The following is a 121,896-nucleotide window of genomic DNA, read 5'->3' as shown; positions in this document are numbered from 1 at the left end:
ATATTGGTGCATAGAAATGCTTCTATGTATGAAAATATATACAAAAATGCAACATATTGGGAAAAAGTACTAACAAACATGTATAAAGAGAAACATTGTAGACAAATAACTTAAAAGGACTACCAAAAAATATGAAATGCAGTAGCAAGGTGCTAGTCAGTTCAAGATACAGAAATAATGCAGTATGCTTCCTGAAATATCTGCATTGATTGCCACTTTATTTGGAAAGCCTAATTAAAGTTATTGATATTAATCTTTAAAGCTTAGAAATCTTAAGTTCTGACTGTTTGTATTACAAACATGTCTGAGTGTTAAGATTTGTAAGACAGACAGCCTTCTGAAGATGCCTCCACTGTCAGAGGCTCAGTAATTCAACACATGGAAAAGAGTCATTTGCTTTGTTCCAAGCTATAGAATGAGCTTCCTGTAGAATAGGAGCCAACAGGCATCTCTTTCACTGGGGTTTTAATTAATTTTAATGTAATCATTTTATTTGTTTAAACAATTTGTATGGCTACCCATCTCACAGGAGTGATTTTGGGCAGCATTCAAAGAATTAACCTCCCTCCCCCAAATAGAATTTTTAAAAAATCAACTATCCACATAACATATGGAGTTGAGAAAAGAATAATTCCCAATCTATAAACAGAAAAAAAACCAATAACCTCCTGGCCCAAATGCCTTTGGGAGAAATCAGGTCTTTAGTGTCTTGCAAAAGGCTGATGTGTTTGGGGCCATCTATGTTCTGTAGAGCAGGCACTGTGACAGAGAAAGCATGACTCCTAGATCCACCAAAATTCACAGCTTGATAGCAGGGACTGGAAACTTGCCCAGCCTGTTGGTTCTGTTCGAGTGAGCAAAAACAATAGGAGACGGGCAATCTCATATATAGTCTGGCTTGATGCTATGTAGGGTTTTATAGGTAATAATGAGCAATTTAAAAAGCACCTGGAAGCCCACATGAAACCAATAAAGCATGAAGAATAACAGTTTTATAGAAGTGTATCAGCCATTTGTCCAAAATGGTATAGGGTTTCCTGCCTGAGCAGGGGGTTGGACTAGATGACCTCCAAGGTCCCTTCCAACTTTATCATCATCATTATTATTATTAATGTTCCCCAGGCTGCTGTATTCTGGAGCAGTTGCAGTTTTCAGATATTCTTTAAGGGCAGCCCCATTATAATAAATTAAAGAGGAGGTAATTAAGGCATTGATTACCATAAGGCTTTCCAATTGGCATATAAGCTAAACCTGTCATAGGGGCTCCTGTCATAGTTGCCACCTGTTCTTTGAGCAAGAGTTGTGAGCATAGAAAAACCTGCAGGTTTTGTATCACTTGTGTCTTGGGGAGCGTAACCCCATTCAGAGTCAAACATGGAAAAAATCCAAACCTATACTTGGTCTTGGCAGAACTGAGTGGAAGCCCATTCTCCCTCTCATCCAAACTCTCAGAGCCTCCAGTTTCTGGGAAAGAACCACAGGAATATCAACCTGTTGGTCTAGATAAGATCTGCATTCCTTGCACAGTGAAAAATACTGCAGTGGAATACAAGAGTATAAACAAAATTATAATATGTAGTAATGATAGTAAACATGTTTATTGATCATGACATCTAAGATATCCTGATTACTACAGGTTGGAATCAGAGATTTGTATCTGGTCCTCACTGCATAGAGATTTCATATAATTGAAAAAGCAGAAATACATATATTTAGAAATTCTGTTGCCTTTTCCATTATCCATCAGATATTCCATTATCCATCAAATGCACTGTTAGGTACAATTGCCTCTTTTGAATCAAGTTTGTACATCTGGCATTTCCCATTCTTGACCACTTTCTTACTAGCTTGTGAAATAAATACAATTGTTTGGCAGTGTGAACTTTCTTTAGCACTGCCTTTTTTGTATTGGAATATAAATTGATCATTTCCAGTCTCTTGGCCACTGCTGTGTTTCCTTCCTTCCTTCCAGACAAGTAGCATGTTAACTGCCTAAGTTTTCAAACCATTCTGCTGGTATTTCATCAGCTCCTGCAGCTTTATTGTTAGCAATATTTTCTAGGGCCCATTTAACTTCACTTTCCAGAATGTCTGGTTCTAGTTCAATGAACAAGTCTTGGTGTGTATCATAGAATTTGGGACTGTTTTTTGCACAGTTCTTCCATATAATCACACTATTGCTCTTTTATATCTTCTTTCTTCAGTAGAACTTTGTTTTCTTTTATGTTCCTATCTTTTCATAAAAATTCCTTTAATTTTAATAATTTTCTTAAATAAACATCCAGTTTTTCCCATTTGATTGCTACCCTGGGTTTTATGAATATCTTATTTAGATATAACTCCTTGCCTTTTTTTCTTCTTCACCAGAATTCCAGATCTACTTTGACAAATTTTCTATCTCTGTTACCTTTTGCTTTCAACTTTTCTTCTATTTTTAATGTATCTATAACAGCCACGTGGGTTTCTTTTGATTTTTGCACTTCTCTTTAATACAGTAAGATATCATAAATTTCAATTCAGAGTACAGGTAGCCCTCAACTTACAAGCACAATTAAACCCAGAATTTCTGTTGTTAAGTGAAACATTTGTTAAGTGAATCTTGCCCCACTTTATGACCTTTCTTGCCACAGTTGTTAAGTGAATCACTGCAGTTGATAAGTCAGTAACCCAGTTGTTAAGTGAATCTGGCTACTGACTTTGCTTGTCAGAAGACTGCAAAAGGTGATCACATGACCTTGAGACACAGCAATGGTCAGAAATATGAACCAATTGCCAAGCATCTGAATTTTGATCACATGATCATGGGAATGCTACAAAGGTTTTAACTGTGAAAAATGGTCATAATCACTTTTTTCAGTACCGTTGTAATTTTGAATGATCACTAAATGAACTGTTGTAAATCAAGACTATCTGTACTCCAGGCTGTATTATTTATCAAATTTAATCCACTCGATCTTGCAATAATTCTTAAATAATCTCTGGATATATGCATTGTTATAGCATTTGTTAGTGTTCCATGTATTATAGTTATATCTATAATAACATCAGGAATATTTATTTTAATAATTCCATGAAATTCAGTCAAGAGTTCTTCAACATCTCAAATGTAGTCCATGAAATCTGTTCTTTACCTTCACTGCATAATCAAGCTAAGTATGAAACAGCCACTGCCCTGAGCCTATCCAAAGGGAGGTTTAGGAATCTTCCCATTTTTATTATACACAATCAAGTGGTAAATACCTAGGGAGAAAAATACTACTTTATTCTGTCAAAAGGTTTTCAGAATGATTCAGACTTTTAATCACTCACCATTTCTGGAATCACCTCAAAGAAGAATATTCCCAGTTTGTAATCTGACTTTGCAATAGTTATGCCACACTGCTTTAAGTAGAACTTTCTAGCTGGTTTTCCTACATTCTTTTGAAAAACATAAGTATCAAGAGTTGACATTAGAAGTGGCTTTTGAATCAAATTACTTCATTAAAGGGTTAAAGCCAATATACTAGTTGCTGAGAAGTTGTTATTCTCCATAATAATTTTAAATCAGGACTGCAGGCATGAGTTTGATCATTTTCTTCTAATCTTTCATTCACTCACCATTTCTGAAATCACCTCAAAGAAGAATGTTTCTGGTTTGTAATGCATGGTTACCAAATGAAAGCATAATTCCAAGCAGCCACATATCTTGAATGGATTCTAAACCTATGCTCTTGTGAATAATAATATCAACCTAAAATATTTGTGAGCTGTAAAATTGTATTTTGAATGGTAAATTTTCCTACTTTGGATGTTAGCTTCAATCCACCTGATATGAATTACTTACATGTGAAAAAGAAATGCATTATTTCTGTCCTCCATATCTTTACGTAGGAGTATGAAAAAAATGCCTGAGAAACAGCTTTGATTCCAGACAGGCTCCTTGCAGTGTTAAAAACTTTATTTACAGTGTTTTTAAATAAATTATTAGGAAAGCTGATGGGCTAAAGATTGGCTGAAGCATATTAACAATTACTGTATATCTTTCTAGTCAACACTATCATAGATATCATGCTGAATTGATAAATATAGTAATTTGCAAAAGACAGAAAGCAACAAATGTCTTTGCAAACCTGAAGAGCTCTATTTGGATGGCAGCAAGAAACAATGAAAACTATAGTTCCTATATTGCAATTAATGGATGACAGAATGCTAATAGGTCTGATTAACAAGCAGGTGATTCATGCAGTAATCCTTCTTGAAAGAAAGTGTCCATTTTGAGATGCTAAACGAGAGCATAAATGCAGTCAGGCATAGGAGTCTTAAAGATAGACTTGCTTCTTAATGTAATCAGAGAAATTAATTCTCTGGGGTGAGAGGGGTTCATTTTTCATATTGTATAAGACTAAGGTTCAAAATTCAAAGACATACAGTTATATTTCTGTCAAATCAAATTGGATGTAATGATTTAGCAGAGCAGAGTGATATTCCTAATGTTAATCACTTGACAGGAGGGTAAGGATTCATGATGTACAAATTCTTTGCTTCAGCTAAAATGGCTTGTGCCAGCTCTTAATGGTGGCGTTCTTACAAAAAAAATAAAAAACTAATAAAAATAAAACTGTATTAACAGATTGTTCTGTGATTTAAATAGTTTCTCAAGGGACAGAAAGAAGGAAAGGAAACAAATTCATAAGATGAGTACTGTAGCAGATCTGATAACATGTCTTCAGTTGGAAAGGAAATTTCTTATGAATGAAAGTAAAAATGTGTCTCACAAAATTTCTTGTACAGGTGATGATTCAAATGACCTTTAGGATGCTTAAGGCCTTATATGACACATGACCTATATGGTACCTTCCCATCCCACTGGGTTGGATACAATGGGCATGCTCCAGTCCCTTCTTCTAAATATGGCCATTTATTAGCAACTAGGAAGTGTGTCTTTTCCATAGCAACCCTTCCCTCTGAGATTTGGCAGCCCCCCAACTTTTTAGCCTTCCAGAATGGTATAAAGAGCTGGCTGTTTCCCCAAAGGGTGGAGTAACATGAGGTAGTTTTGGAAAACTCCCAGCCAGGCAGGAAGAGGGATCAAGTGGGGTTAGCTTTTAGTCTTTGCACAACTGCAAGAGATTTAGGACTGACAACCCGCCACTCCATGTTTCATGGATTTTTATCTGTTCCCAAGGGAAGGTTAGTATTCTAGGAAGATTCTTGTACTAGAGGTAGAATACTAAAAAAGTAATAAGCTTGAACCTTTTCACGTGTGGATCTAATTGTTTGACCTGACAGATAGGAGCCTGTGGATGGTTCTCTTGGATGCATCCGAATAAGATGGCCGAAGCACACAATTTTTGTTTTTGTCATCATTGCTATGATCTACTCAGATTTCTACTCTTGAGCAGCCATTCATTGGAATCATCAATGCTGTGAGGATAATATTAATTCATTCAATATAAGGAGCTGCAGTTTTATCAACTGAGCTTAGTTTCATTGGGTAACTCTTTAGGCTCTATGAATACCCTAGAGCAGATATGTCAAACTCGCGATGTCACGTGATGTCAGGCAACGTATCAGGATGGTTTTGCCATTGCTGGCAAAGGGGTGGGCACAGCTTCCGGATGATGTGTCTGGCCCACGGGCCAGCAGTTTGACACCCTTGCCCTAGAGTCTATACTTTTATTTCTGCCTAATGCTTGATTATTTGGTACATCTGCATCTCATCTGACAATGTAGTTGAAGGTCTTTGTAATAGTAGGAGATGTATAAGTGGCCTCTGAGGATACTAAAAACATTTGTCCTACATTGGCACTGTTCCACTTGTGTAATGGAGCTGCTAACTTAGACCCATTTATTACAGAATGATGGTTTTGCTAAGCCAGTGTAGACTCACTCCATCAGCTTAAATAACTTGTCTTCTAAAGTTAATTGATTTGTCTAGTCTACTAAGGACAATAATGGCATCCTTCAATTGGTGTAGCTTAATTACAATTTGAATTGGAAAGAAATTATTCTCCCATCTCCACTTGTTGGTTAAATATGGACCTTTCCTCTTGATAGTGGCCTTTAGGATGTACTCTGAAGTAGTCCAAAATCTATTGACTGTACAGAGGCAGAAAGTGTGTCTGATGTTAAGCAGAGTTCCTTATAGTTAGACAAAACATCAAAGGAGCAGAAAGATGGCTAGTTCTGGCAATGAATATCTGCAAAATAAACCCCAAAACAAAGCAAAACAAACCTTGGGCTAATTACATTTCCACCCAATGGCATTAAACTTGTGTTTCATTGGCAAAGGCATTAATTGTGATTCCATTACTGCCATTCAGACTGAAGCAGAATAGTACTGTGCTATTATATAATGAGTGGAAAGACCCATATGGATAAACCTACTCATCCTGCAGGAATTCTGTGAGAATTACAAAAAGTATTAATAAATCAAAGTTTACTAGGTCATTTAATATAAATTCAGTCTGATAAGAGTTAAATCATTTCATTGAACACTTATTAGGCTGAATGTATATTAAATTAGAAAAATTAGAGTATTAGAACTGAAATAAGAAATTCCTTTAGGCTTTAATAAGTTTTCTTTTTGACATTTTATCATAATGATTTTTATAGATGGAAGGAAACTGGTGTAATTTTGCAATTTAAGGTAATCTCTGTAACTGGTTTTGATGTCTTACTCAGCTTTATACCAGTAGTACTAGTTCTTTAATAATTTGCATGAAAACAAATATGAGGATGAGGAAGCATTTTCCCTTGTGTGCAATTCCCACAAAACATTTACATTCTTCTAATTTATTGGTTTACTGCACCACTTAGTGCATTCTGGAGATGTGTAGAATGCCCTTACTGTTGCAGATAAATTTCCCCATTTTTGCACTAAGTCATTCGCTGTCTCCTTGAAGATACCACATTCTTTTCTCATTTTTCTCTCTTTGCTTTATATGTTGCAGAGAGCTTCTTAGCAGTAAGGATGAACTTTTCTATTAAACAAAGATGAAGAAATTCAGACAGCCATCAGTAAGAACAAAAATGGGACTAGGAAACAGTTGTCCAATAAACTAAACAGGATTGGATGGATTTATTAGGTAATATGTTACAATACAATTAGATCCTCATCCACATAAAGATATTCAACAGAAGAACAAAGAGAACCTACTAAATAAATACCTTGTAGTTATTATGATAGGCAAAGGAGAGAATACAGCTAAAATAACCTCTCTTTCAATAAAGAATAACATTTTAATTCCCTTGTTTTTTCCTCCTCCCTTCTCCCCAATATTATAGCACAGAGGTATTTATAAAATTTAAGGATTTGAGGCTGAGTTATAGTTTTCCAGGAAAACATTCCTGTTACTATTCCTTTCAAGGGCTTCCAAAGTGATATCTGTCTGAATCTGGAGATATAAAATCTCTTTATTTCCTTGATAAAAACTCAGACACCATTATCAGGATGGAGACTGTTATGTTCTGCTTAATCTTATTTGTTACCCTTTGCTAATGTCTGAGATTATGTATAGAATACTTGGGTGAGAAAAAAGATCATAGCATTCATTTTATGCGAATAAATTAAAATTATCAGGAATATTACTCTTTTCTGTAAAGCTTGCTTTGCTTGGAATTACACTAATGAAACCTTATGGTAGAAGCAACCAGTACTATCATCTTTTTCAATGAACAACAAAAGGCAAAGATGTCATCTAAACATTCTGTTTCTATGTATTTATGCCTGACCATTTCTTTCTTTTTTGGTATTATGCAATTGCGGGTAGTCTTCAACTTATGATCATTCGTTTAGTGATCATTCAGTTACAAAAGCATTGAAAAAAGTGGCTTACCACTGGTCCTTACACTTATGACTGATGCAGTATCTCTGTGGTCCTATGATAAAAATTCAGGTGCTTGGCAATCAGCATGTATTTACAATGATTACAGCATCCCAGGGTCACATGATCACCATTTGCAACCTTCCCAACTGGCTTCCGACAAGCAAGTTCAATGGGAGAAGCAAGATTTGCTTATCAACCGTGTGATTGCTTAACAACTGCAGCGATTTGCTTAACAACTATGGCAAAAAAAGGTTGCAAAAGTGGGCATGTCTGACTTAATTGCCTCATTTAGCAACAGAAGTTCTACTCCGAAACTGTGATCATAAGTCAAGGACTACCTGTATTTTTCTTGTTGATTTCAGGATGCTTGTGGTTCTTTTCTTAGGGTTTGTCAGGCACTCTATTCATCTGATGTTTTTAAAAAATGGAAAGCTAGCATGCTACAAAGCAAAGCACTAGCTTTTACTGTATTTATTTGTAAAAATGATACTAGAGCTCACTTGGGCCTTGAGGTGGTTTGCAGATTGTGCTTTATTGGAAAAGCCTCCTCCCCACCTACATAGCTTTCCAGAAAAAAAAGCAAAGGTAATAAGGAATGACTGAGAGTATCCAAGGGAATGTATCATGGATAGGTCCATGGAATATTAGGGAAATAATCTCACCAATTTGCTTTCTAGTAGTTCTGCAACTTGTGTCCATCACCATTACTCTTTTATGCAAAGCCATTTGTTGAGAGCCTCAACAATGTGAGCACTCAACATCAAAATATACTAATTAATTCAAAAAAATTACCCATCCTTGCTTTATAAATTTGGATTCACAGATTTGACCTGCATTGCAACAAAAACATCATAAGAACAGCACATCTAAAAGGTATAGAAGTATTACCTCATTTTAATGTAATCAACTTAAATATTGATGGCACATACAAGCATGATAGAGTGGCTGTAAAGTGTTTATAAAAATAGTATTTTCTCTTACTATATTATGCAAGTACCAGTAATGTAATATTTCATACTAATGTAAATTTCAGAAAAAATTGGTACCTTTATAAACCAAATATAATTAAGAAACAAGGCATACAGCTTCTTTGAGTGCTTTTTAAGTAGAAAAATGTGATAAAACATATTTCAATAGATAAATCAATTTGGACATTGCCTTATGTAAATTACAATCTACACGTTGAGTAGTGGAATTACACAATTTCATTTTAATATTGTTATTAAAGTATGAATGCTAAAGCTTAATAATGTAGATATATTACAATTCTTATATATTATTATACAGAGAAAAATATTGGAAGATTTGAGCTTGCCTATTTTAATAATCCATAATTTTATCATTTCAGACAACTAGGATATGGAGGAAAGTAAATTCTTCTAAATAGAGCTGATGCTAGTTGAAGTCTTGAATATTCATCTTTTTTGTTCTTGTAGTTGTAAAATAAATATGATTAGTCTTTCACTAAATATTGGCACCGCATCTTGTTCTCAGTTGGAAGATATTCTGTGACTTCAATCCAGTGATTATATTTATAGACATCTACTGGAATGATGTTGTTTCTCATACAAGAAAATCTTTACCAAACAAAATGTTGGCAGTGTCAAAAGTTGCATTGCAAATTGATGAAATGAGAAGAGCAGTTCCAGGAAGAACAAAGAATAAAAGTTTACATATATCAGAAGAGATCCAATTTGGCTTCACTTCTTGTATTCCACCACCCACATTTTTCCCTTTAAACCAAGAATTCCAGGGTTGACCACATGCAAATGGTTTTGGTATAATTTGTTTTGGAAATATAGTTTTCTTGATGAAATTCTTAGAAATCCTTTTCATCTACTGACACATGACACAACTGAATACAATACAAAAGCCAAGCTATTTTCGTGGTATCAGCTACATAGTCACGTTCTATCATGTATTTCAGAACCATTGTTAATTTTTCCTACTATGAACCTTCATCAGCCTCTCTGTAGGCATCCCAAATCATGGGAACACTGCTGCACTTATCTTACAATTCCCATTGATATTTCTGTCACTACTAAAATTCAGTGTTTAGCATTTGTGATCATTACCTATTAATATGGCAATGAATCCATCTCTACCTTTAGATTCTCATTTAATCCAATAGTCCTGAATACAAAATTAAAACACACACTTTTTCTTTACATTCTGTTTTGTCAAATTGCTCTTAATGAAAAATGTGCAGTGTCAAAACTCCATTGTTTGGCTATTGTTTGCTACAATGCTTCTTTGTAAGGGTTTCTTTTCTTGAAAATGCGCTTTAAAAAACGTAATTCATACAGTACTAATATTTCCCAGGTGGATAGGATAGAATGAAGTAGTTGAGTCTGTTTATATTTATTTATTACTTATTTAATATATTTATATACTATTCCCATTGTTACCTTGAAACAATTTGTGATAAAGTAATTCAACAAGTTTAAAAGTGGTAAAATTGACATGTTCATTTAGAGAGGTAGTATCCAAGTGTCACAGGGCAAGCAATATATTTCTCTAGAAACATAAAGATGCTCCTTGCCTCCTGGGTGCCTCAGTAAATGATTCAGACTTGTCTCAAAGAGATCAGCCACTTTTACCACAGATGCAAAAGAAGCTTTTATCTTCATGAAAATCAGAAGTCCTTCAGAATCTAAGAATACTTCTAGATCAACTGCCAATTAAACCATGTGTCTTTCTTTCACCTTACATAGTAATGAAATCTTTATTGTCTGTTTCTCTGCAAGAATATTTGCAGTGTTTGATCTCCGACTCTCTTCATACTTTGCTTCAGCCCTCATAGGTGGGAAAATAAAAATAAAATAAAAAGTGTTCATCCAACCATTCATCTAGGGAAAGCCTGGACAAAGAATTAAGGCTTCAGCAACTGCCTAGAAAAGGTTAATAGGTGGGTTATAAATTTCAAGGAAGAGAACATTTCAGAGTGCATTTACTATAAGAAAGCTCTCACCCTTTTGGATTGTGCCAAGAAACTGCTTTTCAGCAAGCATATTACAAAGCAATCAAGAAGATGCAGTTAATAGAGTTCCATTAGTGAAATTAATGACAAGAGAGAGGTTAGTAACAACAGGCCATGAACGAATATGAGAAGATATAGCCCACTTACTGGGTTTGGTCTCTTGTAATTGTCGTAGGGATAAGGTTTATTGGTGAATGTGCCTGAATGAATTAGTAGAAAATATTCCGAAATTATCACAGCAGATGGCAGCATCTATTTGATCTAGGAGTCAGGCTTAGTTTGCACTGGGATAGGAGAACTGGTAGACTATATTGAAGTTAAAAATTATTCCGAAGGGAAGCAGTGGCAAATACTTCTATGCTAATGCCAAAAACACAATTATTCAAGAGTTGAGATTGATTTGAGGAGAGGGCTATATTCTTTCAGAAACCACTAATATCTTTTCAGCAAGATATGCAGTAAAATTTTATCATAGCAGATTTATTAAGAAAATTACCTAAGATATTGCTTTGGAAAAAGCCATGAAAAAATTTTAAGGTTTAAAAACAAAATACTAATCTAGGAATTGAGTTAATTATATAAGCAGGAGTCTGATAATATTTCTCACTAATTCTGATTTTTGGCCACCCTACACAAACATTGGTCATCTACAACATTTTTTATGACCATCTATGTACATATTTCATAAAAGTTTACTTTCTTGACTATGTTCTTTCATATATAGGGTGTATGCGTGGTCCTAGGAGTACATATCCTTCCTCCTCTACTTATGTTAGCTATAACATTTGAACAAACTTCAGTTTCCAAAAGCTGCAAACTTGCATGTTTCAGTGTTGTTGATTCGTAGGCCACTCTTATTCCTCTGATGTGATTTACCTAGTATTGATAGGAACAAAATAAGAATTTTGCTTTATCAGGTCAACAACTCAGCTCATCCTTCATTCTGTCCCACAATGACCACTCATGTATTTCAGGGCTACACAAACATGGTCAGGAAGGTGATATCAGTCAGGGACAGTGCTTAGTAGAAGACAAAATAGTGATAAAATGTGGACAAGAATTCTAAATTCCCATAAAATGTCCTGTTCTCAAATGTTCTTTAATCCCGATGCCTTACAAACTGCACAAAGGGATACAAGAGGAAATCAACTATCTAAATCTTTCAGCAATACTCACAGTTTACACTTTTGCCAAGTATTCAGCAGCCCATCTTCCTGTATAGTTTCATTGGACCTGGAGCATAATTTAATCAATATGAATCAAATCCCTATAAAACCTATCCACAAAGCTTCTCTTCTTTCATGTTACAATGCTCAGCTAGGACCAATACACAGCCCACAAGGTCCTTTTAATCTACTTCATTCAGAGCAAAATATTGACATTCATGTCCTCAACTAAATAATTTGGCCACCCTAAAAAAAATTAATTTACCATGATGTTACTACTTAAAGATGAAAGCTGTAATGCCCAGAAAGCAAAGTCTTAAATTTCAATCTCTGTGAAGTCAGTAGAAGCTTCTATTCAATGCTATATTTTTAGGAAATAACACTGGAGGGGAGAGAAGAAATATTCTTATATCCTGTAAGATGTAGCTTCAGTCCTTCCAAGGTGTAGTGATGGTCAGGATTTAGAATAAAGTCAAAGACTTTTTTCTTAGAAAAAGAGAAGTCTAACTCAGTTGTGCCCTGGTCTGCACAAAAGTTCAGTTTTTTCAGAAGTAAAACAATTAAATCTAATACTATAGTTGATCAGAACCATGCTTTTAGAATTAAAATACATAAACAATTATGTATTTTGTAGAATACGCACTCTGTTTTAGTTTTAATAAAGGACATGAAAGCACATACTCTGTAGTTTTAGTTTGCAATTCATGGATGGTTTATTAATCAATGCAAGATGCATTCATTGAACTGGATTAATCCTGCATAAGTAATTTCTGAAATTTCCTGCTGAAGTTATTTTTCATTTCTGTGAACAAATAATTTATTTGGATTTTCATATATCAAGTTCACAGAGATTTTCCACAGCTAGATTTTAATTTCAACAGCATCTAAGTTGGCTTAAATATTAGGGTGCGGAGTTTTGCATGAAAACCTCTTCTAAAATCTGTAATTGGTGTGGAACATCGACATTCACAGAATAAATCTGACAAGGTCCAGGGAGCTGAGTTCAGTTCCACTGATCAACATCTATGCTGCAGATTAATACAATCATTTATGGCATTAAAAGCTCTCTAGAATTCATTAGTTTCCCCTCCCACTAACTACTCTGACCTCCAATACCACTAAATTTTTTTGGCTGTCATGAATTTAGAAACCTGGAACAAAACACAACACAAGATGCCCTGTTAAATCTTTTCCTCTCTTTCATTTTTTTTCCTCATATACCAACATTGTTTAATGATTAAATATACAACTGTATTTTTTAAAAAAAAAAAACAACCCAGCTTTTCAGTTACAAAGAAACACTTTTAAAGAGAGTTGGCCTATCAAAACAAGATGTTCAAAATATTAAACATATTTCAACAAAAAATAACAATCTGGCATTTCTATATAGGATTCAGGCCAAAGAAACAATATAAAATGATTGTGGTTAATGGTCAGATTTTTATATATCTATGTGATGAAAGCAATTTTGAAAACAAATAATGCTGGATAATTTAAACATTCTTAAACAGATTTGTCAGACAGGCATGTTAGTACATAAGATTTTATTTAAAGTCCCCTCACCCTACAAGCAAGCTTCATTTACACACGCATAATACTGTACAAAATTTACACTGTTGGTGTCTTGTATGATTTCCTTGGTCATGCCTTCCAGATAATTAAAAAGATTTACATATAATACTCATAAATTCTTTAATTATATTTCTTAAAAAAGAATTTTAAATGACAAGACCCCCACCCCCACCCCTTAAAGTGGCATTTTAACAGTGGCACATGATAATGTTCAGTGTTTGACATTTTTTTCTGAATGCCATAAAATATTCTCTAATGTAGTGTTTGTGACAGGCTTCCTTTTCACATATGTATATACACAGCTATATATTTCTAAATACCATCCCTCCACCCAAATGATGATTGCACAATGTATTATTTTACAAAAAAATCTTTGAATTGAATAACACAAATAAATACAATCAGAGTTCCACAACATAAGCAAAAATAAAATGAAGTTCCAAGATAAATATTTCCAGGAATTTATTAACAATGTTATTGTTTTCTTCCCCCCCCCCTTTAGATACAATTCCTTCAACAAATGATTTGCTACCTAGGTAAGGTGGTACCCAGCCAATTTTGGTGAAATTATATGGTATCACTGGAATAAACATTAGGAACACAACTACAGATAGTAATAATTGTATTATTAATAATAATAATAATAATAATCATGGCACAGTGATATAATACATGAATTTTTATTTTTAATATTTTCTGAGTACCCTAAACCTTATGTAATATTATCTAGTAAATTACTTCTTCTATTCTGCCTATTTATGTTTCACATTTGTGTCCCATTTGAAGTTATGTATTGCCTTGCATTTTTGAATATACAATATTCATACAAATTACAAGCTAGACTTTGAAACAGACATACCATGAGTTCACTTAATTTCCAGAAACTGTGCTAATCTACATGAATTTAGGACTTGTACCGAACACTGGGCTTCAAAAATATAACCTATGGCTTGTTATAAGCTGCTGAAATGAGATGAACATTTTATAGAATCCCAAGAAAGTCAAGATATACTGTATCTATTTGTTTATATTATGAGCCATTCCCAATCTTAGTCTACTCTTCCTGAGTCCTAGGCAAGATAACTGCATAGTGCAAGGGCCCTCAGTTGATTCCAGTAGAAGGAAGAAATGATAGAAGCAATGTAACACCCCACCCCACCCCCATTTTTTGTATAGTATTGATGAGAAATGGTCCTATTTTTCAGACTAACAAAGGTATGGGATTCTTGACTTGCATGGCAAAGTCAGTTGCCTCAATCAGGTACATAATTAAATCTTGACTACAGCAGTGCAAGATTTTTGCTTCGTTTTAATCCAACCCGTAAGGATAGGAGAAAGGAGTTTCATTGCTCAAGGCTTAACAAAATATAGATGAGTCTAAATTCCTATTAGTTCTAAGTAAATATATCTGTAAATGTAGTAGTGAGGACAAGCAGCCATTTTGGAGCTGTATCCATGTTGTTTTTCCCTCTCTAAAGTAGATCTAGCTGCTCAAGCTCAAATATTAGACAGTACAAGGAAATTGCTCCTCTTTCTTTTGGGACATTCCTGAACGTTATACTAAAATTGAACTTTGTGGCAGTGCACACTGTTAAATCCAAGTGTTGAGTGCTGGGTTAGGGGACAGGAAATTAAGAAACTCTTAATCCATTCAATAGATTATAATACATAATAAAATAAAACTAGTGGTCTGATTTTATATAAAGCACTTTCCATATTCAGTACGTTCTTCCCAATCTCTCTTCCTGCTTGTCTCCATCATTTTAAAATTATTTTTGTGTACTCTTTTTAATATAAAAAGGAACAGACCACCCACTTAAAGAACGGGGGGAAAGGCAGACCAAAGCCCAGCATCTGATTCATTACTTATAGCTTAAGGGGAGCCACTAAGTTTTTATATCACATCTGTTTCCATTCTGAAATGCAGATTTACAAACATTCAGCCCCAAGCTTAAGATATTACGATTAATTATAATATTTGTTGTACCCACATCTAAATATCTAAAATGGCAGGGATGGCACCTGACATACAATAGTTGAAAGGAAATATATAAAAAGCTTGCAGTCTCTGCTGTCTTGCATTCTGCATGTACTGTTCACAAAGGTTACTGTATGTGTGTGTGCGTATTATACAGCTTAATAGACATTAAACATAGGCATGTAATCAACTGCCAATTTTTAAAGAATGGTTCCAAAGAGAGCAATTTAAAGAACACGACAACTTTAAGCTACATGTTCCTTCTGTACTTTTCTGCCCAAATCTTGCATTTCCTCTCTGGAAGGTTCCAATTGCTTGCTTATCCTCAACATCTGCCCTCCTTTCCATTTAGTTTTGCTTTGCTCTTGAAGTTGCAAACTATACAGGTAGTCCTCGACTTACAACAGTTCATTTACTGACCATTCAAAGTTATAACACCACAGAAAAAAAAGCAACATGACCATTTTTCATTGCAGCATCCCAGGGTCATGTGATCAAAATTCAGAAGCTTGGAAACTGACTCATATTTATGACAGCTGCAGTGTCCCGGGATCATGTGATCACTTTTTGTAACCTTCTGACAAGCAAAGTCAATGGGGAAGCCAGATTCATTTAACAACCAAGTTATTAATTTAACACCTGCAGTGATTCACTTAAAAACTGTGACAAGATTGTAAAATGGGGCAAAACTCATTTAACAAATGTCTCATTTAGCAATAGAAACTTTGGGCTCAATTGTGGTCATAAATTGAGGAATACCTGTATTTGGATGTAGTCAAGAACATACTCTAGTACAGCAGTTCTCAACCTGTGGGTCGGGACCCCATTTGAGGTTGAATGACCATTTCACAGGGGTCGCCAAACAACTCAGTCCGCCATTTTTCCCCTTTTCCTTAGCTGTGCTACTCCCTTTTATTCTATTGGCTTTTGAAAGCCAATAGGAATTGTCCAGGCTGTCTCTGCCCTGCTGAGCCCGCCAAAAGTCCCATTCTGCAAACGGTACTGCAAGTTGTCTGCAGCGAAGGCGAGCTGTCTGGAAGTTTCCACCCCTCCTTGCTGAGCAACTACTAAAAATGTAAGGCCAGGGGTGGGAGGCCAGCGGGCGCAGGGAGGGTTGCTGGCACACGTGGGGCCCGGCAGGTGCCTTACCTCCTTTGGGCTGGGCCAGCTGGTGGCCCAGCTGGTGGTCGGCCTGCTCTGTTTCTGCCGCTTGCCAGCTACGCCTCGGCCAGCGCAGGGGGCGGCACCACGCATGTGCGGCACTCCTGGGCAGGGAAAGTCCTTGACTTAGGACTGGTTGGGTAGTCCTCAACTTACGACCGGTTGGGTAGTCCTCGACTTATGACCGATTGGGGGGTCGCGGCATTAAAAAGGTTGAGAATCACTGTTCTAGTAAATTAGCTCTCAGAATTAGGCCTGTATTTTTTTTTATGCTAGCATAAAGGTAGCTTATTATTATGTCAATGTTAAACAATTAGGAAATTTGCCAATCTTTGCTAATAGTGTATATCATAAAATCTTAATGTTATAAAAGTACTGTGCTTGAATTTTGTCCTTGGAAATGAAAAGTAAAGAATATTTACCATTTTTGCAAAATCACATTTGTAATTATAAGATTTTAAACATTAATCAAATCTTTTTAAAAACACTCTAAATAGTACATGCTCATACGCTGTGGAAAGAAGAAAAACCAGAATCTGTGAACTTTTGGAGTAATTGTTTTGGATTTATACTCTTGCAAATAACATTAAAGATTGGCACGTATCCTGAAAGCTGCGTAACTTTTTTGCAATTCTTAATTATGAGAATGTTAGGGCATGTTAGTTCATCAGGACAATCAATTTGTTTGCAACAGAAGCATTACATTATTATCTCTTGAGTTTTCTTCTGTTTGTTGCTTGCAGAGTATGTAAAGCAGTCATGGATTACAACTGAAATGGAGGAGACCATTCTGCAATTCAGTGCTTTTCAGTACCTCAATTTTGAATTACAAGCGGAATATCATTGTTACTTCAACACAGATCCCATGCAGTAAAACAGAATGCACAGTAATGTTTGTGTTCATCTTCTTTAAATTTAGTATCAGTATATGGGTCTGCAGCAGGGAAAATATCAATCTGAAATGGCCATCTGTCAACTTGTGCAGCGTTCCATGCGTCTAACCTACTTGTCTGACAAGATACCAATTCATCTGAGATGGGAATTTGCTTAGTCTTTTTTTTTTTAAAAAAAATCATAAATGCAGGTGTAGGAGTGGGATCTTGTGGTCTGTGATCCGAAGAACTATTCCTTAAAATAATTATGCCTCCCATCATTCCTTTCCTGAATGCATCAATGTCCTCTTCTGTATTTCCAGGACTTATTTGTTGTATGGCACACACGCAGGAAGTATGACAGTAGAACAAGCAGGGCCTGCAAGTGGCTCAGCTACATCCCCTTCGAGCTCTGTCCAGGATCCTTTTTCAGGACTATAACAAATAGTAGAAGATTTGTAGGCTCCCTGTAATGCAAAATATAGAGGCTTTTTTATTTAGCTGAAAAACATCAGTTCAAAATGTAGGTAACGATAACTAGAAAAGAATAGGCTTTTCATGATTATTCAAGAACCTGCAATGTATTAATCCTCGAAAGGGTATGTTCATTCAAGCTATCTGCTTTCAGACATAAGGTTGACTCAGCCTTTCAGACATTAGGTTGACTCAGCCTTCCATCTTTCAAGGTCAGTAAAATGAGGATCAAGATTGTTGGGGAAAATATGCTGACATTGTAAACTGCCCAGAGAGTGCTGTAAAGCACTATGGGGCACTTTATTAGTCTAAGTGCTACTGCTATTGTTATAAGAACTTATTTTTAAAAATGGCAGTGGAATTTTAGGATTGAGAGTGGACAGTGTAAAAAGTAATAAGAACCTGTTTATAATAAATAATGGGAAAAATAATCAAATTAATATCACTACCTTTTTTTATGGGAAGTCCACTGGAAAATGGCTGGAGTCAGTGGCTGATGCTGTACCGCCTCGAGGTCAGCAGTGGTCATACAAGTTGTTGCTATCTTGCTAAATATCCCCCCAAAACAATTCCTAATACCAGTTTTGACAATGGGACTTGTCAAATTAATAAGATATCTTTAGGACAAAGGATGGATGTAAAGTTATTTTCCAGACATGAAAGAATACTGCTGCTTGATTTAAGAAACTTGCAAAAATGCTTATTGGGAACAAAGAATGAATATGCCAATGCAGTAATTACAGAAATTCTAGTACAGCTTGCATATTTTGCATAGATATTATGGGATGATGGAAAGCTTTATGACTAGATAACATTCCTTACTCCCAAATGTATTGCAGGACTTGTGACTATAATGGAGTAGATTAGATTGTTTTTTGCAGTGACCTGGTGCTTATATTTGATATTACAGTACTCGTATCTTTTAATGCTTATGCTAGCTGTTTCTTTGGAACAAGCTTCAATGAAGGCAACCTTATTTTATTGTTTTTGTGCTATTCTAGATGTTAGTTATTCTTTGTTTTGATTCTTCTACTTCTTTAGTTAAAGAACCTTTTTTTTCCTTTGGCAGAGGAGAGGTTGCCTGGTACTGGAATGAAAACAGTTCAATAGCTGTGTAGCCTTCATCTACTGACAACTTCCTTTGGTTTACCTCTACAATGTGAATTACTTCTGGCAAGGCTTTGATTTCTTTGCTCTGGGAAGTTCTTTGCAATTCTTCAAATTCTGCTTCTGTGGATACTTTGTATTGTAACTTGACATCTGTCTGCCATAACATCTATTCTGTTATTTCTGATTCTCTATGTTGTTCTTTTCAGAACTGGTGCATGCATTTCAAATATCCTCTTCTTGTTGGACTTGATCTGTAATAACTGATTATTTCCTCATTTTCAATCACTTTATATTTGCAACAGTTCAACACCTTTTATTCCAGTAGTTCTGTAGCTGCTGGTCCTGGTTGTTCAGCCTAGAGTCCTGAGTCCTGTAGAGTGTGGTCCACGTTGAACTGGGCAATGACTGAACTGGCATGTGTTTCTGTAGTTTACGTCTCACCGTATTTTTGGTGAGATTTGTCTAGTATGAGCTGCAATGGCTCCCAGTGACTTTCCACTTAAATTCAAGATGCTGGATGTCACCTATAAAACCCTATATGGCACGCAGCCAGGTTATTTGCAAAATTATCTGTCTCCTGACATATCTGCTTGCCCCATCAGTACCAGAGGGTTGGCATGATCTGGGTCTCTCCTAGAAAATGTCATCTTGTGGGACCTGGGAGTTGTGTTACAGCACTGGCCCTATGAAGCAATATCCCTTTAGAGATCAGAATGGCCCTGACCCTTGGCAAGCTACTGTAGACCTGGATATTTCCTCAAATAGTTAGACAGGAATGCTGAAATGCTTGGGGTGTATGTGTGTGTGTGTGTGTGTAGATTAGTTTATTTTGGTGTATATGGATTCAAAATGTAATGTTTTGGGGCCAGTTGTATGCTATGTTTTCTGTTATTATTACTTCTACTGGTACCATTACTCTCACCTGCACTATTACTTAGGATGGGGTGACTTTTTTTTTGTATTGTCTTGTTATAGTCCTCTGTGCACAGTCACTGCCATGAGATAGGTGTCAGTAAACAGTTGCTTAAATAAATAAATAAATAGCATGCTATAAAATTGTAACTAGATGATCTAGTTAAGACTTCATGTTCAAATTAATGCATACCATACTCCAGCTGTAGCCTCCAACAAGGTATATGCTGTCATCAAGGACTGCACATCCAGGACCACTACGACCCTCTAAAATAGGAGTTTGCAAAATATTCCATTGGTCGCCCTTTGGGTCATAACATTCCACAAGCATGACATCAAGGTGAGAAAAACCTGTATCACACATTCATAAAATAATTTGAATCCACTCATTTTAAAATAATGACTACGGTCACTATTAAAAAATAATTTGTCAATAGCATAAAAGGACAATCTTTATAAATTGCTAGAAATAAGAGGAATGAGCCTATTAAAATAAAACATTGCAAATTTTTCCTTGATTTTCTTCTGAAATTCAGCTAGCATCATCATAGGATATTATACTGAACTTCAACTTCTTATATACTGGCCATTATACTAATAGCAAACACATGATGATTACTAACAACTACAATTGCTAGGGCTGTTAGTAAAGATTTTTCTGCTCCCATAATATATTGCGATTTTGATTTCATGGTTTAAAGGGATTAGGAATACCTATAGTAAAGCTATTTTTCATTTCATAGAGTTTGCACTGAAGAATTTCTTGTAAATACTATCTTTGACAATATTCTTATGTATACAGTTTGCTTTATAAGAGATCTGTAATCTCTTCTTGAATTCTGTGATTTTGAAAACAGAGCAAAAGAAAAATGTTACCAGTCAAATCAAACAAGCAATACCAATGTTATAGACAAATATAGTATGTTGTAATGTCACTTGAAAGGAATTGTAAAATTCCAAAGATTCCTAAGATCTCTGTACAAGTAGTTATCAACTTACAACCACAGCTGAGATCAGAATTTCCACTGCTAAGCAATGCGGTTTTTAAGTGAGTCACACCTGATTTTAGGACCATTTTTACAATCGTTGCAAAATGAATCATTGCAGTTATTAAACTAATCTGCCTTCCCCTATTGACTGCTTGTCGGAAGCTGGCAGGAAAAGTCACAAATAGCAATCACGTGACCCAGGATGTTGCAACCGCTGTAAATACAGGTAGTCCTTGACTTACAACAGTTCATTTAGTAACTGAAATTACAGCGGCACTGAAAAAAGTGACTTATGACTGGTTTTCACACTTACGACTGTTGCAGCATCCCACAATCACGTGATCAAAATTCAATTGGCAATTGACTCATATTTATGACGGTTGCAACGTCCCAGAGTCATGTGATCACCTTTTGTAACCTTCTGATAAGCAAAGTCAATGGGGAACTGCAGTGATTCACTTAACAACAATGGTGGCAAGAAAGATCATAAAATGGGGCAAAACTCATTTAACAAATGTCTCACTTAGCAACAGAAATTCTGGGCTCCATTGTAGTTGTAAGTCAAGGACTACCTGTACGTGGCGGTTTCCAAATGCCCATATTTTGATCAGGCAACAGGGATGCTGCAATGATTGTAAGGATGAGGACTGGTTGTCACTTTTTTCAATGCCATTATAACTTTGAACAGTCACTAAATGAACGGCTATAACTTGAGGACTACCTGTAAAAACATTGGTACAGAACACTGACATGAGGAAAAGATGTTAGCACAAAGGCTCACGTATATATGTAACCATTGCATGTATGTGCTATAGTCCTGAATTCTTCAGTGCAAACCCATTGGACTGATTGAAAAGAAATGTCTTCTTTTAGATAGTTGCACCCTCCCATACATTTCATTTTTCCAAATGAGAATAATATAAATGCAATGCTTTTAACAAAGTTTAGTAGTGCATTAAATGAAATGGAGAGCTGTGAATAAAACCAAAATAAACCAAAAATTAGAAATTCTGTAAAAAAACATAATATAATTTGGATTGACTTTACAAAAATTAAAGTCAATGACCCTTTCATTTAAATGCATTTAATAATAGGGTTTTTTTTTCCTGTCAAAAGCTCAATATTCCATGAGTAGTATTCTAAACATTGGAAAAAGCCAGGCCAAAAAAGCTGAACATGATTGGCTTTAATTTAAACTTCAATTTAATTAATCACTCTTGCTATTCTTTGTCATTTCAATAATTTCTATCTTCTGTCACATTAAATGACAAGTTGCTAGGAACTTCTGGAACAGTTCCAGAGAGTATAATCAAGACTTTTTCCAGGCGCACATATAACTCTGAGGTTGTAAGTTGTATCTTCTTTCTGTTTTAAATATAAAAAAAATCAGGAATTGATGGTCACTGGGACCACAATGGTGTTCTCCCTAAATTAATGGAAGCAAGATTTTGGGGGGAGGGGAATGGATAAAACATTGAAAGTAATTCTGCTTTTTCTGGCCACAATGCTACAGACAAAATTATTTTAGATATACTTCTCCAATATTGTAGCAGAATTTTTTTTGCAATATGAATATAAAGGCATACACGCTTTTAGTACTAATAAAATGCTAAGATGAATAAAATAAATTTAGATCAAGCATATTTATGCCAATTCAAAAGTCTCCAGGTAAATGTGTTGCAGTTTAATATTTAAAGTTTCTTCCTGAAAACTAGGAACTCTCCTTGGAACTCTTGTAAAACTTCTTATGATGGCAACTAATTTACAGAGGCAAACATTGTAGGGAATTTGGGTCAATAATAATCTGTTTGTTACAATTAATTCATAGAGATGACAAATCATCCATGATTCTGAGTAATGAAAATTCTCTTTTTTATTATCTAAAGCATTCATTATTCATTTATTTAATGTGGTGTTATAGTTTTTCCTTTCCTCAAAATGCTACGGAGGCATGATACTAAAGTCTGTGGCATGATAACACAGAATAATGTGTGATATGATAGCAAAGAATGATTTCTATGATAATACAGAAAAAATAATTTTTGATCAAAAATCAGAAAAGTATAGTATCTTGCTATTTAAAAAGAGACCTTTCAAATGATTTCCTCCAATTGCATACAGTCGGTCATTCATTACGGCCAGTGTGTGAATAGCTCTTTTTGTGTTCATGTCTTGTTTTCTAGCCCAGACATCCATTATAGGGTCATAGCAATACAGCCAGGGGACATATTCACCATTATGGACACCACCTACAAATCAAATATACCTTCATTAGTTACAGCTTTTAAAATAAAATTTGGGCTCAACCAAATTTTCAAATCCATCAGATGGAATCTAGGAAACAGCTTACCTGAAATATAGATTTTTCCATTATGTACAGCTCCTGCATGTGCTGCCAAAGGCTGTGGTAGGGAAGATACATAACGCCACTCATTTGTCTCTAAATTATAGCATTCCACACTTGACAAGTAGCCAGTTTCATTTCTCCCTCCAATCACGTATAAGTTCTTATCAAGCCGACATGCATAAAAACTAGCTCTTCTGGAGGACAAAATAACAAATAGCGGTTAGTTTCCTGTAACTAAAATTAATTCTGTCATGATTGTTTACAAAAGTTGAAGAGCATTTGTTTACTAATATGCTTCAAAGAATTCAAATGGGGGTTTCTTAAATGGTTGAACCTCCACTCAAATCCCCACTTTAAATATTAAGAAAAAGAAATAAAACAACCAAAATTGCAAAACATTTGAATGTAGCTACCCTTGAAATACTTGGTATAATTCTCTACAAAGGATACTGTAGAGCTGGGGAAAAATACAATAAAAAATTTAAAAAATTAGAAAGCTGGAAACTCATGCTATAAAGAAAGATTTGAAGCTTTTCAGTTTTAAAAAAGACAGCTACAGGGGCATATTTGTATGGAAAAATGGGATATACAGAAAATGATTTCCCCCATTCTCAAAATATTAGAACTTAAGAGTCATCTAATAACGGAAAACTCAAAATAAACCAATGGAATATTTCTTTACACAGTATATTGTTAAATCTCGGAATTTGATGCCAATGACACAGATGACTGTGAAGGTGATAAAACAAATTCATAATGCATAAAAGATGAGATTAATGACTACTATTCAGGCTGGCATAAACATTGTTAAGCAGATCGAAGATATAGAAAAGAACAAGCTCTAAAAGAGCTGCTTCTATCACCTAATTCAGGGATGTCAAATTAGCATCCCGTGGGCCAGATGCATCACACGCAGGCCACACCCACCCCGGCTCCACAAAGGCAAAAGAGTCACAATACATTATGTGATGCGATCGAGTTTGACACCCATGACCTAACTGTAAACTTTCATAAAGATAGTGATTAAGAAAATGCTGAAAATCTTTTGCCCTCGTTTCAAAAGCATGGAGGCAAAGACCTTTTATAAGGAAGGAAGAAACAGTGTCCTGTATAAATGATGCTATATTTTAAGTAAGCTGATATTAGGAAGATATATAGATGTATACATTATAGGTGGAACATTATAGGCAAGACAGATGACAAAAACAATGCACTGTTAACAGTGTTGGATTTATTCAGATAGTCATTAACATTTGGTGCATTTGGTATCAGGCTAGGATTTAACAACTCAGTAAGACAAGTTAGGACAGATAATATAACAATAATAAATTAGCTTGACATTCACTTTCTTTATGGTCCTTCAAGGGTCATTGTTCTCAATTTACTAAGAGAACCACATCATCACATTTTTTCTTCAATTATCTCTTTTCCTCTTCTTTCTGCACTACTGCAAACAGAACAACTTTCCTTGTATTACATTTGTTCTTTCCAAAAAGAAGTTCCTGGCTAATTCTGAAGAAAATCTTATTTATCTGCTTGTTTCCATGGTTATATTTCAAAAGAAATATAAAACTTTACTAAGGAATCAATAATGCTACCTAACTTCTTTTCAGACAGCTAGTTTCAATAATTTCCAGTACTTTTGAAAGTCCTAAGAGTTATTTTTTGAACACTCATTTCATTTAGTCATTAAAAGTAATCTGGCACCTCTGTTGTTTTTATGTATAAATAAGCCAAGAAACAAAGTTTAAGATAATTCATTTTCAACTTAAACAACATTCCAGATGTTTTATTTCATGGACTATAAATATTTTCACTAAAAAGGACCAGAATTCAGACATCAGATGAGGCAAGATAAGCTGAAACACATATTTTTTCCCACTCCACACGGATTACAGGAGAATTATGGCAGACATCTAAAATCCAGACTGCTGAAACTCTCTAGAACAAAGACAAGTTTGGAGACTGTCCATATGTATTCTTCCACAGTTGATTTTTGTGAACAAATGGCAGAAATTGACATTTTTGCAGCTTCTTGCAATCAGCTGAAGGTCATGGGTTCTATCATGCTCTAAGCCATAAATGAAACCTTTCATGGACTCAAGGTTTGACCAAATCTCATCTTTTTAATAACTTTGAAGTTTTTTTTTTTTTTACTGCCTCTTTAAGATGGAAAAACATTCAGAACTGCAAGCCTACAAATTGCTGGGTGACTGCTTTAGAGAAAGATTTTGAAACTAATTAGAAAGATTCTCTCAGGTGAGAAAAATCTATTTTGTTTACTTTTCAATGCAAAACAAAACTTTGAAGATTGATTACTAAAGCACATGATGGCTACTTTAAAGGAAAAGTTAGATTTGTGAGTGTGTGAAGTACTTGGGCTCTTTAACTCTTTACTAAACTAAAAGTTGTTCTTGAAGATGAACAAACTCCTTTGAAGACAACTGAAATGGACATTAAGATAGACTTAAAATTATAACTAACAAGTAAAAATAGAAATACTGGATTTACCAATGGAATTGGATGATCATTTAAAAAACAAAAAAGGCCTACAAATAATGTAGCCTTTTAAATTAAAATATAAGAGATTTACTAGAATTACTTTGTGGAAATTACAAATGGACTAAGATAAAGTGACAAAAACTTCATGAGAAGGGACAAAGAGACTAGAAAAAAAAGAGTTAGAAGAGTTAGTTTAAAGAAATTTAAAAATGTTTAATGGAGTAAAAGGCAATGCTGATTTTATGGATAATGATCTAGAGTTAGAAGTAAGAAAAATGCAATTATATACATGTGTGTTTAAATTAGTTAGATGATTCCTTTTTTCTTTTTTTTTGCTTTATGGAAATTTGCTTGGTACGAAAATATGAAATTGTATTAAGGATAAAAAATATATAATCATATACATACAGATATATATGTTCTGGAATTGAAAAAATGTTCAGTTATGGAAATGGAATTCTGAAGTGCCTAAATTGATTAGGTGATTTTTGTGTATAATAATATGATCTGATAAGGTATGATAATTAATTGGATGGAATTTGAAGTTTGTGTAATGAACTGAAAGGAATTAAGGTTTAACATTGTTTTTTTAAAATTAAGTTAGTTATCATTAGAAGAAGAAACGAATCAGATTGGTGATAAAAAGAGGGCTGAGAGAGATTAAGAACTTCAATATACTTGGTAGAGATATTTGAAGTGATAATTTGTTGATGTAAAACAATATTTGATTATGGTAATTTTAAATTTATAAAGCTTTAAAACAGGTGGAGTAGTAATAGAAATTTAAGCTAGAAATGGAATATATTAAATCTATTATGTTATCTGTGAGAAATAGAGAGATGATAGTGAATGTATTAAGTTGAGCTGTTTTTGTATGTGTTTTACCTTGCAATGTTTGTTTACCCAAACACACCACGGTGTGTCTTAAGTACTTTTTGTTAAAACTAAAAAACAAATTTTTATATATTAGCCTACTGTGTCTGGCCTGGACGCCTATTTGAAGATCAGAACCCCTGGAGTGGATAGTGACTGCAGCCGCCCCATTGAGGGTGCCGTTACGCGTTCCCGTGTAGAACGGTGGACGCGGGAGGGCGCATGTGCGAAGACCGGACTTGGGGCTTCCTTGGAGGGGAGAGTTGAGTCGGACGCCGAACTGACAGGAACGAAGATCGTGGCAAACTGCTGTGCACCCCACGTGTGGAAGCGCGGCGGGTTGGGGGTTGCAGGGGGGATGGGAGCAGTGATACGGATGTGGTAGCATGCCCCCGGAGAGTGGTGCGGAGGACACGGGGGAGGGAGGTGGTCAGGTTCGGGATTCCATCAGAGGATCAGTTTGGCGTCACACAGGTTACTTTGGTGCAAGGTGACATGGAATGTTCTCCTCCCAGCCTAGGAGCCACACGTAATAGGGAAGTAACCAGCCGCAGGAACTTAAAACTCAGAAATACGTCTGATATGAGTAATGGGAGGATCAATCGACCGGGCCCCATAACGAGGTCTATGAGCCGTATGCAGGTGCGTTTGCGCTCATAAGCAAGCTCCCCCACCCTCTGGCTTTTTACACCCTGACGATGATGGCAGCAATACAGCCATCGAAAGCTACGTTACCTATTTATTAAACATTTAATTGTTTTATTTCCTGGTGCTCATCTTTTATCTTTTGAATATATATGTATATACATACATACATACATATGTAGGTCTTTGGTTGTTCGGGTTTTCTCCCACGTAAAATTGGAAGTGTCTTGGCGACGTTTCGACGAAGTCCCATTCGTCATCTTCAGGCTGGTGCTTTCAGCTTCGTGCCTCGAGCAGCAGCTCGAGGCACGAAGCTGAAAGTACCAGCCTGAAGATGATGAATGGGACTTCGTCGAAACGTCGCCAAGACACTTCCAATTTTACGTGGGAGAAAACCCGAACAACCAAAGACCTACATACAAATACCCGCGAAAACCTCAGAAAACAAATACATACATATATACATACATACATACATACATACATATATACATACATACATATACACAACTTAGCTTTCGCTGGTCCTCTGCCAGTGTCCTCAGAGTGATATATAGGTAGGCAGGTTAGGGGAGGGGGAAAATTGGAGAAGGGAGGATTGATAGGAATCGATGATGGAAGGCAGAAAGGATATATAGAATGGCAGGTCAGAAGAGGAGAACAACCGGAGGAGGGAGATGGGATAGGAATGGATAATGGAACGCAAAAATGGCAGGCAGACCAGCAGACCAACAAGGAAAATAAAAAGGGAAAACCCCATGGCAGGACTCTTGTAATACTGGATCGGAAGGTGTACCCCACAATGAGTAGGAAAGAGCGATTGGAGAGTATATCAGTAACAACAGTACAGGGAGGAGGAGGCTGGACAAGAATTACACAGCAGAAAAATGCAAAACTGGAGTGCAATAAAGAGAGGGCGGGGCAACTAAGGCAGTTACAGGCAATCAGGAAGAGTGGCCCTGTCATGTGAGCAATGAGCAAGCAGTTAGATCGGCAAGGGGATAACAAGAACTTCCCCACCCCGAGCCTCACTCTGAGGACGCTGGCAGAGGACCAGCGAAAGCTAAGTTGTTTTTAACTTTGTATATAACTGTTTTTATTGTTTTAAATATTGTTTTAACAATAAATAAATAGATTATGCTCTTTCCGGAGATTGAAGATTGCATTATTAAACAAATATGCCCAGGATTTGCATTTTTACAACCATTAAGGATATATATATATATAGTTCCTCGAATATATATATATATATATATATATATATATATATATATATATATATATATATATATATATAGAAGAGTTAGAATTTTATTTATGCAACATTGGTGGGAAGAAAGAAAATAACCTCAAAACTGGTTTATTTCACTGTGGTTAAACTTATCTTTGGTTATGTTTAATATTTATCTGGATTGGATAGTTTCTCTTTTGAAAATGGTATAATGAATTTATAATATTTACATTATCATTTTTGATATCTAAATAGAAGTCTATTATTTCTAGTAATATTTAGCAACTTTCAGTTTTATTATGGTTTGTAATGTTGAATTGTTAAGAGGGATGAGGGGAATTTAGATTAAATGGAAAGAGATTAAATACTTACATTATTACCTATTTTTATTGGATCTTGGTCAGTAAAGAGCTGAAGATTTTAGAGATTTATAGAAAATGAAGTATGGAATGAAGATTATTCTTACTGTAATTTTAAGACAGTGATAAATGCTTAATATTGAATATACTTGCTGAGGATGAAGAGAGAAGTTTCTTTTTCTTACTATTTTTCAGGGAGGGTGGCAATGGATTTTTTCTTATCTTTTTTTTCGGACTTTTTTTTATACATTTTTTTATATTGTTTTTTTCTTAATTTTCATCTGTTTATCTTTTAAAAAAGTAATACTAGTATTCTTAAAACCATCCTGAAGTGTGAAAAAGTGCAAACATTTTAAAAAATGCTCTCTCATTGACAGAATCCATAACTGAGTTAAAACATATTTCTATGAAAAGTTAAAGAATATTTTCTGCACCATTTCCAATATGGAAATTCAATGGACGTTCCAAAGTACTAGAATCTCCAATAAAACCCCATCAATGGATTCATGTCTTTAAAAATATTAAAATGGTATTAACAGATCTATGTTTAAAACTGATTCATAAAAAAGATACATAGGTATGTACTGTACTTGCCAAAATGTATTTAATAGGATGGTCATCAGTTTGTCTACCCTAGTTCTGTTTAGCAGAAAGCCTCATTGTATCTCTCAAATTTCGCTTATTATCACTTGTTGTATCATTTATCTCAAAATTACACCAAACATCTCTCCAGGCTTGCTTTAGAAATGGACTCCCCCACCCCTTTAAAAATGTATTTTCCTCTATGTTGGGAAGCAAAAGTATCATTTTTCCAACCATTAAGCACACATGCAGTCTTCAACTTTGTTGATAAATCACACTGCCACTCCCTAAGCAAACCACATACATCTTTTAATATTTCTCCAGCTACATCATTTATATCTGCAGCCTTACCATTTTAAAAAATTTTATACCTTCATTTTATCTCTTTTTCTTGGACACTAACATTTAGAGTATTTGTTTCAATTCCCTTCTTCTACATATCACATTCATTCCCATGAAGTTATCTAAAATACTTCTTCAAACATTCCCTCACTTCCTCTGAAAGTCAGAGCTGTCAATGTGTGGAGTAAGAAGTTGTTTATATAAACAGAGTATAGAGAAAAGCACAGCAAACAATCCCTTACAATGTCCTTAAAACAGGACAAAATTGCTAAGGATTGAAATTTCATTCTTTAAAATTCTGTAGAAGTAGATTTTGTTGCTATAGTAATTATTTATGACAATAATAAAGTTTATGTATTCCAGTTGTGTTCTTTTTTCCCTATGAGAATTCCAGTGTGCATTTGAATTCCAAGAGACAATTGCTGCAGTGACTTAGGAGTAATCTAGGACACATTGCAAATGATTTCATCATTTTTAATTCCATTTGCTCTTCTGGAGTCTTCTTTTTCAGCTCTCTTCATTCATTTTCAAAACAATTATTTCCGTCTAAGTCATTCTGCATTTTCTTCCTTTCCTTAATTATAACTATTCTTTGCTCACTTTAGCTACATTTTTGCCACTTTTTCTCTGTGCATATTATATATTTCTCAAATTTTTTGCAGCAATAATTCTTATTTTCTGTTTTCTCATCCACAGCTCCTTCTTCATCATCATTCCATCAAGCATTTTTTCCTGTTTCCCATTAGAATGCCTTCACTTGCTTTTGCAGATCACTGTAATATTTTTCTTTTCACTTTTGGGAGATACTTTTTTTCACACTAAGGTCTTACTTTCTTTTCTGAAGTCCTTTTATCTCTTTCTGGTTTCTTTAACTTTATTGCTTTTATTCCATATGTAACTTTTTCCAAAGATCTGCTCTTGATATTATCAAGAAAATAATCTAGTTTCACATTTGCACTATGTATCTTTCATTTATTCTCTCATGTTTTTCATAATAATTAGTCATGTAACAAAACAGATCTATGTTCATTTTCTTGAAATACATAAATACTTACGCTTGTGCCACATATTCAAAACAGAGTTCCTTTTCTAAGCAAATACTCAGTCATTATTTTTGATTGACTCATGAATCTATGAAATAACCTACTTTTTCAGAACTCTCATCTTGTTCCCTCTTCATCCCTCAATTCGTGTCACCTAATAAGAAGTTTCACAATTTTTCCAGAATTCAGTATTGTTTCTTTCATTATCACACTTACCAGACTGTAGGATACTACTGTATCACCAAAATAAGAATTCCAACTTTTATACACATGCACAATTGTCAGCAGATATATATTCATATTTTCTGACATAACCATTCCCCTTCCTCCACACTTCATCTGTACTTTCTGAACATTACCACCTCCTTTCTCTTTATTTGCTCACACACATATGATAAATCTATTTTTTCTTAATTTCATTTATTGATTCATGCTCTTACAGTCCAAGTCATAGTCCTCCATATGCTCTTCAGATGGACTCATAATTATAGATCTCCACCACGCGAATGATAGTTTCACATAATGCTTTACATTTACATTAAGATACAGGTGTAGACTGGATTACCAACATCAATTATATCCATACTACATGAAACAGTCCCTGCTGACCATAATTTCTGATACATTTCTGTCAGTTATTTCATAAGTGCACTTGTGTAAGATATAAGGTCCACACAGTATCTTGACATGCATTCATAATGCATGCTTAAACAATTACAAATGTATAATTTAAAATATTCTCTTTTTAAAAACAACTCCTTATTTAGAAACACTTTTTTTGTAACAAACTTACTGCCTGTGTGCATTTTTTACTTCATCCACATAGTGTCACTGTTAGGAACAAAAATATAACATCATGTTTCAAGTTTAAAAGTGCATTTTATTGGCAAACTCCTAGTAGTAAGTTTTAAGTTTCCTTTTCCTAATTTCCCACCAAATAAATTACATTTGAGCCATAGAGCTCTAATTAATTAATGTAACATTTAATTGCTATAAAAAAATTTCCATACTAAAATATTACAATAAAAATGCAGTTTCAAAAAGGAATAACCTCCTCATATATATCAGATCACCAGAAATAATCTTGCTATCTCTGGTAATATATTACATTGAATTGTAATATCAAGATATTGGTTCAATCATAAATCCTTCAGAGCTTTGTGAAAAACAGCCCTGTAATTGAACTTTGGGCAGTGAGACAGGCAACATATAAATTTAATAAACAAACCTAGGTAACTTTTATAATATAGATACATGAGAAAGATAAGAACATTTTTCTTGAATTCCACAGAGAATGAATTTTGCCCAGAATCTTGCAAGTTGATAATCTGTCTTACACTGACTATATATCAAAATTATGAGTAATTATAGCAACACCAAATTCTTTTAGAGGGACACTTTCCATTGAAGAGTTTATGATTAAAACACTGTACTATTTTTCAGCATTATAGATATCTTCAGACAAGCCCAGATTGGGTCAGTGGCTGAATGAGAAGGGAAGGTGGCACCCTTACTTTTTAAAGTATGGATGAAATTCATTGTTATACAGCTCAGGAAAATAGTGTGTCCCATTTACAATCTGGTCAAACCATTGGTTGACATTTGGAATGGAGAAATGCTCCAGGAAGTTCCAAGCTGATCCAATTCCACCATCTAAACATCATTTTCCCTGCTAACAGAACCATGTTAGCCTTATAATGGTCTTGGTGATTAAGCTACAGAGATAATGATAGCACAAGATGTATATTGTACCCATTTCAGAGTCTTTTCTATAAGGTAACAGAAATATTTTGCTAATATTTTCAGCCACTTTGCACTGACTCAGAATTATCCAGTGGAGCTTGGAATTTGGAAACTTTAAGCTGGAAATTCTTGAAGAGATTGTTCATATTCCTGTAGACTGGTATTGGGAGATTTTTCTCCAGAAGAATAGATACATCTTACCAGCAGTCATAGCCCTAACTGCTGACCACTTATATGGCAACTGAGAATTCTCCGTGAAATCTTTATAAATCTTATTTTTTTAAACAAGTAAGAATTGGTCAATGCCACTTAGGTTAAGTTGCAAAACAATATGGTAGTTAAGCCAAAGTTCTATAAGGTATTACACATTCAATGGACAAATGGCATACATATCTTCAATTTTTAAAAGAAAAGAAACATAAGGAAAGTCTATCAACCCTTCAACTGGGCTGCAATCACAATAGAGAACTGTTTGCAATTAATGTAGCTTATAATGCTTCTCAGCTTTTAAATTCCAAAAACTCTGTTAGCAAATAGTTAACATGGTTCCACAAATTGGATCTAACTCAATTCTTTCTGTAAGCAAGCTATCTCCTCTCTGTTAGAACTAATATCTTCTTTTATTCCAAAGAAATATGAAATGAGAGTCACTAACAGTGACATCTGAATGAATCTAATTCTAAGTAATCATTGTTAACTGGAGAAGAACTGTCATCAAGATTCTTTTCAATTCTTTTCAACTTTAGGAATTGGTTATTTTGAAATCTATGTAAATAAATATGTAGATAAGTTAATAGAAATAAAAGTGGATTCCATTCAAATTACATTGGATTTTTTCCCAAGATTATCTGTGTTTATCAATAATGATACTTCAGCCATCAGTATTACAACAAATAGACATTAGGGCTTGAAGAAATATTTTGATTTGATGAAACTTTGAATCAATCACCCTACAATAGAGATCCATGAAGTAAAACAAGAATTTGCTTTAAAGCTGCAAATTAGAAAAGGTGCCTCCCAATGGAAGGTAACAATGCTGCCTTCCAAAATTTTCCAGATTGGATGAATTTCTTATTAATGATGCATGTTGATGTTATCTAGTTTGGGTAATGAAATGTCTACAAGAAAAAAACCAAATTCAGAGAGCACCAAGGACCCCTAATTTCTTACTGCTTTGGTAGCTGTATGAAAAAGTGTGGTGCGCAATATGGACACTCTGATATTGACATCAACCTAACAATTTAATCCTGTACTAAACTTTGATTATCAGAGTTTTATTGGTGTGGTAATATTAACATTATCTGGGGCACAATTCATTTTCTGTTATATTTATAGACCACAAGCCTTAATATATTTTGTACTAATTAAGGCTACATTTTTGGAATGTACTATACTGTAACTGGAAATTCAATTTAGCCTTCGGCATTCTGAATATGGATTCAAACTGCTCTTACTTTTAAAGTCTGCATGGCTGCAACATGTTTGTGTTCTCTTGAGATTAAGTGAATACCGTGTTTCCCCGAAAATAAGACCAGGTCTTATATATTTTTGGGGACCAAAAGACCCATTAGGTCTTGTTTTCAGGGGATATCTTATTTTGTGGCTGCCCGCTATCTGCTTGCCGGTAGCCACAAAATGGCTTACAGGGTTTCCCAAGGCAGAAGCACTTTTTGCCTGGACAGAGAAATGACAGAGACTGGAAGCTTTATCTGCTTGCAAATGGGGCGTTTTGAAATGGAGCAAATCATTCACTTTGTTTCAAAGCACCCCATTTGCAAGCAGACAGAGCTTCCAGTCTCCCTCTGGGCAAAAAGTGCATGGCGGAGCCAGGTAGAGGCAGAAGCATTTGTGTGTGTTTGTGTCTGTGTGTAGGCAGCAGATCTGGACATGCTGCACGACCGCCTGACTCGCCAGAGGCTTGTGTGATGACACTGGCAGCAGGCAGAGGCATGGGGGGGGGGAGGCAGGTGATCCCGATGCGCCATCACTCCGTCCCATCTTTCAGCTTGCCTGCGACCACGCTGGGATTGCCTGCCTCCCCTCATGCTCTGCCTCCACCTGCTGCCGATGTCACCGTGCAAGCCTCCTGTGAGCCAGGTGGCAGCGCAGCATGTCTGGATGACCTGCCTCCCCGCCTCTGTGCTCAGACTTACCTGTGCTACACCAAGGGGCCAGTGGGATGCGGCTGCTGCTGGACACCGTCAGCCCCTGCATGCTTGCTGCCTCTTGTGCTGGCCATGCCCATCCCCCTGGGCTAATTTTGGGGGCAAGGCTTATATTAGGCTCACCCCCAAAAATCAGGCTAGGGTTTTATTTTTGGGGAAACACAGTAGATACCAGGCTAATTTAGTTGCTGGCCAAACCTTAACTGTTGTAAAACAAGGGCATGGCAATACTATAATTGCATCTTTTTTTTGTTCCCTCATTGTGTCTTCCTCTGTAGTCTTTGCATCTTTGTGATACTGTATCTCAATTATCAGCAAGTCAAAACCTTGATATAGCCAAGTCCTGCCAGAAATGAGAATGTTCTTTTCAAGAGAAGCTAAGCTTGCTTTTTAGTTATGTCAATCTTCTAGGCACCCTAATAATCCGAAACATACAAAGCGACACGTCCCAAGGTTTTTCCCAAGAATCAGTGACTCTTCCAAGTCTTGCTTTTTGGGCTGTAAGGGGAGTCCCAGACAGTGGCATGGGCTGCCTGGAGCCCCAGGCAGTGGAAGGCAAGTGCCCAGCCTGGCCCTCAAGCTCCCGGAGCACAAGGCCCTAAGCCCAACCCAGACCAGCCCTACTTCCCTGAGGGGGCGCCTGCCTATGCTTACCTCCTCCTTCAGGCTGCTGCTGTTGTGCTCGCTCTCCTTGGCTGGGTTGCTCATGGTAGGTGCAGGAGGGCAAAGTGCATGGGTTAGAGTGAGGCCCATTCCCTCTCCATGTGAGGAGACCCTGCTTTGCAACCAAAGCATCCTTAGTAATAGGATGGGAGACCACTAGGATAGGCCAGGAGGAGGGGCCAAGGGGATGGCAAAAGGACAACATGGCTGGTCGTGGCCAAGTGCTAAGGCAGGATTTTTCTCAGACCCTCCCTCCCTCCTTCCTTCCTTCCTACTCTCCTTCCTTCCCTGCATCTCTTCTTCTCATTCCTATCTTCTTGCTTCCTTCCTGTTTCCTTCCCTCCATCCTTCCCTGCCTCATTCTTTCTCATTCCCATCTCCTTCCTTCCCTTCTTCTGGTTCTGTCCTTCCCTTTCTCATTCCCATCTCCTTCCTTCCTTCTCTTCCTTCCTGTTTCCCTCCCTCCCTCCCTACTGCAGTCCTTTTTCTCATTCCCATCTCCTTCCTGTTTCCCTCCCTCTTTCTCATTCCCATCTCCTTCCTTCTCTTCCTTCCTATTTCCCTCCCTCCCTCCTTACCTGCAGCCCTCTTTTCACATTCTCATCTCCTTTCTTTCTTTCCTCCTTCCTTCCTTCCTTCGCAGTCAGCCAGGACACCAGGCCCTGCGCGCTTGCTGCCTCCTGTGCATGCGCCCAAGCAGATTTGGCTTCTTGCCAGCTTTGCTTCGCCTGGCCCAGCCTCTTCACGAGGTGAGGAGAGAGTGCCACAGCCTGACAAAACCAAGCAGGCTGAGGGCTACATGGCGTCACGCTGGTAACATGGACTCTCATGACACTTGCAGCCTCTCTTCCCCTGGAGCCCACAGAGCTGGGTGTGTGAAGTGGGAGAGGACCAATTGCTGGTCACCTCCAGCTTATGATGCCTTTCTTCATTCTTTGTGGAGGGTGCCCCCTCCCCACTATGTTTCTTGCCTGTTTTTTTGCTGCAATTTGTGTGTGCACTCAGCATGGATGGCCACCATGAAGTTGTAGATCAGCTCCCGGTAGGCCTAGGCTAGGGCCAAGCCAGTGGGGGCCGGTCCCTCACTGTCTCCAGGGTGGCCTGGTAGGCCACTTCACAGGCTGGATGTGGCACACAGGCCTTGTGTTTGACATTGTGTTATATCCTCTCCTCTCTCTCCCCTCCTCCTCCTGTTCTCTTTGGTGCAGGTCCATCTGACTCCTCTTCCCAAGGGTGCGTCTTTTTTTCCCTCCATCTCCCGCCAAAATTTCCTCCTTTTATATCCTCTCCTTTCTCCCCCCTCTTCCTCCTTTTCTATTCCGGGTGTGCCAGAAACGCCGATCAGTATATAGCCGCGCGTGCTGATCTTGCAGCTTCTGCCGAGTCCTGCAGCTCCAGCTGACTCTCCATCAGGCTTGTGCAGTGCTACCGCTGCTTCAGCTGCTTCCCCTTCCCCACTACACTTGTTTAGGATGGTTGCATACCACCTGCCAGGTGCCAAAGTACCTGTTTACCACCAGTTGAAAAGCCCTGCTCTAGATCAGTGATGCGGGGTATCTTATCTATATGCTATTTTGCTAGACAATTTGGAAGCTGTTGAAGTGGTCCTTGTCCACCCATACTGTCTCTGTTCTAAAAGAGGTACAGCAAAAACAGTAAAACATTGATTTTATGGAACTCTTTACTTTTAAATTATTTTATATCTTTTGTGGCTTGTCTTATAGATATGATAAATAAATAGGAACATAAGTAAAATTTGATCAAAAACTTTGGAAAAAAATATGAAGGTTCATAGACATTCTGTTAGAAAACTGCTAGAGTATATAAGGCCTTTTTATTAAAAAAATATTAGATGCTTAAAACACTCTATAAGCTATATAGACTCTGCTGTAAAGGTCAATGACCTTATTGTAAAACCCTACCAAAATAGCAACAATATTTAAAAGATAGCAGATTTTTTGGTGCTTTTATTTATATTTGAAATATGTGTTAGGCTTGTATGAAAATACTAAGGATTCTCTCTATCTCAATATATCTGCAGCTGTAAATGTACTCAGTACAGACATTAAATCTGCTTTAAGTTAGAGGCAGTGAGGCTGGGAGAAGTACATTTATTCAAATGGATAATGAGCTGAACATCTTCAGTTTTTATGAATGTCCCAGCTAAAGGGTATCCCCAAATGCTTTAGATAGTGTTCATCAGTGTCTTAAGATCTGGATTATGACTTTCATCTTAAAATTGCAACTCTTGATTTACAAGCTGCCCATGTAATCAGCTACATTAAATTTAGGGGTTCCCTAATTAGCTTTCACTCCATATGGCAAATAAACAAACAAACAGAAAGCTTGGAAGTGCAGCTTTTACTGCTTTATTCAAAGGCTTTACACTATATTTCCTATGGATGAATACCAATGCTTTGTTTGTTCCCCTTGGTAAATTTGCAAGGTGTTTTTTAAAACTGTTGGCACCTAACCTTTTAACAGTTTAATTATTTGATATATCAGTACTTTGGTATTAATTTGAATAATACAGGACTGATTCAAAGTGTATTTGCCAGCAGGTGGTCTTGTATAAAATAAGCAGTATAAATATTTCAATTTAAAAACAAAACAAAACAATGGATTGTTAAGGTTCAGATCAAAGAAGAAATCCCTTTGTTGCCAGCATGCTTCAATCAACTTTCTCTGCTTGATTACACAGAAACTGTAGCCATACAGTAGATATCCAGATGCTGTGGTTAAACTGCCAATGCATATGACCTATCGGCTCCTAAACTGCACTAGGAAGTCCATTTGCCAACCATACTGAACTTCAGAAAAGCCATGAATGAATATCATAACGTCTTTCAACCTTAAGAGAAAATGTTAGATTTTATATGATAGTGCTACAATCAAACGTCAAGTTAAAAAACTTAAGAAGTTACACATTTTAAGACTTTCAAACAGAACATTAAGTTCACAATGATTATTTTCTCTTATTAATAAGAAAAAACACAGCATTTAATTTTTCCCTCTTGCTGCTCTCTCTGAGAAAGTACTACCATTCATTGTGATACCACCATTCCCAACATCTAGTAAGTTTTACCTTTCTTGCATAGGTGGAAGTTGTATCCAGCTATTAAACCTAGGATCATACCGGCTGACGAAGTTTGTACTGTGTTTGCCTGTAAAGAGATTAATTTCACATTTAGCTCTTTGCTTTCTGAAGGACTGACTCAAAGCCTTTTGTTGCTTGCAGACCAAAATGGAAAAGTTTTCTCCTTTCATATGATTAGATTGACAAAAAAACAAAACAAAAAACAAACAAACCACCTCTCATTCCAGTATTAAGATGTACAGTAGGACTTGCAATGCTTTGAACCTAATTCAGGAGAAGTCCTTTGGAATATGAGGGGGCACACACATGTAACTTATTTAACCAGCCATGTTTCTTTCTCAGTGTGGGAACATGTTGCACATGACTAATAAGTAGCATTCTTCATAACATCTGAGTAGATGAATTTAAGGGCCAAACATAAGACACAGTTGTGTATTCCCACTTTTCGTTACTGTTCCATGCCCCTGAGTATTTGTCATTTGCCTCATTCTGTTTTAATAGTAAGGTGGCTGCTATTGCTGTATGATTGCAAATCACAGTTTTATAGCATCAATATTTTACTTGTAAACAATAGTTATGGAAATTTTCATTTAGACCGATAAAAAATTAACAACACTTCCCTGCAGCTTTATCTAGTCAAATTTATTTAGTCAAATATGAAAAAGCATTAGTTATTACTTCACCCTGTATTTTATAAAGACATATATGCCAGTCATAAAAAAACTATGCTCCAAGATATTAAGCAATACCGAATGCATGTTATATTCTTATTAACATCAAAGAAAGACTTGAGCAAGGAGAGTGCATTACAAATTGTTTAATACCTGAGCCTTCAATGCAGAAATCCTTTTTAAAAAAATTATTCCTTGCATGCAACTTAAAATTATAGCATAACTACATCACAGTTAAATCATGTATTTCACTATCAAAACCCTGATGCTTACGAAGTGCTTTGTTCATGGGAATTAAATCCAAAATTCAGTAGCAATGAAATATAGATTTTGGCATTTAAAACTAATTATGTAAATAATTTGATTTATATTTTCTAATTATGTCATGTGATTCGGATTCTTTCATACTTCTAAGAAGCACTAAGGAATCCCTTATTTATATGAATTTCTAACTCCTATTAACAGAAGTTACCCAGAAATACTGTCTGTCATGTCAATCAATATTTCCCAGCATAATTCCATTTTTTCTAGAATATCAACCCTCTTTTTCCTTCATGTATACCTGTCCCCCAAATCTCCCATTTATTACTATTAATCTTTCATCTTCCACTTATATTTTCTCCATTTTCCCCTTTCCAGCTGTTCTTTGTCTGTCTTCTGATATACAGAAATTAATATAATAAATTTGTTTAGACAAAATAAAGTATGAGCTACAGAAGATTTTTGTTCTTTGCTGATAAAGGGAAAGCAAAGCTATAGAGCAGCGGTTCTCAACCTGTGGGTCGCGACCCTTTTGGGCAGTGGTTCTCAACCTGTGGGTCGGGACCCCATTTGGGGTCGAATGACCATTTCACGGGGGTTGCCAAACAAGGCTGTCTGCCATTTTTTTCCCCTTTTCTTTGGCCACGCCCCTGGCACCCGGTGATGTATAAGTGGTTGGGGGTCACCACAACATGGGGAACTGTATTATGAGGTCGCGGCATTAGAAAGGTTGAGAACCACTGCTTTTGGGGGTCGAATGACCCTTTCACAGGGATTGCCTAAGACCATTGGAAAACACATATTTCCGATGGTCTTAGGAACTGAAACACCGTTCTACATCCATCTCTGCATGGCCTCCTCTGCCATTTGCAGAGAGAGAGAGAGAGGCACTTTCACTTCCCTTCTCTCTCTCTCTCTCTCGCTCTCTCTCTCAGGCGGACTTACCTCCTGAAGGGCTCCTAATTGGCCCTGCGCCTGGGTGCCCCACCCCCTGGGAGAAGCACGGCCAGGGCCTCATGGCCTTGGAGCAGCCCGGGGAAACCCTGGGATCCCTGTTGGGAGTGGCCTACTGGAGGCTCCACTGAGTGGGCCAGCCCTCCCACAAGCCGCGGCCCAAGGGAGACCAGCCGCTGCAATCCCTAGCCAGCCCGACCATTGGACCTGCTGGCCAGGAAGGCGCACCGAAGTCCAGGCTGCCGGAAAGGAAGAAGGAGATTCAGCAAAGGTAGGAGAGGAGAGCCGCCTCCTGGGGCCCAGTGCTGGTGATGGCTTCCTTGCCATCCTCTTCCTTCTCCCCTTCTTCCTCCTACTGTCCCCAAGGTGGCTCAGGTGGGCGCCGGGGCAAGAGGGGTGCCTGGGGGGAGCAGCCGGGCTGGTAGAGGGGCTGGTGGGCTGCGCGGCACCAGCCCCCACCACAGCTCCATTGGATGGGCGGAGGGTGAGGCTGGGCAGTGTGGGGGTGGCGGGGACGGCAGCAGCAGTTTTTTCGCCCTTCTCTTTTTCTTCTTCCTGCTACCCCAAAAGCAGCTTGGGTGGGCACCAGGAGGAAGAGGGGTGCCTGGGAGGAGCAGCCAGGCTGGCGAAAGGGCTGGCGGGCTGTGCACACCAGCTCCCAGTGCAGCTCCATCGATGGACGGAGGACGAGGCCGGGCAGCACGGTGGTGGCGGGGACCCCCGACGATGCTGCAGCAGCTGCCACTGCCTCCTGTCCTGTTCCCCCTCCCCACCCGTTCAGCTGAGGACACAGTGGAGGCCGGGGGCGGCAGGGACCCCCAACGATGCTGCCATAAGAGAGAGAGAGAGAAAGAGAGGAAACAGAAAGAAACAGAGCAAAAGAGAGGAAAGAGAGAAAGAGAAAGAGAGGGGAAAGAGAGAGAAAGAGAAAAAACAGAGAAAGAGAGGAAAGAAAGAGAAAGAGAGGAAAGAGAGAAAAAGAAGAAAGAGAGAGAAAGAGAGAAACGGGGAGAGGAAAGAAAAAGAGGAAAGAGGGAGAGAGAGAAGAGAAAGAGGAAAGAGAAAGAGAAGAGAGAGAGAGGAAAGAGAAAGAGGAAAGAGAAAGAGAGGAAAGACAGAAACAGGAAAAGATAAGAAAGAGAAAAGAAAGAGGGAGGAAACAGAGAGAGAAAGAGGAAAGAGAGAGAGAAGAGAGGAAAGAGAAAGAGAGGAAATAAAGAGAGAAAGAGGGAGAGGAATGGCGCTTCTCCAACCAGGCTGGGCGACCTTCCTGCCCCCCCTCCCCAGCCAGCTGGATGGGGGGTTGGGGGTCACCACAACATGAGGAACTGTATTAAAGCGTCGCGGCAAGGTTGAGAACCACTGCTTTGGAGGTTTGATTCTGCGACTGAACCTGGGGCCCTGTATGTGAGATGGAGCACATTTCTTGGTCACGATTCTATGATTTTTTGAGTATTGTGCATTTTATTTCTTGATTTGAGTTTAATATTTGTATATATTTTAGTTTGAATGTAATGAGACCCCTATAGTTATGTACGTGAGATGAGTGGCTACATAAATAAATAAGTAAACTAGCCAAAAATAAAACCAACAATTTCAATTTGAATGAAATAGCTGGGAAATTATCCTTCTCACTTTTGTGTAGCCATTGGGAAGACCTACCGTCCAAATAGTCTAATGCAGATGTTTGCCTACTTTTTGGTCAAAGAAATACAGTACTCAACCTTCAGATCAGTTCTACAGCATATACTTCTATAAATAAACTATCTGTAATTTTTTTATAAATAGCTTTTTAAGAACAAACTGAAAATGTTATTTTTCCAGAAAAATGACTTAAATAAATAATTTTTAAAACTCTATTGAAAGAATGCTATTAGAGAAGATTGCTTAGTTTTGTTTGTAAGGAAATGAACAGATGTAATGCTTTGATACAGTTTGGTTTAGCACAGATGTTACAATGGGCTTTTCAAATAAAATATATGCAGTATATGTAATTTCAGCTGGATCTTCTGGCATTTTGAAGTGAAAATGTGTACCTGCAAGCTGTTTTATACTTTCTAAGTCATAATTATCTATGTTATACAGACCGCTACAGCTGCAACTCTGCCTTTATGTACGAGCCTTTCAATGATGTCTTGACAATATTCTAAATTTTGCAAGGCATATTGTTCTTTTGCTTTGTTCAGAAGCCTGTTAAATGATTTCATTTCTCTCTACAGAAAATTTATAAAGTGATCTCGTTAAAAAGCCCTTACCATAATCATTATGTAAATCGCTAAAACTAGAGATGTAGGAGTACCAGAAAAATCTGAAGACACTTAAGAATGTGAATATATAACCATTTTACACAGATCATATTAGATTGGCACTAGGAAAAAAAAGTAAATACTAGAAACATATGAAATATAATGGTACATAAAAAGGTTGATACAACTTAAACAGTTCTCACCAAATGTCTTAATTAAGAAACAACTATTCAAACATTTTAGAGATTATGAATAAATACTTGAAATACTGAAATCCCAAATCAGAGGGCAACTCATGAAATTAGTTTTCACTTTCTATTCTCCCATCATAACGTAGAAGTGTTCTGCTAAAGAGAAAGGGCTTGACTGTTGAATTAAAAAGTGATTTGGAGTAAGATTTCTTTTGAAATACAGAAGCTTCTTGCCTAAATCTTTTTTTGTTAGACATATGTTTATGTGGCATTTTCCATAGCTGTATTAAGAGATTATCCTTCTAATGAATCACCTTTGAGCTTCATATTAGCATATATATTCAATTTTAAATGTGCAGAATTTATGCTTATGTTTCTGCAGTAACTGCAACTGGATCTATAAAAATGGATGTGTTGTGGACCATTACTTTATGCATGCATAAATTTTGAAAATACACCTTAAATGTTTTAATAGGCCTCAAAAACTTAGCTAAATTCTGTGTTCTAGTTTGTTCTTATAAAAATTACTGTGTAATTGTTGGTCAATCAATTATTCAAAGTTGAGACATTATTGCCATAGACGAATTTTAGATCACAGCCTAAATCATTGGTATATAATCTGAAGCCCAAGAGAGTTGCTCAAAGTTGCTTGTAGATTCCTAATCTTTCCTTCATTGTTTTTCTGATTTTTTTTAGCAAGCAAGCTAACATTAAACTATCTGCTGTTCTGATCAGATCAGATGAGATTAGAGTGTAAGATGGGGCAACTCTACTTATAAAAAAGAAAGGACATTACCATACTGCTATTTCATGTATAAGTAGCAGTTCATGGATTTCCTATCATTAAGTATTTGTGTGGTGGTGGTTATTTATTTTTTTCTTCACAGTTCAATTAATTATTGCATACATACCATTAGGATTCCACTGATCTTCTCCTCCCAGAACGAACAAAAAATTTTCTACTTCCACAACACAGTGATGGGCACTATTATATGGCATAACTGTGAATAAAGCAGATATATTTTATTAAGGCACATTTCAACAGTAGGTTTAATAGTGTAGTTATTCTGAGGATTTCAGGGAAGTTCAAATTTATTGGGACTCAAGAGGTTTTGTCTTCCAAGCTTCCGGACTCGTGCTGGAGCCCATCTTCAGGGAACTTCTCTCTAGTAGAGTGTGTGCTGTTAGAAAGAAGTTCCCTGAGGATGGGGACTCCAGCACGAGTCCCAAAGCTCAGAAAACAAAATCTTCTGGTCCCGGTGACTGACCCAGATTGGATCCTGCAATATTATCCTGAGACACGGATATTTGCCTTCATTCGTTCAAATTTAGACTTTAATGTTTTAGTCCCAGTTAATGCGCTCAGTGATCTAACACCTGCTGTGAATCAATCCTTATATCCTGTTTAGATGGTCAGATGTGCATTGTCACATTTGTTTGCTGTTCTGATAAGAACATTTTGTTCTGCATCTGCAACTGAAAGAAACTTCTTTAGCAATACAGAGCTTAGAAACTCCAGTATAATTGATATCTCAAAACAAAATTGCTCAGACAAGTTTGTAACAGTTTCTGACATTCTGCGATTTGAATGAGCTGTCACAATAGCTTCCCAAAAGACGCAGAAGGTGTCAATAGCATGCACAGCCAGTCTCAATAGCATTATCAACCAGATTTTGGATTGAGGCAGTCTTAGCATCCACTCTGGACGAAGTTTAGCTTGCTAACAACAAATTACAATAATTACTGTATATAAACTGTACTCTACAAAATAGAATGCAATAATTAGGACAGTGCTCTGTGTCACATGATAATTTAAAAAAAAAAGATTTACAGAATGTTAAAAAAACAGATTCAGTATGTAGGCAACATTTCCACATCAAAACTTCTAACTATTCAGTAGCTTTCTCTCACACAGCAATAAGCATGCTGCATTTCCATATAGTTTTAAGTTTTTAAATTAAGGTCCTGCTGATTTAATGCCTCCTCCAAATGTATATGCTCAATTTCCTGTACAATGTCATTAGCAGCACAATCAAATATTTTCCATCCACTGAATCAGGAACCCTTTGTTGAAAGAACAACATTCCTTTAAAAACTATTGTGAGGAAGTTATAACTATGAAGGGGAGAAACATTCCCAAGGTTACAGAGGTACTAGAAAAAATGCAGCATTAATGCCATAAAATGAATTGCTTTGTGGTATATGCCAGTATTAAACATCATATGTTGAAATGCATACTCACACAGCTAAATTGTACCACATGCAGCAGTTCTGGCTGGGTGTCACCAGTAGGAAAAATAATGTCCTTGTTCTGCTCATCATATGGGCACCTTAAATCTAGGTGAGGACAAATGGGGAGGTGATGTGCATGTATAGGCAGGGAACTTATTGCTTGACACGGATCAATAGAGCACTTAGGAAACCAGTGCAGTGGGAAATCAATATGACTCAGGGCCAACTCTTACTTTGTGCTTTTTGCCAGTGCCAAAAAAAGAGGCAGCCTATCTCACACTTGAATTATTTTGGGTGATATATCTCTCATTTCATTTGTTTTATTATCTTTTATTTTTCTAAATGCACATGAACATAGCATATGCAAATAACAATATGTGCAGCTTCCTTGTGTAGGACACATTTTCTTAAAGATCAAGTAGTCCCATTTAAGCTTCTTACTGATTTTTTTTTTTTGCTAAAGCAATGATGAATAAGCAAGGTGCATATTTAGTTTCCAGTAAAGGTCAAATATCATTTTCATAGTCTGTGCTCATGCAGCTGTCTAAGCAAAAGCAACTGATAAGCAGATAGGTTTAGTAAAAATGCATGAATTAACATTATATATTAGTGATATATCTTACAAGCAACAAATACTGTTAATATGCTATTTTATTTTAATTTGTGACAAATGACAAGTCAATTCTATCTCCTTAGAAATTGATTTTTTTGTAATATTTATTCAGATGAAACTCACTGAACTCCAGTCATAGTTTTGGTTAATGTTATACTGCAGTGTCCTTCAACAGCATATCCATGAGCCTCATCAAAATGATATGATGCTACATTGAAAAACTAGGCATCTGAAATGGTTGGCCCTATGAGCTTTAGATTTCAAACAATGCCAATTATCTGTTAATGCAGTCGGCTACACTACCCTTAAATTTGGTGTTCTTAGGGAGGAGACAAACTACATGTGCATCTAATTATAGTACATCACACTGTGTAATATTTCATGCTATTGTTCATGTCTGTTGATATACAGTGAAATGCAAACGTCAGGCAAACAACTTATCAGAGCGGAGACTGAAAAGCCTTACAAGATTCTCAGTAATATGATTTTGTGTCTTTCTAAACTCCAAAGTAATAAGCAAAGAAAGGAAAGTCCAAAAATGTCAATTAAGAAAAAGAAGTCTGAAAATATAATTTATGAAGATCATAGTATAATTCTCTACATTTCAGTTCAAATACAGGTAGCACACTGAATAGAATTGCAATATTTAAGCAAAACAATGGAAAAGAGGATGAAGGTCTGTATGATTAGGTGTAAGATATGTGAATGTACATGCCTAAAATAGCCATTTGAACTATGCAACACATATGGCTGAATTCTAGAGGATGTAACTTAATTTTTTTTTGCACTGCTGAGACATTCTTCTTGTCCCACAATACCTTTCAAGTAATCTTACAACAATTCACTAAGAATTCATGAGTGTAAATAATGCAATGTACAGGCCAGCCTGTAGTCTAGTGATGCAAACCGTCTCTTTCATTAATTGTATACTGTCTTCTGCTTTGCTGATTTATTTTAATATGAGTCTCAGGCTCACTGATCTTTGCATTTCATTTCAGCTCAGGTGAGTACCTATTTTCCCCTCCAAAAAGGGATTTGAAAAGAAGTTTGTACGCCACGCTCAAACACAGCCCAGTGTGAGTTTTTAGCGTGTCAGTCAGTGAGTTAGAGGGAAAGGGTAAAGAGAAGCTAATCAGGATGAAATGAGATTAAAGGCTGTCTAATTTTACAGCAACTGTGATCCATCAGCCACTGTGAAAGTGACAGTGGAAATGAATGATGGAGACAGACAGGTGGGGCTGTACATTTCACTGATTTATCCTCAAATGCACTGGGCCTTATTTTATTGAGTGAACATGACCGCATTTATCATGACTGTCATCTAAACCCACTTCTCTCCATTTAAAAAGGTCACTTTACTAGAAGGAAGTAGGATAGAGCCACTTTCAAAAGTAATTCAAAAACCTAAGAATATGAATTTATAAAGCTTTGCAAAAGAGCTCTCAGCTTTATTAAACAAAGAGTGAAGTGAAAAAATAAAAACCAATAAATAAGACGAAAATTTTGACACCTGAAAAACACATTTTTTTAAAAAAAAAATCTGGTTTTAATCCCAAGGTTCCAAAATAAAGGTGCAGTATAGGGCTAAATAATACTCATTTAGAATTATATAATGTATGGAGCTTCTTCCAAGTGAAGACAAACTTGATTTCTTCCAATAATTGTTTGAGACAACATTCTATTCCTTCTACTATGTATACTGATTAGACTGTAGGAGTATGTTTCTGTCTATCAACTTTAACCAATTTGTTAAAAAATTAGGAAAAAGCAAAAGGGGAAAATATTTGCCTATTACATCGTATCTGTTGAACATACTGCTGCTTCCTACCTTATATTCATTGTAGGTTCATTCCAACCAATAAAAAAGGCAATACAGCTTGAAATAATACATGCTCTGTCACATTATGAAATATGAAGTACACAACTAAATCCTAAATTTACAAAAGACTGGAGAAAAATTAGCATTAATGTAGTTGCTAGTTAATTTAAGGATACCCATCATTATTTTAATATGTGAGATTTTTGTAGGAAGTATACCTAAAGTGGGAAATATACCTAAAGTGGGAAACCTTTTTATTTTTGGAAGATGTGGGATTGGTACTTTAAAGGCAAAATACATATACAATGGTTCTATCTTGAAGTCATGGCTTGTTTTTGTGAAGTTTAGCATGACATGATACTGTATTTTTGCCTATCTTGAAGAAAACCAAAGTTGGGGCTTTAAAAAATATATTAATGGCTTGGTTCTTTGGCTTTTCACAGATGAAGAAAGATAAAGTCCCTTGTTCATAACTTATGATAGGTTTGACAAACCATATCACAAATCCTCATTGGCCATTCTAACATTACAGCTTACTGTGATATGTGAACTGGATGTATTGATGAAAAAGGATTTTTAAAAAAGCCCTTCTCTACTCAGTGAGGGACACTGTTTCTACAAGGAATGATTTTCCTTGTCATCCTTCCCTTCTTTATCTGCCCTTGAAACAGGAAATTAAAAAAAAATGGAGGAAAAAATTGGGTTTTACTCATCAAAATGGGGAGAGATGATTGCCGAGTGAAAAGATATACTAGCAACTTCCTCAGCATACATTATCAACTTAATACTGGCACCAATGGTTTCTGCCTTCATCCTCCCTATTCTCTCATTACTTTGTACTTTTCATATGGTAAAATAATGAACAGTAAGTTTAACCAAGGTGAAAGGACTACAGATCTTTGGATGTTGTTCTAGAGTTTTTTGTGACTTATGGATTATTGCATGTTGTTTTGCTGGAATGAGTTTGACTTAACAGTGACTCTTGGAAAAATTCTGTGTTCTCAAAACTTTTCCATTTCAAGACTGTTTCTCTGAAGGTAGACTAGTGGTACTCCATAGTTTAAATATGAATAGCTTTTCCAGATTGATAGGTATCAATGACTTTTTAATAGCAGGACATAATATGTCTGAATTGTGAGAATGTCATGTGATGAAGAAGCCAAAGCTGAGAGAGGTATATAGGGTAGGGTTGATTGTTTAATGAAGTGCTTATACAACTGCCATGAATTATTCCTTGAATTCAATGAATTCATGTGTGTGCGCATGTATGAGAGAGATCAAGAGAGAGTGTATAATTACTTTTTTACACTGATATAGAATAACTTTATGATACAAATGAAACAAGCATTAAACTTTGGTGTTATGTGTTCACAGGAGCAATGGGTGGAAACTAATCAAGGAGAGAAGCAACCTAGAACTAAGGAGAAACTTCCTGACAGTGAGAACAATTAATCAGTGGAACAGCTTGCCTCCAGAAGCAGTAAATGCTCCAACACTGGAAGTTTTTAAAAAGAGACTGGACAGCCATTTGTCCAAAATTATGTAGGGTTTCCTGCCCGAGCAGGGGGTTGGACTAGATGACCTCCAAGGTACCTTCCAACTTTACTATTATTATTATTATAGCAGAAAGACCCACATGAAGCTCAGCTGCAAATCTATGGAAAATTTGGGAAAATTCTAAGGAGGAATAAACTCTTAATTCTACTCCATATAACTATAGGTTCTTTTTAAACAAATTCATATTTTTGCACTAACACTGTTTGGAAAATATTTTCTGTTAAAACATGTAATATTTTTGTTCAGAAATAAACACTTAAACAAATCTATAAACTATTGTATAGAATGTGTATGATGAGGAAAGTAGTATTTTTCCCAAATAAGTAGCAGCATGAGCTATTATGCAAACTTGAAAAATAGCATTTCAAATGATAAATACTACACATTGTCAATTGTTATACCTAGTTGAAAAGAGTAAATCATGAGTCATTGATTCAAATGATTTCTATGAAATTCTGTGCTGGTGCACTCACAAGTAATCCATATAGTAGTCAATGGAACAAATTTCCAGGAAAATAAACCTGCAATCCTGTATCTATCTAAACATGCTGCATTCAGTGCTCGTCAGATCCAGCAGGACTTATTTTTGAGTACCCATATGTGAGGCTACACCATCAGCCTATCAAATTAATCATAATAGTTGCAGTATCTTTGCTACCTTGTTCTTTGTTTTAAAACTAGTCATCCCCTCATCTATTGCAACTGTAGAATAAACTATTAGATGGTTCACAGCTGCCTTTCTGCCTATGGCCTATCTTAAGATGATCTGAATTATTGTATTAATCAGAATTTCCAGCCAACCACAAAGAAGTGAAATACAACAAAAATGTCATTGCTGATTTCTTTCTAGCAGTAAGCTTCTTGTTTGTTCCTCTTGTTCAATTTGAAGGGAAGAAATCAAATTCACTGTACAGGAAACATATATATTTGGTACTGACCCTGATAAGTACTGAGCTCCGACATCTTCAATTGATTAAATTTAGCATTAAATCCTAATTATCTGCTTTTCTTGTCTCAGACCCTAGCCAAATTGGATGTGAATCAGTTCTTGATTCCTCTGGCAGTCCAAACACATCTGGTTTTTCATTCTGCACTTCAGTGCTACAAAAAGAATTGCTTCTGTTTGCTGCCTTATGGCTGTCTCATACATTACATCAAACACCTTCCTGTAGCTTCTCTGTTAGTTAGTTATATTTTTTTTCTGTTTTCTTATGATTGAAATCAAACTGTAAATACATGGATGGAATAGTAAGTTAATGAAGTTAAGAAAGTTAATGCATTAAATAAAACCATTTTGCTTTTTTTGAAAATAGTCCACTAAAGAATGAAAATAAAACTGCAGATGGCAACTGCAATCCTGAAAAAGGGTACCTTCTTTTTTTCAAATAAGTAGAAAAGTTTCTTTTACAAAAATAAAATTACATTTTAGCAAAATCTGTAGTGTTATTAGAACTATGCAATACTTTAGATTTGATTCACAAGAACTGGTTTGAAATTTGTAGATGTAAATGCAGCACCTGTCTATACCTTACTAAAACAGTTATGTCCATTTATAGGACTGAAAAACTGCAGAAGCATCCCCACAGCAGCCATATAGTGTACCACCAGTTGCCTAACAAGGTGTCAAAAACTTGATGACCAAAAAAAAAAGGTAAAAAGTGATAAAGTACAGGTAGTCTTCAACTTACAACAGTTCGCTTAGTGACTGTTCAAAGTTGCAATGGCACTGAAAGAGCAAGACACCTGCCTGCCCAACCGGAGGCGCTCTTCCTCCTGTCCAAGGTTTTATAATAATAATAATAATAATAATAGTAAAGTTGGAAGGGACCTTGGAGGTCATCTAGTCCAACCCCCTGCTCGGGCAGGAAAAAATTGTTTTCATTGTTGTGAGCATTTCTGTTGAGGATTGGTAGCAGGGGTGGGGTGGGGGGTGTTTGGTTTTTACTCCCCGTCTACTGGGTGGTTGCAGCAGGTTTTGGTCACTTCATATGACACTGTGACCATTATAAATATGAATCAGTTGCCAAGCACCTGAATGTAAATCACAAGACCCTGGAGATGCTGCAACATTCCAACTGATCGGCGCTTCTTCTGGGCTCAGCAGAAGCGACAGGATCAGCGCTGAGCTCCAGCTGGAGCCTGGCGCTGATCCTGGCGCTTCTACTGAGCCCTGACAGCCCTGAAGAAGCGCCGATCAGCTGGAAAGCAGCACTGATCCTGGCGCTTCCACTGAGCCCTGACAGCCCTGCAACTCCAGCCATCTCTCACTCAGGTTGTGCTGTGCTGCCACCAGTTCAGCTCATTTCCCTCCCCCGCTACCACTTTTCTAGGATGGTCATGTACCACCTTCCAGGTGCCAACGTACCATAGGTGGTACCCATACTACTGGTTGAAAAGCCCTGATCTAGTGGGCCATGGGCCGTTCAGAACCAGGCTGTGCAAGTGGTGTGCCTACATGTACTCACCTACCACTCGCACAGAACCATGCCCACTCCCCCCTCCTGGGCCGCTAAGCCAGAAAGGCTGGGGACCACTGATCTAGTGAGGTCAAGCAGAGTGAATACACTTTAGATCCCTTCAATTAATCAGTATCCTTTCTTAGGTTCTAGAAAGTATCCCTTATCTTTTGTGGCACCAGCCCTCTAAAAATGTATCCTTCCAGAGAGCCATGTTTCACATCCTGCTGATATTCAGAAAGTCCATAAAAATTAGGTTGTTTTCCTAGGCCTTGGGCAAGGGTTGAATTCCTGTAAGATTACTTTGTTTGCAATAGAGTGGTTGACTTCTGGATGCAGAACTGGACATATGGTTAGTTCATTTTTAAAACATACACTTCTGCTTAAGTGTATGTTACTCAGTGTTGTTTGGAGTTGGGCAGCCTCTAAATTGAAACAAACAAGCAACAAGTCAATCAATCTAAGCTGCTGAATAATAACCTATGATAGAACCTTTCATCTCCATGGCACCCACATTTTTCACTCAATTATATATAAATGTAGCTTTGATACCTTTTCTCAAAGAAATGGGGTTTCTTTGACACAATGCTGAAGGATATTTGAAATTTCAAATCTGTTATATAAAAGTGCCTCTTTTCCCTATTTTTACAAAACTTCCTTCTGTCAATGAATGCAAGAAGCTTCAAAAACAAATAGAACTAAAATAATAACTAAAGACAGAAGGTTTAGTAAGGTACAGATTATGCCAACAATACATGCCACAACAGGATATGAAGCAAGGAAAAACGAGCATAAATCAAAAACAAAAAATACACTACTTGGAAAGTGCATTTGCTAGCATTGCAACATTTTAAAGCAGAATTTAAAGAGAACAACTACAGCAGTCTATAAATCTGTAACGTCTATCCATAAGTGGATCTATTTCCTTATCATTGCCAAAATGCCATGACAAATAGTTCACTATTAAGCTGTGTGTGTATACAGTAGTGAAACGTGTTGCTACAAAAGGCAGCACTACACTTTCTATTGCAGAGCACATGAAAGAAGAGCACAGAATCTGAATTTGATATCATCACTGAAAGATGTGTAGTCACTTCGAGGACAGCAGTCATGAACTGGGCTCTTCTAATTTTGTGCCTGACCTATAATAAAAAAAATGTCTCTGCAGCACTCTATTCCCAATTCCTGCTATCATTTTCTGATGTTCTCCAACAACAATAGTTGCTTCAATAGCAATCTGTTGGGAAAGCTTGTAATTTGCCACCAAATTATAGCACTTGCTAGTGCCACTAGCAATTTGCTTGAAAGTGGCTGTGCAGGCCAGACATTTGGCGAGTTGAAATTCAATCCATATGAAGACACCGGGTTATAAAAGGTTGCCACAGGAGTGCAGGTATAAACTGTACAGTATTTAAAAATCAGTCTCTACAATACTGTTTGGAATAACAGGTGCACAAATGTAGCATTTGTCTGCAACAAACAAATGTGCCCTCGCCTGCAATAGATTGCAGACAGGTGCTAGGTTTGTGCTCCCATGAAACATCTCTTGAAGATCAAATCTGAAACATAGCCTAGCCCCATTTATACAGTATAAATGAGCAAAATTTATAAACAAAGTTAAAACATTTTGCCTCTTTCTATCCCATGGGGAAAAAAGCAAAGAGAATTGGAATAGATGCAACAAAGCAACAGTTTACCTAGTATTTGATTATGTTTTTCTAGTGCAGGATTTTTTTGAATAATGTAATAGCGAGTACCAGAGATTCAAACAGATATGAAGCATATTCACCAGCTTTCTCTAATCTGACACATTCATGATATGTATCCAATATAAGCTCCACATATTTGTCTTGTTCATTGCCATTTCCCATGAAATGAAAATTGGCTTATTTAACAGCTATATGTTATTTTATTTTGTTTTGTTTTGCACTCTATTCCTCTTTTCTTCTTCTTTTGTGGTTTTTCAACCAGGAAAAAAGAAATCAAGTCATAAGGAAGGAAAGCAGATTTTATGGTGACTTCTCCTTTTAATGTATTTTTATTCATTTGTTGCTTTTTCAAGGTTTGGCTCTCAATATTTTCAAATGGGACTGAAAAAGTCTAGTTTGAAATCTGGAAAAACAGCAGCCAGTCAGTGCAGAAACAATATTAATCTTAAATGCTAATGCTGATCTGATACAAAATCGCTCACATTTTAAGTCTATCTATGCATTTAATAATTTGTTGTAAACCATGTAGGAAAGAGTCATTTTAGTTTATGCAAGTCAAAAGTCAGAAAAAGTTGGGTAACATATTTAGACCTAATACATTTATTAAAGTGTGTATCTAACAGCAACACTGGTTAGTATTAAAAAGTGCTACCAGACTCTTTTTAGTTTATCGGCTACTATGTTGTGAGCAACTGCTTATTTTCTGAATCAAAAAGAAGAAATAAACATATTGTAATAAAAGAGCGTTGGCTTACCTGAACGCATGTTCTCAGCATGATGATGAAGAATCCACCAATGGGTTATTTCAGTCCTCCTGCCCAATCAGACTAAGTTGTCAAGTTGTCATGCCCCTCATTGACCGGGACTTCCCAGTTTCATCGACGGCGTAGCCAATGACAACAGTTTGATGTGATGACTCTCAAGCAGGTATCCAGAAAAAAACAAAAAGAGGAACAGGTCCCCAACCCGTACCTAACTAACCACTAAAAGGGAGGGCGTGGATTCTTCATCATCATGCTGAGAACATGCGTTCAGGTAAGCCAACGCTCTTTCTCCAGCATGATGACTGAAGAATCCACCAATGGGATGTACCAAAGCTCCTGGAGTCCCTATGGGTGGGAATCAGTTGGGGCCTGTGAACATGATGGTGTCACTAACTGCTGTAAAATACGTCTACTGAAGGCGGCCTCAGCTGATGCAAACTTGTCCAAGCAATAATGTCTAATAAAGGGAGAAGGTGAGGACCATGTCACCGCCCTGCAAATGTCCTCAATAGACGCTTGAGTTGCCCACGCCACAGTTGTGGCAGCACTGCGGGTGGAGTGAGCCGTCACATGACTAGGAACGGGTAGGAAAAGAGACGTGTAGGCGACTGCAATACAAGCCCTCATCCACCTACCTATAGTGGAAGCTGACACCTTTTGGCCCATTGAGGAAGGCTAAAAGGATATAAACAGGGCTTCTGACTTATGAAAGGGGGCTGTGCGTTTGATATAACAGCGCAAGACTCTCCTCACGTCTAGTGAGTGCCATTGCCATTCCAAGTCATGCGACGGGTGAGGACAGAAGTCCGGGAGAATAACTTCTTGTGCCCTATGGAACACTGTGTTTATTTTTGGAATAAACGAGGGATTTAATCTAAGAACCACCCTGTCCTCGTGAAACATGCACAGATCTGTCCTGATCGATAAGGCAGCCAATTCCGATATACGTCTGGCAGAAGTAATAGCTATCAGGAATGAGACCTTAAGCGACAGGTGCCACAAGGAACATGTTCTAAGTGGTTCAAAGGGAGAAGAGGTTAGTGCTTGTAGAACCCGGGGTAGATCCCAAGAGGGATACCTATGAATCACAGGGGGTTTACTATTAGCGACTCCCTTTAGGAAAGATCTGATGGTAGGATGTCTAGACAAAGACTCTGAAGAGTCCCAAGAAAGTACCGTGGAAAGAGTCTACGGATAGTGTTGGGCGACAACCCCTTGTTAACGCTCTCCTGTAAGTATTCTAACACCCTGGGAATGGTTACCTGTGACAGACTCACATGATTCCTGTCGCACCAACGACAGAAGTTCTTCCACGTATGGTTGCAAATATGGTTAGTTGCCGGTCTCCTGACAGCCTGAATCATATCGATCACTCCTGACGAATAAGACTCCCGAGTCAGGGTGTGGCATTCAAGTGCCAGGCAGTCAACTGAAGCCATTGGGGATCTGGATGCTGAAGATCCCCTTGTGTCAACCGAATGCGGTTGTCTGGAATCCTCCATGGAGCGGAGACGGAGAGGTTCACCAGGTCTGCAAACCATGATCTTCTGGGCCAGTGAGGAGCAATAAATATTACCTCTGCCTGCTCCTCCAGGATCTTCCTGATAACTGCTGGCAACAGAGGCAGTGGGGGAAAAGCATACAAGAGACCTTGTGACCATTGGCTACGTAGGGCGTCCGCCCCCTTCGCTCCCCGTGAGGGGAACCAAGAGAAAAATCTGGGCAGCTGGGTGTTCTCCAGCGAGGTGAACAGATCCACTATCGGACAACTGAATCTGTCCGTGATCTCCCTGAAGACATCCGGATGTAATTTCCACTCTGAATGGTCCACTATTGACCTGCTGAGGAAGTCTGTCTGCCGATTCGCCTCCCCCGAAATGTGCTTTGCCCTGATGGAGAGCAGGTGCTTCTCTGCCCAGGAGCTCAATGCTCGAGCCTCTGTCATGAGGGACTTTGACCGGGTACCCCCTGCCGATTGACGTGGGCTTTTGCCGCCACGTTGTCAGTCAGGACCAGTACATGTTGCCCCCTGATTACTGAGTGGAAATGTTTGAGAGCTAGGTGGATCGTTCTGAGCTCCAACCAATTTATGCTGTGCCTCAGGTCTGCCTGTGACCACTGACCCAGCCATCCGGGTTTGGAGATGAGCACCCCAACCGAAGAGACTTGTGTCTGTGGTCACACTGATGCGACTGGGCTCTTTGAATAGGGTCCCCTTGTGAATGGCCGAGGAAGCCCACCAGCCGAGAGACAGACGCACCTGACGAGGGACGCACACCAACTGGTTGGAGGTACTGGTGTGTTGTCTTTGATATGGAAGCAGAAACCACTGTAGGGCTCGAGCATGTAGTTGGGCCCACGGCACTATCGCTATGCAAGATACCAACTTTCCCAGTAGTTGGGAAAGGAGAGCCAATGATACTGTCCTGTTCCTGCGTACCTTGAGTGCCAGGTCTCTGATACTCCTGCGCCTCTCCTCTGACAGTACACATGACAATTGTCCGTGTCTATTACCACCCCCAGGTGTAACAGATGGGTCGATGGTATTGTCTGGCTCTTTTTGAAATTTATTAAGAACCCATGGGTCTGTAGGGTCCTGATCGTGAGTTCCAAATCCAACTGGGCGGATGTTGCTGACAGCGATTGGATCAGAATGTCGTCAGATAACACTGGACGCGCACCGGAACCAACCTCAAATGGGCTGCCAGAACTGCCAGTATCTTGGTGAAGACCCTGGGGGCGGAGGAGAGGCCGAATGGGAGAGCCCTGTACTGAAAATGACGGTTGAGATAGCAAAACCATAGATACTTGCGATGTGTCGAATGGATAGGAATGTGTAAATATGCCTTTTGAGATCTACTGATGTTAGAAGGTCTCCCCTCCTGATACTGCTTAGGATGGAGTGCAATGTCTGCATCTTGAACCTCCTGTATTGTAGGTGGAGGTTCATCCCCTTGAGGTCGAGGATTGCCCTCCATCCTCCTGAGGATTTTGGAACCACAAATAGGATGGAGTAATACCCCAATCCCCGCTGAGGCAAGGGGACCACCTCTATGGCTTTGATGCCCAGAAGATGTCAGATGGTGTCTTCCATGAGACCTCTTTTTATGGGATTTCTCATGCCTGGGCAAGAGACAAAGTGATCTATTGGAGTGGACCTGAATTCCAGGGACAGGCCTTCCCTTATGGTGTTCAGAACCCAGGAGTCCATGGTCGTGCTTTCCCATTGGCGGATAAAAAGAGTAAGCCTGCTGCCAATGGGAGGGGTACCCTCCGAGTCACTTGAAGCGGCGGAAGGGGCGACCCCCTCTGCCATGGAAGGAAGGTGTGTTCTGGGATTGGTACTAGGATCTGTCCCTATAACCTGCTCTATCAAAGGGGCGCTCTGCCTTCAGAGCAGGGGGCCTGTAGGATTGTCCCTGTTCTGACGTAGATCCAGTCCGAAAGGGAGGAAATGCCTGTTGGTTTTCCTAGCTAAGTGAGAAATGACCTTTTGCTTTTGTTTATTCTCAATGAGGTATGGGGTCAATGCCTCCCCAAACAGTTGGCTGCCTGTGATGGGGGCAATGGCCGCACGCCACTTGTGCTTGCTTTCAGCCCTCCAGTTTTTGAGCCAAAGTAGCCTCCTGGCGACTATGCCGGAAGCCATTGCCTGGGCTGAGTGTTTGGCCGAGTACATGGAAACATCTGCCATATACTCAGATGTTGCTATAAGTTTAGTAAGATCCTGATGGATCCTGACCTCCTCTAGAGGGATCCTGTCCTGTAATTGTCTAAGCCAGGTAATGGAAATCCTGGCAAAAAAGGAGATGGAAGTCACAGCCTTTGCTGCCCATGCGGATGCCAGATGAACTTTGCATTAAGCAAGTTCAGACTTTTTATCTTCCACCTTAAGGGCATCTGAAACATCCGCCGGAAGGCTGGCTGCAGAGAACAGTGGGGCTAGGAATTCATCTACCTTAGGCACCTCCAAAAGGTCAGTCAAATTCTTTGCCATGTCCACGATCTTGCGCTCAGATGCTCCCTGAGAAGGTTGAGCTGCCGGAGATTCCCATTGTCCCTGAATGTTCTTCAGGAATATGGGGGGACATGGGATATGGAGGTGCTTGTCTACCGGTTCGGCAAATAGAGGATTAGAGTCCTGATCAGTGGAAAGCTGAGGGGTCGGAGTTGTAACGGAGGAGAATTTGCTCGCTGCACAGGCCCTGTACAGCAAGGAGGGAAAGAGCGACGCATTGAACAGCTCTGCCATGGGCTGAGACTCATGTGTAGGCTCCTCGCACTCAGACCAGCGGTCCCCACTTTCGTCATAATCTGAGACATTGGAAGACTCGGATTCAGGAGAGTGGGATGGGGAAACCATACCTGAACGATCCAATGGAGGTCGAGAAGAGGAAGTTGGTGCAGAAGAAGGCCCAGGAACTGGTGATGCCTGATGGATACCTGATGATGCCATGGCCTGGATCACTGCCTGCGATATCCCTGATTAGAGCTGGTCTGAAAAAGATGGCTCTAGTGGAGGCCGTAACCTCACAGCCGTTGGAGTGAATGTAACAGTGGGTGCAGATGATGGGCCGGCATATCAAGGTCTTCCCCAAAGAGGGGTGGACCCACCTGACCAAAGGTCTGAGTGGAGACCTGCTGAATTGCGCTCACAGGCGACCAGGCCCTCGATGTGGATGGCAAATGAGCTCCCGTCTCAGGTGATATGGAACTAGAAGGTGTATGACCTTGTTCTGCTGACAAGCATTGGGCCCGGGAGAATTGCTTCTCCAGAGCTCTATGTGTTCGGTCGGCCTGCTTATCGCTTGTCTTGCCAGCCTTTCTGCCGTATTTAGATTTTGCTTTGGCCTTACCTGTAGGCGCCTCAGAAACCGGCTCAGCTTGAACAGTGGTGTTGTCTGTGTCCAAAGGCTGTGGCTCAGTGAGTTGTGCCATGTTGGTCGAAATGCACTCCAGACGAGACTCTGATACTGACTCGCTCCGCAAGAGACGTCAGGAGCCCTCCTGAAGAGGGGCTGACTGCATGTGGATAAGTGTGAGCCGGCCCACTGGCAAACCTGGGCTCACGCTGGGTGCTCTGGGGTGCTCGTCACCAAGGCACAGGGCAACCGTATACCAGGCCTGAGGTCAGAATGGTGACGAAATCACACATGTCTCACAATAGTGGCAATGGTCAGGATCCTGGAGGCAACCACTAGATGCGGAGTGGCAGAACTCAGACAAGGCATGGCAAGCAGGGCCTGCTGGACCTTAGCTTAGAAGTACTTCCACCAAAATTGCTGATCTGATGATTGCAAGTGGATAGTAAATCCTTAAAGTAAATCTTAATTGCAAATTAGGGAGAAATAAATAAAGGCAAGAAATATCAGTGATAGCTGTGAAGAAACTGTATGCAATCAATCCCAAAATGGCGTCCCTGACTGCCCTGGGCGTTTCCCAATGGGAATATTAGGTGACAAAATGGCGGATGCCCTGAATACAGAGGGAGGAATACTACCTCCATGCAGGGGGGGGGGGGAAGGAGAGGAAACGAATCCCTGAACCAATATGAAATTCCAAGTCCAGAAGGGGCAAAAAGGTAAAAGTTCGATTTCTTCAATCCACTAATGAGTAATCATGCCTATCCGCTGTTCACCGTGGAACGAGGTTTCATTCCTTTTAGCGGCAGCCGAAGGAAAGGAAACTTCAAGTAACAGGCTTTCTTTCTAAATTACACCATGCTGCAAGCAGAACTGCTAATAGCCTGAGTTGCTTCAAATAAGAAGTAGTTCAGCGAATCCAAAATGGCAGCCTTTGTGGAAAGCTCTGACCGAGCCTGGTCAGAGAAGAATCCACGTGGCCTCAAAATGGCGGCTGCCAGAAAGAACACGTCCGCTGTTCTAAGGGATTGACTAACTCAGACCCCTTATTCTCTTAAACAAAAGGATCACCCCCCACTTTGATTCTTCTGTTAAGAAAGTGAATTAATTCAGCAAACTGCTAAATTAGGGGAAAAGGCAGAAATACAACTATGCTTCCAAGGAAAGGGAAAGGGAGAAGGAAGGGAAAAAATGGCTAAACCTTCCAGAGAAGGACTAACCAAACTATAATTCTCCTATTCTCCAGGAAGAATCCACCAATGCTTTAACAATATCTAGTCTGACCTGCTATTCCAATGAAGAGAGTCAAGTTATCACATCCTCCTGGGCGAAAGACTAAGACGAAACTGGGAAGTCCCGGTCAATGAGGGGCGTGACAACTTGACAACTTAATCTGATTGGGCAGGAGGACTGAAATAACCCATTGGTGGATTCTTCAGTCATCATGCTGGAGAATAAAACATTTGCACAAAAAGTTTGATATTAACACCGCAATTGTTAGTATGACAATGGTACATTTCATCTAGGGGAATCACTGAATCCATTTTTATGTGGTGTCAAGGATGCTTCTATGGTAATGTGCCACTGCTTGCTCAGGTTTCCCAGTGCAAGGCTGACAGCAACTTCAACAACTCACTGAAGTAGAAGCCCTGATGCTTGCAACTGCTGACTTCATAAGAGAGATACAGTGACTATAGAAGGGCCATTAAGAATTCTTTGCTAAATTAGATGACCAAATTTGAAGTGTTCATGCACTCACAAGAGAAGAATATATTAAGAGATTAAATTCAGTTCTGTTTCCTGAATATTACACTTTACCCATTATTCTATTAAGCTAGCTTGCTGCTCTTCATAGCAATTATTACTAGATTTCAAGTATTCTAAGGTATTTATAGCTATCCTTAAAAAAATCATTACAAGTGAGAATATGAGTTACAGTATTATTTATTTGAAACTAGATTCTATCATTTCTTCCACTTAATAAAGCTACCATAATTTAATCCTGGATGAGAATGCTGATCTAGCCTGTATCACTGAAACTTGGTTGGGAACAAGAGAGGGGCCTTTTCTTTCTGATGTGCCCATTGGGGTTTTTAATGTGACACCAACTGTGATTCCAAGGCAGGTGTGTGTGTGTGTGTGTGTGTGTGTGTGTTGTCTTCTGTGGGTCTCAAGAGACAGGTAATAGCCAGGGGGAGGGGGTTGAATTTGTATAATGCATCAATGGAAGCTTTTCCTGCACTGGGAGGCTTTGCTCATGGTCACTCATGCCTTGGGCATCTCCAAACCTCTGATTGAATTATGTGTTCTATAAGGGGCTGCCTCTGAAGACCACCCAGAAGCTACAACTGATCCAGAATGTGATGGCACTTGTAGTTATGGTGCCCCTATGTTCCTTTGTAATACCACTGTTGTGCGAGCTGCACAGGCTTCCAGTTTCCTTCCAATATAATGCATAAAACACCAATTATGTTCAGAATCTCATATCTGGCATGTGTATCTCACCCAGAACTTCAAAAAGGAACACCACCTTAATTTAGCCCTTTGCTTCAAAAGAACACTTCGATTGAAGCTGTGTTCAAATGAAGCAATCCTTCAAAAGTCCCTACACTCTTAAAAGTATATTTTAACACAGTGGTTCTCAACCTGTGGGTCGGGACCCCATTTGGGATCGAACGATCATTTCACGGGGGTCGCCAAACAATGCAGTCCACCATTTTTTCCCCTTTTCCTTAGCTGTGCTACTCCCTTTTATTCTATTGGCTTTTGAAAGCCAATAGAATAGACTCTCTTAAATAGAGTCTAATTCTATTGGCTTTCAAAAGCCAATAGGAATTGTCCAGGCTGTCTCTGCCCTGCTGAGCCCGCCAAAAGTCCCATTTTGCAAACGATGCTGCACCAGTTGAGTAGTCCTCGACTTACGACCGGTTGAGTAGTCGTCGACTTACGACCGGTTGGGGGTCGCGGCATTAAAAAGGCTGAGAACCACTGTTTTAACAGAAAGCTGGAGAGTTTTATTTAGTATATCAAACTATATTTTAGCCACTTATCTGAATAATTTTTTATAATTTTATAATGAAAACCTAGTAATGTGAAAGTTTCATAATACATGAAATTCACATTCCATTCCATATAGCATGAAATTAATAGGAATGACAAGATGATTCTTACCACGCATCAAATGATCTGGACCATAACTGTGCTTCCTCCAGCAGGCTGGAGGGATTATATCATTCATATATAGAATAAGCCTATGTAGCCTCCTCTTTTTAATACTGCATATAATACAATCCAATAAAATAGCCATTTGATATAATGATCATAACCACAGTATTCAACAATGGTGTTAAGAATTTAGCTGGGAAATTGGGCAGAGAGCTACAAGGAAGCTCTTTAAAGACTGCCCATGTATTATTCTTTACTTATTAAGACTTAAGCATTCCTAAAATATTTATTTATCTGCTTATGTAAAACATGTTTTTTAATGTAATAGCCCCCTTTTTTAAAAAAAATCCCAGAACATCAAGTTATATCAGTGCAAAGATCAGTATTCAGAAATTCCACTCCAACCAATGCAAACTACATGTCAGTACACTTAGTTCATCTAGATATAAAATCCAGTCTCCCTTGTTGCAAGTAATAACATGAGAAAGATGATATTATAAAAGAAACATTAGTAATAAAATTAATAACAAATAATGTTATCCTTTTTAATATCCTTTTCTTGGACAGCAAGAAATTTAATTCCATTTTTTCTTTCTCTGTCATCTAATTGGCTTTTTTTTTAACGTTCATTGATAGTAGGGTAGAAAAGTAAGGGTTTTAGCCCTAGTTCATCCTTATCGTCTTAACAAGTACAACAAGACAAAAGCATTAAAGTAAAATTAATCATGTCAAAGGATTTTAGCAAAAACAAGTGAGACCATGCAGAAAGCATCGCTTTGTCTACTGAAGTCTCGCTCTGATTAAAAACATATAATGAAAGTAAAAATGATACATCATTGCCTTAGTGGCTGATTTTTTTAAAAGAACTGTACAGCTTTGAATAACTCTGTCTCTTATAGGTGACAATTACTTTAGTTCATTTCCAACAAATAAAGCAATTCTTCCCAAATCCTTTGATAATTCTAATTTGGCTTGTCATTTTAAAATAAATTATTTTTTAGAACTGAACAAAGTGCTGCAAATTTTACATAATATAACTAAAAATACAAGCATTGGTACTGTATCTGATTTTTATTTGAACAATTCTACTGTTAAGCAAAGATTTATTTATTTATATCCTGCTTTTATTATTTTTACAAATAATTCAAGGCGACAAGCATATCCAATACACCTCATTAGGAGTACCTAATACTCTTTTTTCTTCCCATTTTCCCAACAACACCAACCCTTGAGATGAGTTGGGCTGAGAGAGACTGTCCCAAAGTCACCCAGTTGATTTTTCATGACTAAGTTGGACCTTGAACTCACAGTCTCCTGCTTTCTAGATTGATGCCTTAAGTTAGACCAAACTGGCTCTCTATTCAATTTCAATGTTCAACTTAAAAAAAAAAAATACTTTGATTCACTATCTTACGTATATTTTGTTGGAAATATTCCTCATTGAATTCACTAGTATTTGAATTACAGATTCAGATTTGCAGCTTTAAAGTTTAATTAATCACATATTTTTGCTGATAAAGTTGCTAACAATGAAGTTTTGTGCTGCTAACCCGAACCATCCAATTACAGTATGTCACTGATAATGCTAATTTATTTAAAATGTATGTCCTATACATGGAAACAGTGGATGGATTAGCAAATCACCACTTCCTACTTAGTCCTCTTTACAAATGCGGAACTTTCTTCTGCATAAAATGCTGGGATCACCTTATGGAAGTCGTATCTTAAATACAAACGTTGCTGTGACATGCATTTCTGCTCATTGTATCCAGTTTGTTAAGGATTTATTGGAGGATACTGACATAGACCTGACAATTATCATTCTTGATATTTTTTAAGCCAAAATATGTAACTGATAACAATGCACAACTTGGAATATAAGTAGTAGTCGACTTACTACCATAATTGGGACTGGAATTTCCACCATAAGTCAAATCAAGTCAAATCACAATGTGACTGGACCTGATTCTGCAACCACTTTACAATGCTTAGCTGAATCACTACCGACATTAAGTGAATCATGTAGTAGTTAAGTAAATCTAGCTTTCACAATTTTTTTGCCAATTGGCAAAAGACGCCACAAATTGTGATCCTGTGATCACAGAACACTACAACCAGTCATAAATGTGAGCCAGTTGCCATGTGATTATGTGACTGTAAGGTCAGACAGTTTCTGATAGTTGTAAATGCAAACACAAATTCTGAGGCCATTGTTAAACAAGCAATCATAAGTCAAGGACTATCTGTACTGGATAAAGTTTCTGTGGAGTTTGCTATATATCTATGCCCATTGCTTTTGCCACCTGTGATAAATACGCTACACAGAATATGTTATTTTGAGATGACAAAGCTCTGGATTAATCATCCAACATCAGATTTAGCAAAAGAAAAAAGAAGAATGTTGGCGAGATGGGAAATTCCAATTTGAGAGAATCAGATGCTGGGTTGCCCAACGTTGGCAGTCTCCTAAACTGAAGGCTGGATCTACATCAATGAAAGCTCTATTCATACATCTAACTGCACAATGATTCTATGGTCTGATAAGGTTGATAGTTATTACGGATAATACCAAAGATATAAGGGCTAATGACAATATTCAGAAAATTCACATGCTTGCTTTTCACTGCAGTTAAGCGTGTCAAAGAGTTTGATAATACAGATTTAGGTTTTATGCAACAATACTAACATGAAAGCGGCAGTGATGGGAAGCAGCAAAGGAACCTGGGTAAACTAACCTTGACCTCCCCCCCCCCAAAAAAGCAAGTAGGCTGGGTGATGTTCATACTCAATTTCAGATTCCTTCCAGTTATCTCATGCTCAGCTCAGTAATAGCACCAAGAAGGAGAACTTAAAACTGCTAGCAATTTAAATTTAAAGTAATTTAAATTGTTGGATTAAGAGTGGGAACAGATCTGATCCTGAATGATTAACGTGTACAATAGCCTTGCCATCTTCAACCATGGAAACTCACCCTGTGACTTTGTGGAAATCACTTTCCTTTCACTAAAATCTACCTTAGCTAAAATTGTTGTAAGGATAAAAATGAAAAGAGATCCCCCTATAAGCCACTGGGTCCAGTGATGGATCTATCAGACAAATACAATGGAAGAGGCTATTATCTTTCCACCTTTAGTAGTGATCATAGTTAACTAAACAGACGGACCCCGAAGAAGCTCCAGTGATTGTACTTTCCTTATGCTCCTGAGGACAGCAACTCTGACAATGTGACATCATATTGCAAACATTTAATACTGGTGGGATATGGAATCATAAAGGAGATTACTGTACCTATTTTCTCAGCATTGCGAAAGTAAATGCGTGGAAATGGCAATGTAGAACGTGCTGCTGGAACCAATGGAAACTTTGGAATCATAGACAGCACCTCAGCCGGAACCACCAGAATAGCGGATTCAGTCAGCTACTTCTTTTTCTTTATATGATCAAAATGATGTTTAGAGGCATTCTTTCCTTTTCTTCATGTTATTTTTATACTGTGATTTGCTCAAAGATAATAACCAAACCAAGTCTCCTCTGAATGCTAGAGGTCACTGGATTGAGTTTGTCAATGGACCTGGCAACTGTTCCACAGAATATCACAGCCTGGAACAGAGGTATGATTTTTAAGATGCCGCTGGCCTACAACACTTATTCCTGCTTAAAAAGCAGGCAGAGAAATTCCTCACTCCTTTCTTGATGGACCTTTGGCAAGGAATACACATCTTCACAACCTGGCCTTCCCAAATACACAGCAAACAGAAGAAATGGTTATCAGATGACAGCAATTTACAACTGAAATAGTGCCTTACAGCCATAAAGTCTTGAGACTGGGGGTAGGGGAACCATTGCAGAAAAGCCTGCATTTCACAGTCTCTCCAAAGTGAAATGAAAATGAAAATAATGAAATAGATTAAGAGTAAATATAATTAAGCAAAGGAAAGATTCTCAGCTTCACAGTTGATGGAAAATATGCAAAGGCTCTCCTGCTGATCTGAGAAAACTGATAGGAAAGGAGGAAAAACTCAGATCATTAAATCCCACCAAAGTCTTTGCAACTGTGGAAGGTGCCCAAAATGACTATGTATAGACACAAATATGCAATACAGAAAGACCAGAGTGAAATCCTTAAGTAACATCGTTTTTTACGAATTATGCAAGACAAAGGATTCCCCCCCCCCAAAAAAAAACTAGTATAAGCACATCAACCTGCAATTTTCTACATGGTACTGAGTATGATAGTTTATATAGAAACTGAAATATCTGATATATTTACCACTTTATGAAATAAAGTCAACTGAAGCAAGTTAAATGTTAGTTTTCCCTATGGAGGTAAAAAAATATGGAAGGAAACTATTCTTCTCTCTTGCATCCACCCTCAATCATGGTTCCATTTGATGTGCTCCATACATAGTTTTCATCTTTATATAAAACAATAAATCATTAATTCTTTATGTTTATGCTCCCTCACTCCTGTCCAATTTCACAGGCACATAAATTCTGAGTCATACTATATATATATATATATATATATATATATATATATATTTGTTTTCTGAGGTTTTCGCGGGTGTTTGTATGTAGGTCTTTGGTTGTTCGGGTTTTCTCCCGCGTAAAATTGGAAGTGTCTCGGCGACGTTTCGACGAAGTCCCATTCGTCATCTTCAGGCTGGTGTTTTCAGCTTCGTGCTTCGAGCAGCAATGTGTGGTCTTAGCTGTTTCTTCCTTTTAACTGCCAGTGGGGGTATGAACTGATTGGGTGGGAGCTTGGCTGTGTTCTGATTGGGTGGAGGTGTGTTCTGATTGGTTAGGGGCGTGGCTGTGCTCTGATTGGCTGGGGGGTTGGCTGTGCTCTGATTGGCTGGGGGGTTGGCTGTGCTCTGATTGGCTGGGGGAGTGTTATGTTTGGTTGTGCTCAGACTAACCTGAGCACAACCAAACATAACACTCCCCAGCCAATCAGAGCACAACCAATCCCCCAGCCAATCAGAGCACAGCCAACCCCCCAGCCAATCAGAGCACAGCCAAGCCCCTAACCAATCAGAACACACCTCCACCCAATCAGAACACAGCCAAGCTCCCACCCAATCAGTTCATACCCCCACTGGCAGTTAAAAGGAAGAAACAGCTAAGACCACACATTGCTGCTCGAAGCACGAAGCTGAAAACACCAGCCTGAAGATGACGAATGGGACTTCGTCGAAACGTCGCCGAGACACTTCCAATTTTACGCGGGAGAAAACCCGAACAACCAAAGACCTACATATATATATATATATATATATATATATATATATATATATATATATATATATATATATATTGCTTGTTGAAATTACGCTGATAAGCTGCTACATGAAATATCATATAAAAGGGTTTCTGCATCTGCAGTGGAAGCTGCCTTTGTTCTCCTTCCTACTACAGACTAGCTCACACCCCAAATCTACTCCCAAATCCATCCTATTATTACCTATGGATCAACCAACTATCTGATACCTTTGATAGAGATGATTTTGTGATGTTCCACGTTGCTCACATAAATTTGTATGGGAGATAAGATAGTAAGATAATATGAAAACTAGCTGTAAAACTTTGACAAATTAGAAACTTTGTTTGCAACTTATTCATGAGATAACAATCTCATCACCAAATTAATTATTGCTACTGATGTCTATTGATGAAATGAGAAGAGACTACATGTGACATCATCACATTAAAAAAAGCTTTAATCTGCTGAATCAAAATGGGAAACTGGAATCACCTTAATATCTTGAATTGCTAAAATATTAATGAAAATATTCAATTAATATTCTTGAATTCCTAAATCTGGAAAGAATATAGTATATTTACCAACATTAAATAAAATTAATCAATGTCAAATTTAAAAGGTAGCAAAAGTAAATTTCTAAATTGGCAGAGTAATATACATAACTATATGAAGATAACATTGACCCAAAGAGAAGTTGGGAGCTAAATAATATTTTGATTAAAGATTGCATTACTTTATGCTAATGGCAGAGATATCCTTCTGGGGCCTTGTTCTTGTCAGCAAAAGTCGTTAATAAAACCCTGTCCATGAAACAGTTACTTCAAATATGGCAATAGATAGATGAGAGGAAATGACAGAGAGAGCTGACAAGCATAAAATACATAATTCTTCTTAAGCTTACCAAGCCTTCTCAGGAACTGCTTCTTTAGGCCATTTTAGCTCTCCCTTTGTCCTGATTAAAAATAAGCAGAACTGTGGGAAGTTCAGCTTGGAGGAAAAATTTGCAGACAGTGAATATAGAAAGGATAACTATACCCTCTACTTTTTCAAATGTCTTTTCTTGCATCCTGCATAAGTGTATCACTCAAAGTCTTAACTAGGACTTGATAAAATGTCATTTTTTATTTTTTTTTAAATGTTAAGATTAACGATAGTTTCTTGGATTCAGAGTTAGCAAGCTGAAATTAATAAAAACTGAAGCTAGATTTTTTGCATTTTTTACAATTGTTATCAGAGAAAGGGGGAGAAAATTGGCTCTTATAACTTACAAATATAACCATACATTTTAATTTCCCAATCACTTGAGAAAATTCTATTTTTCACATAGCAAAGAGGTTGCTTTAATCTGTCTTGAAGAAGGCAATGTCCTCCAAAAGGCAACTCTTGGCTCAACCATGTTACATAATTATTGGTCAGTCTCCAACCTATCATTTCTTGTTAAGTAAAAACTTAATTTCAACTACAGAGACTCTAGATAAATTGAATTATCTGGATCCCTTCCCATTAGTTTTATAGGATGGGATGGAGACTGTATTGGTTGCTATTGTGGATGACCCATGATTAAACTTGGGGGAGAGTGCCTCCATGTTCTGTTTTATCAGCCATGATACCCCTTTTGGGCATCTATGAGGGCTGCCTTGCTGTGGTTCCTTCCATAATGGAGAACATCAAATGGTATTGAGAGGGAAGAAATAAAGCCCTTGGACAATTCAATGTGAGGTGCTTCAGGGGTTGGTCATCCTCCCCATCTTATTCATCATCCACATGAAACCATTGAAAGAGGTCATCCATCCATTTATGGCTAAGTATCATCAATATGCTGATGACACCCAACTTTATAGCTTTACTCCAGGCCAAATAGCAATGGAACTCTTCACTTCCTGAAGTTACAAGGGGGTGAATAGATAAATCTGAATTCAGCAAAACAGAATTAATGCTGGCAAAGGAACTTTCTGGATGGTCCACCTATTACTCCAGATATGGCTGAACATCCCATGAAGGAGCTGGCATACAAACTGGGAGTTCTCATGGACTCACATCTTCTGCTGCAACAGCACATGAAAGCCATGGCCAGGAGAACATTTGACCTTTTGTGAATCAGCCAACTGCACTTTTTACTGGAATAGGAGGTGCTGAAGATAGTGACTCTTGGTTAAACTACTGCAATTTGTTAGGACAGTGCTGAAAAAATGACTTACAATTGGTCCTCACACATAATTATTACTGCATCCCCCCAATCATGCGATCAAAATTTAGGTGCTTGGCAATCAAGACATATTTATGACAGTTGCAGCATCTTGGAGATACATGATTACCATCTGTAATCTTCCTAGCTGGCTTCCACATGCAAAACCAATGGGGGAAGCCAAATTCACTTAAGGACCATATAATTCAGTTAATGACTATGGTAATTCACTTAACATCATGGTAAAAAAGGGCATAAATTGTGATTCACTTAACAACTGCCTCATTTAGTGATGGAAATTCTGATCCTAATTGTGGATCATAAGTCGAGGACTACCTGCATGTTGACTATATATTGAGGTAAGCTAGATTGGAAGAAAATGAGTGGAGTTATAAAATTGTAGGAAGAAACATCAATAACCTGCTCTATGTTGATATTGCTATTCCAATAGCTGAAATGCAAATGATCCGGAAACTCTAATAATGAGAACCAAGGAACATTGTAAAAGTACAAAGACCAACTAATGACAAGTACAGCAACCACCCTTAAATTGACATTGATGATATTGAAGTGGTTCATAGCTTCTGCCTTTTAGGATCAATCACGAATAGTAAAAAAGAATAAGCTGTTAAAAATATATCTTAGATCAGCACTTGGTAAAGCAAGCCAGGAAGGCTCTGGAAAATTTATTCATAATCTGTGATGTACTAATACCTACAAAGATCAGAATCATGCAGGCAATGGTTCTCCTTGAGATACTGTACAGAAAGTTGGATTTTGAAGAAGCAAGATAGAAAAAGCATTTATCTTTTTATCTTTGGTATTGAAGAAGACTACTGAGAATGCTAGGAATATCCCTCCACCCACCAAAAAACCAAACAAATGCATCATCAAACAAATCAATCAAGAGTTCTCACTCAAGACACAAATAACCTGGCTCAAACTGTAATATTCTGGACACATTATGCGAAGACCTCGCTCTCTGGAGGAGACTGTAATACTGAGAAATGTGGAAGGAAAGAGAAAAGGATAACAATGGATAGACTTGATTATAGCCACAATGGGTGTACCATTAGAATACCTGAAGTGTCAGGTTGGGGTCAGATCATGGAGAAGATCTAGCCATGTGGTTATTAAGAGTTAACACTAACTTGATGGCATTTAATTAATCACTTAATCCATATTGGTAAATGCCTCTATATAGCATTTTTCAATTTTGTACTTTTTTCAAGTTCCTACTTTTATGGCTTTAGATAAAATTATTCTTAGGATCAGACTGCTAGAAAACATTTAGTTTTGAAGTCTCAAATTTCACTAGTCTAGCTGCTAAAGTATAGATCTGATTTATGGATGAAAAGTGCTCATTTATAATTTTATCTGAATAGCTTTAGGCAATTCTGACAATGAAAAAGTTAGCTTTATTGACCAATGCAGCTAACCTACCCACAAAGGAACTGATATATATATGCAGCCAATCAACCCCCCCAAAAACATTTATTTGATTCTACAACCAAGTAAGTTTGGAAATTGTAATTGATAAAACAGCAAGTTCTAAATCTCAGGACAAAATTCTTGGTACAAAATACCAAGCTGCCCTTTAAGAAAAGAGATGAACAGAGTTGGGCAACTATAAGTAATAATCTGCATTGCTAAAGGCTACATCAGAAAGAGAGACAAGTCAGACCCATCTAGCATTAGCGTAAGCATAAAAATGGTTTTTGGTTTTTCATTTTCCTTTCCCCCCCCCCTCTATTTTAATTTGTATTGGTCTCATTCTTGTGTTTAAAATTCTCAACAAAAGTATACACATATACAGAGTAATACAGTAACCATACCACAGTAAAAGATACATAATATAATGCAATATAGAATGCCACAAATTTCAAAATACAATATAAATTAGACACAATCCACCCAGAGTCAAGCTTCCCAAACATTGTTAGCTGCAGTGTTTATGATTTGAACAGATATGCAATTGTCCTACAGAAATAACTGTTCTTGTAATTCAGTTTTACTGGACAGTAGCCATAATGTATAACATGCACTGCACTAAAAATGCCTGTTTATTTAGAGAAGTTAAGAAAGAAAGCTTAACAAATTTACGCTAAAACATTATTGAATGATTTTAAGCCAGTTTTAATTTGGGTTTATTCACAGAAAATATATTACTTTCCTCTATCTCAATTTATTTGTCCTTTGTGAAATCCTACTGCTATATAAACAAATTTCTTCAGGGAAGCAAATCAATAAAATGCCTAATTTGATTAGCCATGTTTTAAAATTCATCAAGGTAACTTAACATAAATAAACTGCTTACTTGTCAGTATTTTCCATGTCTTCTTTTCATCATCGTAATACTGAACCAAATTGCTGGGAAGCCGGTCAGGTCCAGGAGGCAGCCCTCCAACCAATAAAAGCATTTTCTTATTGGAACGAATTCTTCACCCCCAAAAAGAGAGAAGATAAATATCTTATGTTACTGGAGAGTGCTTTAGCAATAGCAATCAGAAACCTCACAAGAATTTTCACTGCTTACAATTTTCTATTCACTTTTTTTTGTTTCTTTTTCTTATGTCTCAACAACTTTCTGAATCAAGCAGAAAAAAAATAAACAGAAAAGCTGTGCAGCCCTCTACTTATGGGATAATACATTTTCTTTATGCAATTTGTTAAAGGTTCATTCTAGAATGACCTTTTTCTTCATATCATTCCCTTAAATCATCACTCTTTACAGCTGAACGCACACACGGAATGCTCTGGAGTTGTACTAAGGTTAAGCATTAAAGTTGCATGTCAAAATCGTATTAGGCAAAATTATTATTATAAGCCATTTTAAGCCCAAACAACCATGAAAAAAAACCTAAGGAGATGCCACCTAAGCTAAGTTGTCTATGCCCCAAAAGAAACCATTGAGATAGCACCCTAATAGTACGATGGCCTGGGTGCCAAGTCCCTGACAAGTTTCATAATTGTTACACTTGCTTTCCAAAAATTCTTATTCCATCATTTTATTTCCCAAATGACAGTTTACAGTTTACAGATGTTATTCCACATGGAGGACTTTCAAGTGAGGGAGGAAAACAAGAAACTAGAGGGCAGAAATAAGGGAAATTCTGGGGAAACAGTGAGAAAAAAAGGTCCTGCATAAAAAAAAAAAACATCAAAGATTTCAGCTTTCTTTCCTAAGATTGCAGATCGAAACCAGAACCCTTCTATGTAAAAGCAGTAGATCATCCCTATTTCATTGTTCCTTCTTTCTGTGCTTCTCTTCACTATAGTTCTTACTGTTTACAAAGAGCTGCCCTCTATTGGTCTCTGCAATTTTTGCATCCAAATCTGGTAATCAGATTTGTTGAATGTGTGGGACAAGGAAAATTAAAGCATGTCCTGCATGCCCCAAGTCAGCTGCTTCCCAGCCTTCCCCATGTTTATGCCATCACAGAATGCAAAGAATTTGCAAGCCAACACCCTAATTACATACTTCAAGTTAAATTCCAACATACCGGTACAATTAGAAGCATTTCAACAATAGTTACATATTGTACTCTACTTAAATCTGAATAACCTTTCTGATGATTACTTTAGCCTGGCCTTACAATTTCCTCTGTTCTGCCCCCATGTCATTGCCCCTCCTGTCTTTGCTTCCCACTGGCTATAGCAACACCAATTGGTAAAAATGAGAATGTGATGTTGTTGAGAGCCTCCCCAGAGTGGAGCCCTGCCAATGCCTGCCACTGATCCAGCAGCATGAACCTGCTCAACTGTGCAAAGTCACTCTAATTCCCTCCCTCTGTTTTTCTACCTTCTCCCCCAGGGGGCAGCCACTGAGAAGAGTGACTACCCACCCATCAAGAACTGGCAATTCGCTGCTATTAACCGTGACCGTGATTCCCAATCTGTCTGGCAGTTTTTAAGAACAAGGCTTCAACGTCTCATAGGCAGTAAAAGCTGTAATATGCACCCTGGCCTCCATCGCTATACCTGATGAATGCACATTTCTTTGGAACACTAATGGTCTTAACACAAATTCAAGAGAAGAGAGGACACCTAGACCCCTAGATGACTACTGATTCTTTAATAGTCACTTTACATATAATTGAGTTTCTATCAGCTATACAAAGCCTGGAAAGTAATAAAAGCCAAAAAAGGGGAATCGTGATAAAGTAATTCATTCTAGTATAATAAAAAATAACATACATAGCACAGTATGTGTCCAAAATAATGTATCACTACATCATACCAGTTTTTGTGTTGCTGAGCTACTTGAGATTACCAAAGTTAGTTTCTATTGTTCACTGTATTAATCCTTCACACAACTGTATTAATCCTTAGATTTCCTTTCCATTCATCATTCTGCATTATGACTGAATTATTTGGGCTCATGTGGAAAGTGGGCAACATTTCTGATGTATATGCTTAGTGATAATTATAATAATAATCTCTGGTTTCAAAAGAAAAGAAAGTTGATATCATTAGTGAGTCAATTCCAAAACATCCAGAGCACCATTTGAACAGCACTGGCTTTGACAAAATCACTAGTCAATTGCAAAAGGCTGCTTTACTTGTAACCGCTTACAATACTACCTTTAACACTATCAAACAATAACATCTGTCTATCCCAGATCCTTAGGAACTACTTGATGGATAAAAATACCAAATCCAGTCTACACATAGATGACTTTGTGACCAATCATAATAACAAAAGTTCCAGAGAGGGAACTTTATTACCAATATCAATGTGCTGTAATATCAAAAAGATTCATCTGCTTAACATATAGTGTAGAGGTACATAATTGGCACAGTAATCTACTAGAAACAACCAAGCCAAGTAAAGACATTTGAAGCGTTTTCTATACAGTCTATAATTAGTATGTTAAGAATGAATTAATAACAATGAAAACAAAAAGTTCTTACTGAGAAAGCCTACTGTAATGTGCAAAAAGTTATGCCAATGTATCAAAATATGGTGCATATCATAGTACATAATATATAACATAACACTGCCAGAATTATGCTACTCATTATTTTGTCTTAGGATGGTTTTACATTAAGCCTAACCAACTCAAGTTCAGCAGCTGCATCAAGAAAACTGTGCTCATGTCCAAAAGTGCTGCTTATCCCATTTTATCTATGCCATTAATAGCTTTCAATGGGACATTCCCACCTTGATCTTGTTGAAAACTGGGTTCAGAAAACAGGTCATTTGAAATTATGGTACTGGAATGAAAGTGTTAGATCTTTCCTTTCCCCTTTCCCCCACCAGTCTATCTCCCCCCTACTTCCTGCTTCTTCTCTTTTCCCCAATGTCCATGCTAATATAACTCTATTTGGCTCCAAAGAACACTGAACAAAATCATTTGCCCAGCAATGGTGGAGGCAGCATTCCCACTACTCCTCGCATTTCAGCACATAGATACAGCATTGTGCTAAACATTAGAAAGGGGAAGGAGGAAAAAAACTAGCGCCTTTTGTCATTAGTGTCATAAAAGCAAAAGCAAAGCTAAAGAGGAGAAAGATATGGAAGGGTGAGAGAATGGTTTGAAAAACTGTTCCTCACTAACTCAGATGCAATTCAAATTTGTTAATAACTTTTGGGATAGTAATTCATCCTTTGCAATGGGAAGAACATTAAAAATATTTCTGGAGTCCTTTTCTGAATTGTGTTCAGATTACATTCAGAATTTCTGATGCTTAAGAAACTATGCGGAATGTTTGCCATTTTACAATATGCATTTCAATAAATACCTAACCTTATTATAAAAAGTAGTAGCAATTACCATGAAATTTCTTCTAGTATGTGTTCATAAGTATATGAAGAAAGTTGCTTAGAATTAGTTTTCTAACCAATCAATTTTAAATATTATTAAGATTGTCTCTTATAATAAAATGTATAAAGAAACCTAATATAGATAAGCCTTAACAAAGTAGTAAGTGTAGAACTGGGATTATTCTGATCCTCAAATTCAAAATCAGTTAAGCAGGACTATCTCCAATCTGATGATTGAATCATAAAAAATTCCATATACTTCAAATTCTTTGTGTAGGAAATAGTTTATAATAATTTTAAATGTGAGATGTGTATGCGTAAATATATTACAAGAGCCTGAGTGATGTTAAGCGATAAGTCACTTAAGCATTGTCATCCTTAATAAACAAATAAATGGGACATTGTCTTACCTGAACGCCTTTTCTCAGTACGGAGATGGAGAATCCACCAATGTGTTTTCTCTGTCTGCCTGCTCTTGAGACCAAGTAGCCAAACTTGACACGCTCCCTCTTGCTAGGAGATCCAGTCTTAACGAGGGCGAAAGTGGCTGAAGGTGGACGAGGTGTTGGCTCTCAAACCCTTAAATCCGGCCTAACTGACCTAAAGGATGGGTGTGGATTCTCCATCTCTGTACTGAGAAAAGGCGTTCAGGTAAGACAACGTCCTTTTCCAGTACAGGAGATGGAGAATCCACCAATGGGATATACCAAAGCCTCACTGTCCCGATGGGTGGGAAACAGATAAAGCCGGAATAATGTCCCCGGAGACCACCTGCTGAAGGACCCTCTGACCAAATGAGGCGTCCGCCAAAGCAAAATGGTCAATCCTGTAATGGCATACAAACGGGGAGGCCGAGGACCATGTCGCAGCCCTGCAAATCTCCTCGATGGACGCCTGAGTGGCCCATGCTGCAGAGGTCGCAACACTGTGAGTGGAATAGGCAGTAAGATGATTTGGAGCCAGCATGGAAGAGGACTGGTACATCTCCACAATACAGGCCCTGATCCACCTGCCAATAGTGCCAGCAGAAACCTTCTGTCCCAGGGAAGCCGGACGGAAGGAGATAAATAGGGCCTCAGATCTACAAAAAGGCTCAGTGCACTTCATGTAACGCCACAGTGCCCTGCGGACGTCCAGTGTGTGCCACTGCCACTCCAAGTCATGGGAAGGATTTGGGCAAAAATTTGGCAAAATGACTTCCTGTGCCCTATGGAAGAGCAAGTTGACCTTGGGCACAAAGGCGGGGTCCAGATGAAGGACCACCCGATCACTGTGAAAGATACAAAAGTCAGTCCTGACCAAGAGAGCAGCCAGCTCAGAGATACATCTGGCTGACGTGATGGCGATTAAGAATGCAACCTTAAGAGACAGGTTCCGCAACGGAACAGTAGCTATGGGCTCAAAGGGTGGTTTTGTTAGAGCGCGAAGGACACGAGGCAATTCCCAAGAGGGGTACCTGTGTACCATGGGAGGCCTGGTATTGCACGCACCCTTGATGAAGGCGCGAATCCTAGGATGGTGAGCCAAGGGAACTGAATCCGCACAAGTGAGTAACGTTGACAGGGCTGCCACCTGTCTGCAAATAGTCGCAGGGGCCAGGCCTCTGTCCAGACTGTCCAGAAGATAATCTACGATCTGAGGGATGGTCAATTTGTAGACATCCAGTTGTCGCCTTCTACATCAATGGCAAAAAATTTTCCAAGTAGAATCATAAATGTGATTGGTCGCTGGGTGATGAGAGGCCTGAATCATGGTAATTGCATGGGGGGGAAATAATTCTTGTGTCATGATGCTGCGCTCAAGTGTCAGATGGTCAACTGTAACCATTGAGGGTCCGGGTGTTGGAGGGTCTCCTGGTGTAAGGACATGCGATGTGGAGGAATCTTCCACAGAGGAGACCAGGAAAGATTCACCAAGTTGGCAAACCATGGCCGCTGTGGCCAGTACGGGGCCACGAGTATCACTTCCGCCTGCTCCTGGAGTAGTTTGCGGATGGTCGCCAGTATGAGTGGGAGGGGAGGGAAGGCATAGAGGAGATCTTGGGGGCACGGGATCCGCAAGGCATCTGTCCCCTCCACTCCTGGAAGAAAATAGCGGGACTAGTACCTGGGGAGTTGGGCATTGGTTGACGATGCAAACAGGTTGAGGATTGGATGGCCGAACCTGTGGGAGATCTCGGAAAACAGATCTGGATGCAACCCCCACTCTGAGGGGTCCACCGTAGAGCGACTCGAAAAGTCTGCCTGGTGGTTCTCCACCCCTGAGATGTGTTCAGCCCTGAGAGAGGCCAGGTTGGACTCTGCCCAGGAACCCAGGAGCCGTGCCTCGGACATAAGGGACCTGGACCTGGTGCCCCCCTGACAATCGACGTGTGCCTTGGACGCCACGTTGTCCGTAAGGATCAGAACATGAAATCCCCTGATCCAGTGCCTGAATTGGTGAAGAGCTAAGTGGATGGCCCTGAGCTCCAGCCAATTGATGTTGTGTCTCAAGTCTGCGCGGGACCAACAGCCCTGCACAAACTGAGACTGTAGATGGGCTCCCCAACCAAATAGACTGGTGTCTGTCGTAATGGTGATGCGGTCCAGTTCCTTGAAGGATGATCCCTTGGTCACCGCTTGTGAGAACCACCAGCGCAGAGACCTGAGGATGTGAACTGGGACCCTGACCTGACGGTTGGATGCACTGGCATTCACCTGCTGAAATGGTAGGAGGAACCATTGGAGGTCCCGCAAGTGGAGCCTGGTCCAGGGACCTATGGCTATGCAGGAGACCATCTTTCCCAACAGTTGGGAGAGTAAGACCAGTGGAATGGTACGGTCCCTGTACACCTGGTCCCTGATGCTGACCAATCGCTCCTGGGAGAGATAGACCATGCAGTTTGTGGTGTCTATGACGGCTCCCAGGTGCAGAAGCCTGGATGAGGGAACCATCTGGCTTTTTTGGAAACTGACTGAGAAACCATGTTGTTGGAGGACCTGAATGATGAGTTTCAGGTCCGCCTGAGCTGCCTGGAAGGATGACGCTTGGATCAGGATGTCATCCCGGTAACACTGGATGCGTATTGGTACCTTCCTCAATTGGGTGGCTAGTACGTCCAGAATCTTGAACACTCTGGGTGCCGAGGAAAGGCCAAAAGGAAGGGCCTTGTACTGGAAATGCCTGCCTCTGTAACAGAACCTGAAAAACCGTCGGTGAGCTGGATGGATGGGTATGTGGAGGTATGCTTCCGTGAGGTCTATTGACGCTAGGAAGTCTCCTTGTCTGATGCCCCCCAGGATGGACCGGAGTGATTGCATCTTGAACTTTTTGTAAGTGATGTAATAGTTTAGACCCTTGAGGTCCAGGATCGCTCTCCATACCCCTGAGGCCTTGGGGACCACAAAGAGGATGGAATAGAATCCCCCTCCTTTGTGGTCTGGCGGTACCGGTTCTATGGCCTGAATCTCTAGAAGATGTTTAATGGCCTCCTGCATGAGTCCTTGTTGGAGTGGATCCCGGGAAATGGAACAGGTAATGAATCGGTCCGGGGGGCTGGCCAGAAATTCCAGGGACAGACCAAACTGGATGGTTTGTAAGACCCAGGTGTCCGTCGAAGTGAGTTCCCACTGATGGAAGAAGTGGACCAGCCTTCCCCCGATGGGAAGTGCAGTGTAAAAGTCACTTGGACCTCCTGTAGGGGCGTCCTGCCCCTTGAAATGGCCGCTTAGATTGACTCTGCTGTCTGGACCAAAAGCCCGGTCTGTCATACGGACGGTCGTACAGCCTATCCTGTCTGGGTGTGTATGAGTGGGAAGGCTGAGTGACTGCTGGGCCTGCCGCTGGCCGAAAGGACTGCCTGCAGAAATAGGGAGCAGGCCTATTTGTCGGCCCGTTTGTTCAAGTGGGCTATGACCTTCCACTTGTCCTTGTTCTCCACAAGGTATGGGACCAGGGCCTCTCCAAAAAGATTATTACCCAGATAGGGAGCAATTGTGAGATGCCATTTGGCTTTGGCGTCAGCCTGCCAGTGTTTCAGCCAAAGCATCCTCCTGGCTGTAACGTTGGATGCTAGAGACCTAGAAGCAAAGTTGGCCAACTGAAGCATTGCGTCCGCAGCATACTCAGTGGCTGCCACCATTTTGCTTAGGTCCTGATGGGTCCGAATGTCCTCAGCAGGGACCCTAGCCTGAAGCTGACACAGCCATCAAAGGGTGGTACACACAAAGAAGGACACACAAGTGGCCGTTTTGACTGCCCATGCTGCTGATTGATGGGTCTTCTGGAAGGTCTGGTCCCACTTTCTGTCGTCTGCTTTAAGCACCTCCGAAATGTCCCCAGCGACCGCAGTCTGGGAAACCAGAGGGGTCCAGGCTTCATCAACCTTGGGGACCTCCAGTGCATCAGTGAGGTCTATGGAGGTGTTGAAAATCTTTTGTCAGACCCGCTTACGGAAGGGAAAGAGGAAGGAGAGGCCCATTGTTTTTGATCCCCTTGAGAAAAATAGAGGGACACGGAATGTGATGTTGGGCTGCCACCATCTCAAAAAATATCGGATTTGGACTGGAGTCCGAAGTTGCCTGCGGCTGGGGGAACTGGTCGGACCCTATGTTTGCTGTTGAGATGGCTTTGCGAAGCAGGGGAAGAAAAAGGGCTGGATTGAACAGGCCTCCTGATGGGGAGGGTTCAGGTGGAAGCTCCTCCTCCTCAGATAAATTAAATTCCGGCTGCTCCTTGCCTTGCGGAGAAGAGTAACCGCTCATGGAGGAGTGTGCAGGAGATGTGGGTTCCTGAAGAACAGGAAACCCCGTGGAGGGAACATAAGGTGGCATGTCGATATGGAAGCCCCTTGTCCAGACGGATGAAAGGACCTTTCTGCTAGGGCGCGGTCCACAACCTTGGATAGTAAGGCCTCAAGACGTCCATTGGAGAAGATGTCTCCGATGTCTGGACCCCTGAGTCCTGCAGCTGTAGGAGTAAAGGTGGCTTCTGGGGCTGAGCTTGAGGCAGTTGTTGTCTGTTGAGCCAATACAGAAGGTGAGCTGAGGGTGGCAGGCGTCCCTGTGAGAGGCCACACGTCTTGGGCTGAGGTTGAAGGGCCTACAGGAAGGTCAAATTCAGTAACCACCATTAGATCCGTCTCTAATCCGGCCTGTCTCTGCATTCTGGAGAACTCCTTCTCCAGAGCCTGGTGCCTACTGCTGCCTTGCTTTTCCGCCAACTTGGAAGGCTTCTTGAGAGTGGTCTTAGCCTTACATTTGGGCTTGCCTGCTGCCTCCTGTTCAAAGGATTTGTGCTGGCTGTAACTAGAGGATGGGGAGGCAGTGCTCATGGGTTGAGGCATCGTTGTGTCCTCCATCCTGGTTGAGCAGTCTCAGGGAAACTGAGACGAAGCTCTGGCAGGCAAGCTGTTGGCGGAAGCGAAATTGGAACAAGTAACAAGACTACCTGACCACCTGACCAGAAAAAAACTTCTATCTGGGCTTTGGTCATGGCACTCGAGTCAGATGCTGAAGGCATGGTTGGGGACCCGCTCTAGGCTCTGCCCGGAGGCCAGTCAAGGTGGCCAGTCAAGGTGCACCAGAAAAGGCAAAAACTCCCAATGAAGGGTGCAGAGGGCCTGAGACAAGGCCTCGCAAGAAAGGATCAGGTTCAAAGTGGTGGCTGGTCAATGTGTTAAATTACAATAAATGATTTGTGGCGGTTTGAGGATCTGGCCTCTAATAATTTAGCCTACTCTGCCAAAAAACCCACACTGTTAAGGTGATGAGGCCTGCAGGCAGTTGCTGGTGCAGGGCTCCAATGTGGCCTAGTTGGATGTCCGCGTGGCATTTCAAAATGGCGGCCGCTGTTAAATTAACGGGCTGTGGTGGGACCGAAGGACTCTGGCCCTAAAACACCAAAGGCCTATCCCAAGAATCAGGAAAAGGCCCCAAACGAGTGAGAAAAGGAAAGTGCTTTTTTTCCTACTTTGTTTCCTGGGCGGCAGCCCCAAAATGGCGGCCGCAACCTGCCCTCCATTTGGAACGGCACCAGAGGCTTCGAGGAGAAGATTACCGGTGCTGGAAGCAGATGCTATGGCAGTGCTAAGCGCTGCACCGAAAGTGAATTCAGTAAGGCAGCCTCCGAATGGCAGGGAAGAAAAACAGCTTGTTTAGATTTTGTTGGCTCCGACGGCAACCAAAATGGCATCCGCGGGTGTTCCCAGCTGCCGGAGATGATCCGGAGGCCCTGAATTCAACTAAGAATCTCAAGCCTGCAGCACGAGATTATGTCCAGTTTGCAAAAACGGGGGGAGAATGAGGGAAATCTAAGGCAAGTCTGCCAGAATATTTCCCCAGAGCCCTGGGGAAAATAAGGAACTGAGAGCTGCAGAAGCCTTCCCCACCTCCCACTCCCCAATTCAGTGATTTAAGGTAGCACTGATCCAGTGCTAAGGAAAATTTTAAGGGAGGATTCCAATTTAGAATTTACAAATTAAGGGAAGATTCCAATTAATATTAATCAGAGGAAAAAGGAGAATACACCAATGGATTTCTAACCTGCTATCTGTTGAGAGCCAAACCTGATACGTTTTCAAGAGCTGAGACCAAGTTAAGACTGGATCTCCTAGCAAGACGGGGGCGTGTCAAGTTTGGCTACTTTGTCTCAAGAGCAGGCAGACAGAGAAAACCCATTGGTGGATTCTCCATCTCCTGTACTGGAGAATGTTTATTTCAACCTCTTTGTGAAGCATGTTCAGTTTCTATCACAATTAACTTCAGCTGTTCTTTAAAATTCAAAACATTTTGGTAAAGTTGGTCAATAAGAAAAGTTTTTTCAATTTTGTGTTAGGTTTTACATTTCAATCTTTCCCAAATAACCCTTTCCAGGCCTCAGAGTGTTATAAGAGAATGAAGAACAATACAACATTTGTCTTTGATGAAGATTAAAAGTTAATATATATTCTGTGTAACAGAATGTACAGAACATGTTGGAACCAATAAAAATTGCACAAGTTTCAGTATTATGCACAAGCATAGGCATCTAAAACTAGTGGAAAACTGTCAACTACCTGTTCAATGCAGATGAAGGATCAGAGGATCAGAATTAATTAAAACTAAATATCCAGTCACACACCTGTATTCAAGAGCATCCACTGTACTGATAGATTCCAATCTATTTAGATATGCACACGGAAGACTATTTCTGTCAATTGAGAAGTGTATTTGGAAATAACAAAATCATACGGAATTCTTTCTAAACAAGCACATTTAGGAATGGACTTTTCATTTAATTAAATAAGTCTATTTTATCAACACTGCCAGATTAAAATTTCACTGTAGTCATACATTCATATGTCCAGATACTTTTTTTTTTCAGTTTATCCTACACCAAAGTGTGAATGTTTAATATTGTTAGGAATGTACCGGTATTTGAACATGGATTTAAATCTCACTTATTTTAATGAATGTCTGATAGTTTAGACAAAGATTATAAAAGGCTACTCTCAGAAAATATAATTAACTGTAACATAGATTAGCAGAATAGTCAGCACTCATAAAGATTACCCCCAGTTAAATCACAGTAAAGACCTGCAGGTTGAATCAGTCAACTAAATTTAAAAGATGAAAAAAAATTAATCAGGAATGCAGCTAAAATCCTTAACACATTGGCAAGCTTCATATAGATGTTATCCTCAGATTACTTATGATCTTCAATTAAATATTAAAAATATGGGTAAGGAGATGGAACAGTTCCCATATGTTTTTACTATGCCAGACACATATGATTCCTATCCTACTGTAGTTCAAGAGGCTATGTTATAAGCCAGTAAAATTAAATGCTTATAAGATATCAGCAAAAATGAGTCATATTTTCTCTGTTCTCTCAACTTTTATTGTTCATCAGAACAGTCAAAGATATTTTGGTCCAAAGCCATTCTAAAAGCCAAACAAAAATGGTTTTATTAATATATGCCTTCCAAGAATATCAGGAATTTATTTATTTTATTTTATTAGATTTTTATCCTGCCTTTATTATTTTTTAAGTAACTCAAGATAGTGAACATTCATAATACTTATTCCTCTTCCTTTTTTTTGCCACAACAACTTGTGAGGTAAAAATTGGGCTGAAAGATTGAGACTGGCCCAAAGTTATCCAGCTGGTTTTCATACCTACGATGGGACTAGAACTCACAGTCTCCTGGTTTCTACGCCAGCACCTTAACAACTATGTCAAATTAACGTGTAAGTATTATCCAACTTCAAGAAGAATTTTTAGGAACAATTTCATACTTCCCTTTTTCAGTAAGTCAGTCCTTATGACCCAAATCCAATGTTTCCAGCCATTTCTCCATATAAGATACATATAATCTGCCAAAAAGGACAAGGGTAATATAAGCAGAAGGCTGTACACAATCTTTCATCCACCTTTAAGACTACAATAATTGAAATAAATCAAAGCAAAAATAATCAAAACAACTGGGGAAAGGACATCTACACTGTAGCCAATGTATCTGATAGCTTGGAATGACTGTGAGCTATTTTATTCGGAAAATGTTCTGCAAATATGTCGTAACGTGGAGATAAGGGCAAATAACAATAAATTATTTTGGAAACTCACAAGAAAAAGCTTACTGCTGAAAGCATTGATAAAATTCACTGGTGAATCTTTGACAATAACCCTATAAAGTAAGCTCTATAATAGCTGTTCCCAGCGTAAGACCTATCTGATATGTTGAACTACAACTTCAATAGCCAACTCTATGTCTCCACCACATCTAGAAGACACCAATTTAGGAGTACATCTTAAAGTAACAAGCTTAGTCATATTTGTTCTAGATGTACTTTAAAAGAGTTTATACTTATAAATTCAAGAAGAGGCATAAGGAAATAATCAGTATTCATCATTCTACATAGGCTATATATTATAGAAATTAACAATGTTATCCTCTACAACAAAGAAATTATTTTTATCATCCTTACAAAAATAATTATATTACAATAACTTTTGGACACTAATGGACTTTAGTAATCCCAAATTATTATACCAACAAAGGAAACATAAATAAAAACTAGCTAGTCACAGCCATTCATTAAATTTAATCTGTGTTTTACAACAGTAGTAGCTTTCTTCAGGCTCAATCAGAAATCTAAAAAAATGGTTACTTTAATGAATTATAAAGATGTATCTTGTGTATCAGAATACCCTTGTTAAATGATGGTGCAAGATACACAATTCCAATGAATCAGTTAAACAGCAGTGAGTATGTTTTAAAATGTGATATATATTGTTACATTTCTTTTGCCTTTCTTTGTTAATACCACTGCTTTAATTCTCATACTACTGACGGTTCAATTTGTTATTACTATAATAATCATGGCAAAACCTATTTCTCTCATTAGAGCTGTAGACAGTGTGTGTGTGTGTGTGTGTGTGTGTGTTCAAGAGGGAGAGAAGAAAGGAGGGAGGGAGAAAGAGAGAGTTTTTGTGTGTATTGTACATACATTTGGAAATGAAGACATCCTGTATGCATGTTTGTTGAGAATCCATAATAAGCTATAAGTCTCTGCTGAATGGATGATGATGATGATACTCCCTGCAAATAAGGGATGTATAAAATCATAGTGAATGATAGAGTGATGGAAACTCTGAAATTTCAAACTAAAGGTTTTTAAATTTTGCAATTAGCATGTATTAGATCATAAATCAATTACATTAATATGTGTTTCACATACAGTAATGTGAAGACTTGCCTAGAAATTTCTGTTGGGCTGTTTTCTGTTCAGGTATAATGTAATGAAGTAATAGTTGCTTTTAATTAAAAACAGAGAAGATATGTATGGAGTGTAAAGAAGGTAATCTATGCACAGGTGACAAAATATGCAGCTATTAGCTCTGTATAGAAAAGAACTCGGAGTAATTGCTACCATGGCTTCCCATTCAATTCTGCCAACTTGTTTTATGGCTTTGGATTTCTCTTTAAGCCTGAGACTTAGTTATTTTAACTGAAAGCTTAGGTAAGATTTCAAACAGGCAGATCAAACATAAAACTGAATACAGAAGTATAAATCAAGAAAGAGTACAAATATATCGCAATGTATTTGGCAATATCATAAGGACAATCCCAAGGGCAATTGTTCTGGAACCGTTGTACTGCCACCAGTCTGCTAACATGGAAATATTTGAATAGTAGTATTGTTTGTGTGATTTGGTGCTTCTGATCAGGAGCTATATGTGCTTGAAAAACCAATATTGATATCAGAGGAACAGATACAACCAATAAAACATTCTGAATAGCCAAATGATTTATATGAATGATGTGTTTTTATGTTAGTGAAACATGAATTTGTTACTTCATTTTTAAAAGTAAATTATTTTCTATCATCTACACTTACTTTAAAAAGTTCATTAATTTAAAACTTTTATTAGAGCTGTAGAAAATGAAAATTGATAAAAAAATTCTAAAGCCTATAATTGTCAGAAATGGAGGTAGTCATTCTATTAGGTTAAGATGAATTAATTACTCCTGTGTTTCTAAAAACACATCTAAGCTTGTGAAATCACTGGTAGAAGGTTCATTTTTTAAGGTATCCTACTTTGACAGCTATAATGGTGATAAACAAAAAGTGAGGAATCAAAAGGCCTGGCACAAATAATATATTATATACAGAACATTGGTGTCATTTACACACACACACACACACACACACACACACACACACACACAGTCAGTATAGCAACTACATTAAGGAGAAAAGAACCAAATTTCAAGGAAATGTAACAGACTGCAAACCCAGAACATGTTTCAATGTTGTATTAGTGAAAGGATTTCCCCAGGATCACCCCAAAGTTCAAAATGCATTCAAATTCTTATTCCTATTCATAGATAAAATTCAACTGTATCAAACAATCTGCTGTTTTAAAATCATTTTTTCTGGTACCTCCAAATGGTTTTCTCTCCATTACAGAGATGTCATTAGTCTTCTAGTGATTTTCTTTGTACAAAATTTCCTTGGTGGCCATAATATAGTTTATTGTTTACTTTATCTTTCTTTGATGAACCTGAAATTCCCAGGACAAAACAACAATTCTCATGGTTGATTTCACCAAATTATCTTTTAGGACAAGTTATTTTTATTAAATTGTAACATGTTTGACTATTTTGAACTTATTTCCCTATATTCCACCTTATTCTAGATATTATATCCTTTCCCACACCAATTTGGTATCCCCCAGATGCTACTGATCCAAATCTAATGAGAAGAGATACAAAAAGATAATCTTAGGCTAAAGACTTAATTGGAGATGCTCTTTAGATGATAATACACATTACTTCATTCACTTCAAAATGGGTAAGTTTAACCCTGCTTCATTTGGAAGTCCTCCTGCTCATTCAGCTAAATGGGATTTCAGATTTCTGCCCTAACGTTTAAATGAATTGGCATGTAATACTTGCTTTTCTTCAACCATGCTGCTTCTTACTCTATGATTAGAATTTCGTAGCTATATATTAATTTCCCTTTTGGTTTTCAATGCACCTCCCTTAATAGTTTGTCAAGAAATAATTAAATATCCTAATTCTTATAATTGGCATTCCCACTGTCTATCCTTGTTATGCCCCACAGTATGAATCTATACTTTTCAAGCATTTATGTTTGTGAGTGGTATTCTGTATGCAAATGTTCAGAATTGAGACTGGTATTCTTGGTTTTGTCATTATTAATTTTAGCCATCTCATTTCTTTATAAATCTTTTGAATCTCCAGATTATTGTCTGGCCAATCACCCAAATCAGAAGACACTGGGCAGTGTAAAACAAAGTAGTCATATAAAAAACAAAACATTAAAACTAATCATCTGACCCCCCAAATGCCCATATAAAATTAATTTGAGCTAGAAGCAGACTAGAATAGATTAGGAAAGAAGATACTATATGAACCTCCAAGGTAAGCAAGTTACAAATCATGGAGGTCATTACAGAAAATTACTGGTAATTAAATGTTTTTTTTTAAATCAATCATTAAAATAAAATTAAAACAGCTGTATATAACTGAAATCTCAATTCTCAATTGTTTGATGAAACAGACAGGTTTTTTACCTGTTTCCGAAATAATAAAAGCGTGGGGGCCATCTGGATCATGAGGAAAGGAGGTAGCATGTTCCAGAGACACAAGGGCACCACTGAAAGTTTCTATGTTCTTATCCCTTAAAATGTAAATAGCACCAAATAAGCCCTTCCTGTGCTGCTCAAACAGGGCACATAGATTCTATCTGAAAGTGATAATCCCTTGAGTAATCTGGACTCAAATTAAATAGCCTTTAGTAGGTCAAAACAAGCACTTCGAGTTGTACTCGGAAACAAACTGGTAACCACTGGATAACTGACCATAGGAGTACTGCTAAAGTGACTTTCATTAACCACCTGTACCTGCTAAAGGCAGTCTTCAAAGGCAGCCCCAAATAGAGCAACTGAAATATTCAAGTCTCAAGGCAAAGTCATGTGTAATTGTTTCTAGCACCTCCTGGTCCAAAAAACCCCCATGAACCACAGTCTATACTTATTGATTCAGTAGGTGCTCTGAATTCAGGAAAACCTCATGTCATGGACTTGGCATTTCAGAAGGAACATGATTACATCCAGAAACAGCATAAGGATCAACTATATTACTTTGTCTTTCTAAGACTCAGTTGCAATTTGTTTTGTCCTATCCAATCCTATTACTGCTTCCACGCCCCAGGTGAGGGCACTTACTAAATCTTCTGTCTAGCCCAGAATAGAAACAAAGAACTAGATATTGATGATACCTCAACCTTGAAAGGATGCATGATGTCACTCAGTAATTTCATTTACATGCTTAACAGTATGAGGGAAAGAGGTGAGCCCTGTGCCCTGCCCCACCCTGTGATTCAGAGCTTGGTCCTTTCCAATCACTGCCAACTGAACTGCCTATTTATAGCCTGCCATGAAATTTCAACAGAGGGGAGTGAGTACCCATGTTGGTGAATCCTCTCAGTCAAGGAAAGAGAGCTTCAGAAGGCAACTGCTGTTAAATAGTTCTAGCCCCAAAGGCTGAGACAATGCACTGTGGCCAATTCAGATCACTTGGGAGGGTCTCAACTGGCACATGGCCTGTCATTCTTATATAGCATTAAATGTTACAGCCTAGTGGTACCAAACTCTCACCACATCCAGGATCCCATGGAGAAGACTTCTATTACATCCTTCCATTACTGGCTCCTTGCTACTGCTTCAAGTGCAGACATCGATTTGCATTTCAAAAATTGGTAATTTACCCATTGCTAGGAAACTTTGCTTAAATCATGCATAGGCCATTGAAAAGAAGATAACATTGCACTTCTAGATAAAAGTGTATCTACCAGATTTTAAATTATGGTTTAATGAAATTTGTTAATTCTCAGCATTTGAATTAGCTGGATCATTCCAGGTTAGTAACTCTCATTCTGTTCTAGGAAGGAGGAACTGGCAAACATCTTCTGAAAAAAACTTGCCAAGAAAACTACAAGGATTAGTCCAGGCAATTGCCTTTAGTTAAAAAGCTAATTCAAAGGCACACAAAAAGTCTAATGTAGATCATCATCTACCTTGACTTTGAATTGGTGAGCAAATCTTAGATAGGATTACATTTACCACCTTCACTCAATCAGTTCAGAGTTATGCCTCCTCCAACCAATTCACAAAGGATAAAGATCTTATTATAAGCAGATTTGGCATTCACTAAATGCAAGAAATAGAGGGACCAGAGGAGAGGCAGATGGATTAGAAGAAGGGACAGGCAATTTCCCCTTTCCTTGAAAAGCAAGATGATTACTGTCATATCTCCTTCTGCCTGTCAGTTCAAAAATGTGCCTAGCTGCTCTCATAACACTTGGTGCCATTCTGGATCCTCACCTACATTCAAATTTGGGGCCTACCTATATCAATAGTTATCTAATTTTTTACAAAATTCAAATATTGCAAATGTTGCATTTTGAATCTCTAAATTTAACATTCAAGAGATAGTTGTTCCTTTATTAAGGCAGGTTATCTTTTAAGAAAAAGAGTTTTCAGAGGTGTGGTGTGTGTGTGTGTGTGTGTGTGTGTGTGTGTGTGTGTGTGTCTGCTTTCTCAGCCATTACTTTCTCCAGACACCCCCAATCAGTCTGCTTCTGTTAATCTTGGCAGGGTTTATTTGTACTAAATCAGTTATATCCCTTGAAATGACACATCAACAGATATACTATGTTCAAAGAAATCTTGGGAGCCATAACCTTCCTGAAAGCATTCCAGGGTAAGTAAATTAATCAGGCTTGTAAAACTAAGGACAAGACTTTTTTTTAAATAAATCCTGTTAGAAAATTATAGATTGATAAACAGCTAATAACTTTCCTTTAGGAAACACTCACCTATAATGTTTTGTGGCATATTTGATTATTTGTCAGAATAACTCACTCTGAATCATTTTTGCCAAATATAAATAATGATACTATTTTAAGTTTAGGAATTGTTCGTGCCAGTGTGACAGAAACATACAATGTATCAGGCTTTCTACAGAGATCCCCAACGATAATGCCAAAAGAAAGTGGCTCTTTGGAAAAAGGATTTAGGGAAAACAAGCATCTTCTGATTTGGAAATTTACCTAGAAGATGAAGAAATGGCAACCCATAGGCCAATATTTATTTTACTAAGCTCAAAAACAGCAGGTAGTAGATTGACCCTCTATTGCTCAGCAGGATACTTTGATTTAAATCACAATTCAGTACCCCTGCATCCTCTACTGCTAAATTGCTTAAATCCCAGTAAATCCCAGTATTTAAACAGCCTGTGTGCAAAATTGCTGCCCAAGAGAAAAGACAAAATTAAATACCGGTACATGTTTTATATTGCTTACTTGTATTTTAGGTATTTCTTAAATAGAATTGCTTCTCAGGTGATTGATAGAACAATTAAATCATATTGAACTATAGATAAGTATAGCTTCCAACCAAATACAAGAGATATCCTTAAACAATATTTTTGCATATATAAAACATCAAAATGTTCAATCTGGTGATAGTTTATTGAGAGACCAGCATGCTATGAATGGATAAATTTTTCAATTGAGACTTAGGTTCAAAGCGTAACCAGACATGCTTTTACAAGTTGATCATAGAATATTCCCATTCATTTCAATCTAATCTAGCGAACTCAAAGTAGAAAGCATAAAATAGAATTATTTCACACATAATGTCAATCCTTCTGGAATAAGAAGGATGCATATATGTGACAGATAAATTTAGTAAATAAATGGATAAATATATTCTTTAACTAGTGATAAATATAACAATATCCATAACTGTATCCTAGAGAAATAATAGGATATGGCTAAAATTAATCATTGAGATTATATTAAGTGCAGATCATGTTTTCATAACCCAGATTGGCTGGCAGCAAGTGTATAATGCAATGAAAATGGATTAAGAAGATTGTCACTGAAGCAGAACTGAGGTCACAATGACTATGATAACTTGGCAGATAAAGACACCAAATAAGAAGTTTCTAAGAAAAAATTATAGTGCATAATCTCTTTGGGCAAAGTCATAACACATTCTCAAAAGGCAGATATTTGTCTTAGAATTCCTTCATAGAAAACATGCCTTCAAATCAATGTTTCTTGGCAGAACACTACATATTTAATACAGACTACTGCATAGTCAGTAAGAAGAGATGCTATTGAGGTTCTAAAGATCTAAAAATGTCAAGAGTATTCTATTTACATAGTGAGCTTAACTTAATGCTTTACAAATGAGGGTATGCTGCTTGCAATAAGCTGGCCATGAAAAAAATTGCTTTAAAGCCCACTCTGCACAAGCGTGCTATGTTTAGTGTGTCAGTAAATGAAAACAGCCTAAAGCTGCATGGATTGACTGGCTTCCTACTCTCATTAAAGGGATAAAAATGTAGTTATACTTTTACCTGTTTTCTGAGCATAGGTATTCAGCAGAAGTCATAATAATGTCAATCATACTGTGACATCATTTGTCTGCCCTCTGTAGTTCCTAGACCAATTTCTCCTAAAGAAATCTTTTTTAAGGGATAGGGTGGGCATTCAACAAAACACAACTTAAGCAATCCTTCACATAGTTCTAATGTAGCAAGCTATTTCTTCAGAACCCCTTTTCTTAAACAAGTTCTTTCTGGCTAAAGGAAAACTTATAAAACTGCCATTTCCAAAACTGCAACCATAAAACCAGATTTTCAATTCAACCAGCAAGATCAGTGCGCAGAAGCAAGGCTGTTAGCACTTACTGAATCAGGAACAAAGGGTAAATCAGACATGCACCACAGTACTCATCTTGTGATAGGTTCTATTTGTACCATACTAATTTCAACTGAATTCATTCTCCAGTTTGTGATTAGAAATGTTCCTAAAATAGTATATATAAATAATTTAAAACCAATGTAAAAAGTCATATTGAAAATAGCATAAAATGACTCCAAACAAAAGCAAAAATAGCTTTACAAAATACATTTATAAGCCTTAAAACAGTAGCACTTAAATAATCAGTTAGAGGGCAAACTAAACTAGTGATAATATTACCTTAAAAAATGAAAGGCAAAATTAAATACAAAACATGAATACACTAGAATTAACAGGAACACAAAAAGTTTTTGCTTTAAGTCAAAAAGGTTATAGGCACTAGACATGCCACCCTGGGGAGAGTAATGGAAAGCTCAAGATCTTCAATAGAAAACATCCAGAGCAGTATTTTCCAAGATGGGTCTTAGAGTTTGGATACAGACAGTAAAGGGCAAAGACACGTTCCAGTTTTCTATTGTTGGAACTAGTCCACCCTGCATACAACTATAATTACAGCATTTGAATGTAAGCATACAAATAAAAACATCATTTAAAAAAAGAACTCATTTTAAAGTTTTAAATAATGAATGAAATGTACATATAATTAAAAGTTAACACTTTACTGACTGAATACAGAACACCTAGCACTTTACATAGCTACAGTTTTCTTAGGTATTTTTAGAATGAATTCCTATTAATTTCAGTGTTTAAAACCTGAGCAAGTTTTTTTCAATTTCACTTTATTAAAAATGTTTTCAAAAATGCTAGTAGAGGTTTCGTTTTTTGTTTTGCTGTTAAACAAGTTATACAATGTGCATACATATTAATGTGCTATCAAAGAAGCTATTTTATTCTAAGTCTGAAACTCTAATCTTAATAAACTCTAATATTAATATTTAAAATGAAAGAAATTTAATAATGGGCTCATTTCTTCAAATTAAATGTCATTTAAACATAGTTATTATAAAAATATCAGTTTTGTACTATAAGTGTTTTCACATTTTTGCTATTTATTTTTGCTTTCTTATATAACAGTTTAAAATAGCCAGTTACTACAAATTCCAAAGCAACTATGTACTATGCACTACACAAGTAGTGTTCTAGAAACAAAGGTGTTATTTTAAGCAAATAAGGAATATGGTTACCAAATACGTTGAAGGCCTGAGACAGCCCTATTAAAGGAAATACGAGTTTGTATTAAATGCTAATTTAAGAGTGGATGAATTAATTCTGTTTCTTTACTCTTGAACAGCAAGAAGTTATTTATGGCATTCCACTGTTCACCTCTTAGTACCCAAAACTACCAGAAAGTAGAAAAGAATCATATTTGTGTATTACTTCCCAATGCTTGCATTTTTTGTCATGTTAATTTACAATGTTATTATTTCCTCCAGAAATCAATAAAGGTATCTAAAAATCATTCACTGTGTTCATTTAACTTAATTCACTATACTTTCATAACTTTACACAAATTAAAATCTTATCTCTAATATTTGCATATTTTCTAAAATATTTCTTCTATTTAATGCTAAATTTTAAGAGCTTTTTATTTTTAAACATTTATGCCCCAGTTTTTCATTGTGTATCATTAAGACTCTTGAGTGTTAAGAGGTCAGTCACAGCTGTCACAAAATCATATAGCATAAATTAAATATATATATACATATACATACACCCTTCTTTAGTGTATATGTACTTTTTTCTGTGTCTTATGATACTTCATCTGTTCTTTATTCTTTTTATGTATGTGTGATAATTCAGCACAGTGGCATGGTTAGGCCTATTAACAATCAAAGTGATAAAGCTGAGTAATATTACCATTAAGATAAGATCAGAATATCAGAGTTAGTCAGAATAACATGGTTTTTTTATATGACAGCAATTCCTTTGTTTTAATATTCTAAATATGTCCAAAGTTATTCTATATCCAATTCTGAATATATTTATTGATATAAAAAGTAATGCAATGCAAACCTATGCATGTTTTCTTGAAAACAAATATCATTGAATTTAATGGGGCTACTGTCCAGAAAACTGGATAGTAGATTCCATCCAGGATGAAGTAAGATGACAGCAAAGTAAGGCCAGTATCACTATTTTTGATACTTGTAAACATTCAGAAGTCACATCCTTCAAATGATATGGACCAATGAAGCTGGAAGGTATTTGCACTGAACCAAACAATCTGGTATCTCGGTAATCCACCTCAAGGAAAGACCCATCATGTCACAGGTGGTGCACAGAATTCAAGCTAAGGAAAGCACCACAATTTGTCACCATATGGGAAAGCTATTTTATCCCAGAGATAACCTAATGAGCCCCCAAGATACACAATAGTTCATAATACAGTTGGATATTTTAAAAAAAGCCCTCAAGAAAGGAACATGAGAAATTTTTCAGGTATCACTTACTGAAACTTTGTATAAGTTCTTCTATGCAAAGCAACAAAATACACTTCAAAACACTACAAATCTGATTTATTTCCTGACATATTATGTCAGAAAGTATTGCTTAGTATAGAAAAATGTAAAAGTTTTAAGATATATGCAAACTTTTAGTTTGTTTACTTAATATGAAACATTATTTATATGTTCTGTTTATGTTGTAAATTTATGTCCTAAATTGTCTTGTTTAAAATTTTGTATGAGACACTTTCCACTGATATTATATTCACAGCTTTACTCACTTAAAGGGAAATTCTTGTGATATCATAGACATACTTCAATTTTTCCAACACAACAGGGATTATTTCATTTTCTCTAGTATTAGTATATACATAATTTGATTATAAGATATAAACTCAGACCATAGCATTAAAATCTACTCCGTTTCTAAATTGCTTTTTAAAATTTTAATTGCAAAATGTTAAACTGGAAAAAAGGTAGGAGACCATAATTAATTGCGTGTTCTGGTAACTAAACACAATATTTACATATGTTATTTTTGTGGTCACAGAAAACGAACTAGCAAAACACTAATTCTAAGTAGAAAAGGCCCAGAGAACCCAGGGAGCTCATAATGGGATTTAAAACTAATGGTACCAAGGCATGGCTGCTTGCCCATCTAATTTTCTTCCCATATTGTATTTTAAGAGATGTCTACTGAATTATCCAGCACATTTCACTTTCCCCTATCACCAATCTTACTTGCTGTATTGTACACAGCTCCTCTAAAACTAGTTGGATGGACAAGGCATTTTAACTCCATCTAACAACACAGAGTCTGAAGAACACTACAATATGTTATTTAGGGGTGTCTCCCCCTCTACTCTCTTTGCTCTCAAAAGGATGTTTTTCTTATACATCTTCTCCAATGGTTCATTTTCCTGTTCTCCCAAATTAATAAGCCCTATAATTAAAAGGACTCCATAACTTGCTTTTTTCCAATACCCAAACAGCACCTCTTCCAGAAAAAGGGAGATAGGAATGCATTGGTAATCGTTTTGGTTGTTCTTCAGAAACTTCTTTCTAAAAGTGTTGCATTAAGGATAAGCCTATTGTCAAAAATAGTAGATTCTGATCCAATCCTGAAAACTTTCAATCATCAAACTCACCAAATAACAACTTACAATTTTCAAAGGCAATGAAGTAACAATTGCCCTGTTGTTTCTTTTTGTTACTTAAGTTATTATATATCTCTTATTGTTGCCAGAATGTATTTTTGGCTGTTTTCTATTTTCCTACAATACCTATGGGAGGTACATACACCCCACCCTTAACTCTACTCAGCAAGTCCCTTTCAGGCACTCCCTTAACTGCTTACAGCTGAAGTCAACTTTTGAACTTTATGTTTCATATATACTTAGTTAATGTCCTGTGAAATACTAGGTTTCTGCTGAATTCCGCCGCCTCCCCCTTTCTTTTTTACCTGCTGGCCAGACTTTGTCTGCAGTGCTGCCTGAAAGGCATCAGGTGGTAGTTCATGGCGTCCAGAAGTAGCTTCTGGCAGACTGGGTCCGTACGCATGAAATCCACCGACTGGACCCGCTCGACAAGCTCCGGAGCCGGGATAAGGGCAAAGCGTAGGCGCTTCATGAGGTCCGGGGCGTACTGCATGCGGGTCTCCCGATCGTGCTCCAGCCACAGAACGGACATCTGGAAGAGCGCCAGCTCCGATTCTACCGGGGGAGGCAACGAGTCTAGCAGGGCGCGCATCTCCTCGAAGTTGAGCAGCAGCACGTCCTCCACAAGGTACTTGTTGGCCAGTTTCTTGGTCTCTTCGAGGCCGTGCAAGGCTGCGATCTTGCACACTTGCTTGTAGTTCTGCACGGAAATCTGGTCGTTGAGGAACTGAACGCACAGCTTGGTGACCTGCGGGATGTGCAGGATCTTGCTGACCGACAACACCTCCTCCACCGTATCCAGGGAGAGGGTCACGTTGGCTGTATACAGGTACTCGAGCACCAGTCGCAGTCCGATCGACGAGCAGCCTTGCAACACCAGGTTGTTGATGGCCCTAGGGCTGGCCAACAGCTTGTCCTCCGGTGAGGAGGAGGGCGTGCCGGGCTCCTCCTGCTGCTGCTCCTTCGGAAGCAGGCCGTCCTGAACTCCCGGTCCAACGCCCAAGGGGTGATTAAGCCCGCTCCCCCCGCCGCCGCCGCCTCCGCCTCCCCCACCTCCTCCACCGGCGGTGCTGGAGAAGAGCGATCGGAAGTACTGGGAGCAGGAGGCCAGCACGGCCTTGTGGCAATGGAACTGTTGGCCTTGGGCCGTCAGGGTCACGTCGCAAAAGAGCTGCTTCCTCCACAGCAGGTTGAGGCCGTGAAGCAGATTGTCGCTATGGCTGGGGTCGAAGGTAGACGTCCTGTCCCCGGACCGTGACATGGCGAGCAGCCTCAGCGCACCTGACTGGAAACCCACCTCCGACCTGGGCAAAGAGGGGCAAGGCGGGGATGGGGGAATAAGGAGAAATGAGTGGTTGGGAGGGGGCACACAGAGTAATAAACATGGAGCTTTACAGGCCTGGCTTGCCCATCCGACTTGCAAAAGCCGAGAGGCTTCCTATCCAGCCGTCCCCTTCCCCCCATCGCGGCAGCCTTCGGGCTGCATGACATTTTCTGCACCCCCCGCCAAGGGGCTTCGTCCTTCATCGGCAGGCGAGACGGGTTCCCTCCCCAAAGTGGGTGGGGGGTTGCGGGCAACTACTTTCTTTCCGCCTAGAAACCGAGACGCGCGCGCCACTTGCGAGCAGGCTGCTGTCTAATTTGCAATGGGGCATTTCCCTTGCAAGGGGAAAGGCGGAAGGTGGGCGGGGAGGGAGAGAGAGAGAGAGAGGAGAGTTTGGGGTTGTTGTTCCGTAAGCTGTGAAAGCTCGCAGAACGGTTACCCAATGACCCAACGGAAAGGAAAGGAAAAAGAAGCCACCCCGTCCTTCCAAAGTCCAGAGCCAGGCCATCACTTGAGCCAAGCTGACTGAGCTGCCCCCTTCGGATGCCCCTCCCCTTTCCCCCCAAACTGCGCCTTTCCCGCCTTTGCAAGCCACTGTTTCTGCAGAGCGAGAGACGCTTCGCCTCGAAGCAGTACGTGAAAAGAGGGAGGGGAAGGTTCTTCGGTGCCGAGCGAGGGGGAGCGCAGCCGCGTGCACCGAACTCTTGGCCAGACCTTCTCGCGCGTGCTGCATTACACTGGGCAAGGGGCGAGGGGCGGGCCAGTCGCCTCTGCCTCCGGTGCTAATTTTGTACGGGCTTGGTTTCCTCGGGGTGAGAAGCGGCGGGGCTTTAACTCGGGCAACTCTGGGAAGTTCGGGGGGGGGGGGGACGAGCTCGGAGGGCCTGGGAGCTACTGGGAAAAAAGGAGGAGGAAAATACAGGCGGGAAAGTGTCCCTGCGCCGCGAGAAAGCGGAAGCCAGAGCGCCCCTGCCAAAGTCGCGGGACTCTGAGGGCGAAGGCGGCGGGGAATGAAAAAGACGAGCCTTAAAGACCTGCTGCCAGTTGCACCTGCTAGTGGCGAGGGGAAAGGGACCCGCGGTGGCTTTAGCCCGCCTCGGAGAGAGCGGAGTCCCCCACAGCACAGCAAGTGCCGCCGCCGCCGCCTCTCCTCTGCAGGATTCCAGCGAGGACTGCTACTTCCATTGTACCGTCCCCCTTTTTTTCGGCAGTGCTTGCGCTCCGCGCTTTCTCCTAAGACCGGGGGAGTCCCCTTCCCCGGCTACTTTCCTTCCCTCCCAGCAGTCAGGTTTTAAGAAACCTCCAAGAGCCTCTCCCTTTAAGTGGATCTGGTCATTCCTCTCCTCCATCCACATATACACACCTCCCATTCTCCCTCCCCTTTTTTCCTCCTCTGGCCATTTCTTACAATTCGAGTTTATTCTCCAAAGACGTGTGTGTAATACAAGTGCCCCCTCCGTACTTCTCGTCCACAGAAATCGCGCGCATACACACACACACACGCATACATCGTCTTCACGACAATAAACAAGCCACAAGAAAATACAGCCAAGGCGGTTAGACCGAAGGCCAGAAACTTACCTGCTTCACAACCAGCTGCCAAAGTAAAGGTTCACTTAAGCTCCCCCCCAAAAAAATCAATTGTCCTTCCTTTTTAAAGGTTTGATTGCTCCTTCAAAACAAAAACAAAAACCTTCTTGTTCCCAATTCCAAGCAGTCACTCTTTACAATTTATTTTGTCGTACATCATTTGATCACCATGAATTAGCAACAGCAAGAAAATGTACGAGAGGGAGAAGGGGAGAGAGAAAGAGAGAGCGCGCAGAGCTTTCTGCAAGAGAAGAAGAAGAAAAAATGTACGTGTGACAAATTATGCTACCAAGAAACAACACATCATTATCCTTGGGCCTGGGGCTCAGTGAGTCGTAACGAGAGTAATAGGAAATCCACGGTTGGGGAGAGAAACGGTCGTGCATGGCCAGTGGAGAGAGACCATACAGGGGGATGGATGCTGGAGAGACTCGCAAAATTATGGCTCAAGGCTATTGTAAAAATTGTCGAGCGTAAATGACTGCGATTTCAAACATCTTTGGAAGAAAGAAGGGGAGAAAGCGACCCCCCTTCCCTTCCTCTGCCTCTCTCGTCTCTCTCTCTCTCTATAAAGAACCGTCAAGTTTTAGTGCGCATTGCTAATTAGTCAATTTCTCTCTGCCTTCACAGGCTGGCGACTTTGCTGCTGAGCTGAAACTGCTAATTTCTGTGACCAGCTTTTTTTCTTAGCTGTGATCTGGATGAATGAGTAGCTGTCTCACAGAGATGACAAAAATAAACTCTAATCCCCCCCAAAAAATTTCCACTACATCTTTCTCATGCATAGATTTATGATCTTCAGGCACCAAGTGCAATATGCAAACTTTGGTGCCTGTACAATATGCTCCTAGATTCATACTAGCCATTTTTTTTATGCCCCCTCCCTTGTGATGGAAACTCTGATCTAGGTAGAAGAGATATTGCCACCCTCTTAACTCTATGTTATTAGCTTGACAGGGTACATCCTCGTTCATGCATCTGTGAAAGGAAAAGATGGAGGAATAGAGGTAAAATGAGGCTAGTGCATAGTATTGGTACTATAACTATTCCATTTTAATAGTTCATCTGTGCCATCTGAGATTTATGCCCTTGTTTGAAAGCATATTTTCTCTATCATTTTGTCTGGCTAGACAACCATCTCTGTACTTCACTGTCAGCTGAACAGATAACAGATCAGAAGTCACTTTTATTATCAGATTAGCATATTGTCAGATTTCTTTTGGAGTCTAGAGACTGCAGTGCAGGAGATGACTTGAAAAATAGGGAGATGGCTATTCTTTAACCAAACAAAGCTTTTCAACTTTTCTATTGATCTGGAGATAGTTAAGCTTCTTGCTGAGGAACACATTCCTCCCCCCCCCCCTAGTTGCTTTATAGTTGGCTATTCCTTCTATGAACAGGAACTCAAGCAGAGGGCAGGGTCTCCACAATTGATCTCATGATACATTACATTCCCAGATTTACAGCTCTGTGGTCAAATTTCCAGTCACTCAAAAAGAAAATACAACCTTGAAGTTAAAGGAAGCTGAAGACCAGCAATTCAGAGGAAGTTTGGAATAAAAAATCTTAAGAATTTGAAGCAAGATTTTTAGATGAAAAGATGTCCTTATTTTCTCCTTATTTTGCAGATGATGCAAAAGTATATGCTGAGAGGAGGAAACCAGCTGGAAGTTGAATTATAAAGGAAACGGGTAGACCCTGTTTGTGATGAGGTCACTAATACCATAAAAATACTGCTGATGTCAAATGATTCAAATTACTGTACACATTTTGTAATATAATTTACATCTTGCTTTCTCTAAAATGGCTCTTGTTAAAACATCCAATGTTTTGGGTTAATTGCATTGATAATTTTGGCCTTAGTTGACATCAGCCTTTGCCAGCCTGCTGCCAGGCATCTATGCTGAACTATAGTTTCCACCCAGTATAACCTGATAAATATACCACTTGGTCTAGTGTGTCTATACAGAGGCACAAAATCTTTTTGTTTCTCATAAGACCAAATCTGACATATTTGCTATCACTTGCCATGTTGTGTCAAATTAAGAGCATAAAGTGCTACTTATTAAGATGTTTACCACTTCTACAGCAAAAGTGATAGATGATCACTTTATTAGTAAACTTAATAGTATTAAAACATTCTAATACTGGAAAATATTTAATTTTAAGAGATGTGTAAAATATAGTAAATCCTTTACTGCATTCTTGGAATTATGAAATCTCAGCATTACCTTCTGGGAAAATGAGTTATTGCTTGTGAGTTCACCATATATTCTATGGAAATAGACTACATATATAAAACCTAGATATTATGCAAATTATGTATGTATGTATGTATAATATATGTATAATGTATGTATAATGTATAGATTTCCATTTTTCAGGTTATAGAACAGCACAGGTAATTTTTTGCACTAAGAAGGATATTATCACTGTCATTCTACTGAATGGGGTCAATTTTTAATTTCATTTTGGAGGTTTGTGGGTTTTTTTGTTTGCCATTTTTCTTGATTCTGGCTGGAAAAATGGAAATATTATGTTGATTTGTCACCACATTCCAGCATTACAATCTCAGTGGTCTCTACAAACTGAAAAGAAGGGTGGCAAGGACCATATATAGACCATAGACTGCTTTCATATTCTGTAAAATATATCTAGCCTAATTTTTTTTTGCACAAAGTGTACATATAGTATTATATCCTATGAGTTATTGATTTTCATTGTGCCAAAATTTTCTAGCCTATTCAGCTGAGCAACAGTTTTCCTCTTGTGTATCCAGAGAACTATCATTCAACATGAGGAACAACCATGTACGTTAGGTTTTTAAAATTTTACCAACAAAAGACATAGGCTAAATGTCCACTAAATGCTACTGTAATTCTTTTATACTCAGTAACTATTCACCAAGAAAACAAAGTAATGTAGAGAACTTCTCTCATTTCCAGCAATTGCTCCATTACTTCCACTCATGTGGATATATACCTAAAAAACAGATACTGGGTAGTCATTATAAGTTTGGCTGCAAACGTTTTGTTCTGGGGGACATCTTCAATGTGCCAAGCAGGAAGAAAGCTATAAAAAGACATGACCCGTTATCTCTTGTTTCTGTCCATGAAGACTCAGAAGTACACAAGCTTGATCTAACTGGGACCACAGGTGTAATCCAAGCAAAATCGAGAGAAAGCGAATTCCTCAAAGCCTGGTTCTCCACCAATAAGTCAATAAACAGACACATTGACATCGGCCCAATCTACCAACCTCTGAGAATGGAAGAACTACTTCAACCACAATCCTGAAGGCAGCATTTAAAATGAACAAACAGGCACCGTAAAAACCAACCCCCCCCCCAAGAAATTGGATTACGTCTCAACAATAGCCAACCAACCAAATAACCCAAAACCAGACCATGGTGCAGAGGCAACCAACCAAACAAACACCATTTGCATCACACAAATGATACTTAAACACCACTGACTATGGCCTAGCAACAACAACCAGCCAATCAAGCAGCCAGAAACCAGACCATGACTCAGAAACATCCGGACAAATAACACCATACCAATTTACATCATACAAAAAGTTATTTAAAGGCCAATACTCTGACAGATGAGCACAATTCAAAGCACACTGAAGATGTCCTCCTGAATGGATACAAAACGTTTGCAGCCAAATCACCAGGCTTGGAGATCAAACAATAGCCCAATTACCAACCTGAGCTACTAATACTTAAACATATCTCAGCCATCATAAGTGTCTTTTCTGCTAAAAAATGTAAGGTTTTATACTGCACTTGCACAATTACTGTTGCTACTTTTGTTTACAAATCAGGTCACATTTATTTTGATATACACTGTCTCTCATCTGCAGTGTAAATGGGATCATGAACCCAGGATGAACGTACAATTCACATCTTGAAGGCACTGTTATGAGATTCACAACACAATGTTTTTCAAAGGGGTCACATATAATCTTGAAATGACGCACTAAATGGAAAGACATCCATAACATTTTTTGACAATACTGTAGAAATAATGATTCTCCTTTGTTTCATTTCTTTACACCAGTCTATCAAATCAAGTGACAGAATAGATACTTGAAATCCAAATGAAACTCTAGCAACTTTCCCCACTGTGATGCAACTCATTTATGATGGGAAACTGTTCCTGTCATCTGCAAACAGAAGTCCTTGTTCAGAAGGTGGTGATAGTAGTTTAGTCTGACACATTTTGAAACGAATGAGATTAGGAAAATCTGCATTACTGGACTACAAGGTGATGCTAAATGATGTTATACCTTGTACTGATGATAAATTCCTGCCAAATAAAAATGCTCCATGACTGTGTTCTTTCCTGCCTCTGAGAAGTAGCTTACCTATTATTTATATTATTCATATGAATTTATAATTATTTTCCAAACCTTTTTAAGGAGTTTTTTTCCCTGCATAATAGTGCTAAAGTGAAGAATTAAAAAGCCTTTCCTCTTGAAATTGCAAATCTCAATAGAAGATACTACATATTTGCCATGGGAAGCATGACAATTAGATACCGTGTTTTCCCCAAACTAAGACCCACTCTTATGGGGTTTTTTGCCTCCCAAAAAGGCACCAGGGCTTATTTTTGAGCTGTGTGTATCTTTTCCACTCACCTCCCAGCGGCAGCACCAATAGCTCCAACCAGCCAGTCCATTTCTTATGTGGTCAAAGGAGCAGCTTCATTCTGCATCTGAGAATGGAGCTCAGCCTGCATTTCACAGACTGAGGCTTTTCCGGAAGGCATCTGCAGCTGAGAATGAGCTATGGATTCAATCCGTAGCTCAGTTCTCAGCTGCACAGGCCTTCCAGAAAGGCCCCTGTGAAATGCAGGCCAAGCTCCATTCTCAGATGCAGAATGAAGCTGTTCTTTCCGGCGAGGCAAGTGTCAATCCATAGGAGACCTGGCTGCAATGCTAAGCTCCACCCCTCACCCCCACTCTACTTTGAATTTTAGGCGTGTGCCTTGCACTATTTTTGGGGTAGGGATTATATTAGACCCACTCCCATCAAGCTAGGGCTTATTTTTGGGGTAGGTCTTACTTTTGGGAAAACTCAGTACTACAGTAATTACAGAACTCTAGCTAAAACATTTTTGGACATCTGGAACTTGTTGCCCAGGATTTTCTTTTTGTCTGATCTCTTTACCAAGACATTTGTTTTTGCTGGACATGGAGCTCTAGTCATAACTTCTGGAGTCTTCTGTTGGTGCCAATGTGCCGACAGACCTCTCTTTTAGGAACTTCCAGCCTCTAGCCCCTATCTGATTTTGATTTCTGTTCTTTTTTGGGGGGATTGCCCCCTTCCCACCTGTTGCACCTGATTAAGCATTAAAACTCCAAACATGCTCAATAGCCCAGAGTTAAGTGGATTTCTGCACTAAGTTATAGGAAATGACTACCTATAGAATGGTGTGGTGAACATTTTTTAAAAATAATTCTTCCTCTTCTCTACAGCTTGACTTTTATATTTAGAATCTGGTCTGGGGAATTGTCTAACCCAGGGTCCCAAACCCTCAGGCTGCAGACTGATACTGGTCCGTGGCCTGTTAGGAACCAGGCCATGCAAGCGAGTGAAACTTCATCTGTGCATATGCAAGATCTAGGTTGCACACAAAACCGTCCCCCACCCCACCCTGGTCTATGGAAAAAATATCTTCTATGAAACTGGTCCTTGGTGCCAGAAAGGCTGGGAAGCTCTGCTCTAATCCATAGGTGATGGCAGGATGATTTCAGAAAAGGCAGGCACAGCCACACTCCTCTGTGTGTTAATGATTCACTTGTGGAGATGGTTAGCAGCATAAAATTTCTGGGTATGCAGTTAACGAGTAGGCTGGCTTAGTCGTTCAACAGCAAGACACTGGTAAAGTGGACACAGCAGTGCCTGCATTTTCTGTGTCGCATGAGAATACATCTTCCTTCCCCTGTCCTTAACACTTTCTACAGAGGGGCAATTGAGAGCATCCTGTTATATACAGCATTACAGTCTGGTTTGGAAGCATCACTGCTTCAGACAGGAAGGTGGTACAGAGAGTGGTGAGGATGGCAGAAAATATTATTGGCAGTTCCTTCCCTTCCAGCCAGAACATAGCATATAAGCACTGCTTGAGCAGGGTCTACAAGATTGTCTGGGACATTACACATTCTCTTCACAGCCTGTTTTCCTTGTTACCTTCTGGGAGGAGGCTTCGTGGTATCTGAAACAGAACATCCATATTTAGTCACCGTTTTGTTCCATACAGTATTAATCTTGTGAATTCTAAAGCTTCCTCTTTCCACTATGTATTCAAGATGGACAGTGATTAATATTTATATGTTATTTATATGTAAGGGTGTAGACTTATACATATGTTGTATATAACATGTTTAAATGTGTGTTATGTATGTGTACACTTTTGAGAGCAAGCAACAAAATTTCATTTTTAATGTATGCCAATGTGCCCACAGTAAAAAAAAAAAAGACAATAAAAGGTTATCTATCTAGGACCAGGAAGGATGGACCATTGCTGACAGTATTGTCTATATGATTATGTTAGTAAGTCTCCAAAGTATAGTGTTTATCTGCTCCAATATAGTTGTAAATAGTTGAATTAGTGCCATGATGGCACAGGGATTAGAATGCAGTATTCCAGGCTAATTCTGCTCACGTTGCCAGAGTTTGATCCTGACCAGCTGAAGGTTGACTCAGCCTTCCATCCTTCTAAGGTTGGTAAAATGAAAATCCAGATTGTTGGGGGCAATATGCTGACTCTGTTAACTGGTTAGAGAGGGCTATAATGCACTGTGAAGCGGTATATAAGTCTAAGTGCTATTGCTTTAGAGTATTTGGGTTTTTTTGATTTTGCAGCAAATATAACATGCTTACAGATCTTAAAATAGTAATACATTCCTTTTTATATAAGTTATTGAGAATCACATAATATGGTGTGTGCATTTTTTTTAGTATTTATTCCTTGCTATTTAGCTGAAATGGGTTTCAATTGCACAACCCAGAGTATTGTAAAGAAGCAGAACACCAAAATAAAAATAAAATTTCCCAAGATTAAGACCTAAGGTAAAAACAAAACAAAAAACCCTAAAAGTCCATCCACAAATAATCTCTGTCCAAATTCCAAGATAAGGTATTTACCATTTATGGAAGATGTTCTTCACTGGAGCCTTCATCCTGGAGCAAGCCTGCTGCTGAGGCAGGCTGAGGCTGGATCACAATAGAGTGGTCAGAAAGTGGTATTCTCCAGCAGAAAAGGGATCGGGTTTTTTGTAGATAAACAATCAATGTTGCATGCGGGAAGAGCCTGAGGGGGTTCAATGATCTGCAGGGATCCAATTGCCCCCCTGCAGCATTACTCTTTCCATAGCCATTTCTGTTTTGGCTTCCAGGAAGAACAAGGAAGGCAAAGCAAGACAGGAACTGGGAAGGCATAGTGCAAGGGGAATGGGGAAGAGCCCAAGCTCCTATTATTCTTCCTCACAAGGACCAGACTATCCTCCAGACAGTTTCTTTGGTCATAAAGGTTTTCATGTCATGCCACTTGTGTTTAATGATGCATCAGTAGTTTATGTTCATAAATTTAAGGGTTAAATATAGCTGGACTGTCTTACTCTTGAGTGACACCAAAGATTTACATATTAGGCCAAGATTTACAGTACAGTTAAAAATCACTTTTGAATGACTATTAATTTCAGAATCTCTAGTTTTGTGAAATAAATAATTCTGTAGCATTTTTGGGCTCTTTGGGGCAAATAACTTTCTTAATATTTTCAAATTATTTTATTTAAATTGTGCAAATACAATTATTTTTTTCTGACTATATTATTTATTCTTCTTGAATTTGTATTCATATTACTTTCACTGGATAATATTCAAAGGAGAGATCTAGCCTTTGCAGGTTTTGCTGCTTCCTATTCTTCATCAAAGCTTCAAGAAACCAATAGAACCAATAATGTACCCGCAAAAAATAAGCTTTATTGAGGTCAATATATTTATGGCAAGTAAACTTGTTTTAGAGTGTTTTTACCCACCAATATTTGCTCAGTAAGATGCTACAAGGCTGAACTTTTTCCCCAGGATGATTTACAAAAATTTATATGTGGAACTGCAAATGAAGAAGACATTACTATCCCCCTTTGTTGTAAATATTTGTTAGTCTTATGGAAATGTGAAGTTTTGCTGTGCAAGTTTATTTCCATATAAAATGTCTTCAGCTGTGCTAAATTGAAGGTAAAATCTCCATCAAACTAAATATTATCCCAGACAGAAGTGGAATTGCATCAGGTTAAATGGTTGATCCCACTCCATAATGGTGGGAGAGAAAAAAAGAGAATTGTCAAAAAAAAAAAACCCCTCCTGTAGAATATTTGAAATTCCTCTTAATTTATACAGCATTTTTTATGTGGGTACTAATAAAAAAGCCTGGTTTATTGTAAAACTGGAAACATTATATAGTCTTCAATGTAGACTTGCTTCAAAATCTCTTAAGTTTATTTGATAAACTTATTTAAACCTGTTTCAAATGCTTTTGAAACAGACTATCATAATGTAATGTCTATAAAGAACACTAGGGAAGTAGATCACTGCCTGCAAAGTCATAGATAAAACATGGAGCCAGCAAACTAAAAAAAATTAAAATTAAAAATTATATAGATTTATGGTAAAAATAAATCTATATAATAATAAATCTGAGTATTTCAAATATATCAATACAAGGAAATACAAGGGAAGAAGTGGAATTATTGACTTTTTCCAGTAGGAAATGTATCTAAATATTGTCAATTTGATTTGCAAATGCAAGTACTTAAAATGCTTTCAATGTTTAAATATTTTTAATTAGAAGAATAAATTTAAAAATACAGTCAGTGTAAACTAAGTAAATGAGAAAGGCACATAAAAAACCCCCAACCCAGTGTGGAACAAACTGATAGAAACCCTTGCAATGGTATTGAGTTTTTATAGAATTTCATTGGCCAAGGGCCTCAGAACTGATGGGGTGTCGATCACAGGGAAGTTCTAATCCTGCTCCACTTACTGTGCATAATTGCCCCACTTCCTAAAGCTGCTTTTTTCTGTGTAGGAAATTATGAATAAAATAAAACAACAATACACTAGAATTAAAGCTTAAAATATCCAGTCTGTGCATATTTGGGTCCAACATTTACACTATCTTGGCTTAATCTCATTGGGGAAATAGCTGAAGTATTTTGGCTACTTTCTTAGTTGATATATGAACATTGTAGATGAGAAATAATTTCTATAGTTCTTTAGCACTGTAGAAAATTGGGTTATCTTCTTTAAAAATAGTGAATTGTTCAACTTCCATGGGACTCTAAAAAAAGATAAATTACAGTAAGAAACTGTGGGGGACCTGGATGCCTTAGGGAAGTGGTTCTCAACCTTTTTAATGCCGCGACCCCCAACTGATCGTAAGTCGAGGACTATTCAACTGGTGCAGCACCGTTTCCAGAATGGGACTTTTGGTGGGCTCAGCAGGGCAGAGACAGCCTGGACAATTCCTATTGGCTTTTGAAAGCCAATAGAATTAGACTCTATTCAAGAGAGTCTATTCTATTGGCTTTCAAAAGCCAATAGAAATAAAAGGGAGTAGCACAGCTAAGGAAAAGAGGAAAAAATGGCAGACTGCGTTGTTTGGCGACCCCCGTGAAATGGTCGTTCGACCTCAAATGGGGTCCCGACCCACAGGTTGAGAACCACTGCCTTAGGGCTTAGGCAATTGATAATAGTTTATAGAAATGTTCATAATCCAATCATCTGCTGAAATCGGACTTTGGTCAGGAGAGACCAAAAATAATTACAGACCTATGGCAGCTGCAAACTTAGATGTGATGAATTGATGGCTTCAGTTGTGATACTTTACATTACAAAGATAATTCCAAAATAAACATGTTTGTATGGTTACTAATAAAAGCAAACATTAATATTAATCTTGTTCAGATAGCCAAAACATCAGGATTATATAACTATGTAAAAATCCCCACAGAAATTACATTCTGCAACACTTCTTTAGCTAACCCATGTCAGGAACAAGACAGCTCATAATGTCATAGAAATACTAACCATTTGAACAACATCATAGCTTGGGAACATGATTTTCTTCTCCACTCATAAAAGGATCAGACCCATTTTTTAGCATAAACGTTCTCTGGCTAATCTTTTATACTATGCCAAATTTGTTGTGATTCTGGTCAACTTTTAGAGTTTTCCTGCTGACAGCAGGTTTCTGAACCTCTTTACATGATATTCTCTTGGACTGGAAATAGAGAGAGTCCAGTTTCTGTAATTTCTTCTATCTATTCCACTAGCAGTTGCCGTGGGAAAGAGTTGTGTATTTTAATAGGTAACCTGTTGCATCCATGTGTGAGCATTTCTGCTCTTTTCATGATGCATTGATATATGACTATCAATGAGGATGGAAAGGTTCCCCTTGTTGCGATTGTGGTGCTGATATGCAAACTATTAAACATATTGTGCAAGATTCTCGACAACATGCATTCTCTGTTTCCCTAGAAGAAAGGTGTCAAACTGCCAGCCTATGGGCCAGATCCATCACGCCCAAACCGCGCCCACTCCATTGTTGGTAATGGGAAAAAAGTCACGATACGTCGCGACACGACACATGACGTCGCGAGTTTGACACCCGTGCCCTAGAAGATCTGCAGGAAGCAACACTAGAGGCAATCACCTGGATAACTGAATTGGACATCCAGTTATGAGGCCACTCCCATTCCACCATAGAAGTTTTTGTATATAATTATGTAGATTGTGTGTATACTTCTCTTCTGTCGTGTTCTCATCATACACTAAATAAATAATAAAATGTGAGTATCTGTATGGATGCACTTTTTTCCCCCAATGTCTAATCAGCATTTGTATACATGCATTGCCTATGTATGTATTTTCTCTTCTTGCCAGGTGTTGCATCCACATTTATTTACTTATATGTGTTCCCTTTCTCCCTAAGGATTAATGCAGTATGTGTATCGGTGTATCTTTGATGGTATAATCATGGTAGATTAGTAGAGGTTGTTTCTCTGTTTTATTGTGTTTCATCTTCATGTGTTTGTGTATATGCACAGGACAGGTTGCATATGGAAAGCAATCTGGAATTTTTTCTAACCCTTTAATGCACAGGTGTCAAACTCACCACGTCACATGATGTGTCGCAACGTATTGCGACTTTTTTGCATTGCTGGAGCTGGGTGGGCACAGCCTCCACATGATGCAACTGGTCTGCAGGCCGGAGGTTTGACACCCCTGCTTTAATGGCTGCTTCATTCTGAGTCAAGAGACTAAGAAAGGGAAGAACTTAATAATGGAATTGGAAGTTCTCTGAGCCACTGCCCAACTGCTTCTCCTTTTTCATTTTCATTTCATTTTTTTTTCTTCACAAACTCTAGCAACATTTGTCTGTTCTTTTCTAACTTCTCCTGCCAAACCAAATTTGGTCTTGTTCAGTCCTGTTTGGAGAGAGTAATCCTGCTGATGGACACACAGAAAAGATTCCGAAGTCCTTTATGCAATTTCTTTTCAACATTCCTTTGGCTGAAAGGAATAAAAATAGATAGATCGGCTATAAGCTCAAGGAAGACCTGATCTCTTTGAGAAGATTACTTTTGAAACACTGGCTATCTGTTATTGCTTTGTTTTGAACAATTGTTGATGATAACTGGGAAATGTTTGCTGCTGTTTCCAAAACATTAGTTAATACAAGATTAATAATTCAGGGTAACTCATAATACTGTATCCTGCAAAACTTAACTATAAACAAAATAACTAAGTGAAACATTTTTCTGTAGGACTACAAAAACAGAGAGGTGATCAAGGATCTGAAAGATTTTTACATACTTCTTTGGTTTTGGCTAGATTTAATTGCATGTGGCTTAGATGCTCTTCTGTTGTAATAAATTCCAACTTTTTCTATAGTGTAAATGTTTTCATTATAAAGTTCTATAAATTCATAAGGAAATAAAAAAATATAAAGAGATAAATAGATATCTCTTTAACTGATTTTGATGTTCTTCTAAAGCAGGGGTCTTTAAACATGGCCCTTTTATGACTTGTGGACTTCAACTCCCAGAATTCCTCAGCCAGCCTGCCTGGCTGAGGAATTCTGGGAGTTGGTCCACAAGTCATAAAAGGGCCAAGTTTGAAGACCCCTGTTCTAAAGGAATTGCAGAGAGTATAGGCAGTAATAATTTACAGCCCTTTTATTACTTTTGGTAAACAGATTGCATCTTTCAGCACTTGCTTCTCATGAGCTCTACTGAATAAAATATTCATGAATATCCTTATAATTTAAAATCTCCCAATAATCAACATTATTAATATGGATTATAATGTTTAAAATATTTTTAAAAGGAAGAAACACTAAAAATATGTCAATAACTAACAAAGAAAAAAAATCTGTTATCTTACTGTAGCACGAGCACTTTATAACAAATATAAAATACTTGAAGAACAGGAATGGCTTATCTAAACTTCCAAAATATTTAACTACAGGTGTTGTGCATGCCAGAACCCCAAACGTGAGAAGGCTTTTTTCCCTTGAGGTCACCAGTGTATGCCAAACTGGTGCCAAGTTATTCCTGCTCTCAAAGACTTGCATGAATCAGCTGTTATCTCAATTAAGCCACTAAAAGGCACTCTACTTTCCCATGTGTCTCCACAGACAGTGATGGATCCAGGAGCTCCTTCAATTGTAATATTTCTGATTTGCCTCTTAGGAAAGTCCAGGCAATGCACATCTGAATGTATGGGCTACCTCATCAAAACTTCATATACATTCCTCTTTATACTCTGGTTTCTTTTTTCAGCATTAAATACCATAATGTGGGCCATATAGGTCCTGAACTCTATACTTGCTTATGTTTAACATATAATTGTGCTACATTGTGCATTGTTAGATCATATTCAGGGATGACAGAGAGCTAAATAGAATGTTTCTCCTTTGACTGGTTGTGTTGGAAGATTATTTTATGTAATAATTGAGCAACAGATAAACATGCTTAAATGATTACAATATATTTTTATCTGATATTCATGATAAGCTATATACTACAGTCTATAATATGAGAACATTATAAGCCATGTGCAAGAAGTTGCCTTCTTGTCAAGCAATGATTTTCTTTTGTTTTTCTCAGTAATATTAAACAGTGCACATAAACACATCTATACCATGTGTAATTGGGAAATGCCTGTTTGGTTCAGGAATACATGTTGACATTGATTTTGTTGAAGACAATGAATTGAATGCATGGAATGCCACATTATGTATGAGCATGTAATGTTCACAATAACGTGGGTTCTGCCTCACATCTAAAAGATTTAGTAGTATCTTTACAGATACTGATCTATTAAGTCATTTTGCTACTCCACCTTCAGACACTTTGCATGGTTTGCCAGACAATTACTTTATCAGATCTGAAGAAATTACATAATAAATTGCATACATGCTTTAAACATGAACAATAGAGGGGTAGAACAAGCTATCTATTCGCAGTTGACTGAGAAACAGTGACTTTTATTTTTATAAAGCAAATCTATATTCTTCTCAAGGCCAGATATAAGCCACATGCATACATTTATCTATCAAACTAAGTAGAAATAATTGAAATGCTTAATATGCATAGTAATAAAGAAATGCAACAACAATTCTATTATTAATGTTTATTGATTACTTATATTTTTAAATAGGCAATTGTAGCTACTAATACTTTATCATGTTAGTTTATGAATGTATTTTGGCTTTACCTGTTTATTGGCAAATTTATGGTCCATACTACTCATGGTTTACTCATTTGCTATATGCATAGTTGATGTCAGTTATGAAGTTGTGAATATTTCTTCCATTTAATATATAATGTAGCAGAGACTGCTTTTTTCCTCTTCCCCCTCCCTGCCTTTACTTTTGGAATATTAACAGTGCAAAAAATAATCCTGTAAATCTTTACCTAAAAATTTAAAACTTTAGATTGATTCCAGCAGTGGGTCTGTATTGATCTAAAAAGGTTTGCGTTCCTAACTAAAAACTAATCTTTATTTCACCCTTTAGTGACTACAGCAATAAATATGTTCACTCCTACTGGAGTTTAGTGGATTAATGGTTATTGGAGATTGTGGCTTCCAACTCAGCTGGTAAACTTTAACCTTTGGAGGACAACACGAAGGCATTTACCCCTTGTCATCCATAATAGCTAGGTCCATTTTTTTGACAGTTACCTGAGTGTTAAAGAGAAGTCAGAGCAGGAGATGGGAAATAAAATAGCATCAGTTCACTTTAGCCATCAATCACACCTTAGGTGTATTACTGTGAGCAGACCTTTACTGTTTTTCATGCAGAAACAATGAAAGGAGTCCCAAATTTGAGAGGATCATTTAGTTATAAGGAAACTTTATAACTTTAAAATTTAGAAGTTCTTTTCTGAAGTTATCCTGTGCAGGAAGTAAATACTAACTTCCTTGAAGTCAGATTTTAGGAGTGGCATGCACTTGACTGGAATTGCTAGTAGGGTTCTAAAATGCCATCAAGAAAGACATTAGTGTGTGTTTTGTTCTTTGCAAAACTATATTCTGCATTCTAGTTTGCAGGAAAATGTAAATGCATTTCTCTCTCTCTTTTTGTAAATTCAAATAAAAACACTGTAACTGGGATAGGTTTACTAATGAGTAAACAGTAGCCAAACATTGCCAGGAAGTTATGCTGGTTCTCAAAAAATCTCGCTTCTTCATCCCAAGCTCCCTCCAACAATGTCAGTGGATGCTACATATCTTTCTTTGGTATAAAACATTTTTCTTTTGCTTTATATACATTATATAGTTGCATTAATATATACTATATATATTACAGTTATATATTAAATATACATTAAATCAGGTATATCTTTAGCATTCATATTTTACATGAATGTAACACACATATAAGCTTTACTTAGCTATTTTAAAGTGAAACCTGTGATTTTTGGGATAGTAGACACTGGGCCAGTGTAATACTCCCCATTTCAAGAGACATCTACCAAATGGACCGAATTCTCAATTTCTGAATGTCTTTCTGCTTGAGGATACAGTGTAGATCAGTTGTCTATTACTGGGAGCTGATTAATTAATTGACTCCTGCAAAATAGCTTCTGTTACTACTGGCATCAGACAAACCCTGAAGGACTGAGCATATCTTTGGATTTGAAAGGCCAGTTTTAATCTTTAGTAGCTTCAGATAACACTGGGAAATTCCCCTACTAAAAGCTGATGAGGGACATTGCAAGCTACCTGGGCTGCAGGCAACACAGAAGAACTCTATTGGGCAATTTGTTTCACAAATTGCAAGAGGCCAGCTATGATTTTTGTCAAGAGATCATATATGATTTTTGGCATAAGCTTTTATTCACCCAGGAAACATAGTCTGGCAAACCTCCCCATATGCTGTATTTATTTGCATGAAGAGAAGTTTGTGGCATCATGCCACAATTTCAGGAATCAGTTTTATTATGGCAATAATCTTTTCCTCTCTGTAAACTCTTTTCATTTTGTAAACCATGTTCCCACAGGAGAGATTACTCTTGTAACCATAATGTAGAATTGCAGTTATTGGCAGCTGCTACAAATAATTATAATCAGTTTTTGTCCCATAAGACATGATCCCAACATCCCAAACCAATCAGGGCATAGGGATATACTTTTGAAACCATACCAAAAACTGGTTTATAATCTTAGATCAAAAACCATCTACTCTGGGATAAATCCAGAAAGCAAAATGTCTTTCAGTTTGATATCTTCATCTCCAGTTTTTGAGAGGGTTTTTTTTATTAGCTATGATAAATGTTTGTCAAAATATGGGGAAAAACTCTTGAGTATTTATCTGATCATGACAATCTACATCATCTGCCTTTCTATTTCATACTTGTTGGGAGCCATGTTGGCAGCAAAAGGAATAACGGAGATAAATAATTGGTGAGTGAAAGGAGGACACTTGATCTTTCTAAATTAACTGCCCTTGTTAATTTTTATCTCTTTCATGCACAGAACTTTTACTGGAGTTCTGCAAGTAAAGCAGGAAGGAAAGAAAGAGACATTTGAAGGGAAGAATCAATAGAGACAAATTGAAAGAAATTAAATCCCAGGGATTTAGACTAATCCAGGGCTCTTCAAACTTGGCCCTTTAATGACTTGTGGACTTCCAGAATTCCTCAGCCAGTGTGCCTGGCTGAGGAATTCTGGGGGTTGAAGTCCACAAGTCATAAAAGGGCCAAGTTTGAAGACCCCTGGGCTAGTCTATAAGGATCAACAAACGTCTTGGCAGGAGGCAAGGATAGATGATTTCCATATGACTGCTAAAAGCATTATATTGACTTGCTTATGAAATCCATGTTACTGAGGTTGAAAGAGTTTTGTCTTACAACATCTATTTTCTATTTCAGTTCTTTCTTTGAATGGTCATCATAAGTAGAAATGTGAAGTACGTGCCTTTCAGATTTTTTTTTTGAAAAACCCTAATTGTCCCCATCACCATGCTTCCAGTACCTGTAGGAATTATGATTTATAGGAATTACATTTAGCATTCTATCTGCAGCATACTGTGGATATATCTTTAAATTTAAATTGGGTAATTAGTATTCCCTTGGACACCTAGCTGCTAATTTTGTGCTAGTTTCTTTAAAAAAAACAAAGCAAAATCAAGTGAATAGAAACACTTTTCTACAGTAATTTATATTTTCCAAGATTATTTAGAGAAAACTATCACTGATGAACTGCCTTTCATTTTAATGTAAATATATTTGCTAAAAATCTATGCAGTCACTACAGACTGTTAAAATCTATCTTCCTGCTAAAATATTTTATCCAATTTGCTCAATTTAATCTCTCTAATCATATATTCTCCATGTGTGAACATAAACCATAATAGGAGTCTTGGGGGAGCAGGCTAAAGACTCTTCTAGTCCACAATTGTCTCATACAGAAGCCAGTGAGATATGTTTGATAAGTTTAATAACATGGCAAAGTGGATCACTATTTCAACTGGAATTTAAAGTGTAGGCCTGTGATCCAGGGACTGGTATATGCTGTCAATTGGGTCTGTACTACATTCATCTGCATCTTATAATCTTTAGCCAGCACATCTGCATATGCTACTAAATAAGCTTTCTGGACATAAAGTAAGTTTCAAGTGAGCACATATTGTTAGCTTAGCTTAATAACATACATTTAGTTTGTTGCCTCCTCCTGGTGGTTTTTTTAAATTTATTCATTTACTTTGTAAGTCTAGTTTGCAACTCTTAGATTTTATGGATGCACCCATCCAAATATTACCCAGGTTTGACCCTGCTTAGCTTTTTTGAGATCAACTAGTATCAGCTAAGTGCTGCCACCTGCTGTGATTTCTAAAAAATGAGATGTTGGGTCACACAAAGAATTGGATTTGAAGTAAGGTATACCAAAGCAAAATAACTGCTAGCTCTTTTATACAATCATTTCCAGAAGAGATCTCCAAGCAACTAAGAGGATGGTAGAATAACTAGATACAATAAAACTTACTTTGCTTGTTTCATCAGATCTGACTATTTTATACTTTGGCCACATTTGAGTATGGGTCAATAGTCAACATCCCATATCATCTGAAGACAGCAACAAAGCCTACAAGAACAGGTAGCTCTATTAACTTGGGCTACAGCTATTTTTATTACCATATTTTTGTAATGTAAAGTTTATTTTTAATTACTATATTTTAATTTATTAGTAAGATGAAACTTTTGCTGGGCAATATGGTCACAATGTTTCAAAAGGAAAGGGATAGATTCAAGAAAGATAAGACAAAGAATAGAAGAGCAGGAAGAAGATGGATTTAAGACAGAAACATTTATAACAAAATGCTTGTCCTTTTGCTGCTTATTTTGAAAATAAAAACAAACATAGAACCATAATTTGTGAACGTTTCTCAAGTCATGTCTTGAGAAAATGTAACACGTACATATAGGGAAGGCTGTTCAAAGCAATAATAACCCAAAGGAACAAAAAGATAACTTTAATGGTCCCATTGCCATCTGATGGGATGGAAGGGTTTGGTCACAGTGCCCCCAAATATAATTCTTATTTCATTCTTGGAGGACTGTCACTGCTAAGAGTCAATGGGAGTTGGGCAGCATATACAATTAATTAATACTATACTATACTATTTTATAGTAATAAAAAATAAGTAGACCTTATTTTAAATAAGTAGACTTTTTATAAGTAATAAAAAATAAGTAGAGCTTCTTTAGTAAAGCTCTGATGCCAAAGTTTCTTTTTAATCCTGCCTTTTTAAATATGTAAAAGGCAGGGAACACACCTAATACTCCTTCTTCCTCCTATTTTCCCCACAACAATAACTCTGTGAGGTGAGTTGGGCTGAAAGAGAGGGACTGGCCCAAAGTCATCCAGTCAGCTTCTATGCTTAAGGATAGCTTCTTTGCTCTTGTCCTGCCCACCAAATCTGATCTGGAAGATTTTCAAACCCCAACCCTAACCTTGAAAGGTGTGTGATCTGCCTATGGTCTCCATTCTATGGACAGATGGACAGCATTGGATCTAAGCCATAGTTATTTATTTATTTTTTTGTTACTGCTGGATGTTGTGCTTCTAGGCAAGGGATAAAATATATTTGATCCTCCAATTATGGCTGAACTACACAACTCTCTGCATCCATTACTATTGGCCATGGTTGCTAGGGACAATGGAGAGATGAAATCAACCCTTTATTCCTGCTTCTCCCACAACATAAACACTGTTGTTGTTGCATATATGCTATGTACATAGCATGTATGCATACATGCTATGTATGCTATGTCTCTCCTTCTTCCAGGCTAATTGGTGCTTGGAGTTACAGATTTCTTTCCTGGTTGTAGCTGTGGCATTTAATCCTTTGTCACTTACATAACTAAAATAGATCCCAGCAGTGTCACTTGCTGATGTTTCACTGTTACAATTCTCATTCGTGCATTTTAAATCATGCTCTTATGAGCCAGAAAATAAGTGAAATCGTGAAGCTGCTCTCACAGAATAGATGCTTCTCATGTGTTAAATCTTCCTAGATCACATTGCCAGTGATAAAGCATTCTGATTTGATTAAGGAAGGACTAACATGTTTAGATGTTACTAATATTTTCACAGATATGCACCCTGATTAAATCAATGTAATTTATACCAATGTAATTATGCATACAACTGATTTTTAGTGTAACTTTTTATTAGAAAGTATGTACTTTCATATTTGGCATTTGATTCTTTTTTTTTTTTAAAAAAGAGAGAAGTGCTTTGCTAGTTAGCCAAAGGATGTGGATTATTCTGACTTGCTTGATTAAAAAAGGCATTGAATCAAAATGAAAGTTTATTCAATCAGCTAGACACCATGCTTTCTATTCAAATTGCCAAAAGCACAATTTTGCTGTTAATTCCCTCATAGTCTGTGGACAGCCATACAAGGTGAGAAAGGATCAGCCAGGAGTTCATGCAGGATATCTCTCTCTCTCTCTCTCTCTCTCTCTCTCTCTCTCTCTCTCTCTCTCTCTCTCTCTCTCTCTCTCTCTGTGTGTGTGTGTGTGTGTGTGTGTGACAGAGAAAGAGAGAGAGAGAGAAACTTTAGCTTCAGCGTATTACACTGAAGCAGATCCTATTAATTTCAAGACGATGTTGTCTGTTTTAACAGGTTTAAAATCTGGGAGGTAGGATCCTTTATCCTTAATGGAATGTGCTAAATTTGCCTTTATGGCAAAAAGGAGAAACCTGAGGCAATGAGACTTTCTGGCAATCCTACCATGCAGCCTCTTAAATGATTATCTAAAGCTTCCCCCCTTTTTTCTAATTTAGTCTAATTTCCACAAAGTGTCACAGCCCAGTGAACCACTGAAAGCAAACCAGTTCACTGAACTGAACTGGATGGAACAGATGGAATTCCACCCTTACTCTGCTTGAGAGACTCTATGAACAATGCAAAGTCTTTTAAAACCTCTCCCTCTGAGCCTGCTACTTAGAACAAATACTTAGTTTAGTCTGAAGTCATAAAGCCAGTAAAAAAAAACAAAAACCAATTTTAAATCTTACACAAGTTAGCTTGGACATAATAAAATGACTAATTTTTTTACCTTCTTTTAGCATTTCTCTCTTGTCTTTTTTTTCCACCAGGAAGGGAATAGTGAAGGCCAGACAACAAGGCTTTAGGGTGCATTTTTCTTCTACTTTTGTTTCAATACTACCCAAAATCCAGCTTTTCAGACATTTCTATTTAAATAAACACGCACACACACTCACACACAGTGTGTGCCTGAATGTATGTGTGTTTCTGTGAACAGATATTCCCTTTTCTGCAGTATGGAAATCCAATGAGAAATGTGGCTTCAGCATTGTGGCTACAATGGTGACTGCTTCTTTAAACTCTCCCCCTCATTCTGTGCATAATAAATGCATAATACTGTGCAGGTATGCATAGTCTTGCTTCTCTTCTCCCCCCTCCAACTCCTCCAACCAAGAACACATATTTTCCAACCTGTTTGTGAGTTAAGCTTCATGGAAATTTGGATCCTTATCATGAGGCTGTAATTTCTACAGGGTTTCATGAGTCTGTGGGCAAAATAAAAGCCAGCTCCTCCAACCTTTTTTTTACAGGAAAGCCCACTAAGGAGTGTGTAAGCTCCAACAGGCCATATAAATTGGTTGTGCAGCATCTCTACAGATAAACAACTTGGCTGGAAGGTTGGAACAAGTTGGAAGGAGGAAAAACCTTTAACCAGTCTCTAAGGTTTTCAAGGAGTGGTATCATGAATGCACATATCAAGGTTTAATTTTTGATAAATAAATGTTTGTACATCTCACTCACAGCAGCTACAATACAATGTTATACCCAGCCTGAAGCTGCTGTTATCACTGCATAGATCTCCCTCAGGAACTAACTAATTTTTTGTTAGTTTGTTTTGCTTGGTTGGTTCTGTAAAACAGCATGGACCTTGCCAGAAGGCTGTGAAATTCTAAAGTTGCTTTCTTCCACTCCTCTCTTCAAAGTATGCATGGTATTCCCTCTGATGCCATCTGACAAAGTCTTTAATGGCATAGAGAAGGTTGAGCTTCGGGCAGAGGTATATAACTTCAGATGCAGCAGTTATATGTCATTTTTAATATAATAGAAGAGGGAAAGTATTAATGACTGTACTTCTATCATGTTAAATCATACATTATTGTTATTATTTAAGTATTGACATGGTATAATAAGAATGTTAATTTAATTTTAAGAAATCAAACTTAACTTTAAGCCTAATCCCAGCCACTTCTTCCTCTTGGCCCTTTTTGGAATGCAACACTTGGTGTAATTCCGAAAAGTAGAGCCCTGGTGGTGCAGTGGTTAGAATGCAGTACTGCAGGCTACTTCTGCTGACTGCCAGCTGCCTGCAGTTTGGCAATTTGCTTCTCACTAGCTCAAGGTTGACTCAACCTTCCATCTTCTGAGGTTGGTAAAATGAGGAGCCAGATTGTTGGGGGCAATATGCTGACTCTGTAAACTGCTTAGAGAGGGCTGTAAAGCACTGTGAAGTGGAATAGAAGTTTGCTATTGCTATTTACCAGGAGAAAAAAATGAACTACTCCAAGATTTGGAATAATAGATGGTGTATGAAAGCATCCTTACAGAGAAGTAAAAAATGTCAAGAGACAGTCACACCCATGTAATTGAAGTTCCCCCTTTGTATTGGTATTCTACCATTTGACCCTCCCTATAAATGCCTTTGATTATATGCATTGACCAACGCTTAAACAGAATATTTATTAATTATTTCAAAAGATAGCACTACTTTACAAAGGACAGTTTCACTTCAGTTAAGCAGATTAAAAAATAATGTAAATTAGAACTTATTAGAAACAAATTTGATCCAACATTCAATCTATCAATTCTGATAGATTTGTGTGTATACACCAATTTTCTGTTGTGCGAGTTGTTAATGTGTAATATAGTTTTAATATGGAGAGTATTCCAAAGCAGTGAATTTAGACCTCATATTTAAAATCTGAAAAGTAGTTTCAAGCATATATATATATATATATATACATATATATATATATATATATATATATATAGTCTGATTGTATTGTATAAGTTGGTTTGAAGCTACTTACCTCTACTTAATAAAAAAATTCTATGAAATATGAAAGTTGATAATTCCTACAATACAGGTGGTCTCAGACAAACACCATTTTGCATAATTTGTAGTATTTACATATAAAGGCATGTAAATGAATTAGAATACAAACTACTGGCATAAATATCATGCTCTGTTGTTGCCTTGGTTGAAAATGTATAGAAAGAGGCCCATTTTAATCAGCAAATATGTGACTTGGCAACTAAAAAGATGGAGAGAGTTCCAGGATGCATTGTAAGATCCATTCATCATACTGAACTTTAAACCCTTATTATTATTATCAATGCTTTTTTCGTGAAAAAAAAGGTGCTGGAACTCACACCTGTCATACAACCTGCCTTGCCTACCCTACAAGGTTCCATCCAAAAAAGGTGCTGGAACTCCGTTCTGGGTGTTCTATAAAAAAAAAGCCCTGATTATTATTATGGATCATCGCACAGTCAGCCAGATGTTCAGACTGGATTTTGCATTTTGTCTACCTATCGAGTCCTTACCCAGGACCTGGGATAGGCAGATGTGGATGTTTGATGGTATTACAGGTATCGTCGCAGGATGGAAGCAGTTCCTAATAAGGCTGCCTTTTGCAATTGACTAATAGCGAATTTGTCAATGCCAATGGTGTTCAAGTGGTGCTCCAGTTGTTTTGGGATTGCACCCAAGGAGCCTATGACTATTGGTACTACCCTTGCTTGCTTTTGCCACAGTCTTTCTATTTCTATTTGTAGGTCTTTGTATTTTGTTATCTTCTCCAGTTCTTTCTCTTCTATTCTGCTATTATTATTATTATTATTATTATTATTATTATTATTATTATTATTATTATTATTATTATTTAAAAAACACAATTCCTGGGTTCACATAATGCAGTATGCCCAAATAAATATATAAACCATATCACCAAAACCAAGCCCCCAAACAAGAAGAAAGTTTAAGTCTACAAACCAGATGTAGAGTTGGCAAAGCAAGGTCTGTAAGCCATAATCCAGATTCAGAGTCTGCAAGGAAAGGTATGTAAATCCAAAGGTTGAAACATGAGTCGAAGTCCACGAGTCAAGGTTTCCAAAAATTAGGGGAATGCATGCTGAGACAAATTATTGTTCCTGAGGAACACACCCTCCCCCAGTCACTGGCTAAATCATCCTGAGCCAGGTGTTCCTTGTGAGGAGGATAAGGCTCTTCATGAGCAGCCTCGCAGATCTTCTCTGAGCTTCTCTCCACTACATTCTCCATGACCCATTCTCTGATTGGATGGGATAGGCAGCCATTCCTCTTCAGAGGGGATCCGTTGTCTTCATTGCCACTGCCATTGCCTGTCTGCAACTGATCATCCCCTGCGTTCATGAGGTCAGGCAACTCCCTATCCAGTTGGCCACTTCCTTTAATGCTGGAGGGACCTGGGGCAACATCGTCTTCAGCCCCTGGACTCTCTGGATGTTCCAGAAGAGATATGCCATCCCCATTCTGATTCTGAGTTCTCCTCCTCATCTGAACCAGGATCCGATGGGGCCATGATAGGTGTATTGTGAAAACCCAGCCAGACGCTATGTAACTGCAGCAGATCTAGACAAAGAAGGTGTTAAGACTGAAGGATAGCTGACATAC

At 38.2% G+C, this 121,896-nt stretch overlaps 1 protein-coding gene across 3 annotated transcripts; it reads right to left on the bottom strand.

Annotated features, from left to right (window-relative positions):
• Nucleotides 1–16,773: 16,773 nt before the first annotated feature.
• Nucleotides 16,774–97,642, bottom strand: KLHL14 (kelch like family member 14). Of its 3 annotated transcripts, XM_039333661.1 has the most exons (9): nucleotides 97,567–97,642; nucleotides 95,498–96,496; nucleotides 71,880–72,001; nucleotides 43,849–43,938; nucleotides 38,603–38,681; nucleotides 23,373–23,563; nucleotides 23,113–23,271; nucleotides 20,227–20,384; nucleotides 16,774–18,004 (listed from the first exon to the last, which is right to left on the bottom strand). In XM_039333661.1, the coding sequence occupies exons 2-9, from the start codon at nucleotides 96,451–96,453 to the stop codon at nucleotides 17,864–17,866; spliced, it is 1,896 nt and encodes a 631-aa protein (XP_039189595.1). In that variant the 5' UTR covers nucleotides 96,454–96,496; nucleotides 97,567–97,642; the 3' UTR covers nucleotides 16,774–17,863. The 3 variants fall into 3 exon arrangements, with proteins under 3 accessions (XP_039189595.1, XP_039189596.1, XP_039189597.1); XM_039333662.1 differs by lacking the exons at nucleotides 16,774–18,004; nucleotides 20,227–20,384; nucleotides 23,113–23,271; ... (3 more) ...; nucleotides 71,880–72,001; nucleotides 97,567–97,642 and adding exons at nucleotides 75,949–83,662; nucleotides 84,797–84,888 and having other exon boundaries at nucleotides 95,498–95,613; XM_039333663.1 differs by lacking the exons at nucleotides 16,774–18,004; nucleotides 20,227–20,384; nucleotides 23,113–23,271; ... (3 more) ...; nucleotides 71,880–72,001; nucleotides 97,567–97,642 and adding an exon at nucleotides 75,949–83,662 and having other exon boundaries at nucleotides 95,498–95,616.
• Between the last annotated feature and the right edge of the window lie 24,254 nt (nucleotides 97,643–121,896).

This window comes from Crotalus tigris, unplaced genomic scaffold (genome assembly GCF_016545835.1).
Source record: "Crotalus tigris isolate CLP2741 ecotype Arizona unplaced genomic scaffold, ASM1654583v1 scf7180000024506.7606697, whole genome shotgun sequence".
Lineage (NCBI taxonomy): Eukaryota > Metazoa > Chordata > Lepidosauria > Squamata > Viperidae > Crotalus > Crotalus tigris.
Note: the sequence above shows the minus strand (reverse complement) of the source record. Positions and strands in the feature narration are given on the sequence as shown.

Excerpts from the sequence above, each read along its gene's own strand:
- KLHL14 (XM_039333661.1), bottom strand. The coding sequence starts at position 96,453 with ATGTCACGGTCCGGGGACAGGACGTCTACCTTCGACCCCAGCCATAGC. Across the intron at positions 72,002-95,497 it reads AGACAAAGTCTGGCCAGCAG|AATTCGTTCCAATAAGAAAA; the intron begins GTAAAAAAGAAA and ends TTGGGGGTGAAG. Across the intron at positions 18,005-20,226 it reads GAGGCTACAGCTGGAGTATG|GGAGCCTACAAATCTTCTAC; the intron begins GTATGCATTAAT and ends TTTGCATTACAG.